The sequence below is a fragment of the Megascapheus bottae genome, chromosome 16 (genome assembly GCF_031878675.1).
Source record: "Megascapheus bottae isolate mThoBot1 chromosome 16, mThoBot2.hap1, whole genome shotgun sequence".
Classification (NCBI taxonomy): Eukaryota; Metazoa; Chordata; class Mammalia; order Rodentia; family Geomyidae; genus Megascapheus; species Megascapheus bottae.
Window position 1 is genome coordinate 19,157,861 of NC_143524.1, and position 121,896 is coordinate 19,279,756.

Genomic DNA, 121,896 nt, shown 5'->3' on the forward strand with positions numbered 1-121,896 from the left:
CCAACGTTCGACTGAGACATTAGTTCACAGCTAAGGTGAGTTTCTTGTCTCAGGAACAATCAATGTTTTACCTTTTAAAGTAAAGAAAAGTGTGTGCACCACAATTCTGTCGGAAAGCTCAGGCGTTGAAGTGGACCCAAGAGATATAATTTCAAACGAGACTCACCTTTTCATCTTCCTGGTGCATGACTTGGTTAGGACTCAGTTGCCTCTCATCTCCTCCTTTTGCATCTTGGCTTTAGGTGCCTACCACTGCTAGAAGCAAGCTGAGGAGAAAAGACACAGGTTCAGAAATATCACCTTTAGATCCAATAAAATAGCAACACTCCCTCAAATGCTACCAGTTTCATTCCCTAGTGGTCCAGGTTAGGAATCCTTCAGCTCCTAATGAGTGCCCTGCTCACTCACTGCTCTCTCCTAGAATTCTAAGACACCACAGTAATACTTTCCCTCTCCTCCATTCTAAACCACATGTAGCATTAGAGTGACTTACTTTGGAATTTCTGAAATAAAGATGCAGACATAACTCAAGCATCTGTGGGATTATCTCTTCCTTTAGCAATGAAATTAAGAGATGGCTCAGTGATTAAGGATATGTATCTAGAACCTGGTTGTGTTAAAAAGTCTAGCCATACCATTTACTCTCCTTGTCTTTAGCATCTTATTAACTTTTTGGAGTTTCATCATGCTCACCGAATTGCCCTGATGATTAAATGAGCTCATATATTTAAAATTCTTACAATTATTGTTGGACCATGGATAAATACAAGGAGGCTTTTTTCCATTCATTGTTCAGAGCCATTTTGCTTCTTTTTACTGCCTCCCCCTCTACCCCCCACCATCAAGGCATTTGAAAGCATTAAACAGGTTTCTCCCATCAGCATCCATTCTGAATATGCTCCCAGGGTAACATATTCTTGTTTACCATTCTTCCCTCCCCATTCATCCTTTCACAGTAGAGCCAATATCCTGCTTTCAGTACATGCTCTCATTACCAATAGGAGTATAAGGAAGGAAGAATTCAGAATCACTAAAGGACCAACAAGAAGTTCAGCCAGAAGATTAGCTCCCAAAACAAGACTTTCAGAACTCAGAAACTACAATGCCATCAAACCAGACTAGCAGCACAAACTTGATAATTTCTTTTTTTTTTTTACCTAAGTGCCTTTTTGTGGATCTTCCAGCTCCCTGTTGGCTTCACTCCAATCCATTCTCCAGCCTGCCAAGATCCATACCTCACATAATGCAACATCCTAAACACATTCTACTGCATCAAACCTGTGCTTCTCCTCACACCTGTGACTATCAGGCATTAGGACTGAGAAAAGACTAATCCTCTCCAACTTTCAATGAAACTAGAATAGCATACATACACATCAGCGGATGGACAGTTTTTTCTTCCCTTCAATAGAAAATAACAGCTGTGATGCTGATGTCAACTTGAACCTACACACTTTAGTGGCTGATTAAATCCTAAGCTCACTTTCATACTAATCACGGCAAAAGCTTTCAATACACATACTAACTTCCAAGAGGCTTTATCACTTAATTATTTCCAAACAACCCCATAGGTTAATGCATGCTTGATCTCAGAGAAGCGGAATAACCATTCTGTCAGTTGTACCATCCGCACAATTTGAACCAAATGTGGAATATTCAGACTGAGAAAGGTAAACCAAGGATTGGTTTACAGCCTCTGAGCCCCCACTACCTCTCCTTCAAAATTCAGCCCACAAATATGCTATTGTCTGGAATTCTAGACCTAGAAATGCAGTCCTTTCATTTCTTTTCTGTGAATACGCAAAGACTGTTTGGCATAGATCATAAAGAAAAACTATAGTCAAATAAGTCTGCCTTAGCCAGACTAAATTTAGCCATTTTTCTAGAGCTTTGGTGTTCACAGGAACTTAAGAGAGTACCGGAGGTGATGACTTGACTAATCAGAGATCATCTGTCTCTGTATGAGTTAGAATCTTCTCTGTCAAAGTGGTTGCTTGACACAAGCCTTGCCATTTTAAGGGTAGCTGCCATCTTACAAAAAGCTGTTTATTTAAGACACATCCTGTTCTAAGAGCTGTTTTTCTATAGGGCTACAGGTGTGGTAGGGCACCAAATGAGTAAAAACTTTTTTTTTCTGATACACACCTGCTTTGGCCATGTGTTCTGGTGTAGGTTGATTGTTTGAGTTTAACTCAAGTTAAATGTTTAACTCCTGTCAAACTAACTAGTGACACATGATTGTGATTCTAACTTCTGACAATTCAAAACAAAGGACACTAATGCACTGAAGATAAAAACCTAGGAGGTAGGCTCACCCAGGGAACACTCAGCTTCATTTTGGTAGCACACCCTTCTATGAAAGTAAATTTTGCCTTGCTGAGCTCCTTTCAAGTTGGTATCATGAGGTCTACTCCTCACCCAATAGGGCAGGGCAGGATGGGGCAGGGCAGGAAAAGGCATATTGTAAATTGAACATCACACAATGATAGGAATATTTAGCTAACCAAAATTATTTGTTTTTAAAGCATCTTGGGGCAAGTGAATTTGCTCCTAAAGAACCAAGGAAACAAGGATAGATGTCTCCTGACAAGTATGCCTAATTAGATGGAAAACCAAATCCATTTGGTTTTTCACTAAAATATAATCTATATTTGCCAACTGAAACCTTACTGTTACCCAACGCTCCTCAAAAATATCTGTCTCCTCTTCTCTGAGCCCATACTGAAAAATCTACTGACAAATAATATAGCTTGAGACCCAGAATGAGAGATATCTTCTCTCCGTTTAAATGATCCATTTAACATTCCAGTTTATCCATTCATATCATATGAATTGAGTGAGTACCCATCACATTCAATTTGATCCATTCTAGAGATACCAACAGATTCACTTCTGGAATGCATACATTCACAAATTTGCCACTGCATAGCACTTCTTCCTTTTCTTTGGCCATTCTTTATTTTGGAAACTTTCACTGTTATTTAGAAGGTTTGTTTCCTTTAATGATATAACTCATAAGCAATGTTTATCAATACTAAAAGAGCCTGGAAATCTACTTTACATATTCAAAAGTCTATTGACAATTGTCATTTAGCATCACCGGCAGAGGCAAAAGGTTGGGCTTGAATATTACTTTCAATAACACCTAAGTTTAAACCATTTAGTGCTACAGAGTCCTCTTAGAATCTAGTAAGAGATATGAGGCTTCTTCCCATAAAAATGCACCACCATGAGATTTTTTTGTTACCCTCCTGGACTTGAACTCAAGGCCTGAACACTGTCCTTGGGCTTTCTCAAGGCTAGAGCTCTACCATTTGAGCCACAGAATCACTTTCAGCTTTTTTCTGTGTATGTGGTACCGAGGAACTGAACCTGGATCTTCATTCATGCTAGGCAAACACTCTACCATTAGGCCAAGCTCCCAGCCCCATCATGAGATTTTTGAATGTTGTATGATCCATCTATTGCATCAAAAGACTAAAATTTACAAAGTAGTCTCACTTTGTGGATGGAACAATTGACCTTCCCGGAAGGAAAATTACTAATCCAAAGTAGTACAACTAGTTATCAGCAAAATGCGAATTCTATCCTTAATGTCTTCAAAACAAAAGATATATAATCAGTTTGTATGACAAGTCAAATGACATCAGTAGATACTTTCCATGGGGTAGAAAAGAGTCTGCCAATTCTGTTTGGGCATTGTCCTCTCATGGACCCCAGAATGGTATCCAGAAAGATCTCACAACCTGGCCAACTCCCATTCTCTAAGATAAATCATATTTCCTCTTCTAACTCTTGGAACTTCATTTGTGTCTTTCTAAATGGGAGCAGGGAGTTGGGGTGTGTGGCTCAGGGGTAGGCTTTTGGTTTGATCTCTAGAACTCAAAATTACATTTTTAAATGGAAGCTAAGGAAAACAGAGACATCTGAAGAAAGTTCCAGAAGTTTTTCAGTGCTTACTCCTTAGGCAAATGTGGAATTTCCAATTATTTCAATCCAATAATCCTATTTTCTAGATGACAGATTGAGATTGAAGGAGGTTAAGTTGTTGGCCTCATAAATCCACAAATCATAAATGGGATCTGTGTTTGAATTCTCATTTGTAGAAGCTAAAATAAGCTTCCAGCCCACTGAGTCAGTGCATCTTGGTATTCTATGTGGAGCCTTCCAAGAAGAAATCAGCCAGTGGCCTATTCCTTCAGAAGAGATCTGGAGAATTCTCAAAGTGTGGGCCCTAGGCCAAAAAAATCCCCATTGCCTGCAAGCTGATGAGAAATGCTCACTTTCAAGACCCATTCCTACCTCCGAATTTGGGATGGCATCTGGTTTCACAGTTCCTCCAGGTAGTTCTGATGTCTGCTAAAATTACAGAGAGAGAGAGAGAGAGAGAGAGAGAGAGAGAGAGAGAGAGAGAGACAGAGACAGAGACAGAGACAGAGACAGAGACAGAGACAGACAGACAGAGAGAGACAGAGAGACAGAGACAGACAGACAGAGAGACAGAGACAGACAGACAGAGAGACAGAGACAGACAGACAGAGAGACACAGAGAGAGAGACAGAGAGAGAGAGACAGACAGAGAGAGAGAGGGAGGAAAGGAGGGAGGGAGAGAAACATGGCACTTTCTTTTACCCACCCCACCGCCAGCATAAAACAGCTCATTTATACCTGAGCAGATTGATGAATACCTGTAACCATATCCTAACGGCCACTGAACAATATTCAGCATCTAACCTGAGCCTGCCATCCTCAACAAGGCATCAAATGGCATTTATTTGCACCACCAAATTTCATGTCTGTCTTTTCTCCCCAAAAAAGCATGAATAGAAACCAAATGAACCAAATTTAAACACATCCTCAGCAACGGACTCTGAAGAAGGAGGAAGAAACATTTCACCATCCAAAAGAGAATCCTGTTTTCATAGATAGTTCAAATTTTTTAAATAGAGAGATATTTATATTTTAAGAAAAAAAAAACAGAGTTTCTCAAAGAGAACCCACTCAGGTAGGCTGTTAGGCTTCACTTGGAAGTCAAACTTGACAACACAGTGTTGGAATGTGGGCTTTTCAATTTCCTTATTTCGTGGTGGTTGGTTTGTTGTAGGCCACTGGCGTGTTTTTTCTCAAGCAGATGTTGGCTGGTTGGAATCGAACTAATTAGAGTAGTGTTAAGGAAAACCAGGCCCATGAGACTGAACTTTAGGCTGTGTCCATATTTTGTTATTTTCTCCAATTCTGAGGGTGTTCTAACAAGGGGATGAAATCATATTACTTTTCCTTGAGTATGCTATATTTTGTCATGGAATATCACCATCCGTGGTACCAAATACAAATGTAATGTTCTCTGGTTAAACCAATACAATTCTGAATCTCCCAATTTATTGTTCAGCAATTGAATTCACCTGGAGTTAAGGCCGTAGGTAAAGGTCTTGAGAGAAATGATGCAACATTGCCACCAAGTGGTTTCCAGTTGAAAATGGCTGAGGAGGAAGAAATATCCATCCTCGTTAAATCAGATGCCCTTCTCTCCAGGCCTCCTTATACATTTAACCTTTGCATTTTTAGCTTACAAACAAGTACATCAAGCAGAGAGGATCTGTTTACAGACATGTGACGTTAATCAGACAGCACCAGAGGAAGGTTACTCTCTTAGTATTCTGTTTTTCAGCTCTCATTCCATCTAAGGTTGCTCTTCTTACATTATTGCCTTTTTGTTGGTAGATATTACAGGACTTTGGGTTAATTCCTGAATCTCAGTTGCTGGCCATTTGAGAAAATGAAAATTTATTCACCCATTAGGAAGAATATTATCTTGTCATTTGCAGGAAAATAGATGGACCTAGAAAAAATCATATTAAGTGATATAAGCCAGGCTCAGAGAAACAGAAAGTGTACATTTTCTCTCATATATAGAAGACAGACCTAAAATGTAAACATACTTGAAAACATATTCAGGGCCATACCCATATAATATGACTAGACTGACTAAAGAATGGTATCTGTAGAAGTGACGTTCCATGGAAAACCTTTGAACAATTATTCAGCAACATGAATACCAGAAAGCTGACACATGTCTTGTCTGGGGGGTGGGGGGCGGCAAATGAATGGAAAGAGGAATGGTGAACAAATGCAGTCATAATACACACAGTGTACATACTTGAAAACTAGAAAACTTGAAGAGACAAGTGGGATGGGATAGATGGGAGAGAAAGAATGATGGCAGAGACATCTTGAGTCAAATTGCACTGCACACATAAATTGACATATTCTATTGAAATCCTTTGGTACAACTACTGTATGTAAACATTTTCATGCAGGAAATGTTTAATCCAGCAATGTAGTCTTCAGAGGTATTGCAGCTTTGCTTCGATAGTGTGTATGAATCTTCCATGTATCACACTGAGTCCATCCGATTTCCCCTGCTCCTCATGTTGTAAGGTGAAACCAGTCTGTGAGATACAAAGAAGCCATATTTTGAGTGGTTGAATGGGAGTCTTTTTTAGAAAGCTGACATCTGCCAGTGGACTATTGTCAACAAGACCTGAAGCTCCATGAATACACTCAACATTGTTAGAAAACTGAGCCATGAGAGTACGAAAGAAAAGGTAGAAAAGCAACACCACCAACCCAGATCAGTCCTAGTGGACAGCTGGAGAGGGATGCCATGATGATCTGAGTAGATCCAGGAGACAGGACACAGCACACAAAGCCTATGATGACATCTGAGCTGGTCTGAACCCCAAATCCAGTCAGGCCAAGGAACAGACTCAGAAAACTGAAAAAGTCTCCCCAGTTCATGGCACAGGAGTGGCAGGTCCAGTAACCTATCATCCAAGTTGTGGCCCCTGCCTCTTGGGATGCAGGCACTCATGTGATACCCATCACCTGGAAGGTGGGATTTCCCTGGGGCTACACAACAGGATACATCTTCATATCCTCTCTGGGTCTAAATAACAATGGTGTATCTACAATTCAAAGGATGGCTTGTGGCTCGTCTCACTTCTAGGCCTTAGAAAGTGAGTGGACAGCCCCCATCTCCTGGTTAGGCTCCAGGATAGCTGTAAAAACAGGTGACTTATTTAGACCTTGTCTTTCCCTGCTTCAGCCCCAAGATGACTTCTAGGAATATGGGAGACAGTGTGTGGCCCATGACCTCTTGGAGCAGAGGCAAGAGCAAGCCTTCAGGATCCTTGAAATATACATTGAGATTGCTGTAGATGGCACAGATTGGGCTGACTCGCAAAGGCCAGTGGGATATGAGCATGTAACTTGTGTGTACCACTTGTCTCTAGAAACCTTTTGGCCAGCATCTCAGGGTCTGTTGGCTAGATCTGACATCAGCTTTTTTTTTGCCAGTCCTGGGCTTGAGCTCAGGGCCTGAGCACTGTCCTTGGACTTTCTCAAGGCTAGAACTCTACCACTTGAGCCTCAGCACCACTTCCGGCTTTTTTTTTCTATATATGTGGTACCAAGGATTCGAACCCGGGTCTTCGTGCATGCCAGGCAAGCACTTTAATCACTAGGCCAAACTCCCAGCCCCCTGACATCAGCTTTTGCTGGCAGATTAGACACTCCAGGGGCTAGCCAGAAATCCCTTTCCTGTTGCTCTCAGCAAAATAGATTCTTTACCCACTGAAGAAAAACCTTTCTTCTGACCTCTCCTGTTAGGGTCTGCAAAATTAAATGTCTTCTAGACATGAGGGATGTTTTATCTCTGTCAATCAATTGGCAATGAAGGGATATTTGGGAGAGCCAAAGCCAGACCCTCCTAAAGCCTAATGGGGCCCTGCTGAAGCAGCATCTTTAGATGAAGCTATCCATAGCATGCTACAAGAGTGACATGGGAAACAAGCCACACCCAGAATCCCAAACATGTTATTATGCATGTATGTATCCACACTGCCCATCTACAAGATCTACTCCTTCTTCATCTCTTTGCTCCCCAGCTGCTTCTGACAGAACTCCCGTATCAGACAGAATAGCAGCCTGGATATTTCCCTTCCTCTGCAAATGATGCTGTCTTGGGCATCAAGCCTTGCCCCTCCCTGTCCCAGCTTGAGGAGGAAGCTCTGCTCTTGGAAAGCACTCATGCTTGAATGCTCTTAAGACTGCCTCCTAATACACTTTCCACCTAACACATTTTGCTACAGAAGCAAAATGGATGGGGGGGGGGACTTTCCACTTTAAATGTGCAAATTGAAATATCAACTTTCTCCTTATATCCCTCTTGCCAGGACCCTAAGAGGTAAGAGGATGCTACAAATAAGAGCGAAGACTAGGAGGAAGCAGGAGGGAATGCAACACTAGCGTCACCCTATCGTCCTATCTCAGCTCTTCTACTCAAATCTCCAGATGGTTAAGAGTACCCACTACAGCCTCCCCCTCAGAGTGCAGACCACTGGACACATAGGACTCGGACGACGATGAGGACGAGGATCTTAGCCTGAAGGAAGTGTGCTGGAGACAGAGGCTGCTTCTGAATGAAAAAGGGCAAGAAGCTCCAACATGCTCAAATAAGTGGTGAAGACAATGCTCTACTTAGTAGTGGTTCAAAAGACACTCAGCCACCTCTTGATGTCCCTTCCTCCTCTGCTATTAGGAAATTCGTTTCATCTCTCTGCTGCTTTAAAGCAGAGCACTGAAAAGCGGAAAAGGCAATGCTGAGCACTCTTGGTTGCAGACAACCTTACTGTCAGAAAGCAGCAATTCCCCAGGGATTTGAGGAGGCCACCTACAGGTGTGTCAATGTATGCCTGGAATCTGCAGTGTGTCAATGTATGCCCGGAATCATTTGATTACTTAATGGATCACGTAAGCTTTTACCAAGAAAACATCCACTAATTAAATATTGTGAAAGAGAGAATAAAGTCACTTGTTCCTGTGCAATCTTCTATATGTTATATAGAAGCAACTGAATTTTTAAAAATAAATCAATTACCAATGGCAATTGGCACATACCTGATATCCTAGCTACTCAAGAAGCCTGAGATCTGAGAATCACAGTTCAAAGGCAGCTTAGGCAGAAAAGTCTGTGAGACTCTTATCTCCAGGTAGCCATTAAAAGGCTGAAGCAGAACTATGGCTCCTTTGGTAGAGCACTGGCCTTGACTAAAAATGCTCAGGAACAGTTGCCTGCACCTCAAATTCAAGCCACAGGACTGGCATTAAAAATTAAAATTTAAAAAAAAGTAACTACTAGATATAGTTATAGGATTGTTCTATCCAACTCCAAATATATCAGAGTTCTTAGTATTGTTTATACCAAAGTGTGTTTAATGATTTTGAAATGGGAAGGAAGAAAAGGAGGGAGACAAACAGAAGAGTTTGGCAAAATAATCCCGCAGATTATCATGTAACCAAAATCCAGTAACACTCAGCTTGACTTTTAAATAAGGCACAACTTCCTTGGTTTTTCCCTTTAAGAAACCCACGTTCTGAGTCCAGCAAATGAAAATCCAACTGCAGCTCATTTCTATCAGACAGACTTATTTGCTTTAAAACCAATTTATCATTCCATGGTAGAAATCAGCATCACTACAGCGTGTTTCAAATTAATTAAAAGACATTCCTTTCCATCCAAGGTATAATCAAGGCAATTTACTTCCAAACATAATCAAGAAATTATGTGAAGGAAGATTAACCATATGAGGAATTTTTTCATGTGTGAAGTTAATTGATTTTCATATCTTTTTCACAAGTTTAAATGAGAATTCTGAAAGACTGGGTTTTCCAAAATATCGCAAATCAACAGAGTTTCAAAATTAAAAAAAAATCTAAATGTTCTCTTAGAGGAAATCACACACAGAGACACACTCACAGACACACATACACACACACACACACACACACACACACACACACACACACACACACACACGAGAGTTCACAGGCTGCAGGGAACTCTGGGATGCCCAAGTCATGAGTTTTATTGTGAGACTGTCAGCAGCAGCATTCAAGATTCCTAGGGTCCATTGATGAGAACTCCTGAAGAGGGCAAAGGTAATGACAGGGCATGTTCATTCTCTCTATAAGCTTGGAGCTATGGATTTTTTTAACAGTCCAAGTGCAGAGAGACTATTCCCTAGATCTGAGACTGGGAGAAGACCTGATTATGTGTGTGGGCTTTCAAATCCCAGGGCGAAAGTGTTTGATGACAACATTTACCTTCCACTGGCACCCTGGGCTAAGAGAGTCCACCTCATGTAGACAACAGACAACGCAGTCACAAATAGGGATCCTGCAAAGGCTCCTTCAGCACTTTCCTGACCCCCTAAATTTCCTTCTAACACATTGCAGGGACTCCCCTCTAACATGGAAAACACTGAAAAAACAATTCCAGGATACCATGACCAATCATCTATATTTTGCCCAAAAGCTTTTGAAATTAAAGGTCGTTATCAGAACATGCTTTCTTTCTCCTCAACTCCATGGATCACATGGTCAGAAAGATTGTACCAATATAACAAATGACGCTTAGAAATACTCCTTTGTTCTGCATTTTAAAATTAATGTAGGACATAGAAAATATTCAATTAAGCTCTGGTCAGTGCAAAATCCCTACCAAATGTCAGTTGAATTCCAGCTCCTACAACTCTTTCTGTGTGACTTTGCACAAGTGACACAGACTCTCCCTATCTCAATTCTCTCATTAGTCAGATTAAAAATCATGGTACTTACTCTATAGTGTCATTGAAGGGACTAAACTGAACAAAGAACTTCCAATAATGCCTGACATATAGTAAATGACCCTTATGCTAGCTCTTACTATATGAAGCAACTTCAGTGCTGAAAATAATTCCAGGAAACATCCCTAGAAACGTTCAGGGATGTTCTTCCAAGTGTTTGGACCTAAGTGAAAGACCATTCATTCATGCATTTTGCCCTCATTGGTTTTCACATGGATCACAATTAAATTCTCATTGATCATAATTTTAATGCTATCAAGTCTACACCAGACCAGGGGAGAATAAATGATAATTGTCCATTCTGGACTGAAGATTCCGTGAGTTTGAAGTTTGGCATTGATATTTCTCTAGCACTGTTCTTTTTACTAAGGAATGTTTTTGCTATTTGGGGTCGATTATTATTTCATATGAATTTTTGGATTGCTTCATCTATTTCGTTAAAGAATAATGTGGGTATATTGATGGGTATTCCATTGAATCTGTAGATAGCCTTCAGCAAAGTTATAATAATAAAAACAGCTTGATACTGGCACAAGAACAGGCCTGAGTACCAATGGAATAGAACTGAAGACCCAGAAATCAACCCACAGACCTCTGGCTACCTTACCTTTGATAAAGGAGCCAAGAATACTAACTAGAAGAAAGACAGTCTCTTCAATAAATGGTGCTGGCAAAACTGGCTAAACACATGTAGAAAACTAAGGTTGGATCCTTATGTGTCTACCTGCACCAGAATCAACTCCAAATGGATCAGATACCCTAAAAATTTTACAGGAAGAAATAGGAGACACCCTTGGGCTCCTTGGCGTGGGTTGAAACTTTCTTAATAAAGGGCCAGAGACACAACAAATCAAAGAAATGTTGGGACTACATTAGGCTGCAGAGCTTTTGTATGACAAAGGACATAGCCAGCAAGGTAATTAGAAAGTCCACAGAGTAGATCGTCACTTACTATACAACAGACAAGGACTTCATATATAAAATATACTTACAGCACAAAAAAATGAATCTCTCAAAAACAAATCCTCAAAGAAACAACCATCCCATTAAAAGGTGAGCTAAAGACTTAAAGAGGGACCTCACTCCAGTTAGAATGGCCAGGATCAAGAAAACTAATAACAACAGATGCTGGAGGGGATGTGGCCAGGAGGGATCACTACTACACTGTTGGTGGGAGTGCAAACTCCTTCAACCACTATGGAAAGCAGTATGGCAGTGCCTCAAAAGACTAAACATAGAGCTCCCCTATGACCCAGCAATTCCACTACTTGGCATTTACCCAATCATCCAGAAACAAAGACATACTAAATCCACCAGCACAACAATGTTCATTGCAGCACTATTTACCATAGCAAAGATATGGATCCAACCTAGATGTCCCTCAGTTGATGAGTGAATCAACAAGATGTGGTATTTATACACAATGGAATTCTATGATGTTGTCAGAAAGAATGACATTGCCCCATTTGTAAGGAAATGGAAAGACTTAGAAAAGATCATATTAAGTGAAGTAAGCCAGACTCAAAGGAACTTAGGCTCAATGGTTTTCCTCATTTGTTATAATCAGTAGAAATCTTGGGCTCTCCTAGCAGAGATTTGCAATAGAGCAAAACCTTGATACAAAAGGCCATATAGTAGGACGCTAAATGAAAGGATCTCTAGGATATAGAAATATAAACCATATAATGAATGATTGTTGTTCTTAAGGTACTATGTTATCTCTCATCTCTTTTGCTGTCCCTTGGTTATCTCATATTGTTACAGTATCTCACTTTGTTACCTGATATATCAGATATATTTGTATTTGGTTATTTGAAATTGGATAGGGAAGGGGGGAAAACAAGATGAGAGTGGGGGTGGGGGAGGGAAATGGGGACCAAGACATGTGAAAGGGTATCAATGTATGTGAATTAATGCACCTTCTATCTGGCAAATATCATGTAACCCTTCTATTAATTACAATAAAAATATATGAAAAAAAGAGAGACTTCTCTGAAGAGAAAATAAAAAATGGCCAACAGACACATAAAGAAATGCTGGACATCTTTGGCCATAAAAAAATGGGGACCAAGACATGAGAAAGGGTATCATTGTACGTGAATTAATGTACCTTCTATCTGGCAAATATAATGTAACCCTTCTATTAATTACAATAAAAAATATATGAAAAAAAGAAATGCAAATAAAAACAACTGCAAGATTCCACCTCACTCCAGTTAGAATGGCCATGATCCCAAAATCTGATAACAACAGATGCTGGCAGGGATGTGGCCAGGAGGGATCACTACTACACTGTTGGTTTTCAGCCACTCTGGAAAGCAGTATGTAGGCTCCTCAAAAGATTAAACATAGAGCTCCGCTATGACCCAGCAGTCCCACTTCTGGGCAGTTACACAAATATCAAGAAACAAGGCCATACTAAACCTACTAGCACAACTATGTTCATTGCAGCATTATTCACCATAGTTAAGATATGGAACCAACCCAGATGCCCCTTAGTAGATAAGTGAATCATGAAGGTATTTACACCATGGAATTCTATGGTGCCATGAGAAAGAATGACATAGACCCATTTGTAAGGAAATAGAAAGACTTGGAAAAAAATCATATTAAGTAAAGTAAGCCAGACCCAAAGAAACATAGGCTCCATGGCGTCCCTCATTTGTAACAATTAGTACACATCTAGGATTCTTCTAACAGAGGATCATAATAGCTCATATACATAGCTATAGCTATATACATATGTTCATATAGGATGAGGCTAAGTGAAATGAACTCCAGGATATGGAAACGAGGTTTATCTTTGTGATTTTTGTTCTTAATGTATTATATAAAGTTATTTCTTTTTTCTTCTTTTCCCCTTATGGTTTATCTCATATTGTTACTGTATCTGAATCTGGTACCTGGTATCTTGTATATATGTTTACTTGTTTGAAAAAGGGAAGGCAAGGGGAAAACAAGATGAGTGAGATGGGGTGGGGAGAGGCAAAGTGAGAGAAAAACATCGGAAGGGGTAACAATGTTCAAGAAGCAATGTACCCACTACCTGATGAATGTAACAGTAATCCCTCTGTAAATCACCCCAAACAATAAAATAAAATAAAAGATTCAGTAAAACCAATGCTAATCATTTCAACCCTGCATCTTTTTAAATGAATTTTTTTACTCGGCATGTATACATATTGTTTCCATATGCCATATGCTTTGGAAACTCCACATAAAACAATTTATTGGAATGAAGCCAAGCCCTTTGGGGAATGGAAGTAATGAAGTGGCAAGAGAAGTCATCTGATTCTATCAGATTTTGCCTTAAATGGCAACCTGTGTATTACTATGCCCAGATGAAATGAAGAATGCAGTCATCTGAACATAAGGATTTAGCCCAGAAAATGACAGGAATCTAATCTTTCCTAGTTCTGAAGTGGATAATGATTGAGAAAGTGAAAGAACTGAACTACATGGTTTCTGTATGTGGAATCCCTTGGGGTCAACAGTACTGTGACAATGTTCCTGGACAAAGTACCACCAGAATTTGTAACAGTAAAAACGTAGTGCTGGGTGAGGATGACTCATGCCTATAATCCTAGCTATCAGAAGGCTGAGATCTGAGGATGGCAGTTCAAAGCCAGCCCAGGCAGGAAAGTTCATGAGACTCTTATTTCCAGTTAGCACCAGAAAACCAGAAGTGGTACTATGAATCAAAGTGGTAGACTGGTAGACGAGCAATAAAAGCTTACAGACAGTGGACCAGGCCCTGAGTTCAAGCCCTACAACCAACGGGAAAAAATACTTGGCAGATCAGTTTTTATATGTAAAATAATAATAATAATAATAATAATAATAATAATAATACCTGCTTTATAAGAATGAAGCTTCTAAAATAGTGTCTGAACAGTCTGGTGGCTCATCATGCCTGTAATCTGAGCTACTGGAGGTCTGAGGGATCAAGATTCAAGGGTCACATAGCCAAAACATTGGTGATAAACCATATCATAAAACAAATGGGGCCTTATTGCTCACAACTGAAATCACAGCTATGTGGGATGCATAAGTGAAAGGATTACAGACGAAAGTTGGCAAAAGTTGATAAAAGTGAGTGCCTGCCTGAATTTTTTTAAAATGCATAAAGAAATGGAGATGTGGCTCATGTGGTAAATAATTTGTTTAGCAAGCATGAAACACTAAATTCAAAAGCCCTATACTGCCCTCCTCCAAAAAAAATGTGACACACACAAGTTGTTACTACTAGCTTTGTTTCCAAAGAATAGAATACAGGCTTCAAGTGGCATCACTAGCAACACACACACACACACACACACACACACACACACACACACGGATGCACTCACGCAATCGGACATACAGGTCCCTAAATTTCTTGCCAAACCCAGAATCTGCACATCTCCCTACATATGCTTCTTGGTGCTGTGGAAGGTCAATGGTCATTTGATTATGTCATTCGAAATACTTCCAAATAGCCCAGGAACAGAAAGAGGAATGCATTGAATGAGTTTAGAACAGTGGTCAATTTTGTTCCTCAGGGCATGCTTGTCAATTTCTGGAATGTTTTTCTGGTCACCAATCTCAGGAGGGAGGTGCTACTGACATCTAGTAAGTGTTTCTAAATATCTTATGCACAAGATAACACTCAGAGCAAGAATAGTGGGCACATACCTATAATCTCAGATAATCAGAAAGCAGAAACAGGATTAGGAAAAGGTCTTGCAAACACAAGACCTTAGGTTGACTATCTAGTGCTGAAAAATAATAATAGTAATAATAGTAATATTATGATCTGATTATCACTGCAGCCAGACTCCAAAGGCCCACTGAGAAACTCTGATCTAACCAGTGTCTCATAGGAGAAACATAGGATTTGTCTGAGAGAGTGAAGTTGTTTATTTCGACTCACTTAATCCAGGGTAAAGTCTGAGTCCTCTTTTCCAATAAGCATCACCAAGAAACTTGTTAGAATAATCTCACACTCTATACTATACTATCCTTGCTGAAGAAGAATCCATTATAAAAAGTTCCCTAGAGGATTTGCACAAGCATTAAAGTTTGAGAAATACTACTCTAGAAAGTTCAATGAGGCTTGAGATAATCCACTAAAAAGAAAGCTATTTTCCACAAGAACCTACAGAAACTAAAGCTGGACATTCTTCTCCAGGCAAGACTTTATTTTATTTAAATATGTAGAAAACTATAGAAATTTCATTAGATATACCTCTGGGATTGGATTATTCAGGTATGCAAAGTAGGCTGAAATGTTCCTTAGACAAATACAGCAAAATCTTAAGATACTCTGATAATGGATGAGAACGGAAAGGAGGGAGGGTGGAAAGGAGTGAGTGGGGAAGTAACAACAGAATTTTGTCATAATCAGTAGAAACCTTGGGCTCTCCTAGCACAGATTTACAATAGAGCAAAACCTAGACACATAATGCCATATAGGATGACGCTAAATGAAAGGACTTCCAGGATATAGAAACAAAAGCCATATAATGAGTGATTGTTGTCCTTAATGTACTATGTTATCTCTCATCTCTTTTGCTGTCACTTGGTTATCTCATATGGTTACAGTATTTTACCTTGTTATCTGATATATTGTATATATGTTTATTTGGTTATTTGAAATCGGATAGGAAAGGGAGAAAAACAAGATGAGGGGTGAGGAGAGGAAAATGGGGACCAAGACATGAGAAAGGGTATCAATGTGAAGTAATGCACCTTCTATCTGGTGGATATAATGTAACCCTTCTATTAATTACAATAAATATATATATAAAGAAAAGAATACATTACTCTTGGAAATACTTCATAATGGGTTAAATGAAGAGATGTTTCTTTACTACAAGATTTCTTAGAGCCTTTAAAGCTCTAATGTCTATTTTCCAAAAGAAGATATTCCAAATATTTCACTACAGAAACTTTTTCTTCAGGAGTATTTCCAGACCTTAACCTTCTAAGGAAGTCACCTTTGATAAGACTAAATCTGAGTGAATTATTCTATTTACTAGGGTTTTGAGGGGAAGATCATGCATCCATATCTCCTACATAAAAGTAACCACTAACATTGTTTTAACCATCATGTACATACCAGACACTGTGCTGAGCATTTGATATTCTTTGCTTTCATTCTTTGATAATAGTCCTCCAGTTCCATTTTATACCTTAAGGCACAGAGAAATATGAAACTTGCTCAAAAGCACACATTTTAGTGAAGCTGATGTGCTTACCCAGCTCCTGCAAATGATGCATCCCACATGGTGGCACAAAGGTGAGAAACCAAGAGCCACAAACCAGATCCAAATGCTGGCCATAGAACTTGTGCTGTCTCTGAGACCGACTTTGTCTTTGTTAGTGAATGACCTAGCCTCTACCTCTATTTCAAATTCACAGCTCTCTCCTTATCTGCTTGCTGTTGACAGCTCTGCTTTGCTCCTGGTCCTCCTCTGTGGCTGATTTTCAGAAGAACCTCTAATCTCTTCTTTCCCACAAATGACTTTCCTGGAAGGAGACCCACAGCTCTGGGCTTCACTCTCACATTGGGGATGGCTTCTATTGCATCTTCCCATTCCCTGCAGAGAGGGAAATCCATCCCATGCTTAAGATGGGCAACAGCAGCTCTGACCTGGGGTTCCCCTGCTCTTTTTTTTTTGCCAGTCCTGGGCTTGAGCTCAGGGCCTGAGCACTGTCCTTGGACTTTCTCAAGGCTAGAGCTCTACCACTTGAGCCTCACTTCTGGCTTTTTTCTATGTATGTGGTACCAAGGAATCGTGCATGCTACGCAAGCACTCAACCACTAGGCCAAACTCCCAGTCCCCCCCCCCCTTGCTCTTTTTAGCAGTTAGTTATCTCTGCTTCCCTGAGTGATAGGTCATCCTCAACCAGACTTGATAACCTCCCTTGCCACAAAGGTCCTTTCATCCCCTTGCCGACAGAGGACATCTGCCCACTCTCAAGTGAAAACTTACTTTACACCATGCACTGTGTTAAGTGCTGAATTCTTATCCCTTATAACTCTCCCAACAACAATGCAAACTATGCAAAATCCCGCCTCCAATTTCCTGATGGGTAAATTAAGATCCCTGGTGTTATATTCCCTATCGAAGTAGTCAAGTAATGCATGCTGAACTCAAATTCAGCACTTCTCTGGACCCCAAAACTCATCCTGTCCCATGGCCTTGGAGCCTTCAGTAAAGCAGTTAAATTCTCATAAAAATGTTATTGGAAGTAGAAGAGGAATACAGAGAGCAACCACACTTGTTGCTCAGTTTCCTCGTGAAAAGCTCTGCATGAAGGCTTCTTGGCAAATTATTTCCAATGGCAGATGTTCAAACAGAGAAGGCCTCTTTCCCCAAATTTACAATGAAATGGGACTTGGGTTTCTGTCGAAACAATCTGCCAAAAATGGACTCACTAGTCCAGTTTCACGGAGGTGTGGATGGGTGAAGGGAGTTGATGAAAGTCACTGGGGAAGGAAGATGGTGTAAAACCACCCATTTCCTAAGCAGGAAAGCGATCAAGATCTCTGTACCCTAAGGCTTTGAGGACTGGGATTGTATCTCCAGGATATCAGTTCTTTTGTCTGTAAAATGAGGCACTGAAGCCGAACAGTCCTGAAAGCAGCTTCCCATCTCCAAACTGTATTCCCTTCTGAAATGGTAACGCAAAGTTTCATTTTGTTAGTCGGTATGACTTACAGAATGTTCCCTGGAAGAAGACATGGATAAAACTGGTCTTCTCAAGACATAAATTCTTTATTGTCCTTAACTTGGGTTTCTCAAACTATCTGGGATGAAAGGCTCATTTTGTTTTGTCTTAGTTTTACTTTCTATTCCATCTCTGATGGTTTCTTGAAGCAAAGTAAATTATGAGACGAATAAAGTACTTGGGTAGCATAGCAATTTCAAATTGTTTTAGAAGTTTCTAACGTACTCTGACCATCCCTTCCATACAAATGAAGTTTACATTCAATTTATGAACTCACCTTGTAATGGATCAGTAACCAATGGATTATGATAGTCCACAGAACTACATGGGACCACAAACCACATATCCCTGAATGTTGTTATCCTAAATCCCTATTCCATTCAATCACAGACATCTATTAGGCAATCTCTGTATTTATGCTAGGTATTAAGGAATCAGTGATATTTAGATGAATTACTTAAGACCTCTTTAAGACACTGAAATAATAAGAATAGATTTGGGAAATTGAAGAATAATTGTATTATTCAATAATCTGTAGGTTTTTAACTTGAAAAGAGGGAAAATAGCACTTGGATTGAAAGTTGTCATACCTAAGAAAACAACATATTGTTTAATAAATGATGAAGAGTTACATGATTCTATACAGTGTTATCTTTGGAAATCCCTAAATAATTATCAACAACATGGTTTTTCTTTACCCCTGTGTTAACCTCTGGAGGTTAGGAAGGGATCCTAGTCTCAAGTATTCTCATCCCCTCTTTCTTCTCATATCTATTTTCTCCCCAAATGTCATCAGCTCTTTCTCTAGAGCAATTTCTGAATCCATAACTTCTTTCTATTTCCCCCATGACATTCAAACCACACTTGTACCACCTCACCCATGAATTGCTGGCCTCTGAGCATCTCCTTGCTTCTCTGAACTCCATCTCAATGCTCATCAAGCAGTTTAGCTCTTAAAATATAAAGTAGATAGCATGTTTAACCCAATGACTTTCTATAGCATGGAGATGAGAATAGAGCTCTTTGCCATGGCTTACATTACCATATAGACTCCTGACCTTCTCTACCCAGTTTGCAAAAATGTATATCTTTTTATACTCTACTCCAACCATACAGGTCTTCCTGTGTGCTCATCTGACTATCAAGCCTGTACCCATTTTAGGGTCTCTTCTTAAGTTATTAGCTCAACTGGAATATTGGTAGATCTGGCTCTATCTTGACAGTCCAGTCACAGTTTACCTGTAAACTCCTTGGTGAGGCTGTCCTTTACCACTCAAATGCCTTCATTTATTTAATCCAGATTGCTGTTTCCCACACTAGTATTCATTGCTGTAATTCCTAAGGGCCAGTTGCTGGCATATTGTCAACCTTCAAAATATATTTTGTCTATATGAGAAATGTTCAACAGCCCAGGAGTTAGTACTTGGATGCTGTTGAGCAGCATGAAATATAACTAATTTGCTTTAGACAAAAAAGAGAACACAATAAAAGATGGTGTGGATTTGTTTGCTTACTTTCTTAGGATTTAATTATGTGGAGAATTTTGATGAGAAGGAGAAAATATTGTTGTGCATTATGGTGCTAATGTGTGGGAGTTTTCATTGTTTACCCCTGTCTCCTTCCTAGGGTTTTATTAATGAGCCAGCTATCTTGTATGTGATAATGTATTACAATGAGTTCCATTTGGTTGCAGGTCAAGATAAAATAGCACAGTCTAATTTAAACAAAATGATGTTTGCTTGGTGAATGGCAGACTCATTTAACACTTGCTTCTCTCCTTATGCACTTTAGCTGTGTACACTTCCCAGCTGAACAGACCCAGCTCCCTTCCCATCTAGCTCATAGGAGGAGGCAGATGAAGCCAGCTGCTCAGCAATCTAATATGGCCCCTGGAGAAACAAGGTGGCTTCCCAAATGGCCATGCATCGCAAAGGCTGGCCACCTTGCCTGGCAGCCTTTGAGCAATAATGGGATCTTGACAGCCACCTCTGATTTTTCTGAAAAGCTTGACAGGTGTTTACCACCTGGTTACTTCTCAGAAGTCCCTCCATAGTCCAGAAAGATGGCATTCCCCTTCAACAGACAACCTTCAAAAGCTGGGCAACTCTTTACGCCCACCTGTGTTAACTGTCGGCTGCCCACAAGAGAGAGCAGCGGTGGGAAAGCCCGTGCTATCTCCAGCTTTCATCACTGTGGGGAGAGAGACACAGCTCTTGTGGATGGCAAGGGGTAGGTTTCAAGGGCTTCTCAGCCTCTGATGGCAACACTTTGATGGCACAAGATGAGCATGTGCCATCTGTGATGCTGCAAAGCATTCAGAGGAGCAGAGCAAGTCAAGAAATGCACATTCAGGTACTTAGCACTGAGGTTATCATGACTAAAATGAGCCATCTCTCTACTAGAGAACATTAAGCTCAACTTCTGGAAGGTATAAAGAATGTCTGTTTACTCTTCCTCTGAGCTATAGAAAGGTAAATACTGCATTGGAGGCAATGGATCAAGCTAATTTCTTCCTAGCTCACCTCGAACTTCCCAAAAATAATTGCATTGACCTCTCCTCTCTGTGCCAAAATTTGCTTCTCTGTAGTATAATAATTTATTCACTTCTTTTTCCTTCTTCCACACACAAAAGAATCTCACTGAAGATTATTTTGAGCACTTGGTAGACAATTAGTTCTCTAATCTTAATATTTTCTATTTTGACCAGTTATTTGTTTATAATGCAACAGTTTTCCTACCTATTTGGAGAAAATAGATATGTGGGTTCAAATTTTTATGATGTCTACTCCCTGTCTCCTTCTAAACTCTGGTGATAGCACTGAGCTGGTTATTTGTTTGATGTACAGCGTATTAGAGCTTAATTACAGAGCATGGCAAAGTGATCACTTCGGGTGCCATCTGTGTAAAACTCTTTGTGATTCTTGCAACTTGAGGACAACATCTAAATAAGATATAGTAGGCTCATTTAGGCTGACCAATGAAGATGCTATTATGTCAGTGAAGTCATTCTTCTTAGAAAACAATACAATGACCAGCACGTCACACTGTCCCTGGCAGATAAAGGACACGTGCATCCTACCTTGTCTTTGAACACAGATGGATTGCTAATCCCACACCCAAGTCTTCACTTGTGCATGTATTCTTACTTTTGTTTGTTTTTTGATTAGACCCCTCTCCAGAGTTATGTGCAACTGCACACAAACAACCAGGTGTTCAGCCACTTAAACAAAAAACACACTTAACCCCATCCCACCCCCCATCCAGAGCTCTATGTGTGACACATTTGAGAGCTTGGGGGAGCACAGCAAATGCTTCATGAAGCATGGGCCAGAAAAAAAAAAGAGAAAGGAAGAATGGGCTGAGTAAAGACACATGCTGCATGATTACCCCGGAGAAATTTCAGAAAATTCAATTTCAGAAAGAAGGCAACTAAAAGGCAACACAAAATCTTCATCTGTACAGCTTACCTGACATTTGAAAGTTAGATTCAGTGCAAAAAATATATAAATATATACATACTGCATATGTATAGTATATATGTATGTATATACAAAAACCCTGAATCATCAGAAGTCACTAGCCAATGAACCAGTAACAGATGATACAACAATGAAGACATTTAAAGCATTCTGTAAGAACTTAAAGGCTCTTCCAGAATCACTTACCTTTCATTTCCAAAGCTGTCTTCTATAAGGCTATAACCTCTCTCAAATTTAAAGGACTTAGGAAAACATGTTTATAATGGCATCCAATATGTAATTTTTATTCTAAATTTGCATATGATTCAAATCTTTTCCAAGGCTTCCAATTCTTGTAGGAGGAGGGAGGGAAAAAATGAGACTAATTAGTGGGGGGGGAACTGGACTAGTTGCTAAACATCCTAATTACTTCAAGTGCTACTTACAAAGAAGCCATCCTTTGAAAATACTTTCAACCTAAATGAAAACTGGTGCTAACTTCTTTCTAAGAATACAGCTAATCTTAACATAATTTGGAAAGTTCTCAAATTTACTTTTCAAATCTTAATAGGGATGTCAATCTTCTAAGTGTCTACCAAGGGAATACAATCCACTGTAATCTGAAGTATAGCCAACCAATAATAAGCTCTTTAGAAAGATGGGACATTTTTGTAGATAGGAAACAAGTATTATAATTATATATCATGTACCATAACTTTTATCACTGAGTTGTCATTATTTTTGGATTAAGTGTCTTTTTATAGTCTTCCATGCTTAATTTACTTAGATTAGAATTGTCATGTTTGGTGTTTTTTTCTACCCTGTTCTATACTCAGGATAATAACTTTTTCTTATTGTGACTGTGTTGTACATCTGCAAACATAGTTTTCAGTAGTTTCTTTGTAATAAATTCAATGACTGGTAAATCATGACATTATTTATTTCTATAACCAAATGCAACAAAGAAACTAGATACTAAGCAAATGTTCGTGGAATAAATAAATCTTCACATGATCTGTTTTTGTGGCACTTGAATTCAACAAGGCAGTGATAAGAATCATAATGCACAACAGACAATGTTCAATGAAGGCACCAGGAAGAATGAGATTCAATCCTTGATCTGAGAATGGGGGCAAATGTGTATCAAGTAACTCTAAGGAAGATGTGACATGTACAAGAGTTACAAAACCATATCAAGATCGTAGGGTAGATGAAATTATACCTGGCTGAAGGAATCAGAAAGGTATTGTGAAGGAGATGACCCCTGGGATGCATTTTAAAGGCTGAACAGAAATTCACTGGGCAGAAATGAGGTGTGATCAGCCAGACAGAACAGTAACACCAAACGCATGCAAGTGGAAGAATACATGCAGAAACCACATCATAGTCAGTTTTGTCTCTATTATGGACTTTGTGAGGGGAAAAAAGACACCTATCAAAATAGATTTCTTCATACCTACCTAATGTTTTTTCTTGCTCATTTCTAGTCTTCCTTTAGGCATTGGTTTATAATTCTTTTTTTTCCAGTCCTGGGACTTGAACTCAGGGGCCTAGGTACTGTCCTTGAGCTTTCTCAAGGTTAGTGCTCTACCACTTGAGCTACAGCACCACTTCCAGCTTTTTTTGTGTATATGTTAACCAACGAATCAAACCCAGGGTTTTATGCATGCAAGGCAAGCACTCTACCTCTAAGCCACATTCACAGTCCCCTGGCTCATATTTTTATTTATTTATTTATTTATTTTAATATTTTTTCTTGTAATTAATAAAAGGGTTACATGATATTTGCCAGATAGAAGGTGCATTAATTCACATACATTGATATCCTTTCACATGTCTTGGTACCCATTACCCTCCCCCACACCCCCACCCACCCCCCGTCTTGGTTTTCCCCCTTCCCTATCAAATTTCAAATAACCAAATACAAATAAATTCAATATATCAGATAACAAAGTGAGATACTGTAACAATATGAGATACCCAAGGGACAGCAAAGGAGATGAGAGATAACATATTTTGAATACAGAAACCAGCAACATCCAAGTTGTATCACATGCATTTTTTGTGAAAGGGATTTTTTTTTAGTAGGGTGAATTGACATTAGGGTCTCAAGTGCTCTACTTAAGCCATAACCCCAATACTCCTGGGTTTTTATTTTTGTTTTGCTTTTCTGTTTCTTAATAAGTGTTAACTTTTCTGGGCTGACTTTGAACCACAGATCTCTGCAGCTGAAATTTAGCTGGGATTTCAGATTGTGTGCCACCATACCTGGTTCTGAAAAATGACTTTTAATGTAAAAAATATCATAACAAGCTGAGCTATAATCCTAGCTACTTAGGAGGCCAAGATCTGAGGATCGTGGTTCAAAGCCAACCTGGGCAGGAAAGTCCATGAGACTTTTATTTCAATTAACCACACACACACACACACACACACACACACACACACACACACACACACACACGTGCACACACAAATAACATTTCAAAAAATGAAACTGAGAATTGAGTAATATTTCCAAAAGAATCAACTTCTTTTGACCCTCCATGGAGTCAAAATAAGGGCAAGAAAGAATGTACTGAATGGGATAGTTCTATCCCACTAGGAGAGGCTTTCAAACTTCATACTGACCAACAGGTCATCACTACAAAGTAAGCCCCTGAGTCTATGACGCTCAGCATATACCTAATTAAACTGAACTGATAAAATGGACTTCCAAGTTCTTCCAGTTAATAAGCTTATACTTTTTGTAAATATTTATTGAATTCCTACTTCACTTTTGGTTCTTTCAGAAATAGAGGATACAGCAGTGAAAGGGTAGACTGAAACTGTGCCCTCTTATAGACCACACACTTACAGAAGTTGGATAATAAAAGAGACAAAGTAGGAGAACAGGATGCAAGGAAGAGGGATAGTGGTTACTAAGGAAGAAATTATTTTGCCAGAGATTATAGGAAGTTTCATCTCATCTGAGACCTGAGTAATAGGAATCCAGACTTATGATCAGGCAGACCAAGCAAAGGGAAGAAGATGCAACAGATCCTAAGGTAGAAACAAGGAAGATATCTGAAAATCAAAAAAGAAGAGGAGGAGAAGGAGAAGAAGAGGAAGAAGAAGAAGAGGAGAAGAGGAGGAGGAGGGGGAAGAAGAGGAAGAAGCAGGAGGAGGAGGAGCAGGAAAAGAAGGAGGAGGGAGGAGGAGGAAGAAGAAGAAACCACATGGCAATAAATAAGTAGAATGGTTCAAGGTAAGATAGGACAGGTAAGTGGGGAGCTGTGTTGTGAAAGGCTGGCGCTATGGCAAGAAGTAGGAACTCATCTATCCGTGGAGGAAAATTCTTCTAGAAAAGTCTCAGTAAGATTGTCTCCTTTGTATCATTTCCCATGTTACTATATCAACCTTGTCATCAACTTGTAAGTAACAAGCAAATACTCTTTTATTACTTTAATTATTTTTTATTTTTTTGTGTTTTACTTTAACCAGTCTGCTAGGACAGTTTCTTTTGTAATCGATTACACCACTGTATTTCACTTGTGGGAAAAGCAAAGAGGATGCCTGACAAAGAAATCAGGGAAGTTCAGCATCAGGGCTGACTCATTCTTTCTCCATCTCAGGTGGGTGCTAAAAGTAGTTAAGATCCTACTGGGCTTGTAACTACAACAATATTTCAAGATACTTTAGAAGTTTTCCACATTCTTTCCCAATTCTAGTGTATGCCCCACATGCTTTTCCTCTGTTACATTTTTCTAATCATACATAGCTCCTACCTCACTCAGCAAAGTATAATCCATCAATGTTAGCACAGGCTTATGTGCTACCCAGTCAATGAAAAACTAACTGCTTCCATCCATGTAAGGAACCTCTCAATCTGAAAGGCAACAATGAGAACTATTTGTTCATCAGGGCAGAGGAGGAATGGTACATTGGAGACAAAACAATTTCATTTAAAGGCTTTAAGGGACTCATTTTCCACTGTTACTTCTGCTGCAATGCACAATTGCCCCCAAATAAATGTAGGAATTAAAAATGCCAAGAGGAATGAAAGCCTGCAACATGACATTATACCAACCTAGAGAAAAGTTGCCTGGTAACCTTCTCCATTTTTCTGCCTGTTTAAACAATGAAATACTCCACCAAAATGGAGTCTTTATAAACACTGAAAAAGGTGGTTTTGTGTCTTCGATTGCAAAACAAAATCCACAAGACAGGGGTGTCATAAAAAATGGCAACATCTTGTCTGTATTTTAAAATATATATATATATATACACATATTTTTACATGCTGCATAAGCAGATTCTCTTCCCCTGTGAATTATCACACCACAAGGCTGTCTGCAGTCAATGTGTGCCTGGATCACTTATTAAAACCCTGTCTTAACCTCACATTTGTCCTTACATTTCCACACTGATCCAGCCAGCTGTCCTCGTCAATTCTACCGTCACATCCCTAATCAAATCCCTGCCCTCTACAGCAGCCCATGCAGCCTTAATTCCTGCTCTTGTCATCTCCCACACAAACTGCTCTCCAAACTCATCTCCCTGACTCAGCGTCACCTCTGCTCATTTTACCTTTCATGCACACACTAGCGATTATCCCTCTGCTTCAACACCTCATGAAGCTCCCCATCAGCTAGAGAACGGAGGTGACAGCATGTAAGGGCTTCAGAATAGGCTCCAGCCTACCGGCCAACCTCCTTCCCTGCACATCATCCATCAACCCTTAAGCTCACCATAGAACTATGGGTGTTCTTCAAACAAGCTACCACTTGTCATACATCATTATACCATACCATTCCCCGCTGCAATGCCCTCCTCTTGACTGCAATGCCCTCTCCATGTCACTGCCTGGAAATACCCTACCGACTTCTCTTGACTGAGTTCATACCTTATCTCCTCTGTGAGGCCTTATACTCCACAAGGCATCACTATGCCAACTCTAAAAACTCTTAGCAGGGACACAGAAAGGCACACACACACACACACACATACACACACACACTTACAGGATAGTCTTCATTTATGCTCAATCATAAACATGTGTATCTGGCATTTGAACATGGCATTAGATACCATAACAAAGATTCGATGAGTAAAGAAAACATGGCATATACATCACAATGAGCTAATGTGCCAACCACAACCTGGATGAACCTGAAAGATACCACACAATAAGTGAAATACACCAGATAAATACTGTGCATCCATTCACATGGACTATCTCTAACAGTCAAACTCATAATCAGAGGCTGAGGGAATGGCAGGAGACATGGGGAATGTTCAATGTGAACAAACTTGCAGTTATATACAAATATGTGCTAAAGATGTGCCGTGTGGTGTAGTCCATAGATTTCCTAATACTGAACACAGACTATGCACTTTGCCTCTTTCATTGTCTTCTTTTCTTGCTTCTTTTCTCCATCTTCCTCTCTCTTGCTGTAAGCTGGTAAGATATCATGTTTAGTGCTTTTACCAAAGACAGTGGAAAAAAAAAGAGAGAGAAGGAAAAGTAATAGAAAACCCAAAACAAAATTAAATATAGCCTCTGGTGTGCGATGGATATAGGAGGGAAGGGTGGTGGCAAGCAGCAAAGAACATTTGAGAATTTTTTCCTCCATTTTGCTGTGCAGCTAACACTGCTCTAAAAACATAAAGTATTCGGGGCTGGGAATATAGCTCAGTGGTAGAGTGCTTGCTAGCATGCATGAAGCCCTAGGTTTAATTCCTCAGCATAACATAGATAGAAAAAGGCAAAAGTGGTGCTGTGATTCAAGCCTTAAGTAAAAAGAAGCCCAAGAACATTGCCCAGGCCCAGAGTTCAAGTCCCAGAACTGGCAAATGATAATAATAATAATAAATAATAATAAATAAAATAACAAAAGAGAAAAGAAAGTCAGTAAAAACTAAGTATATTGGACTTCTTGGACTTCTTACTGATTCCATATTATTTCCTCTTGTTCCATGTCCTCACCCCTTTCTTCATCCCTTTAAGGGTGTTCTACCTAATTTGCATCCCATAATATGTGTTTACATTCTCTTGTAAGCTTGCCTTCTCAATCTGTATTTTGAACTTTGGATGACAAAAATCATTCCTTGCACTCGCTGTCTCATATGGTTTAATAACGAGAAAATCCATGACTTCCATAGAGGATACATAATCATCACTCAGATGTCTTTTTCAGGGAAGCCCCTGTCAATCAATGCCCGAGGCTAATCTCTAAACGAGCACACTGATACCTTCATCCCCCAACCACTGAAACCAGTCCCCTGCTCACCTGAGCACTTTTTCCTCAATGCATAGCAACATTTTACATGTCACACATATGTCATTCACATGTCACTTACCCCCAAGAAGATGGGAGCATGTGTTCAGTCTTCATGACATTGCACACACAACCTGCTCAAATCCAACAGGCATTACTTTTCAGCAGGCATTGCTTCCTGCTCCATTTGCCAGGAACATTTCCCTAACCAATCTCAGGATGTACTAGTATGTGACAGGAGAGAATTTTGTTAAGCAAACCTCTCTGAGGTCTTGTTAGTTCCTCTTCCTTCCTAATGAGAGCTAATTGGTCAATTAAATCACACATGTAAATTTCCACAGAGAGAATTATGGTTGGCTTATCTTTTATTCTTTTTATCTCTTTTCTTGTTTCTTGGATAAGAACAAAGTAAAAATTAATAAAGATGCTTTAGTGTGTCACTTGTGGGGCTCCCATGGGCTGTTGCTGTTATGTGTTGGTATTGGTGTTCTTTCTCCCCTGCTTCAACAGTTCTTTGATGGTATCTATGTCTTCAGGCCTGTACTTGGGGGTTAGAGTCACACTGTCATAATCAAACTCTTCATCAAGTGAGAAGGGTTGAACTTCATCTCCAAGTACCTATAAAAGGTGACAAAGGAAGAAAAAAAACATACACTCATGGTAAACAAAGATAGAGTTGAGACATACACTGCCTATTAATATTTAATTAAACTTTTTTTAGACTTTGGCACTCTCAGCTGATAAAGCTGTTTTTAAGTAAAGAAATAAATTCAATTATTCAATTTGACCTAATTTAAGCTTCTTAATATGGCTCATTTGTACCATACTGCATCTGAATGAATATAATTAACTAATTCTGCCTAAGGCAAGAACCAGAAAGTCTCCATGCATGCATTCACTGCGTTCTTTAGCACTTATATGTAGTGTCAGGGATATGGAAAAATAAGGAGTTGTATTAAAATGTGATAAAGTATACCTTACGATTTTCAATCAACTATAAACATTTTCCACTACTTATAAAACATTACTTGTATTCATAAAACATAATTTCCAAAGATAAAAATATCCTACACTTAGGATACTTCCTTGGATAATATCCATACACCCTGTCCAATAACAGAAAGAATCATAAAATTCAATACATATTCCATAAAATGAAGAAAACTGAGGGCAGAGGTACAGGGTAGGAGAATGGGGGAGAATGATGAAAGAGGTAACAGTTATAGAGGTATATTGATTCACAAACTGCTTTGTTCATGAGCAACTCCTTTTTATAATTACTTAAAGAGAATTATTATAAAAAGTTTTTTGAAAAGTAAATAAAACACAAAGTTTCATCTTAAACTTAAAAGTCCAGAATCCCTTACCAATAAATTTCAAAGTATTCCAGTTTATCTAGTGAGAGTCACTGCAAGAAAAGGTAATAATTTTGTATATATTTATTCAAATTTGTGAGCTTTAAAGACTTACTAGGGTCCAGGAGTTTGGCCTAGTGGTAGAGTGCTTGCCTACCATGTGCAAAGACCCAGGTTCAATTCCTCAGTACCACATACATAGAAAAAAGCCAGAAGTGGTGCTGTGGCTCAAGTGGTAGAGCTCTAGCCTTGAGAAAGTCCATGGACAGTGCTCAGGTGCTATGTTCAAGCCCCAGTACTTGCAAAAAAAAAATTACTAATGGATGATAGATAAGAAGCACATTTAATAAATAAATAAATCTCATGATACCATCTCCTAAAAAAGCTTTTCTAAAATAAGTGGTGTATGATGTAGTGAGACCCATCCAGCCCCTCCATCCAGCTCTTCTGCAGACATGGTGAGGCCAAAATGATTGAAGCGTATGTTTTATACAAGAATGAGAAAAATGCCCTCAAAGAATCATCAGCTTTAAATAGTTTTGCATGGAAGATGATCTTCTTGAGTGGCTTTTTCAATGTTCATAAAGTAGAGCACATTGCTCAGAAAGTGTGTTGCTGCTAAACGTGGAAAATAAACTGCAATGATCTCTCCTACCTGTTTGGCAAGCGTATGGTATAAATAACCAACACCCAGGTATCTATCATCCTTTCTTAGTAAACTAGCAAGAAAACACATTCGAGGGGGAAGGGAAATGGGGACCAAGACATGTGAAAGGGTATCAATGTATGGGAATTAATGCACCATCTATCACGTAACCCTTCTATTAATTACAATAAAAAAATATATGGGAAAAAAAAGAAAACACATTCGACAGACACAGCAGTTTCTCTCTATTAGAAAGTTATGACAAGATTTTTTTGTTTTATCCCCATTTCCCTCCCTCCACCCTCTCCCCTCACCTTGTTTTCCCCCTTTCCCTTTCCTATTTCAAATAAACAAATAAATTTATATACACCAGGTAACAAAGTCAGATATTGTAACAATATGAGATTACCAAAGGACAACAATAGAGAAGAGAAATAACATAGCACATTGAGAGAAAAAAAAAACAATCACATGATATAAAGCTCTCGTTTCCATATCCTGGAGATCCTTTCATTTAGCCTCATCATGTGAGAAGTAATGCACCTTACATGAGAAGTAATGTACCTGCAACCCCTCTATCAATTATAGTAAAAAAAAATGGGCAAAAAAAAGTTATGACAAGAGAAATGGTAAAGAGCTGCCGCTGAGCTCCCACCACCAGCCAGCCCTAAGGCCAGGACCCACATGAGCAGCAGCACAGTCTTCACACAGCCCTGCCAGGATGCACTGTTACCCCACCTTAGGAAACTCCTGAAAGCTACAGTACTTGTCTGAGGCTACACAGTTGGTGAGAAAGAAGAGCATCATTTGAATCCAGGGGCCTTTGCTTCAAATAAAACTGTGCCTGTACCTGGAAGAATCAACCAAGCCAAAACTGAGTCAACCAACTTGAAATTCCTGAGGAAGCTGAGCAGTTCCCACAGCCTACCAGAGATAACGTTCTCGAGGCTACATGGAAACCCAAGACTGGTTCCTGTATGCAGCTCTGACAGGAAGCAGGATTACTAATATGATCATTTCTATCACTTTTGGAGACTGAATGAATCCTCACCACAGCTGAAATGACAGAGGGATAACATTGCTACAACAAACTCGGACAAACAGCACATGGCAACACAAGATGTGGAAGCCATCTCCAACTCTACTCAGTATTGAGGCCTATCCCATCCTCATGGTAGATGACTGATTCTACACTGAGCATAGCCGTACATGTGAAGAAGACCCTGTTTCCTCCAGCACATCCAGTCTGATAGGATTTTCTGCCCTTTTATACCTGGCCTAAACTCCTGTCCTCACAAATGATACCAAGCTCCTTCCACAGGCGCTCACTGCATTACGACTCAGAGCCTCCACTGTACAAAGCTATCCTCACTATATGAGGTCATTTTGCTTTATTCACTTCCCATGTATGAATGGGCAGTAGTTTTAAATTACACGAATTGCTCGTCTATGCTAAAATCCCAGCAACACCATGCCATGAGTTCCACATCCCTTCTGTCCAACAGAAATGGCACTCAAATTCCCAACTTCCTCCACCAAGCTTGTTTATTCAAAACTTTAAGTATTAGATTCTGAGAGCACAAAATAAATCTAGCAAAACCAGAGTCCATGAGGTTTCATAATAACTTCAAGGACACAGAAATAAATGACTGATATTCGCATTACAGGACATGCTCATTGGTAGAACTGCAGGAAGGGAAAAGAAAGCATATGAGTGAGAAATGCAAAAGCTTCACTTCCTCTCAGTCAAATATTGTCACCTTGCAGAAAACCCTACTAGCCCCCATATCACCCTACTTTCTACTCACCTTGTCTTAGCAGCATCGATAATGCAAGGCTTGTATTTCAGATTTCTGAATCTCAAATAAGGACTAACTCCCACAGCCAAGTTAGTTTTAGATGTGACCCAACTCCATATCATCTTACCCCTGTCTTTTTACAGAGATTCTAGTATCTGTTGTGACTATAACATCTAATATTATGGTACCCCAGTTAGAGAAATTTCTTAAATGAAAAAAATAGCATTTTCCTTGAAGTTGTTTTTCATATGGTCAAATTATTCATTATGATACATGATCTTCAGTCATTTTGTATTAACCAAAAAAAGGAATAACAATTTCATAAAATTAGTAAATACAATACTGTTGAAGATTATTCATTTCTAATAAATTTAAATGCATATTTATATACTTAAAGATATACATTTCTTCACTTAGAAATTAACAGTTATTAACAGTAGCTTTGTGAGATTATCTTCTTAGACTGTTTAATGCTAAACTGGAAAAGGAATAAACCAAAAATAGTAGTTATTTCATATCTGCAAGGCCAAACAATGATTCTCAGAATATTTCAAACCATTTGGGGGATACAATGCAATGTGACCAGCACATCCCTGAGTCAAAATGTCAGTGTAAGGTATCAGAGAATACAAATATAAAGACCTGCAGGAAAATCACAAGTGAGATAAACTTATAAACAAATCATGACACCATACAGTAAACACAAATGGTACAGTAAAGGGATGATGGGAACAGAGACAGGACCAGACTGGACAGACCTGGGAGGATTTAAAGTATCTATGAACAAGACTGAAGGGAAGAACAGCTTTGCAAAGAGGAGGGCCGTCATGGAAATAATATTCCCCATTTGCTATGGGGGGAGTCTATGGTAATTAATTCAGCACTGCAGATCATCAACTGTATGGGAAAGGGTAGTAGGAGATAACCATTCATCTCTGATCAGCTGGATTGAGCCATTGTAAAGTAGCTAGTGCCTTCCTTCTGAACACATGCAGGCAAGTGACTGGGGCCCAGGACATTTTGTGATATTCTGAAAGGGGAATGAGTGGAAGGACAGCAGCATGAACTAGTGGAGCTAATGACTTCTGAAGACTAGGTAAAAAGAAAATACAAGGAAAAAGAATAGTTAATGGCCAAAGAGGGATCCGAGGTAAAGGACAAGGTTTCCTTTCCTTCTTCTCATTTTCTTAAGGGTGGAAGAGATTTGAATGTTCCTGTATGTCAAAGGGAGTTAAGAAAGAGAGAAGAAAAGACACAATGATCCCCAACTCTGTTATTATGTCTGAAAATTCTTCCTAGTAAGCAGTAAGGATGTGTTTATTTGTGCATTCAACAATGATTTATTGCATGGCTACTGTATATATGGAACTGAGCCTCATTATGAAGATATGCAGGAGAAGAGTGAATTAGATTCTCTCAAAACAATCAATATACACATAATTCAAAGTGAGATGAGATGCCCATTGTCATTGGGGAAAACATCACTGAGGCCTGCCAGGTGATGGCTTCTATAATATAGGAAGGTTACAGTTTGTATTGCCTTTCAAGCCACTGACTGTTGCAGCAGACTGGAAATTCTCTTCCTTCAAATTTGGTTTATTTCAGGGTTCTAAACTATAAGATGGTAAAGTTTTAAATTACAAACTGAAATTCTGATTTAGTTCAGGCAAGAATTTTTGCAATTGAACACCAAATCCCCTGCTACTAAACAAAAAAAACCAACTGTGAATTAAGTTATTAACTTGTTTTTGCCTAAGGAGCTGAGAGAAATATGTGGATTTCAGGTGTCTAATTTCAAATCTAATTGAAATCTTTTTGCGGCCTCTCAGGGAATAGAATTTGTTGCACTATTAGAAAACTTTGAGTTTCTTTAAAATTGCTCATGTGACTTATTCTACCAGAGACACTGTTAAAAGAGGCATCATTTTCATTCATAGTTCCACACAGGCAAATTAAAGAAAAGAGAACTAATGCTCAAATCAATAATGGTAACATGTTGCTGTAGGCTAGCATACAAAGTAATACAGTAAATAAACTGTCTTTTATAGATGGCCTTTTTTAGAATAGCATTTGGAAGTGGTAAAAACGAGTTCTCCCACTCAAACAAGTAAGTTTTCATCTTCTTAACGTGAACTCTCCAAACCTGTCCAAAACTTCCAAAATTTCTCAAAATAGAGCAGCCAGAAAAGAAAAAAGAAGTTATTTACAATTAGGACACTGAAGGTTCCTAGAAAAATGTTTAACTCTAAGGTTTAAAACAAATCTATGTGTATAAAACTACTGATAATAAGAAAAAAATTGAATAGGTCCAATTTATATCAAAACTTGAGTCAATAGTTCTTAATGGGAAATTAAGAGGAAGTCAAGACAGCCAGATCACCTTTCACACTGACATCAGAAAATCAGTTGCCATCCCTGGCATCCAAATGGCATTCGGTGAGCACTTACGGGATATTTGCTGGAAACTGATGATTATGTTCTTCTGGTGACATTAGAATAAAGCCTCAAAATAAGCTTAATGCTACCAAACAGAGACAAAGATGTTGCAATGCTGCCATTATAGATAGTTGTGGAAAGTTTCTCTAACAGGAAATGGTTAGAAATAAAGATCCCAAGCCAGAAGGGATGGTGCACACCTAGAATCATAGCCCTTGGAAGGCTGAGGCCAGAGGATCACAAATTTTCAGCCAGACTGGATTACATATTAACCTAAAAGAAAGATTGAGTTGCATAGTGAGACTCTGTCTAAAAATAGAAAAGAAAAAAGAAAGGGGACAGGAGAAGAGAAAAGAGGAGAGGAGGGAAGAGAGAAGGGCAGGGAGAGAAAAGGGAGGAACAAAGAAGGAAATAGGGAAGGGAGAAAGAGGAAGGGAAAAAGAAGAATAAAGGAAGAAGTATTGGTCAGGATATTTACATGACAACACAAGTTATTCATGGATGATTCATGAGTTTGGAAATATCAAAATCATTTATATTATGTTGATACCAACATTGAAAAATGGACAACTATTCTGTAAAATTGAGAAATTAAAAAGTTTAATACAATCATAGTTTTAATTTGCATTTTACTGTTGGACATATTCCAGAGAGCATTCAGAATTTTTTAGAGTACTAATAAATATTTCATTAACAAAATCTGAAAAATGTGTACAGCAAAATAAAAGTGATGACAAATGTTTAAAGACCTACAAAGAATGTACACCACATGATTTTGTTTTTAACGCTTTATATAAAAACTGTATTGTAAATTCAAAGTTAAACCTATTTGAATACTAACACTAACACTGTTCATATAAAGAAACTTAACAGTAGTAAAATACAAATACAAAAGAGGTTTAGTTTTGGTCCTTCTAAAAAAAGAATGAAGATATGAAGATTTTTTTTGTTCACTTGTTTGTTTCATCATGGCTCCAGGCCCAAGATCAGAATATAAGATAGTTATTGTGACATTCTTAGTGTTTATCCTTGCATTCTTCAAATGTCACCAGTTATCAACTCCTCTTGATTTTCACCATCTTTATCAAATTCTCCTATCATAGCTCAAAGTTCTTCATCACTCATATTTTTACCCAGTTCTCTAGCATTCCGAATTTTTTTTAACCTATAGCTAGCAGCACTCTTTTTCTCTTACATACTTAGATGTGACTGTGTTTCCTCAAAGATACTAGATGCCATATTCAATGGCTAGCACAACAACTTCTAAGACCAACTTCCAATAATCAAGACTATAAATGAATCTTAAAAATCACTGATTTCTGCTCTCTCCACTCCTCTTCAATATAGTATTAGAATTCCTAGCTAGAGCAAAAAGGCAAGAAGCAAACATAAAGGGGATCCAAATAGGGAAAGGTGAAGTAAAACTTTGTCTTTTCCAATGACATTTTTCTGTTTTCAAAGAACCCTATACAATCCACTCCCAAGTTATTTGAGCTGATTCAAAACTTTGGCAAAGAAGCAGGGTATAAAATTTTTGCAAATGAAAACCCTCAAAAAACAATGGCTTTTACAACAGACAAGGACTTCATATCTAAAATATGAAAAATTGAATCTCTCAAAAACAAATCCTCAAAGAAACAACTATCCCATTAAAAGGTGAGCTAGAGACTTAAAGAGAGACTTCTCTGAAGAGGAATAAAAATGGCCAACAGACACATGAAGAAATGCTCAACATCTCTGGCCATAAAAGAAATGCAAATCAAAACAACTTTGAGATTCCCCTCAATCCAGTTAGAATGGACATGGTCAAGAAATCTAATAACAACAGATGCTGGCAGGGATGTGGCCAGGAGGGATCACTACTATACTGTTGGTAGGAGTGTAAACTTGTTCAGCCACTCTGGAAAGCAGTATGGCAGTTCCTCAAAAGATTAAACATAGAGCTCCCCTAGGACCAGGAATCCCACTCTTGGGCATTTACCCAAATGTCCATAATCAAGGACATACTAAAGCTACCAGCACAATGATGTTCACTGCAGCATTGTTCACCATAACTAAGATATAGAACCAACCCAGATGCCCCTCAGTAGATGAATGAATGAAGACGATGTGGTACTTATACTCAATAGACTTCTCTGCTGCCATAAGAAAGAATGACATCGCCCCATTCATAAGGAAATGGAAAGACATAGGCTCCATGGTTTCCCTCATTTGTAATAATTAGTACATGTCTAGGATTCACCTAGCAGAGGAACACAATAGCTCAAAAGCTATGTGCTACATATGTCTATACAGGATGAGGCTAAGTGAAATGAACTTCAGGATATGAAAACAGAGATTTATCTTTCTGATTATTGTTCCTAATGTACTATGAGAAATTATTTTTTCTCTTAATTCTCCTCTTATGGTTTATCTCATGTTGTTACTATATCTGAATGTATAAATACGTTATTCTAATTATTTGAAATAGGGAAGGGACAGGGAAAATCAAGATGATTGGAAAAGGGTTGGGGGAAGGAAAGTGGGAGAAAAACATGGGAAGGGGTATCAGTGTTCAAGAAGTTATGTACCCACTACATGATGAATGTAACTGTAACCCATCTATGCATCACCCCAACAACAAAATAATTTTTTTGCCAGCTCAGGGCCTGAGGACTGTCCTTGGATTTTTCTCAAGGTTAGAATCTATCTACCACTTGAGCCTCAGCACCACTTCTGGCTTTTTCTAAGAACGTGGTACCAAGGAATCGAACCTGAGTCTTCGTGCATGCTAGGCAAGCACTCCACCACTAGGCCAAATTCCCGGCCCCAGAATAAATTTTTTTAAAGATACTGATTCCTCCTAAGGATAGTATTACATGACTAGTATTGATGAAAGTGAACTAGACAATTTGTAGGGGTGGAGATGGGAGGAAGAGGCTGGGAGAAAGTGAGGGAACAGAGAACACTGTACCAAAGGAAATGTCCTCATTACCTGATTCATGCCATTGTAATCCCTCTGTAAATCACCTCTATAACAACAGCAATAATTTTAAAAAATCAATATAAGTGAGAGGGACCAATTAAATAACTGAAATTCTAAATTTCCCCATCTAAGGAAAAAGAAGAACACACACAGCAAGAGCACATTTCTTAAAAAAGACAAACTATATTCTCTGGGGAGTACCTCTGCCATTTGCTCAATGGTCCTTTTCACAGTAGGCTTCGGCTTCTCTTCATTGACAGGAGGCTGGACCACAGAGGGTGTGTAAGAAGGAACATAGGTGCTTAGTTCATCTTCCACTTCTCCTGGAAGCAGTATCCTGTCTGTTGATTACAAAATACTTTAATTGACATTTTGCCAGGTTCACCACTTAGCACCCATGATCTGACAGCCAAAGGAAGAATGAATTTATGCTCACGCAAAGACGCTCTATTCCACAATGCCTGCCCTCATTTCAGAATCTTGACTGAAAAAAAGTCCCCACTCTAAAGAAGAAGCGATTGGTGCATTTGTTTTTATCTTACCATTGCAATGTCACAGCCTATCGAAAAGAGAGAATGAGAGAAAGGCTGTTTGGGGAGAAGCTCAACTGTGCCTTAAAATCCAAAACAATTTCTACTTCAATAGGAGATTAAGGCAGGAAGATGCTAATTTTGCCTCACTTTACCATATTTTCCCAAGGAGTGCAGAGAAAGAAAATGGACTAGTTATTTCATCTTGTAACAGTATAGCAACATATCAAATATATATATATATATATGTGTGTGTATATATATACAACAATGCCAGAAGGAAAGCACTTTAACTTTCAGAAAAATGAAATACTTTGTCATATTCAGAAGATACATTCTCATTTTCAACACTTGCAAACAATAACATGTTTCTTGTATATAGTACAATCACAAGAATTCAACAACCAATCTTTGTTTTCTGATCTACTCAACATAAGTGGATATGTTCCTTTCTTATAGGTGTGACAGGTAATGACTGCCTAATAGACAAGCAGTGATTTTTATGGAAGACAAACAGAAGAACAGGAGTTTCCTTTGAACCAGAAGAGCAAACTGGAGCTAGACAGGAACTTGCAGCTGGCCCAGGAAAATGCTGCCTGCTACTCTACAATGATCCTAATTAAGCCACTAATTAAGTTCTCAGTGGAAGTGATTAATTAACAACAGGCATGCCGGGGCTGTTGCCAATGGCAGCATATATATAGTGAGATAACTAAGCAGGTATTGATATTCAAAGGCAGAAACTTGAAATGCACGGTTCACTACTGTCACAAAAATAAATAAATAAAATCATTATTCTTTAAGCTGGGACTTCATCAACAGTCTAAAACAGAACTTTGGTCAGGAGATGGCAGAACTATAAAGGTAGTTCTGTTATGACCAATTATTAAAATCTTAGACTCTGATCTCGCTATTTAGCATAATGAAAAACAGTAACATTATCCCACATTTACATGCTCAGCATTTTACAAGCATTAGCACAGCTAATCCTTCCAATAGTTCTATTATTTCCTATGTGGAAGACAAGGAGCATATCCCATTGTTTAGAATCCCACAGAAGAGCAGAGGTGGGCAATCCATCCACAAAGCTCTGTATGCTTGCAATGTTATATCATGAGCTCATTTTGTAAACAGGAATAGACACCCAGGTATGCTCAAAACTGTAGTTTTAGCCTAATGACCAGATAATTTCTCACATAAGTTTTAAATGTTTTTGTTTAAAAAGACCTTTTTTTCTCTCTTCTTTCTCATTCTTCTACCAATTCCCCTATTACATCTCTACATTCCCATATGAGGGAATGGCAGAACATCTTTCTGATTCCAGACAACATCGCCATGCTCCTGTTCTTATCTCATAGAGTTGGGCAGCCAGGAACTACAGCTCCAGAGACTCATCCAGAAGTCAGATGGCCTCAGACCACCAGCCTGCCCTAGGCCATTCCTCCAGGCATACAACCTAAAGCCCTGGCTCCTGGGCTTGACTGTGGTTCTTTCTGAGATCACAATGCAATGTCCTCGTTTTCCTTGGCAAAATTAATAGCCTTTATTTCCTTTTCTCCAAAATCACATTCTCATTATTTGTGAACTGGCCTTGAGTTCAGGGATCAAATTTCCCATATCACTCATAAAGCAAACTTTTCGTTAGGTATTTAACTTAACTTGATTCGATAATGCATCCAAACTCAAGTCTTGGAAGTCCTGGAAGTGCCAGTATAGCAAACACTAACATGATTGGGCAGCATAAAGTACATTTCCCACACATTTTTGTTTCGGCCCAAAGCAGTAACATGCTTAAATCCAAGAAATTTGGCTTTATGAGTTCAACACCAACTCCCTCATGTAACTGAATAGGACTGACCCACAGCTGGCCCGGGATGCTAACAAGGCAGCAAAAGGAAGGAAGGTTCAGATCTCTGAAGGTGAAAACCAGCACTCCCCAGGCCCACTAGCTGACAGAGGGAATACGGGATCAAATGTGAAATCAAAAATAATTCTGCTTTCAGAGTTACTGAAGATCACTGTTCTGACTGACAAATGGTGCAGACAGTTTATAAGTTCAATACTCAAACTTCACTTCTCTACTCTGTTTGCAAAGAAAAAGTTAGAAATTGCAACAACAACAAAAAAGATTTCTTTCCTAACAGTTCCACTGAAATAGCACATACCCAACAAGGCACTTTCATCTAAATACATTTTTGTGTGTGTTCAACCTATCTATTACCTGGTAATTTAGAATACAGTAATAATTAATCTGCCTGGCATACGTATAAAAATTAGCCAACCAATTTGTTTGCCATCATGTAAAGTGGCCAAGTGGCCTGTACATTTAGATTTCTATATCCAGAAAGAGTATAATGAAAAATGTTTTAACTTTCCACTCTCCTAAACACAGCCACCAACTATAAAATTTTAGCTCAGTGGGGTTTGTTTAGTCTTGTCCTGCCATTTTCTCACAGCTATTCCTGTACCACTTGAACCATGCCTACAGCCCAGCTTTTTGCTGAGCAGAGACAGAATCTTTCAGACATTTTGCCTGGGCTGACTTCAAATCATAATCCTTCCAATTCCAGCCTCCTAAGTAGCTAGAATTAGAGGGATGAATTGAAAGTGTCAGGCTGGTTCAATAGTTCTTATTTTTTAAAAATTACTAAAAATCACAAAGATCTCTTACTTACATAGGCTATATCTCTTAACATTTGCCACATGGAAATTAAACATAAATATTCTAATACTATTTATGAAAGCAATAAAATGAATTCAAATTTAAAATGTTTTATGAAAACTCTTTTTTCCAAAATCAAAGAAATCATTGAGAAATATGGTTGTTTTACTTCTTTTCAGTCTGTTTTAATGTCTGACTTAATAGAAGAAAGTTAGATTCTATGTTTCTGCATTTGATTTTTTTCAGTTGAAATAAAGAAAATCTAGTCTCACAGAGACAAATAGCTGAAAAGGTGAAGACTGTTCTATCTTTTCATATAATTGCAAGTATTTTTCTTAGATATCACACCAAAATGTGACAAATGATAGTTTTTAAAAGGTTAGTTTCAGTAAGTAATCTGAAACCATACCATAGACTATTTCACATTGTTATATTAAAACTCACCCCCTAACTTGCAAGTTGAATGGGTATTTATTTAATGCATAGTGTAATATAATCCATTGTTTATTTAGAAAACATTGATTGGCACTATTATGTAGTTCTTCCAAATACTGACATATTGTATTATGTAGTATAAAGCCCACATTATTTAATATCACCAATTTTATCAGTTCTCTAAAATTCTAATTTTTACTTGTTTGAGTACCAGTTTTATCATTGGCAATGAGTACTATTTAGCTGTAGAAGAATTTACATGATTCTTTCTGCGATACATAGCTTGTCAGTCATCCTTTCAAAGAAACATAGTTGTTGGGGCCTGGTCGCTGGTCTCTGGGGCCTGTTCACCATTTTGGCTTAGCGGCCATCAAATGGCTTTGGCTAGGCATTCCTCGCATACCTCTCTTGAGGTATATCCGTGTACATGACTCAACTGAACCCCATGCTGTGCTTCCTGTACCATCCCACCCAGTATTTCAAAACCTGAAAGTTTGCCCTGACCCTTGGTGATAGCACCTTCACCTTTTTCTATTGGTTCCTTTTTCCTTTTCCTACCTCCTCTTTCTCCCACAGTATATAACTAAGTGCCCAATGCAATAAACTGGAGATCTGCTGCGTGTTCATGGCTGACACAGCTCCTCCTGGCTCAGTGTTATTTTTTCCCCCGGTTCTTGGGGAGGGCTGGGTTATCGATACTTGCCATCTCGCTTGGCTCCATGGGACTTCAGGCTGGCCCTGGGTGTCCCTCTCATACCGGTGTTGCTGGAGAGCAACACATAGTAGTCCAGAAAAGAGAAAACACGGTTAAACTCTCTCTCCCACTCTCTCTTTTCTCTCTCTCTCTCTCTCTCTCTCTCTCTCTCTCTCTCTCTCTCTCTCTCTCTCTCTCTCTCTCTCTGTTTCTCTGTCTCTCTCCCTCTCTCTCTCTCTTTGTGTGTGTCTCTGTCTCTCTTGTATTTTTCCACATAACCCACTGTATTTCCATATGTAGCAGAAGTGCCTTGTGGGGTACGTACTATTTCAACACACACATCCTTAATAGTGTGGTCAAGTATTAGGAATCAGTAAAATCAATCATTTTTACACCTTCATCAAGGATATTTTCAGTGGAAGCATGCATTTGGGTTGATTGTGAACTTATAGCAGTGAATGATAACTCCTAGTGTAGTCAGTGCCATTATGCCAGTTCATGCAAATACTCCAGCATGCAGACATCATTGCTTTTGCACCAGCCATGAAAACAAATTCATGAAAACAGATATTCATTCCAACACTGAAATATTGATGACTTTGATGAAAACTTAGACATGTCAGGAAAGGATTGATGAACTAAAAATGTTCAGTAGAAAATATTTAGACTGAAGAAAGAAAGACCAAAATTTTAATGATGAAAAATACAGAAAAGAACAAAAGGGACTTAGGGGTTATGGACAAATGATAGGAGCAGAGGCAATATTCAAGGAGACCATGGCAGAAATTTTCCTAGCACAAGAATCTCTACCACTCCCAAGCAAAACAAATGCAAACAAAACAACACCAAGCCATAGCATAGTAAAATTACTGAAGAAAAAGAAAAAAAAAAGTTACAAACAGCTAAATGAGGGAGTAAACATTATGTTCATAGCACAGCAATCAGACTGATAAGTGATTTTTAATATCTTTCAACAATAAACATCCCTCCCAAGAAAACACTAGAATATCTTAAAACACTGGGAGAAAATAACTGGAAGCCCTACTAACTTAAAGCTTAATTAAATAATTCTTAATTATTCCAAAAAATAGGCAAGAAACGTATGTGGGAGGAGAGTTAAACATAAAAGGACAGGAGAGATAAGAAACAGATTCAAAGCCAGATAGCTTCACTATTTTTAATGGGAGTGGGTAACACTCTTATTAAAGACAGAGTGTGTTACGCACTCTTATTAAAGATAGGATTTAGAATTCATGTGTATATCCATCTATGTTTACATTTACATATACACACATGAACACATACATACATATACATATGCAATATGCTATCTGCAAGTGACCTGTGATCTAACAAATATTTTGCAAATACAATGAAGAAAAAAAAGATTTAGAAGTTTAGAAAGAAAAAGATTACTGCTCATCCAAGATTATAGAAAACATACTTCATAGTAGAGCAGTTGTTCAAAAATAAATGAGAAGTCTATATAGGCATCAGAATAGTGGAGATCTAAATATGAGCTTTATTACTGGTGAAGCTCAATTCGGAAGTGAGGTTTGTGTCACAGTCATAACTGGGCATCCTTCCTGACAAAAAGGTTAGACTACCACCTTGGAGAACATCTGTTCAGGTGATACTTACCCAACCAGGAGTACGGAAAACCACCTTGAGAGACTCAGAGAGAGTCCCTCAGCCTTCGATCAAGTGACGGTTCTCAGCTATCACTTACTTGGGGAAAGAAGAGCTCCAGGACTAGAAAAGAAGATATACAACTTCCACACAGCAAGGGAATGCTTACATAAATCCTTTCATCAGTAGGATAAGAAAGACTTATCCTCCCAATTCTCTTCTCAAGCCTAGAATGAAAATTTCTCGATGTGATCATAAGGACAGGGCAAAAGGTTTGCTCTCATGGTTATCAATGACTAACTTTCACAGATGGATAAGTTTGCATACATAAAAACTGCAGAAGTAGGAATGGAGGAACATTGTAAGACAGGTCCTCTTGCATTTTCTCCCTTTCACTGTTTTCAATGATAAATGAAGCCATGAAAGAAGATACTAGTATAAGATATAGTATCTACTTTTTAAGTTGCTTGAAATGTACTATTATCTTCTAGCCCATCACCTCTATATATGCTGTTCTTATGTTATTCTATTCTCTCCTATCTGCCCTTCTCCCTCACCCCTTGAACAGTCAGTGGTTATTTAACCTTTAGGTCTGAGACTCTTAAAGGGCTTTAGTCAATCGTGGGGCTTGAACTCAGGGCCTGAGCACTGTCTCACTGGAAGTTTGATCCACAGTTCCATTTCTGGTTTTCTAACAGTTCGCTGGAGATAAGAGTTTCAAGAACTTTCCTGTCCAGGCTGGCTTCAAACTGCAGTCCTCAGATGTCAGCCTCCTGAGTACCTAGTGTTACAAGAGTGAGCCACTGGTGTCTAACACTCTCTAAGAGGTTTCTTAATCCCACAGGCAAATATAAGTTCCCCTTCTGATGCTCTCATGAGATCTTGAATAATTTAGAATGACATGTTTGTGATTATATCAGTATACTTGAAGCTTTTCCAATAATTTATGAGTTGTATGAAGACAGAAACGTAGTCTATTTTTTTCTTTGTTATGGTCACAGCACCAGCCACAGGTGTTAAACATTTGTTATATGGGAATCCCTGGCCATTCACAGGCCATTTAAAGCTGCTCGAAGTTGCAGATAACCAAAGGAGATAACTGATGTGGGCGTTTGTAAGCACTTGCCTCTTTCAGACTACATATGATGATAAGTACTGAAGAAGTTGAAAATGAAAAACCAAAGAAGGCTATCAAATGTTGAGCACCCAATGCCCAGTGTCATTCAACACAATCAACCATAGCATAAGTACATTCACTGGCCAGGCTGTATAATTCTGAGAACTAGACCTGAAAGCAAAAACTCTTTAGTCAGTTTCACTAAGCCAGAGAAGAGGGTGGGCCAACTGATGGAGCAAAACTATGCTAATCTATTAATAATTAATCAATCAATTAATATGTTAATATGAAGATTCTCCCTATGTTGATGGCCCTAGTGTAACAGCAACTATTTAACCCAAATTGCAATTTTGGTTAAAAATTGGAGCCATCTTTTCTCAAAGTTAACTCCAAGTTAACTGCCTTATTTCAAATTCAGAGAAAACAAGGGTGATAAAGTTGCTATCAAACAGTGCAGGACACCAAACTTCCTGGCAAACATTATCTTCAGAAAGTCCTTCAATACCACAGAATATAGTCTCTACTCTCCCGCCTAGGCTGCCAAAATGATAAAGTAAACATCGGGAAAGAATCATGCTCCCAATTCTTAGAGAATATTTATGAGCGAGAATAAGGTGTTCAAATAAAAATCAATGGCAGGAAAACAATACAAAACCCACATCTTTGCAGCCCCAGGCAAATCTGTTGCTTAAACAATAACAACAGAATCTAATCAGTAAACTTCTCAGCTGCCAAAATTATACAAGCATCTTGCCTGTTTAAAATGTCACATTTCCCATCTGATATAAATATTTGCCTTCTGCTCCCATTCCTGAAATGTAATACAAATTAGTTCCAAACTAGAATTCACCTTGGCACAGACTATTAAGTTTCTTATTTCAAGTAATGCAGATTGTGCAGTTATAAAAATTGGAAGCCCTGGTGGTGTTTTCTGTAATTAGAATAGACCACTGGATCAAGGATCAGCTGAGGGTCTGCACATTATTTTCTGTATGAGGAAGTCTTGACTAGTTCATTCAAGTCCACTGAGACTTGGTTCAGCCTCAGGATTGTTTATACCCAAATGCAAAACTGCCTGTTATCTGATTCCTGGAAAAATCATATTAGTGAGATATTTTATTCACTTTTTTTTTCCAAAATAGAGGAATACATCTAGTCACTGAAAGAGGCACCTTGAAACCCGTTAAGAGAAAAGAATGTGAAAATAATAGCAAAACTGGTTTAAAAAGCCAGTTTAAAAGACAGATACAACAAAAACCAGACTTGTTGGCATACTGATTTAAAGTAGACCTTTTCGTGGTTGGCAGGAGTTGAGGAATTTAAACCACCCCAGAAATGCCCAACACTGCTTCTGTCCTACGTTCCATAAAATTGATTTTATACTGTTAATATATTACATGCAGGTTGGAACAATTAGTCTCTAAGTGTCAACCTCCAACTATACTAGAGTCATTGGGATACTAAAACTGCAGGCACCATGAAGACTTTCTGGGTTAGCTTGTTTTTATGGGGGCAGCACAAAGGAATTTGCATTTCTATAAACACAGCTTCCTGAAAATCTATGTGCATTTTCTCTCTCTCTCCCTCCCTCCCTCCCTCCCTCCCCCATTCTTTCCCTCCCTCCCTCCCCCCCTCCCTCCCCATTCTCTCTCTCTCTCTCTCTCTCTCTCTCTCTCTCTCTCTCTCTCTCTCTCTCTCTCTCTCTCTCTCTCTCTCTCTCTCTCTCTCTCCCTCTCTCTCTCTCCCAATAGGAGTCCCACAGCTGCTCTGATAAAAATCAAGTCAGTAGAGTGTAGAGCCAGTGATCCCTCTCTGGACAATGAAATTTATTTAGCTCTCTGATCTTCTTTACATCAAATAAGAACCTTAAAATCTTCAACGTCTAATGGTTAATAAAGTGTTTGAGAAACAACCCTTTCAGTGGAATTGTGTGATGTTTGGAAACAGAATAAATAAGATCATTGCTGTGCACAGTGGCTCATGTCTGTAATCCTATCTACTCAGGAGGCTGAGATCTGAGGATCAAGATTCAAAGCCAGGCCTGGCACTAAAGAACGTGAGACTCTTATCTCCAACTAACTTCTATAAAATGGGAAGTGGGGCTGTGATTCAAGGGTAGGGTTTTAGCCTTGAGCTGAAGAGCTCAGGGACAATGCCCAGGCCCAGGGATAGGACAGTAGCCTTGAGCTGAATAGCACAGGGACAGGACCCAGGCTGAGTTCAAGCTTCACAACCTACACCCCCCAAAAAAATTTTCATTGCTGGGGCCAGAAGTTTGGCCTAGTGGCACGAAGACCCGGGTTCGATTCCTCAGTACCACGTGCATAGAAAAAAAAGCCAGAAGTGATGCTGAGGCTAAAGTGGTAGAGCTCTAGCCTTGAGAAAGTCCAAGGACAGTGCTCAGGCCCTGAGCTCAAGCCCAGGACTGGCAAAAAAAATTCATTGCTTTCCATTACCAAATCCTTGCCAATTCTAGCAGTAAAAAGAAGCCAGACCGAACAGGAGCTCATACAATCAATTTATAGAGAGTCTCTATCTCCAAACCAACTATAATCAGCCACTTTAACCCGTGCCTGATTATACACAAACTGCCTCTCCCATAAACTATTCTCATTTATGCTACCTAAAGACCGGAAACAAGAACAGGTCTGAAGACCAATGGAATAGAACTGAGGACCCAGATATTAACCCGCAGACCTATGGCATAATCTTTGATAAGGGACCCCAAAAAATAGAATGGAAGAAAAACAGCCTCTTCAACAAGTGGTGCTGGCAGAAATGGTTAAGCACCTGCAGAAAACTAAAGTTGCATCCTTTTTTGTCACCCTGAACCAGGATTGACTACAAATGGATCAAAGACCTCGAAGTAAAAGCAGATACACTCTATCTGGTGAATATAATATACCCCTTCTATTAATTACAATAAAAAATATATGAAAGAAAAAAAAAGCAGATACACTGAAAACTTTACAAGAAAGGAATAGAAGATACACTAGGTCTCCTTGGCACAGGTCAAAACTTTCTTAATAAGGACCCAGAAACAAAACAAATCAGAGGAAATCTGGATAAGTGGGACTGCATTAAACTGCAGAGCTTCTGTATGGCAAAGTACATAGCTAGCAAATTAACTAGAAAGCCTACAGAGTGGGAGAAGATCTTCACTAACCATACAACAGACAAAGGCCTCATATCTAAAATATAGCAACAGCTCAAAAAATTGAATCACACCAAAACTAATCTCCAAAGAAACAACCATCCCATTAAAAGATGGGCCAAAGACTTAAAGAGAGTCTTCTCTGACGAAGAAATAAGAATGGCCTATAGACACATTAAGAAATGCTCGAAATCTCTGGCCATAAAAGAAATGCAAATCAAAACAACTCTTAAGATTCCACCTCACTCCAGTTAGAATGGCCATGATCAAGAAATCTAATAACAACAGATGCTGGCGGAAATGTGGCCAGGGGGGATCACTACTACATTGCTGGTGGGAGTGCAAACTCATTCAACCACTATGGAAAGCAGTATAGCAATTCCTCAAAAGCCTAAACATAGAGCTCCCCTATGACCCAGCAATTCCACCACTAGGCATTTACCCAGTTGTCCAGAAACAAGGAAATACTAAATCCACTAGCAAATGATGTTCATTGCAGCACTATTTACCATAGCAAAGATATGGAGCCAACTCTGATGCCCCTCAGTTGATGAGGGGATCAACAAGATGTGGTATTTATACACAATGGAATCCTATGCTGCTGTCAGAAAGAATGACATCACCCCATTTGTAAGGAAATGGAAAGACTTAGAAAAGATCATATTAAGTGAAGTAAGCCAGACTCAAAGGAACATAGGCTCAATGGTTTCCCTCATTTGTCATAATCAGTAGAAACCTTAGGCTCTCCTAGCAGAGATTTACAATAGAACAAAACCTAGGTACATAAGGCCATATAGAATGATGCTAAATGAAAGAACCTCCAGGATATAGAAACAAAAGCCATATAATGAGTGATTGTCATCCTTAATGTACTATGTTATCTCTCATCTCTTTTGCTGTCCCTTGGTTATCTCATATGGTTACAGCATTTTACCTTGTTATCTGATATATTGTATATATGGGTATTTGATTATTTGAAATCAGATAAGGAAGGGAGGAAAACGAGATGAGGGGTGGGGTTGGGGGGAGGGAAATGGGGACCAAGACATGAGAAAGGGTATCAATGTTTGTGAATTAATGCACCTTCTATCTGGTGAATATAATGTAATCCTTCTATTAATTAGAATAAAAATATATGGGAAAAAAAGACCGAAAACAAAGGCCAAGAAGCAAATCTCCATAGAAATTGTCCTTTGTCTAAAATTTAAAACTGACTTTGAGATAATCTTGCTTATTATTAAGTGAAGAATAGATGTTATGGAAATATTAATAAGGAAATTAAAACTCATTTTCTATGTAGACATCAATGGACTGGCAGACAGCCTCTTCTATTCTAGTCCATGGGGGAAAATGCACCAAAAAAATAATTTACAATATATTTTTAATATTAAGTGTCTGATTTACATATTTTGTAGAATTACTTTTTAGCAGCACTCAGTTTTTGAGCTCAGGGCTTTTTATTTGCTACCAATTGAGCCACACCTCCAGTTTAAATTCTGTAAATACTTTTAAAAGCAAAATGTTTAGATTTTCTCACTATTTTTGTAATCAATTGTGATATTTTATGATATTTACAATCATTTGGTGTTTTATGTATCCCTAAATTTACAACCCCAATTTACAACACTGCACTTCTAGCAAATAAGGAGCTGACAATATAAGAGATATATGTAAGAAAATTATTTTAGAATCAATCATCTGTTAAATTGAGGGCAAAGAACAAAAGGAGCACCTTTATTTTGCTTAAAACCAAAGGTTACACAATCATCAAGACAGTTTGGCCAATCTAGAAAAAAAATCTTAGTTTGACATAAAATTTTTTAAAGTTCAGTAAGTGGAGCTGTAGCTCAAGTAGAAGAGTGCTAGCTTTAACAGCAACAAAACTCAGAGACAGTGCCCAGATCCTGAGTTCAAGCCCCAAGAACAACATAAAAACAAATACAAAAACAAAGAAAAAAGTTCACAACATCAGTGTTCCTGCTGCAGACAGGTGATCGGTAACATTCCTCTGCCAGCCCAGCCCACCCACCCCCTGGACAAAAAAAAAAAGGTTCTTAAATCTTCATTTGTAATTTGTAGAAAGAAGTTACCCATATAGAAAAAAAAAAGAGCATACCCGTGCTTATTTGGGGCTCAGCCTCATCCTCTATGTCCAAATCTTCCAAACTGAGGAAGTTATCCACCTACACACACACAAAAAAAATTTAACCTCAATGTATGATGTTAGACAGATTTAAAGAAAAAATTGTTGTGAAGTCTTTGAATCCATTTGTATCGCAGTCAACTGACTGGCTGGGTCCACTTTGCCCATTAACTAGTCAGTCTGGCCTCAAAGCCTTTGTGTTCCTATACTTTCCCATCTGAAAGAGGCAGCACGTTTGGAAGGTGGCCTAGGTTTTGTAGGCACCTTAGTCAGATCTCTGAAAGGGAATAAATAATAGCAAAGAATTTTGAAAAAGGGACTTTGTTCTAGATTCTCACCCAGAATATATATACCACTTCCATGACAGCCATTTTGTTTAGTTTTTGTTTTGTTTTGCCAGTTGTGGGGCTTGAATTTAGGGCCTGGGCACTGTCCCTGAGCTTCTTTTGTTCAAGGCTAGCACTCTACCACTGGAGCCACAGCACCACTTCTGGGTTTTTCTGTTTATGTGGTACTGAGGAATTGAACCCAGCGTTTCATGTATGCTAGACAAGCACTCTAGCCCATCCATTTAGCTTCTTAATTTTAGTTTTTATCTTTAAATAAAAGAAGTTGCTGTTCAACAAAATAGTATATGAATACAACAAATCTTGATCAGTGTTCATTCCTTTAGTTATTCTCTCCCATCTTTTACAACTTTTCCCTTCCTTCTCAATTTTTTTTCTTTTTCTTTTTCTTTTTTTTTGCCAGTCTTGGGGATAGAACTCAGGGCCTGAGTACTGTCCTTGGGCTTTCTCAAGGCTAGAGCTCTACCACTTAAGCCACAGCACCATTTCCGGCTTTTTTCTACGTATGTGGTAGCAAGGAATTGAACCCAGGTCTTCATGCAAGCTAGGCAAGCACTCTACCGCTAGGCCAAACTCCCGGCCCCCCTCTCAATTTTTTAAAATTTTGTATGAGTATGTACTGAATTTTATGACTTTTCAGAAAAAAAAATGGTGGTGGTAGTCTGGCTGTTATTATAATAGTGTGCTTTCTTGAAGCACTCTGAAGAGCCAGAAAGAAGCAACTAAAGAAAGTAAAGAGAGAAAGGTTCATTCAGAACAAAATCATCTAGCCTTAGGTAAATCACAGGAGAGGTGAACAGGGCAAAACATCAAGTGTTCTCTCTTTCTAGCAAATAAAACTGAAAATTACTTCAAAGGTAAAAAGGAGAACAGATGACCTTTACAGATACAATAGCAGCATTTCAACAAAAAACTATTCCTCGTGGAATTCTGCTTTCCACTGCAAGCTGACAATGAGACATTTTAGATTAACAAAATGGTAACGTCTCAGACATCAAATAATTCATCTCAGAGCAATACCAGAGAGTGTAAATAAGAAAATTATTCCACCACTGGTACCAATGACAAGTAGTAAAATGTAAGGTTGCCGTACTTCTTATGCCCATGACCTAAACTTGGGCATAACAAAATACCTTAAAATTACAAATTAGATTTCATAATTGCAATTCAGAGAAAAGGCTCTGTCTTCCCCTGACTCTACTTGTAACAGGCAGACCATGGCTATTCCATAGGAATTTAAAACGGTAACCCACTGCTTCTAAGTATACAACTACAATTATGACTTAGTATCTAGCAAAAAAATTAACTTGTGTGATAGTTTCAATACTAAAATGTGGGAATCCAGTATATTTTTTTCTTAATGATATACACAAACGGAGATGTGAGCCACATTTCTTTATCAAGGCCCTCTTTGTTCATTAAGGCTTAAAGAAAGAAGAAAACCATCTAGGGTGTAACTAAGATATTCAATCACCAGTTAGGAAACAGTTGAACTCCACTGATTCATGCCTGCAAACCTAGCTACCCAGAAGGCTGAGAACTGAGGATCATAGTTCAAAGTCAGCCTAGGCAAAAAAGTCCATGAGATTATTATATCCAATTAACCACCAAAAATCCAGACGTAAAACCATGGCTCAAATGGTAGAGTACCATCCATGAGAAAAAAAAAAAACTAACCAACCTACTCTGAGTTCAAGCCCCAGTACCAGCAAATATGTTTGGAACAAGGAGACAAATGGTGAGAGGAGGAAAGGCTCTAAGAAATGGAGGGAGAAAGGGTGAGCAAATACCCTTTGTAGGGTCATTATATTCAGTGTACATTATGTAAAAATGGAACTTGGGAAGTGGAAATATAGGGAAGACCAATGGAAGGGTGACACTGATCAAGATGCATGGATTCATAATTTGACCTATAGAATTGCAACTTCTTTTTACAGCTACCTAATAATATTTGTTTAAATACCAATGTACAAAAATCTCAAAGATGAAACTCTAGTGAATTCTCAACTTTGTATAAAAGAAAACAACCTTACACATCTTATTTTGTTTATTTGATTGTTTGGTTTTTTTCCTATGAAAACAAAACAAAGTCATATCTTACCTTCACCTTTCCAGCCCACTTCAAATCCCCTTGAAAGGAGCTGCTGACCTTCTGGCCTTCATTTATCACTATCTGAAAATATTTTTAAAAAAGGAAAATATAATGAGGATATACCGATAAGGTATTAAAACCACCACAACGAAAGACCTGATCTTGTAGCCTGTCTGGGTTTTGTTAATTAGCTATACATTAAAGACCAGAGTTTCCGAGCCTCAGAAAAGGGTTTTCAGGTATTGTAACTTCTACTTCTGGCCTCTAGGCTCATGTAACATGCAACATGTAACCAAGTTAACCCCAATGTGGTCATGATTAGAACAGGAACACTCCACACCTCCTGTCCCATTGCAGAGAACAGTGGGTGGAAAAAACAAAAGACTGCTACTACAACCTTTGCAAGTAGTTAGAAAACCATGTAAATCAACAATTTTTGCCTCTCAGATAGGGGCCAAAGACTCAGTATGTGTCATATTTCTATTGATCAATGATTGTAAGTAAAATGTGAATTTCCTAGGAAAAAGAAAAGTCACATCTCGCAATCGTCACTGGGAAATGTCCTTAAAATAGTAAGGGACCTATGATCCTACACACATTTCTAACACAGACACGTAGAAAGTCCTAGAAAACCCTAATAACAGTTTCTATTGTAAGTTTGAAAGAGATAAAATTGGGACTACTAAGGAAAAAAACCTCATTTTACAAAGAGAACTATAAAAACAAACTATTGTTATAAACAAAGATACTGATGATTTCCAGGAAAATTTATAGACAGCATATCCTTACAAAGCTTTTAGATGAAAACTGAGAAAGAAAAAAAAGCCAAGTTTCAGTCTGTCATTAATGGCAACTCTTGAAATATTGAGATGTAATGATGATTTTCAACCACACACCCCAACAGTTACTTGAGAATGAGAAGTTACCAGTTTCCCAACTGTCCCACGTCTCTTTTAGTTTCTCTTCTTTTTAATTCATTAACAATGTTTTTCTTTATTTTTGCCTCAAATCATTTTTGTAACTAAACTATGGTATTACCTCTTCTTCTTCTTCTTCTGAACACTGTGATGAAGTATGAAGAAAGATGGCTGTCTTTCCAAGACAGTGGTCATTTTGTTCGTTTTTATTAGTAAATTTGACTGAGGAAGCTATGTTTTTTGAAGAATCAATTCCAAGTTCTCTCTGTTTGGTCACATTATCCTCTGAAATGACACAGTTATATGGTATTATATAGTTATGTAGTATTAGGAAACATCATCCACACAGTTTGACTTTTGTTTACTGAAAAACTTTCTTCAAAAAAAAAAGAATCGTGGGGCCGAGAATTTGGCCTAGCATGCCAACCCAAATGCCCCTCAGTTGATGAGGGGATCAACAAGATGTGGTATTTATACACAATGGAATTGTATGTTGCTGTCAGAAAGAATGATATCCCCCCATTTGTAAGTAAATGGAAAGACTTAGAAAAAAAATCATATTAAGTGAAGTAACCCAGACTCAAAGAAACATAGGCTCAATGGTGTAAGGTCTGCCAAAAAGAAACTCCACGCAGTTCAGGAGAAGAGGGTTTATTGTGTGCAGAAAGAGCAGACTCCTGCCACCCAAGATGGAGTCCGGAAAGCAAGAGAGCTTAGGGCGGGAAGTGAGAGATTATATAGGGTATAGACACAGCGGAAATGGATGTGACCTCAGAGGATGGGGGAATACCTCAGTGGGGACCTCCCACTGCCCCCAGCCATGCCAGTTGCCAGGGATACAGGTGCTGGGCGGGCATTTCCAGGGTGCAGGGAGAGAGAGCCAAGGGAAGAAGTTATTTCTTCCAGGCGGACCTAACATTCCGCCTTCTGATAGTTGTAAAGGGGCGCCAACTCTTTCTGGCTACTTCCTGCTGACAAGGGGAGTCAACATTGAGGGCAGAAGGCAGGGATGCTGTCCGTCCAGAAGGAGCAGTAAGAGTTCCATGGTAGTGAACATGCATATGTGTCCTTGGATGAAATTCAAAAGAAGTCTTAAGAGGTAGGGGTCCCATCTGCTTCAGGGATGCAAGACACCTTGGAGTCATAGAAGGGGCAAGAGCAGGAGCCTTTTTCACTCTTGACAGAAGAAACCACTGTGGCTGTCCGTTGAGCTAAACTGCAGTGGGAGTGGTCAGCAGGACCTGATGAGGGCCTGTCCACTTAGGATGTAAACCAAACAGATTAAGGGTCTTCAGAAAGACTCAATTCTCAGGCAAAATTGGGGGAGAAGGAAAAGGACTTAAAGGGGCTGAGGAAGCCTTGGATATGGGACAGTGGGGTAAGATTAGAAAGGAATGTACAAAAGGAAAGTTATCTATTCTATATGGGTAGTTGCAGAACAAGTAAGAAGGCCATCTAAACCCACCACTGAGATCTGGGAGGGAAAAGACAGGCTGGAATATTCAGGTAACAACGAATAACTGGCTCCCATATCTGAAAGAACGGATACAAGTAGCTTGCCTACAACTTGGAGACATACCCTGGGCTCCTCCATTGTGATGCTTGTGGGATCCAGTGGCCCTGGGCAGCATCACACTTCTGTTGCCAAGCTGAATATCTCAGATAAGTTGGGCTCCTCCCCATGTGTGTGGGGTATGGGAGGGACTGGCCCACCTTGTAGAGACGAGGAGGGATAGTCGAATCCCTAGTATCCCATCTGTCCACACTTTGGCAGTGTCCAGATGGTGGTTGTAGAGCAGGGCAAGCTCTTGTCCAGTGGGCTTCCTTGCAACACTTGAAGCATGGTCTGGGTGGTGTGTGCTGGGCACTTCTTTGAGGAGCCCAAAGGGCAGCAGCCAGGAGCTGGCAATTTTTCCTATTTCGGGCAGCCTTATCAGCTTTTCTATGTTCCTCCTGGTTGTTAAAAACCTTAAAGGCCATACTCACCAGATCTCCTTGAGGGGTTTGAGGGCCATCCTCAGCCTTTTTCAACTTTATTTTTTTAATATCGAGAGCTGACTGGGAAATGAAATGGGTATTAAGGACCACTATACCTTCTTTTGACTCCGGCTTAGTATAACGATGGAGTGCCAGCGTTATATGCTGGAATACTGGAGGTGATCAAGAAATTCAGCCAGGTTTTCAGTGGGTTTCTGGGTAACCTCCTTTAGTTTATCATAGTTGACTGCATGGTGGGCTGCCTTCTGGAGGCCAGCTACCAGGCAAGTTACCATCCTGTTTCTGCTAACCCTTCCAGGAGCATTATTTTCATAATTCCATTTGAGCTCTTCCCTGGGCATGGCCATTGTCCCTACTGGGAAAATATTGTCTAGGTGGTGGGTTTCATCAGCATGTGCCTGGGCTGCAACCCAAACCCTTTCCTTTTCTTCAGGGGTAAGGGTAGAGGACAGGACTGTATATAAGTCATGCCAGGTTAGGCCATAAGTCTGAACAAGGTATTTAAACTCTTCGGTATAATTATTGGGATCTTGGGAGTATGATCCTAGTCGCTTCTCAATCTGGGAAAGATCTGTCATTGAAAAGGGGGCATGCACACGAATGACCCCTTCTGCCCCTGCCACCTCCCGCAGAGGATATAAGGAGGCCGGTGGAGGCTGTGAGCTATCAGTACAAGATCGAGTATGAGTAGCAGAAGGTGAGTCAAAAGGAGATGAAGGGGGAGGTGCAGGAAGGAAAGGTTCAGCTTGGGGAGGAGAAGCAGAGTCTTCAATGTTGAGTAGGGGATCAGGCACTTTAGGTTTAGGAAGAGGCTCCAGGCTCTTAGGTGATTTGGCAGGGACAGGATGCCCCTGTGCCAGTAGGATAGGGGAAGTTGAACAGGATTGGTAGAGAGAAGGGCAAGAATGGAGATCAAAGAAAGCCTGAACATATAGAACCTCTGGCCATTTACCATTGCGTCGGCAGAAACTGTCTAAATTCCTGAGAATATTATAATCCAAAGTCCTATTTTGGGGCCATTGAGACCAGTTGTCTAGACTATACTTTGGCCAGACACAATTGCAATAAAAGATGAGCCGATTTGGCTTTATGGAGTCTCTGAGTAGAAGAACATCTAAAGAGCATAAAAGATATCCCAAGGGGGTGTCCTGGCTTGGGTGAGACTGATGAGACCCCATTGTAATAAGAAACACGAACAGGAAGTGAAGTCTGTGAGGATGGAGCATGGTCAGTGAGGAGGTAGTGGAAGAGTTAGTGAGGACATGGATGGGGGACCCAGTCAGTGAGGACACTAGGGGAGGGAAGCAGTGGTGACTAGGGATGGAGTCAGTGAGGCTGTTAGGGGATGGAGTCACTGAACATGGGGCAGAGTCAGTGAGGACAACAGGAGGTGGAGTCAGTGAGGACATCATTGGGTAGAGTCAATAATGATGTTGAGTGGGAAAGTAGAGTGTGGGGAGGAGGGGGAATCTAATCTCACCAGAACAGATTGGGGAGTAGGGGTACAGGGAGAGAGCCCTAGGCAGGGGTGGGTTAAAGGAGACAGAACAGAGGCCTGCAGACAGGAGTCACTCACCAGGCAGAGACAGGAAACATTGTAGCGAATGCACCTCCAGCCATGGGAAAGGCAGAGGTCTAGGAGTGGAGTTTCCTTTCTCTGGTCCAAAGGAAGGGAGGCAGAAGGCCAATTGACCCTCGAGAAACGGAGGGGATCCAGCCACTCCTGACCCTCTCCCCCATCCGACGGCACCAAATGTAAGGTCTGCCGAAAGGAAACTCCACACAGTTCAAGAGAAGAGGGTTTGTTGCGTGAGGAAAGAGCAGACTCCTGCCGCCCAAGATGGAGTCCGGTGAGCAAGAGGGCTTAGGGCGGGAAGTGAGAGATTATATAGGGGGAGGGGTATAGACACAGTGGAAGTGGATGTGATCTCAGAGGATGAGGAAATGCCTCAGTGGGGACCTCCCACTGCCCCCAGGCATTCCAGATGCCAGGGTTACAGGTGCCAGGCGGGCATTTCCAGGGTGCAGGGGGAGAGAACCAAGGGAAAAGTCATTTCTTCCAGGCGGACCTAACAAATGGTTTCCCTCATTTGTCATAATCAATAGAAACCTTGGGCTCTCTTAGCAGAGATTTGCAATAGAGCAAAACCTAGACACATAAGGCCATATAGTATGACCCTAAATGAAAGGACTTCCAGGATATAGAAACAAAAGCCATATGAGTGATTGTTGTCCTTAATGTACTATGCTATCTTTCATCTCTTTTGCTGTCCCTTGGTTATCTCATGTGGTTACAATATTTTACCTTGTTATCTGATATACTGTATATATGTTTATTTGGTTATTTAAAATCGGATAGGGAAAGGGGAAAACAAGATGAGGGGCGGGGGTGGAAGGAGGGAAATGGAGACCAAGACATGAGAAAGGGTATCAATGTTTGTAAAGTAATGCACCTTCTATCTGGTGAATATAATGTAACCCTTCTATTAATTACAATAAAAAATATATGAAAAAAATACAGAAGTGGTGCTGTAGGTCAAGTGGTAGAGCTCTAGCCTTTAAGAAAGCCCAAGGTCCAGATGCCCTACTGCAGATGAATGGATACAGAAAATGAGGTATATATATACAATGGAATTCTACATAGCCAACAGATAAGATAAAATAATGGCATTCGCAGGGAAACAGATGAATCTAGAGCAAATCATGTTGAGCAAGACAAGTCAAGACCAAAGGAACAAAAGACGCATGGTATCCTTAATATGTGGCTATTAGATCCAAACAGTACAAGAGCAGGGACCCAATATTTGCATACCCAATGCTATGGACATGGTATTGGAAATATAAACACAACTACATAGATATAAAAATCTATGACTCTATAGACATAATGTTTTATTACATAGATTAATATGTATCTATGACATACAAACCCTCAGCCTAATTTTAATTATGTTCTAAAATCTAAGTACCAGTGGTTGTATACAGAGATTCCCTTCTTGAATTGTTGTTTGTTAAATACATCATTTGAAATATGATGTAAAAAATCAATGTTAATAAATTCTTTAATTAAAAAAAAGAAAGAAAGCCCAAGGAGAGTGCTCAGGCCCTGAGTTCAAGCATCAGGATTGGCAAAAAAAAATCTTTTTTTAAAGAACTCAACCAAGTAAAAAAAAGGTAAAATATGAAAATTACTCATACTCCTACACACCAGAATAACTACAAACAATTATGTCCAATGCCTTTCTTTTTACATCTCTTTTCACTGTATCCTGAGTTGTCATTTGCATGACATCAGTGCCAGTGAGACTGTTGTGAAGGTAACAGTTTAATGTGAGTCCAGCTTGACTCCTTGTTTGTTTCCGAGTAGTCTATCGGTGATAGGATTTAGGTCTGTGGAGAACAGCCTATGACTGATATGTCACTAATAAGCTAGAATAGGAAAATAAAAATATCAAATGTGCCATTTTCTTTAAAAGGCTATATCCATAATAATACACACTCAGATCAGCTCACCCCTACTGCCTGCTGCACCACACCAATGTCTCTTAGCTAGCTATTACTGGGAGAGATGACCTTTCACCCTAATAAAGCTGTAGAGATTCCAGTATGAAGCACTACTAGCCTTGTGTCCCAGGGGTGGGGGCTTGGAAGACTGAGTAAGGTGTTGAGAAGGTGATTATAAATACAAATGGGATATGATCCTTCATAAGGGTCTTAGAAGTTAATCCATTATAGCCATACAGCTGTCCCAATCCCACCAGAAACAACACTAAGAGAGGTAGCCGGATAGATCAAGATAGGAATGGAGAAAGGTTCGTTGAGGATGCAGAGGTTCCTCAAACTTCATCAAACTTAGAAGAGAAAATGGTTTCCTATAACTATGGCCACTCCTTGGTGCACTGTTAGACTAAAAGATAGAAGAGAATCAGTCCTCCCTGAATATCCTTTAAGTTGAACACAATCTAAATCTGATGTTACAAGGACAATGTCACAAACCCATTGCAACACTGTTTTAATAGTTGACTAAAGTAAGGAAAGGCACAGCAATGTCTGATACTATTTTACCAAAAAAAAAAAAAAAAAAAAAAACCAAGCTGTTTTTTTTCTTGGAATATTCAATATACTCCTCTATATTTCAGGTTAGCCAACAGGTAGCCAGATGAAACTCCTTTGAAATAAAGAGCAAAATGTAATGAAGTTCAAGCTTCTCATGCTGATATTGCATTATCAGTATAGCCCCAAATCTAATAAACATCCTTGTTTACTTTTGAAATGCAAGGAGATTCAGAAAAGAACTTTTTCTTTCTGATTAAACCTACAATGAAAGTCTTCTCCCTAAACCTTAAGATTCGATTCACAAGAATACATGCAATGTCCTTCTGAAGACTAAAAACATGTGTTCCTTATAAAGTCTTTGATCCGTTTTCTAAACCTATTTAATAATAAATCCCTTGGAAGAAGGAGATAGAAAACAAGTTAGTTTTCAATATGATAATGTCAGAATGGCAGGCGCTGGCCCAGCTCTGACTTCGAAGTGGCCTACAGACAGCCTGATTTAGAGCCCAGATGCTACTTCCCAGAGCGATACTGGTGGCTGTCCACACGAGCCACCCAACTGTTTGTCTCATTCTCTTCTGTTTCTGCTTTTCATCAGGGCCCTCTTTCTACCCTTTCATGTTATCCCTAATATTTCATGCTTTGAAATACGTGTCAGGCATAATACAGTTTAGAAATCTAACAGCAATGTTTCAGAGAACAAGTAAGTTATTGAGACCTGAAAGAGCATTTCTTTGGGCATTTCTGAATCAAAACTTCAATACAGATGAGACAAAAGTCCCTCCCCCTCCTGGCCCCTAAAGGTTTTCAGAGGTTTTTATTATTCTGAAGCAATGGAATTTCAATTTCCTTTTGATACCAAACAGACAAGCATCCGAGATCTGGCTTATGAGGCCACCACTACGCATTCAGCATCTAATTTCAGACCAAAGAGAAAGGTCACATGCCTTGAAAAGGTAGAAACTTTTGATGCCTTGGTAAATTAGACCCTAGTCACCTGTTGATGACAGTGTTTCCTGATGAAAGTGATTATTTTTGGAGAATTCAATTTTAAAAGAAACTTCTTCAAAAATTCAAATGCATCCACACACAAAAGGCAGACTAGTACCCGTGTGCAGGAATGTATTTGCCACATTTGGTGGCTTCCACAGACCAGCACAAGCAGCAGCAGAATGCATGATCAAATCCTGCCAGCAAGCTCCAAGTGTCTGTTCTTCAGCGCTATGGTCAATAGCAATATAAATCAAGTGCATGTTCTCAGTCACAATGAGATACTGAATATACTGCTAGAAGGAAAGAAAAATTTATGGATGTGGGGGAGGGGGAGGAGGAATATTCTGTGCAACACGGTGGGGGGAGCAATTGCAAAAAAAAAAAAAGCCTTCTGCAAAGAGAATAAGGGATAAGCAATCATGCTTATAACAAGGTTGGGTACTCGGAAAATCAGGAGGTGATTCTCACATTGTACTTCTAGCCTAGAGCAATGTTTCTCAGGACAATAATATTTGTTCTTGATTTGTCCAGCCCAACTACTTCACTCCACTGCTTCTTGATCACATGCTTCCTGGTATCTGGCCTCCCCTGAAGCAATAGTCATTAGGATTAAATAAGCAATTTAAAAACCAATCAATCATAAATCAGAATAAATCCAAGGAAGCTAAACTCAGCGCACAAATGTTTAGTCTAAATTCCCTTTGCAGTGCTCTGAATTCCAACTGTTTTATGTTCTCCATTTGAAAGGACACAGGGAGGAGAGGATTGCCTCAGCCTGGCCAGTCAGGAATAATTGTGCTTTCCCTTAGGCTGGATGATAATTGACTCATTATTCACAGTCGTAGCCATCAACCTGCCAAGGCACAAATGCACAAGCCTGGCCTGGAAAATTTTAAAATAAAAAAAGTATGTCAAAAGCTTTCAATGAGGGACACAATAGCAAAATGATGAAATGTTTGAAATGTCCCGTTTTATCACTTCCAGAGAAAAACACACATGGAGAGAGGGCAAAGTTGCTATAAATTTACTTTTCGGAAGTAAATCTAGGTGATATATGAATTATATAGTTCATTAAAACCAAGTTATTCTGTGCAAGATGACAAAGATGAGTAAGGCCTAGTTTCCACTCTTACAGAGTCTACAAACAAAGAAGTTAAATAATATTTACAAATTGAAAAGAAAAAAAAAGTAGGAGCTTGTGGCAGTCAATACATGGGAGTTAAAGAGTTAGACACTTAGTAAAATCACAACTGCTCTGGGAGAATCACAATTTCCATAGGATTGAGGCATCCAAGGTCAACTACAATTTCAAGGTTATTCCATACAAGGAAGATTTCTTGAACAAAGCCCTCAGCATGGGCAGACACGAGGTCCCCAAGCACAATCACTGGGTGATCCAGGAAGGCTGGAGCACACATTCAGTGACACATGTGTGGCAGGGTACATTTGGAAGGCCTAACCCAAACTGTGCACTTGAGCTGGGGAGCCAATCACAACGGAGGTGTGCTCACAAAGTGAAATGGACAGAACACAGAAAAGCAGTTCAGTCCTCGAGGCTGCAAGTATGGAGCTGCTGAAAAGATGGGAAGTAAAGGAAGCCACAGCTGAAGAACAAAGAACAAAAGGACTTGCAGCATAAGTTCTTTTTGCCCTTCTCAAACAGAAATGAAAACATTATCTGTAATTGGCTGTGTTTCCTCTAGATATCACAGAATTTCATCTTACCCTTTCTTTGTAGACCATATCATTCTTTGACATTGAAACAGCCATGTTTAAGAAACTTTTTTAGCAATCTCTGAGATAAACAAAATAGATAATATGGCATGCTGGTAACCTGTCAGACGAACTACGGTTTTGCAAGAAAGTCACAGAATAAGAAGCCCTAAGAGCAGACTTAGCCGGTCTGAACATGGCTTCCTGACACTATAGAGTGTACAGCAGGGTGACAGCTGCCAGAGAACCCTGGAAGTTCACTTTGTTCTTTCTGCACACAGTCCTTCTCTACTTGCAAGTTGATACACAATTTCTTTTCCTGATAGGAAGGAATCTCCTGGTTCCAGGCAAACACGGAGGCAGAAGGCCACACGCTGCTGGTCTGGTGAAGAATTCAGGATAAGGATCTAAGTGTCTGTGCGCAACACCTCCATTTTTCTATAACTTTGTTTTATGTATTTATGTGCCATAATTGCACTCATTTGAAGCATGGTAATCAGTGATTTTTAGCAAACATACAGAATTGCATTGTAATTGCCACAACTGAACTTTGAGATCATGTCAACCATCCCCAAAGGGTGCCTGGCACCCATCAGCAGACTCTCCTCTTTCCTGCCCCTCAACTGCAGGCCACCACTAATCTGGTTTTTGTTACTACAGATTCATCTTTGTTAGACATACCATACAAGTGGATTCTTAACATGACCTCAGGATCTGGCTTCTTCCACTTGGCATAACATAACTCATAACTCATCATGGTGCAGTCTATACTGGCGCTACCTTAATTCGTTGTCAAATAATGTCACACAGGGTAAATAGGACCTTATTTTCTTTCTTCCTTCCACCAGCTGAAAGATAATGGGATTGCTTCGATGTTCTGTAGCCCCACTCCCTTGATCATGATACTGAGTTTGATCCAAGGATCATCATCATCACTAATCCAGCTCCATCTAGTACCACCCATGATGAAATCAAATCAATATATAACCACAGTTCAGCTTCTCTCCATATCCATGAAGAGAGATGTGTGGGATCCTGATGTTCCAGCTCTCTGCTCCTCCATCTCCTGACAGCAAAAGGACAGGACCAGTCTCTGTCACATAGCCATGTTTTTGGGTTTTTTCAAATTATATAAAATCACTTGAGATTCCTTTCTATAAAATTGTTCGCTATGTCTTTCCACTAACATGCAAGGTAAAGAAGCCAAGAGCTGAGCCATGAGCATCCTCATATCTATGGCAAGTTTACAGCCAAGTAACAGTTAAGATGGAAATGCAGATTAATCCTCCACCCTCCCACCACAGCCCTCTGCTGGGAGATAAAGCTGCAAAAGTTATGTGATATTGCCTGCCCCCATAGGAAATACATATAACTTATTCCTTAAAACTTTTACATGCTCTATGGCATACGTTACGTATCTGCACGTTCATGTCTAGGAATGAAAGGATGATGAAGATATATCCATCACTTCTTATTACTTCTGAAGACATGGTTTAAGGTACCAAGTAAAGAAAGCACCAAAACAGAGGTCCTGGAACAGGAATTTTATTTTCTGCCTCATACAACAGTTAGTGACAGATGAACAGGCGCTGTTCTCCGAGATGATCTAGTGATTCAGGTTGCTGGACCCCTCTGCCATCTGAGCACATGATTTCCATTTCTGGGCCTAAGGGAGTTGTTCTAGTAATTACCAATTTCCAGCCATAGGAGCATGGATTTAAAAGCAAAGAATCCGGGCCGGGAGTTTGGCCTAGTGGTTAAAGTGCTTGCCTAGCATGCATGAAGACCCGGGTTCGATTCCTAGGTACCACATACATAGAAAAAAGCCAGAAGTGGTGCTGAGGCTCAAGTGGTAGAGCTCTAGCCTTGAGAAAGTCCAAGGACAGTGCTCAGGCCCTGAGCTCAAGCCCAGGACTGGCAAAAAAAAAAAAAGCAAAGAATCCTGAACTTATTCTTAGGGCTCTGCTCAGGAGTTGTACTTGTCAGCTCCCCATTCATCCCACTGGCACTTAGTCAAATGGCTATACTTGGCCAAAAGAAGATTAAGACATGTAATCTTTACTGGTGATGGAGGTGGAGACATCAAGAGTTTGACTGCCTCAGAAAGAGGAAAACTGTTTTGTGTTTTGCTGTGTCTCTGTGGATGTTCATTCCTCTTAGTACTTTGTAATTTTTCTACCATCCCATGAATAAAGCAATCAAAGCAAGCATTTATTTGTAGAAGTGCAAAGTACTTTCTCCAACCTAACTTCTTCTAATTCTCAGTCTAGGAGGAATACCTACATTATGTATCTTCTTCCTTCCAAAGAGGCATATATATATATATATATACACACATATGTGTGTGTGTGTTTGTGTGTGCTTATATATATTTATAGGGGAATATATAGGTAATAGTATAGGTCTATGTAATATTGTAGGAGTCTATATAGCTAATATTATAGGAGTCAAATTAAATTTCTTTTCAAATTAAATTTCATATTTAAATTTGATCTTCCTCTTTTAAATTGCAGTTACTGATCATAATCCTCTATGCTTGAGTGCATTTTTAATAGTATCCTAAGCACCTTCATGGGTGAGATTTGCAACAGAAAAGCTACCAGAAACATCAAGATTATTCAAGCAGGATTTCCTGGATGTATGGGCAACAAGATGCCTCTGAGGGTGGTAACCTGAGGGGAGTATCTCCAATCTCCTGCCTGTGTATCTACTAAGAACCACCATTCTGGCAAACCAGACAGCAGCGGCAAGGACATTTCCCATTGATGGAGGAGATGTGGTCCACAGACACAAGCACAGTAATCCTGCAAACTTGGAATAGTATGCCTACTATACCCGAGCCTGCTCTCAAATTCTGTATGCCCCTGTGGACTCGGCTCTACATCTGAGGTCGATACAATCCAGTAAAGCCATCCCTGGCATACTTTCTCATTGTTGAGTATAAACTCAAAATAATATAAAATGCTGGCATTAAAGCAAAATAATTATTCTTACCCCTGGTGTTCCATAAAAGCTTTCCAATTTATTCTTACAAAAATGCAATTTATAATACCAAAATGAGCATGCAATTGTTTTTGTTATTGATGTTACAAAACAGGTCAATTTCTGCAGAGAGGAGGTGTCTTAGGTTTATGCACAGAGAAGCAAAAGGAACTGCAGGTATTCACCTCTTTTTCTTCGGCCCTCCCAGCATCACACATACAATGCTTCGGGGAAATCTTCATTGGGGACCAAAGACGTTGGGATCCTGGAGACTGGTCACTACTTGTTCAGAGTTATTCAGGCTCCAGAGAGGTGGTGACAGGTTTTCAGGACCCAGAGATGATGTATTGCCAGAAGGGGGTTGGTTGAAGGTGAGCAAGAGATCTGTTTGGTACTGGGGCAACCGAAGCAAAGCCTGATGGAGTGTCACCATCTTTTGCGACCTGTTGGTTCCCTTTAGCTCTCTGCTGTTCATAGAGGAGCCAGGCTTCTTGGCAGCAACTCCTCACGGCCAGGTTCTCCAAGGTGAGGGGCTGCACAGACTCATCCTGCTGGATACTAGCCCCCTGCACCCCCCGGCCTCACCCGGCACGTGGGCCTGCAGCTCCAGAAGTTCCATGATCAGACTCTGGTCTGTCTTGGGCTGGCAGAAAACTTCTTGGCTGTCGGTAACCGGCTGAAGGCCACTTAAATCAATGGCCCCAGGAGGAAGGATGACAACAATGAATGGGCAGTCTCTTGGTTCCATGGGCCCGGGAATAAGTATGGAGATGAGGGGGTTTTATAGGAAACCCATAAGGGGCTTCGCCCACCCACACCCCCGGGGGGTTCCCAGGCCACCACAAGGTCCTCTCTGTTCGCTTACTTCCTCTAAGCATGCAATTCTTAAGGATTCATATGTCTCTCTTTACCTCTCCTCCCTCTCATTTATGGCAGACTTTTCAAAGCTGGCGTGAAAGCCTAGGTTCCTGGACTAGCCAGTCTGAGTTTGGGGATGGATTCTTAAAATCAGACATATCCATAAACACCTCCCATGTTGTTTTCACATAGATGTAAGACAGGATTTTCAAATAAAGATGTCACAAGAATTAAAAAGATGAATCTGCATCTGTTAAAAGTGGTTCTGAGTACACTCTATATTCCATCCAGCAGAGGCCAGTGTAGGCTTATTCCGAATTTCATAGTTGTGCACTGTATCGTAGGCCACATACATACACTCTATACAATATGAGCTATACACAATTGGTTTTAAGTGCTTCAAAGGACAGGGTATGAACAATTAACATTGTGGCCAGGGTGGTGCATTTTGATGCGATGTATTCAAGATTTCCTTAACACCCAGCGTTTTTGTGACTTTTCTTTTTCTTTTTTTTTTTCATATAAAAAGGTGAATTTATTGGGAAGTAGATGATGAACCGACCGGCCAGGGACACAGTGCAGACTCAGGAGCTGACACTGTGACCCCGAGCAGCGCTTATGCTGGGTTTTTAAGGGCAAAACCCATGCGGTCGAACCTGGCCACACAGGGATAGTTACATACACAGAGGGACCTTAGTCAGCTCCAGCCTTTGTGACTTTTTTCTATCACTCATCCAAACATAAAACTTTACATTTGAGTAAACTTTGAAAACTTGTCAGTACCTTCATGCATACTTCATCTCATTCTTACAAAAACTATGAGACACACTAAACAGGTAGTTTTATTGGCTTATCGATTCAGAGAACATGTGACAGACCTTCAGTCTCAAGGAATTAAATATCTGGACTAGTACTCGTGTCTTTTTAACAAAGATAAAATAGTACCCTTGCCATTATACTTACCCTGCCTACAACAAAATGAGAAATGTAAGCTCAAAATATTTTTCAACCTAAAAAGGGAAAAAAATCTACCCACACCTTTAGATCATGCCCTTCTGGCTACCTGCATAAAGGTATACACACTTAAAAAAAAATCTTTGGTTAGCCAAGACATGAAATAAATCCAGATGTCCCTCAGTGGATGATGAATCGATCAAGACAATGTGGTAAATATACACAATCAAATTCTATGCTTCCATCAGAATAACATCACCCTATTCATAAGGATATGGAAAGACCCGGGGAAAAAAATCATATTAAGTCAAATAAGGAAGAACCCCACCGCCTCACCAAAAAAAAAACAAAAAAAACAAAAAAAAAACATACATGTCTGGTTTCCCTCATTCGTAATCATTAGAACATGTCTAAGATAGTTCTAGCAGAGGATCATAATACGTACACCCTTATAAAATGATGCTAATCAAGATATAAGATATGAACTACAAGCTGTAGAAACAAGGGTTTATTTGGGGATGTTTTTTTCTTAGTGTACTGTATGCGGTTATTTATTTTTTCTTTCTTTCTACCCCCTTTGACTTAGCCCCTGTTGTCACTGTTTTTGATTTGAGCACTTTGTATATTGTATATAAGTTTTTCTGACTTGGGGATGGGAAGGGGAATCACGGAAATGGCGAGACAAAAGACAACAGGTGAACCAAGCCAACAGTGATATTCAGAAGACACTATGTTGGACATGAACTTCACAACTTGGGAGGAAGGAGAGTTGTGGGTAGGAAAAGTGGGGAAAAAGGAGAGAAAGGGAACACTGTTCAAAAAGAAATCTACTTAATACCTTACTTAGGTAAATGTAACACCTCTGTATATCACCTTTACAATAAAAAGATAAATAATTAAAATAATCTTTATCTCATCTAGGTTAGACAGTATATTTTTCCCTCTTCTTTACAAATAAATCTTTCATAGGAGTTACCAAATTTTCAAAGGTGGGATCATTTTTTCTGCAAAAATCTGAAATAAGCGAACATGTGAACACTAGTATACGGCATTATGTCAATCCAAGAATAGACTTAAAGAGCAAGAAACTATGAAAATACACTATTCCAGTCTTTCTTATTGCTTTTTCTTATAAAATATTTGTTCAACCTAAAATTGAGACCACAGAATCAAAGGAAATATTCTAAACATTCTTTTATTGATACTATGTAATTAATATTAATCATCTCTAATGATATGATCTATAAATTATAAACATATAAATTGCTATTCTGTCTTCATATCCCTATAAGACTTGGAAATCACACTTCTCTTTATAAGTTGATAGAAATAAATAACACATCTGCCAAGAGTTCCTCTAGAACACAGCTCTGTTTCATTCATCTCTATATTCCCAGATACTAGCTCAATGCATACAACATATCCAGATAATCAACACTTTGGAAATGATTTCAACATTAGCAAAAATTGGAATGATCCTGTAATTTGAGATTAAATTCAGAATTAGTTGATTGGGGTTGCTTTCCCTTTTTACTACTCAGTAGCACAAAAGACATTACAAAACTCACTGCAAAAGGTAGACCAAGTTCAGAAAACACAAGAGAATTGCTCCACTGAGGGAGCAATAGGTTTCATGAGGAACAAGGTAGCTGATGTCATTTATATCTATCTCATCTGGAACAAAGCCAAGGAGAAAAACCAAAGACATAAAAATCACCTACTAGAAAGACTGTGGTTTGATTTTCATATAAAGCAGATATGAATTTGGTTGAAAGCAAGTTTCCTGTTTGTATCCCTTTGGGCTTAGTCAACCATTTCAAAGAAAATATTATTGTTTCATGGCTGAAAGAACATTTTGCTAAAACCATTCCAATTTGAACACATGCTCATTCAATTGAATCAAAGAACATAGTCATAAATACCTTGGTTTCAAGTAGGGCAATTTACCCTTTAACATCTAAGAACAATGCTTTTAACAATGAGTGAAAATCATGTCTCCTATTAAAAGAGAAATATATATATATACATACATATATATATACTAAGTATGTGTCCACTCAATGTTGTTAAACTATTCAAATTGGATATGACTATAAGTTTAATTTAAAAGTTTATTAGCTATTATTTCTTCTCTGTGGTTTGTGAAAGCTTAAAATCTCATTTGCCAGCCATAAAGAACAAAGTGATGGGAAAATGGATGAAATTGGATAGAGTATCACATTGAGCCAAATAAGCCAAGTTCAACAGACCAAGTATCATGGTCTTGTTCACATGTAGAATCTAAGTCTAAGACAAAAGTAACAAAGGAAGAGACATAAGTGTAAAAGAGGGATTGTGGTATAGTAAACAGAGGGAAAGGAGAAGGGTGTTGAAAAGTTCAAAAGATCAAGTATAGTACATATATATACATATATACACAGATAAACTCATGCATAAATATAAACATGTATATTCATATATGTGTATGTGTACATGCATATGTATGTGCATATATACAGGTGTGTACATATATGTGTATACATGCATATATATGTTCAAGATCACATAATGAATCCCACCAAAAAAGGGGGAATATAAAGGGGGTAAGGTAATACATTACCAGAGAAAACTTGTTCAAAGCATACCTTATGCATTTATCACATTTTCACAATGGACCCCCTCTTGTACTAATATTCCTAATTATAAAAATAAAATTAAGTCCCATTTGCCTATGAAGTTTAGTTAGTTCATTTATATATAACACACAAAATATACCTACCATATTAAAAAATGAAAAAATACAAACTCAAGGAAAATGATTCATTTACTTGTACACAAATAATTTTTATATCATCTTGACCAAGAAAGCAAACCAAGAAAAGGATATTTATTGTAACAAAACAGTATGCAAAAATAGATCAAAAATAAATTTATGGTTATAATTCAAAATGTTATACATATTTAAATACATTATTTCCTCATTAGGTCTAGAATATAACAGATGTGGAAAACTAACGATTATCTATGGACCCAATATTCATGTTTGGAAGGAATGTGCATTGTAACAAATGCAGCTGAAGATTTATGCTAATATATCTAAAACAAAATGGCTCCATCAGCTCAAAATCTGTCACAGTTTGAGGAGGGAAATTTCTTCCTGCAACTGAATGAGCTTGCTGTTTCATAATTTGTCAATTTGTTCCCTTAGTGTAGTGATTTAGTGATGACAAAAGGAATAGAGAAACAAATGAAAATTGCTTAATTACAGTCTGCAGATGTTCCCCCCAAAGAGAAAAACAGGTTAATGCTGCAAATGCTGACAATTCTTCCATAGGAGTCTGCTAGAAATTAGCTCACTTTGTTCAATAAGTTTTTTCCTCTTCTATAGTGTTCTATGTAATGTTTGATGTTACTTTATGATAAAGAAATCTCATATGCACAGCTACCAAATTTATGATTGCTATAAAATTACCAGCTTTTGATTGTTGCCCTTTCAATTTTTTCAATACAAAAAGAAGTCTGTAAAATCTCTGAAATAAACCTGCTCCCTATCCTCTCCCAAGGGATACCAGATTGAACTTTTTTTAATTGCCTAGTTACTTTTATTAGCAAGTCCTCTTAAGACGCTATCCCAAATTCCCTTTGAGAGTAGCATTACTACTAATGGCCTATGTCTTTATGACTGTTAATTTGCTGTGTTATTTTTGATTGCTTACTGTTAAATTCACATTTGCAAGAATGATTCCTGGGTTGGTTTTCTTTTCTTTCTCTCTTCCTTTCTTTCTTTTTTTTCTTTTTTCCTCTCTCTCTCTCTCCCCCCCCTTCTCTCTCTCTCTCTCTCTCTCTCTCTCTCTCTCTCTCTCTCTCTCTCTCTCTCTCTCTGTCTTTCTCTCTCTCTCTCTCTCTCTCTCTCTCTCTCTCTCTCTCTCTCTCTCTCTCTCTCTCTCTCCTCTCTCTCTCTTTCTCTCTCTCTCTCCTCTCTCTCTGTTTCTCTCTCTCTCTCTCTCTCTCTCTCTCTCTCTCTCTCTCTCTCTCTCTCTCTCTCTCTCTCTCCCCCCCCCCCCCCCTCGCATTCTCTCCTTTTCTTGAGGCTAACGAACAAAAGGAAACAGAAAGAAATTGCAAATAGGCTGTGATCTAAAAACACCACTCAGTATTCAGTAGGGAATTGAATGACTGATAACAACAGCACAGAAAACATGGCCTGTAAGTGCCACCTGGAAGCACAAGGCCAGCCAGTTTGTTTCCAACTTCCTCCGGGCAGGCAATCTGCCACTTGCAGGGGTATCAAAACAACGTTAAGCCCTCTGGTCTGTATCTAATACTCGACAGAAAATAACTGCACAAGGCTATTCGGCCGGGATTATTTTCTTGTTGTATTTTCTTTTATGAGAGAAAGCTGTTTTTATGCTCTACTGAAATTCCTTTCCTGCTCTGAAATTGGTAAGAGGGCCAGCTGCTTTTCTATATTTTTCTCTGTGGTATTTTTCTACAGCAGGTTTTAAATTTTATTCTTCAGACTGAGAAAGGCCTCTGTTTGTACCTCCATGGAAGTTTAAAGATGCATTTCTAACATTCAAAGTCAAAATAGCTTTGGGGACCAAAATGTGTCACTTCAGAAATGTGTTGCTTTATGTGTTGTCACCAGTTTCATTTTTAATTACATTTTTTTAGAAGTTGTCAAGTGTGAGATAGTAATGATATTCCTTTGGCTGAACTGACAAGTCAAAATTTATCAGACCACAAGTGTAAACTAAATTCTAACCCATGATTCTGAGCTTCTGACAGAACATACGCTCAATAAGAACATAAATAAACAAATAAAAGACTCCTTGAGAGAGAACTGCGCAGCTTTGAACCAGTCACTTGAGCCTCAATGGGCCTCAGTGGACCTCAGCATCTCCCCAGCAAAACCCTGTGAGCCTCTCCTTGACTTTCTTCTCCTTGATCCTGTCAGTTACCTGTGACAGCTAGCTGTCATGCCTTTGCTTGTGGCATCCCAAAGACCCTTTGCTCTGGATCCACACCTTAGCCGACACCTCCACCTCTCTGCTTCTGCTCAGATTGCTAGCTACTCTTCTGCCTTTCCTTGCTTATTTTTGCCTCTTATCATTTGCATTGTGTGAGATTGCTGTTTGTGAGTTCTATCATATCTCTGTTATCCATTAACAGTGGGTATTCTTAGAATTGAAGTGGCCTGAGGCCCCCTGTATGTCTGCCATTCTAGTCTGTCTTCTCCAATTTTCTTTTTACTTCATTCAACAAATTTTCATTGAGAATCCATTTATTCCACATCTCTAGGCATTATTGTAGATCCTGGAGTTGGAGGTACCAAACCCACCAGAAGGCAACCCCGTGGGTTTGGACTCTACAGGAGACAGATTAAATCCAAACCAATGTGTTTTGAGGTTAAGGTATCCATTCCTGTGGACTACATTGTGTACATATCAGGACATCTCAGAGCCAGAGAAGACATGCCCAGCATTTGTAAGAAAGGCAGAAGACAAAGTGGTTCAGGTTGTAGGATTTGAAGTCATACTGAGTAAGTCAAAACCCAACTTCACCACTAGCTAGTGACATGACCTTCACCAAATCTGTCTGGAGGACCATAACAAATGCCAGAGACTGCGTGCTCTAAACAGAAATGTATTTCCTCCCAGTATTAGAGTCTAGAAGTTCAGGACCAAAGAACAGGTCCACCTTCTCATTTTGCCTTTTTGGTCCTCACTGTTTACATGCCTCCCCCATACCTGTCCCTTCTCTTGTCTCCTCCTCTTCCCTCCCTTCCCTTCCCTTTCCTCCCCTCTTCTCTCCTCATTCCATTCTTCTCTCCTCTCACCATTAGGCTGGAACTTCAACATATACATTGAGAGCTCTCTCTCTCTCTCTCTCTCTCTCTCTCTCTCTATATATATATATATATATATATATATATATATAATTGAAGATACAGTTTAGTTCATGACAACTATTTAATTTTACAAGTTGGTTGCTTTATCTGTAAAATGAATTTGTAAATGTTTAAAAAAATAACCTCTTATGAAGATCAATTGAGATGATTCACATGAAGTGCCAAGTGTAATACTTTGTACCTAAAAACTGTTAGTTACTGCAAGCAATAGAATCACATGATTCTCCTAATCTCAATTCACCGGATATCTCTGAAGAAGAAGCAATGTGGTACAGAGGGTCAGCTGTCAGGAACCTGAATATTAGCCTGATACCAAATAAGACTCTAACGTTCAATGCTTTTTAGAACCTTAAAAGGGATTAGGACAGGCTTTGTCTTTGCATAACTGTGACAATTAAATAAGTTACTCAAGATAAATGTCCAGTGCATATATCAACAAACAAATCTAAAACAGCAATAGGCTGCCTCTTCCAACCCTACAATTTAAATAAAAGCAAGCTTTACTAATTTTTTGGTGTCTCACAGAAAGTCCTGACTTTTAACAGGATAAGAGGTTATCAACTATAGTGCTTCTCAAAACAAGTGGCATACCTGGGGCCAAGAGTTTGGGCTAGTGGTAAAGTGCTTGCCTAGCATGCACGAAGGCCCGGGTTCAATTCCTTGGTACCAAACACATAGAAACAAGCTGGAAGTGGTGCTGTGGCTCAAGTGGTAGAGCTTTAGCCTTGAGAAAAGTCCAAGGACAGTACTCAGGCCCTGAGTTCAAGACCCATGAATGGCAAAAAAAAAAAAAAAATTAAAACAAGTGGCATACCAGAATCACCTAGAGACTCCTATGAACCTAAAGATTCCTAAATTCCTCACTATAAACTCATTTCATAAGCCAGAAAGAGATGCAGAAGCCAATTTTTATAAAAAGTTTGCTATTAAAAAGGCTTTCTAATAATGAGCCAAGTTTGAAAACTTCTTAGCCTGTTGCAGAGACACCCATAAAAAATATAAGCAATACGCACAGTTTCAAATTTTCAGGTAGCCAGGTATTTAAGTAGAAAGTGGTATTGATTTTAACAGTATGTTTTAATTTTCCAAAAATGATCCTGTCAAATATAATCAATATACAAATATCTCTGAGATATTTTACGCTCTATTTTTATGCTGAATCTTCAAAAAACCTACAGTAAATTTTATGGTTGTAATAGGCCAAATTGTCATCAGAAAAGTATAACTCTATTTAAGCTTCAGAAAATTTACATTTTAAAAACTCATGTACTCAAGTTGTTATAGAGGTCTTTTAGTTTTTTCTAACAAATGAACTATTATTTGTTAAATTTATATTTATATTAATAGTAAGCAAAATTTAAAACACTTGAGTAATACTAGCCACAACTTAAATGCACAATAGCCAACATGTAGTCAGTATTTCTGGGTTGGGTAAACAGGCCTGTACAAGCACAAACTATCTGATTTTTGTGGTGCTATGGTAAGTGAAATGTACAATAAAACGATACAACATAGCTCCTTACACAATCAGATATGCATTAAAGGAATACAGATTTAAATGACTGTATAATATTATTAAAATCTAAAATAACTAAGAAAATTAAATCAAAGATTATTAAAGTATAACAAAAGATTTAGAACCTATTTAGTGGTTCCAAAAAAAATCTTAAGATTTCTTTGAATCTATCCAAAGCCACAACACTGCCAGTTAATAGACCTACAGGCATGGCCATTTGTCCTGAACATTCTGACATAAAATGTTCTCCCTAATGGAGAATTTAATTCAAACAATAACAAGTACAAAGGGAGAAAAATAGAGGTTGAGTTGGCAGGAAATTTTATCAAAGGGGTGTTAAAAGAACAATGGAATATGCTAAAAGCCTAAAGTATTTCAAGTGAAACGAGCAAAACACAAAGAAACTTGAAATCAAGTTAGGCATCAAAATCTGAAACAAAAAAAAATCTTTGATCTACACATAATAAACCACATTAAAGAAGATAAATGTGATTGTGGCTAGAAAGCTGTTGTTATATGCTAATAGAGACACTAGAACAATCACTTGGAGAGTGAATTCCAAGACCAAAGGAAAAATAGAATGAAACCAACAGACATATTTCAGTTGCTCATAGGACTAGAGTAGGTTCGTTTCAATTTTCAAATGATTTGAAGTAAAATAGTTGATAATACAGGCAACTTTGATAGAAATTAATCATTTAACTGAAGGACAAATCAGAACAATTATGTGTGTGAGTGGAGGGAGGGGAAGAAAGAAAAAAGTCTGAGAGCAAAAGATGGAGAACTGGTTATGACTGTAATGTAAATAGGGATCATTGCCTGATTTCTGTTGCTCTAACGAAATTCCTGAAGGTATGCACTTTATTAAGAGACATTTCTGATTAAGACACATCATATTCAGACTGTTTTGTTGAATGACCGAAAAAGAAAGAAGAACTCAAAAGCAAAAAGACTGGAGATGTGGCTCAAGGGACACAGTATCTCCTAATAAGGCTTTGAGTTCAAACTTCACAAAGATATCATGGCAAATATGAACTGTTTATATCCATGTGCATTTTCAGTACATAGAAGGCACAATTAAAATATTACTCCTAGGTTTGGAAAAAAAGACATTGCTTTAGAGTTCCTCCAAGAGTACCGTGTCATCTCTTAAACTTTCAAGGGCTACTCTGCTTGCAAGGTGACACTGGTCGTCTGGTGAGAGCCTCATGGCAGATGGCACCCTGGGGTGAACATGTGCAGCATGGAGAGAACACATAGCAAGCCAGAAAGCCAAAGACCAAAAGTAATTTTCCTCACAGGCCCAGCATGAATTCCTTCTGAGAATGCAATAATTTCATTGCCTCATGTGAGACTTTAACATACATCCACTTGCCAAACTAGGAACCAAGCCCTCAACGTATGAGCCTAATTTAAGGAACACATGCTAATCAGGTAATACTCCCCCAATGTTAAAAAGACTTAATGTCAATTTCTAAGACATTGGCTTCTTTACAATTTTTTTTGCCAGTTCTGAGGCTTGAACTCAGGGCCTAGACACTGTCCCTGAGCTTTCTCAAAGGCTAGCTCTCTATCACTTGAGCCATAGCATCACTTCCAGCTTTTTCTATGTATGTGGTACCGAGGAAAGAAACCTAGAGCTTCATGCATGCTAGGCAAACACTCTATCACTAGGCCAAACTCCTGGCCTTTGTTTTTTTCTTTTTTGACAATTTGAACTCAAGGACTTGGCACTTGCTAGGTAGCTTAATTGTATAAAAGCTGGAAGACTGATTCTCTCATTTGACATATACCTCCAGCCCTTAACAACATTATTTACTGTGTGACAACAATATATGTGAAACCACCACTCACCAGAAGGGGGAGAAAATGCTTGTGAAATCACAACATGTGGTAATCTTGGCATGGAAAAAATTAGATTTCAGCAGCTAAGAAGTGATTAAAAACTTTAATGCAAGTCTTTATCTGGAAAGCTAACTGTTAAATTGTATAAAAGCATTTACACACACACATATACACATGCATACATAGGTATTCTTCAGATATAAACATGCTGTTATTCACAAGCACACACACACACACACACACACACACACACACACACACACACACACACAAAGTAGCCCCTACTATTTGCAGGACCTATGGTTCCAAGGATGCCATGAGTATCCAGGACACATTCAGCACTATACTGCAGACGCTTCATTCATTTTTTAAATTTTATTTATTTCTACTTAGAGGTGATTACAGAGGGTTTACAGTCACATAGGTAAAGAGTAAATTTCCTTCAGAATATGTCACCTCTTCCTTCCTTTTCTCACAGGCTTTTTCCTCCCAACTCACCTCCCCCACAAGTTATATAGTTCATTTTCAACACAGCGTCTAGAGTGAGTTGCACTGCTGAATTACTTCACCCTTTGTCCCACCATTTCTGTGCTTCCTCGTACCTTCCCCTAAACAGATAACCTTACCTACCCAACAAAAAGTACAGGAATTAAAAGCAAGAACAAAAGGAGAAAACCAAACAAACAAAAAACCCTCAAAAAAAATGGGTGAGGTGGCTCACGCCTGTAATCCTAGTTACTCAGAAGGTTGAGATCTGAGGATCGCAGTTCAAAGCCAGCCCACATAAAAAAGACTGTGAGACTCCTATCTCCAATTAACCTCTAGAAAACCAGAAGTGGCACTGTGGGTCAAGGGGTAGTACTGAAGAGCTCAGGGATAGCACCCAAGCCCAAAGTCCAAGTCACATGATTGACCAAACCCCCACCCCACACACACACAGAAAAAAAAAACTAAAATAGAAAATCTCATTTCTTGGAATTCATTTCAATAAATACCATTGTATATGATCACATGATATAGCTATTGAGCCTTTGTGATCCTCTCCTAAGAATATCTTCCTCTTTTCTCACTGTATAACTGCTTAGAATCCTGTTTATCATGTCCACATGTAATTTTTTGTCTTTTTACCATCCATTATGATTTCTTGTAGATTTATAGGCAAATTCTAATTACTACAAATGAGGTAAACCATGCAACCTATGTTTCTTTGGGTCTGGCTTACTTCTTCAATAGATACATGAAGAGATGTTCAACATGTCTGGCCGTAAAAGAAATGCAAATCAAAATAACATTGATTCCACTTCATCCCAGTTAGAATGGCTATTATCAAGAAAATAAATAATAGCAGATGCTGATGGGGATGTGGCGAAAAGGGAACACTACTAGACCGTTAGTGGGAACATATATTGTTTTTTCTTTGTTTGTTCACCCACTCTAGAAAGCAGTATGGAGGTTCCTGAAACACCAAACATAGACTTTCCCTGTGATTCAGCAATTCCATTCCTGGGCTTTACCCAAAAGACCACAAACCAGGCCACACTAAAGCTACCAGTACAACTATGCTCATTGCAGCATTGTTTTATCATAGTCAAGAAATGGAATCAACCCAGATGTTCCTCAGTGGGGAATTCTATGTTTCCATTAGGAAGAATGACATTGGCCTATTCATAAGGAAATGGAAAGGGTTGGGAAAAAAATATACTAAGCAAAGTAAGCCTGATTTATTTTTTTCTCATAACACCACCAGCTTCTATTAAAGATAGGCTGCCTTCTGAAAAATCTAAAATTATCCCTTTACTACTTCAAAGAAGTACATTAACTGTCACTTTACATTATTGGCAGCATTTCATTCTTACACAAAAATTAAGGGCAGGGAAATACTGAGCAGATTACACAATGATTTAAACAAAACATATAACCCACACTGACTGAGAACTATATATCAACTGAACTATGTAATGTGCACACAGGAATTACATGCCTTTATATTCCAAATGTGTTTCCATCCTTCCTTCTTTTCTTCCTTCCTTCTCTTTCTTTTCTTTTCTTTGCCTGTCTTGAGGCTTGAACTTAAGGCCTGGCCACTGTTATTGAGCTTTTTCCACTCAAGATTAGCACTCTACCACTTGATCCATAGCTCCTGGACTTCAAAGATTAATCATTCTCACCTCTTAAAATCTTAAAAGTGACACAAATGTGGCAAAAAGGAAAATCTTTTCCTCCTGACATATATTCTAAAAAGCTCTATAAACTATGTTCACATATAAACTGAGATACAGAATACTGGTATCTTTTTCTACGATTTCAATAATGCAATGTTGTTTTTTAGCTTTTTAAAATTACTTTTATTATTTTTAATTAGTTGTATAGAAGTGTTCATTCTGCTTGCTTTGGCAGTACATATACTAAAAATTGGAACGATTCAGAAGGGTCTTATTTCAACATGTCAGTTTGTGAGTTTAATATGTCTTGATCAGTGTCACCCCTTTCATAGTTCTCCCATCTCTCCTCTACGAACAAAAAAAAATTAAAATTTACATACTGATTCCAACACGTATCTTACAACTTAATTTGTATTCCTGAAGACACCCCTGAGAATTCAATTATGACTGTCTGATTTAAAAAATATTGTCTTTATTACCAAATATGTACCATGGCTTAAAAATCTAGTTGGTATAAAAAAGAAAAGAAAAAATTCCAAAGTATGATCAAACTTAAATGTATGTAGTGAGAATTAATTTACAATATTAACAATTTCCAACTGTTTCTAAGAGTCTAAAGCAGTAATGTGAATTTCTTTCAATAAGGCTATAATTTAATTTTTCCAGAGAAATACTCTTAATAGGATTATTGACCCTTTTAACACTATTGGAAAGAAAATGAATTCCATAAGCACTCTGGCGTATAACTATTATAAAAATAAATAGAACATTCAATCAGTAGAAATGATAATGGACTGGAGAAAGGAACTCACTAAGGAAATGTACACAAGTCTGCATAGTGATAATCACTTTGGCAGAAAAAAGGATATATGGCATAAGAACAAAACAACCACACATTGAGAGGCCTGGAAAGAAAAGGAGGAAATCAGTTTTTTGTTTGTCTGTCTGTCTGTCATGGGGCTTGAACTCTGGGCCTGGACACTGTCATTGAGCTCTTCAGCTCAAGGTTACTGCACTACTTTTGAACCACAGCTCCACTTCTGGTTTTCTGGTGATTAATTGGAGGTAAGAGTCTCAGGGACTTTTTAATGCCTGGGCTGGCTTTGAACTACGATCCTCAGATTTTAGCCTCCTGAGTAGTGAGGATTACAGGTGTGAGCCATGGCACACAGCTGAAACCAGATTTTGGAGGTAATGTCCCTTGGCAGAAAAAAAAATTCTTCACTCCTAATCCAAGATCAGATTTTCTAGACAAGCATTCTAAGGTTCATCCCTAATTCCTGTTTGGTTTTTCAAAAGGTATTTAAATGTTTTGGAGGGGGGAAAAATTCCTGATTTAATAATTAGCCAGTAGACCTCTTTGTGTGTCAAGAGGAAATTTTTCAGGTCATTACTTCTTGCACACTGATACCTCTTCTCATGTTTTTGTCCAGGTTAAAGTGTACTCGGAGATACAGTTAATATGACTCAAATCGCCATTTATTTCAGCTCATTTTGGGACCCCATATTGAACTTAAAACAGTTTCTCCATGGGCCGGGAGTTTGGCCTAGTGGTAGAGTGCTTGCCTAGCATGCACGAAGACCCGGGTTCGATTCCTCGGTACCACATACCTAGAAAAAAGCCGGAAGTGGTGCTGAGGCTTAAGTGGTAGAGCTGTAACCTTGAGAAAGTCCAAGGACATTGTTCAGGCCCTGAGCTCAAACCCAGGACTGGCAAAAAAAAACAAAACAGTTTTTCCATTGGCAGTGCCCAAACCAGAGCAAGAAAATACAACATGCCACTAAATACCAAATTCTTTGCAAATGGCCTGCCACATTAGTAAATTCCAATAATTTCCAATATCATGGATCCAAGATTCATTCACTCTTGCAAGTTTTAATCTGGTTTCTACTACCTTGCCTCAGTCATGTGTACATCCAGGTCCAAGCTTCAAAAGTAAAAAATTAATCAGTAGGCATAGAGAAAGTAAGCATCCTCCTAAACATAAGTGTATAGATTGAAAACATTCTGGCCATTTTTAAGATTAATTTGATCCATGTTCATAACAAAACAGATCATGCATAGACAGCACCCAAGTTACTTTGCTATTCGTAAGGTCTCCATTTCCCTTAAGTATAATCAAAACCTACAGTCCATAAGTTTAGTTTAAGAGTAAATATCATAAATACTGAAGTTTATTCTGGAGGTGAAATGAGTCCTTACTTAAAATGCTCAGATTCAGATACATTCCAAATTTTGGAAATATTTTCCAAGATTTTAGAATATATGCATATACACAATGATATATCTTGAGGATAGGACTTAAGTAGAAACATTGGATTTACTTAAGTTTCATAGATACCTGAAAATAACTATACAGTATATTCATGCACGGATGCTTTGACTGGGTAGTGACGTCAGAAGCCATACACATGCAGTGTTTATGTTTTAAATATGCTTTTTACCCACTTCCACTCTATGCATTTAAATTGCTTAAAATATAAGCATGTGCACGTGCACATGTGCACATGAGCATGCACACGCATATACGTGCACATGAGCGCACGTGCGCGTGCACACACACACACACACACACACACACACACACAAAGAAGTCAGGCACCAGTGGCTCACACCTAAAATCCCTAGCTAGTCAGGAGGCTGAGCTCTGAAGATCGCAATTCAAAACCAGCCCAGGAAGGAAAGTCCATAAGATCCTTGTCTACAACTAACTAGCAAAAAGCCAAAAGAAGAACTGTGGCTAGCCTTGAGCAAAATACCTCAGGGAGAGTGCTCAGGCCCTGAATTCAAGCTCCAGGACTAGCACACCAAAAATTTTCTTAAAATAAAAATAAAATGGAGATAAGTTTAGTCATTTTTCGGGTCATTTTGAATTATCAAATCCAACATCTCTAATAAAAGGATGTATAAAGACTGCATTTACATGCATCAGTCATGAATACCCAATAAAGAATTGTGTCAAAGGAATTAAATGACTATAGCAGACATGAACTTAAAATCCTTTATCGCTACTGCTATAGTGTTTACTTTCCATTTTACCTTTTGAAAGATGAGTAAAAGTGCTCAGAAATTCTTCATATGTTTGCTCATGACAGTTAACAAACTTATCCAGGACTTCTTCAATTAAATGATCTTCATCCATTATCCTCGATTCCAACATTTGGACCGGCATTCCTATTTTCCAGGCCCCTTATCTACGAGACAAAAAAAAGCCTATAAGCTACGATGAATACAATGACTAGTCCAGAGAACAGAGAGTCTCTAGCTCAGATTGAAGTTTTACTCCTATCATTGCTGCTCAATAGTTAACAGTAACAATCTGGGGTTTTTTCATTTATTCCCTTGTTGCCACCATCTTACTTCACAAGAATTTTGTCATACTGGTCAATTAACAACTCAGAGTCTATCAAGGTGAGAAGTTCTTTAAAGAATGAGTACAATAACACCCACCCAAGCAGGGTCAACAACCATCATCACTAACATTAGCAGATCATTTAACACTTAAATGTGTGCGGTATGCTGTTCTGACCATTCGAATGCCACCCTTCGCCCTAAGTAAAGTCACAGAGGTAGCAGATGGTAGAGATCCTATCCTGGAGCTCAAGTCCTCAAGAACTGTATGATGCTTCTCTTGACTCATTATCAGACCCATTCTCCTGTCCTATGGCTGCTGCTACTGACTTAACTGTGTTTTAACACACCTGGGGCATTCCCAAACCTTTGGAAAACTGAAAAAAAAACTTCTAAAATAGTCTAAATCTGTCTTCTTGTACCCTCTCCCACTCTTCCTATCCCTGACATCCTTTCAAGTGCTCCCATGGGGACACATGGTTCTCCAACCTTCCCCATTCTATTTACTGATATGCTTTTCCCTCAAAAACAAACTCAGAGTTTAGATTGTCCCCAAAAGCCTTACTCACCCTCAACTAGTCCCACCTCTGATTACTTACCACTGTAGGAAAAGTTAGCTGTCTCTGCCCTGAGTAGTGTTACCTTTAGCACATGGAAACTGTGTACACATATTTCCCTGCCCTGTGCTATCCTCAAAGCTGGCAAAAGACAGAGCATACATCTTTTCATCTGTGTATTCTAAACACTCAGGATGGGGTACCAAGCTAGCAATCTATCAATAACTGAACTAAACTTATTCACTTGAGCAGGTACAACAGTCAAACATGGCCGGAAGCCTGTGAAACACTCAGACAAACTTGACCAATGGATTTTGCTGGTGCCTGTTCTGACTGACCCGATTGCTGGCCTGATCAATCTACTTGGGAAAGATTTCATATTGCATCCATCCCTTTCAAACATGACATCCAGGACCAAAGACAAGATGACATTGATGAGTAGGCCATGGAGAGGTTTGACTAATTCTTCACAGTCTAAGTTTTGTACTTTCATTATATACCACATTTTAGTAGTTCCTTCCAGTAGGCAGTTTACTTAACACAGTTACCTAACTGCCTGACAGCCAAGGCACAATGGCTCAGTTATTACACAGCTTCACCTTCATTTTCCCTTGTGCTATTTCATCTTGTGGAACTCTATTCTCTCTGTAGGAACTATCATTCTTGCACAGCTCTGAGAAAAGTGACTACAGGAAACAGAAGAATAGTTACTGCCTAAGTCGTCAGTGTAACTCAACGTGGGACAACAACTAAGAAGGGGTCTCCACATCATATGGCAGACAGTGAACAACAAATCTCTATTTTTCTAAAACAAGAGTAGTAACTTTTCCTTCCACTTTTCCTCTCTAGACATGTCCGCCATTTAAAACCACAAAAGACATAGACATGTGTGGGTAAACATTTAATGACCTTCTTCATTATCCCCTGCCCTTGCAAGTCCCACTGGAAGTCAACTCTGTCAAGAACCTAGTGAATACATTTCTAAATCTTTTTCTATAATGCATGTAGGGAAGTAAAGAAAAATTTTGTCCCAAATGGGACAATATGTATTGTTTACTAAAGTAGATTCTCCTACCAGAGGAGCTAGAAATAGAATAGCATTTTTATCTAACAAATTATCATGGACATGTCACTACTTTTGTATTGACAGTTATGGTCTATTCCTTCAAACTGCTACATCATCACAGATCAGCTCTGTCTCTTGCTATGTGTCACTGGAAAAGATGCTTAACTTTTCTGGAACTCAGTCTCCTCTCATCTATTAAAGATTATAATAGTAAAGCTTTATTACTTCCTTAAATTTAAGTCCAAAAATACTCAATTCCAAAAAGCTCAAAGGAAAAAAAAAGCTTTACTTAAGTAAATGAAGCTCTGACTCTTTAAGGGAAGACCTGATGAGAATTAATGTGTTCTTACTAATGTATTCTATTAATGTGTTCTATTCAGTATGACTATTCATGTTTCCCTGCAAAAGCTCTAATAGATCAGTATGAGAGTTGCTTTCTCAGACCCCACTTAGGACCTGTGATATATGCTATACTCAACTGTCTAGACTCCAAAAGCTTCTGAATTCTGAAACATATCTGAACTTAAGGAGTCATGCAGCTACAAATACCACACAGAAATGAGTGAATATACAAACAAATGGTACCATGACGATGATGATGATAAAAACAGTGATGATGATAATGAAGATGATGGTAATGATAGTGGAAAGCAAGATCTATCTCAGTATTCTGTCCTAGCCTAAACAAAGATCCCCTAGGACTCTTTGAACACACTAATGTTATCTAAGATCAATCAAGAACACTGCTAGTATATCACAACCTCATATAAAACATGGTGCTATAAATGTCTGAATGTGTAGAATACAAATGAAAGTATGCGTTTACATCAGAAAGAATGATATTGCCCCATTTGTAAGGATATGAAAATATTTGGGGTAAAACATACTAAGTGAAATAAGCCAGACCCAAAGAAATATAGGATGCATTTGCAGTCATTGGAACATACCCATAAATCTACGAGAAAACACAATGGATGGTAAAAGGCAAAAAACTACACTTGGACATAATTAAAGAGGACCCTAAACATTCACAGTGAAAACAAAAGAGGATATTCTTAGGAGAGGCTCACAAAGGCTCAATAGCTATTTGTATAAAATGATGTTTATTGAAATGAACTTCAAGAGACAGAAACATGAGGTTTTTATACTTTATTTTTGTGGATTTTGTTTCTGTTTTTCCTCTTTTGTTGCTGCTTTTGATTTCTGTACTTTTTTGGGGGGGGGTGGGTTATGTAGCTTGAACTCAGCCTGGACACTGTTTCAGAGCTCTTCAGCTCAAGCTTATCATCCTACCCTTGAGTCAAGCCCCACTTCCCATTTTCTTGAGGTTAATTGGAGATAAGAGTCTCAGGTCCTTTTGTGCCCAGACTGGCTTTGAACCTTGATCCTCAGATCCCAGACTCCTAAGTAGCCAGGCTTACAGGCACAAGCCACTGTGTCTGGCTGCTTTCTGTGTTTTTTGTCTTGTATGTACATTCATCTGTTTTGGGAGGGGGTAAGGAAAAGCAAAGAAACTGGTTAGGCAAATGGTAAACATTCAGCGGTGATACTCACTAGATACTATTTTCAAAATGAACTATACAACTTGTAAGGGAAGAGGTTCAGAAGGAAAAACCTGGGAGAAAATGAGGGAAGAGGTGACACTGTTCAAAAAGAAATGTACTTAATCCCTGGCCTATGTATACCACCTTTACAATAAAATAAAAAAGGAAGTGTGCATCTGGGTAGCGACTTAAAATAGAACTTTTCAAACTATTCGTACTTGAAATTTTAGACGTGTGAGAAAAAAAATCACTGTTTATATACATTAATCAGCAACAAAGTCTTGTGCTTTTAGGTGATAAATAATAAATATGGATAAATAACCAGAAAGGTGACCATTATTTCATTATCAACTAAAGCAAATATTTAATTACAAGAATTCCAATATCAATCTATTTTCCCAGAATTTTATCCAACATTTTATCAGTTATCTTCCTTATATATACATTATATCCATTATCTTCCCCCAAGTCAGTGAGAAAGTCATTGTGATTTATTTCAGTGAATAAGTATCTAACAGAAGCAGCCAGGTTATGATATTGCTGCAAATATTTTCTTGTGGATATTTTAAGAGTAATAAAAGAAATTCCTTTAAACATCATTTCCAATGCTCAAAATTGTGTATTTTGAGTACTTATTCTTAACACATCTCAGTGTTACCAAAGGCAAACAATTATCAGGTGATTCACAACACAATATAGCTTTTAATTTTCTGTGATTATAATACAGGCATTTGATGACTTAAAAAGAAAACCTTCAGAATATCAACTTTCACAAACTGTCATTAATTGAAATGTTTTACCACCATCCACCTTCAAAAAGAACCTAATGTCTCTAGGGACTGACAATGCAGATCTTCATTTACCAGACAGGCCAGTGGTTTATGCAAATCACAGTGGTTTTCTAGAAGGAAGTAACACTTTTTGCAGTTACCATTCACACAACTCTTCTGGGTTTTTTTGGTTTTTTTTTTTTTTAATGAAGTGTTTTTCTAAAAGAGAGACATTTGCTGATAACAAGAGTCCTTGTTTTTATTTGGTATGGCTTTTGCTTTAAGGCTTCCAGTGCCATATGAAAGACCTAACACAAAACAAAATGTGATGATAAGTACAGGTGTGTAAATATCTGCTGGTAAATCGTAAGCTGCCCTTTCACAATGACAGCCTCCAGAAGGCAATGAAGAGAGCACTGTGACTCTGCTCACTGAGAGACCACAAGCCTAGTTAAGATCTAGACCCTCCTCTTAACCTGTCATTGAGAGTCTGGGAGAAAAGTCACAGAATCTCCCAAAAGTCTTGTTCTCTGTTATCAATGACACCAACAATCAGCTAAGCTATTTCATGCTTATACACTCTGAAAGTACATTATTATGAAATATGGTACATGAATTATCACCTCTGACTTAACACATCCTGATGCTTTTCTCTTCAAATCCTTAGTGAATGAATTCACTCAAATAAAACACAACTGCCAGAGACAACAGTGGTAAGAATTAAGAAATGCACTCTCCAGGCAGGGAGCATAGCTTAGTGGTAGAGTGCTTGCCTAGCATGCAGGAAGCCCTGGATTCCATTCTTCAGTACCACACACACAGAAAAAAGCTCAAGTGGTAGAGTGCTAGCCTTGAGAAAGCCCAAGGACAGTGCACAGGCACTGAGTTCCAGCCCAGCACTGGCAAAAAGAAAAAAAGGGAAAAAAAAGAATTATGCTCTCAAAAACTAGCAGGGCACAGTGGCTCATGCCTGTAATACTAGCTACTCAGGAGATCTGAGGATCAAGGTTCAAAGCCAGCCTGTGAGACTCTTATCTCCAATTAACCACTAGAAAACCAGAAATAGGGGTGGCTCCAACGGTAGGGTGGTAGCCTTGAGCTGAAGAGCCCAAGCCCGGAGTTCAAGACCTAGGACCAACCCAAAGAAAAAAAAATACTGGTACTTTTTATTGGTACAGAGATTGAATATCTATAAAAGAGATTTTTTTTAAGACTGAGGTTTGTTAATGTTATTATAAAGGCTTCCCTCTAAACCCTATTCACTCAATTTTTTTTATAATTCTTTGCACCAAGAATCCACTGCTATTGAAAGGCAAGGTGGATATCCTTTCATATACAAATGATTAAACTTTCAAAAGATCAAAATTATGCTGCAAATGAAACAGATTTACTTATAGGACTAAAAAAGGACCAGGCCAGAACTGACTTCCAATGAACACTAATGATTCTGCCCCTTCTGATTTTTTTATATCTTTTATAAATTAAAAGACAGAAAGAAATTCATCTCTGAACTGAATGCAACTAGCTTATCTAGTCTAATCCTAGAAAATAAAACTAATGACTCTTGAAAACTAAATTCACCTGGAGTTTTTGACAACTATGACTCTACTGGTGAACTGTCATATGTGGTTCTCACTTCATAAACAGTAATGAGATGCTCATAATCATGGACTTTAAACTACATGTGAATGAACTTCAAGCTATAGATGAAGCCAGGAATAAATCAGACACAAGCAGCAAACTCACCCTGGATATGTACTCAGGCCTCCAACTGTATTCTGAACCCCAATAATACACAAAACATATTAAGGCTGAGCATGTACATATGCCTTTATTTTAGACACCTACAAATATACCTAAGTAAACAAAAGAGAAAAGTGAATATATAAATATATTCCATACAATGGAAAAGAACATAAATTTTTATTCCAGGATAAAAAAATGTATACAAATTTATCAAAATAATCGTTTAAATACACACAATTCCAGTAACAGTCAGATGAATAAAGGTCATACAGGACTCTATTACAAAAAGTTGGTGCTAAAAACATCTACATTTCTACATCAGTTTTCCTATGCACAATGCTCTTCAATATATGCTAAAAGAGGTATTTGAAAGGAAGGAGAAGAGGTGATTATTGTTAACTACAAAGCCTTAGAAGACAGAAGAATTATCTTCCATGCCAAAGTGTCAGGAGTAAGTATGTCATAATAGCATACATTTCCTTAACAAAAATCTCGCCCTAAGGAAAAGGTGTATACAAGCACACTAAAAACCATATGTAATTTAAAACGTGTGGGTTCAGGAGAAGCCTATCATAAACATCAATATGGTAACGACTGCCATAACAAATATAAGTCTAGAGCCTTCCCTGAGCAGGTGTATAATTTACCCGTTGTAAACATTACCTATTTCAGTAGCAGGAACAACTCTGATGAATCTTTCAGGATCACTTTAAATTAGAGCAATAAGAATCTGAGGGGAAGCATTTTAAAATGAAGAAAGTCATATGAATAAGAAAAATGAAAACATAGCAAGATAACTGATTGTATAAAGGAAACAAGATGAAAGGAAAAAAGGATGATCCTTATGACACAGGACTAAGCAATATGTACTTAAGATCTGAAAAGCATAGTCCACGCAGAAAAAAAAAGATAAATTGAACTTTATCAATATTAAAATGACCATTTAAGGTAAAAGGAAAAATTTCCTAAGAGAAAAATACTATTAAATCACATATCCAACAAATGATTAACACTAGAATATATACATTATATGAAAGTCCAAAAGACTTGCACAATAGTTAAGGGGGGAAATCAAGATGAGTGGAGTGAGGGGGGGAGGGAAATGGGGATCATGACATGAGAAAAGGTATCAATATTTGTGACGTAATGTACCTTCTATCCGGTGAATATAATGTAACCCTTTTATTAATTACAATAAAAAATATATGAAAAAAAGAAAAGACTAATACAAAAAAAGACATGCACAGACATTTCACCAAAGTGGATATATAAACAGTAAATAATTACATAGAAGGATGCACAATATAACTCACGAGCCATTAAAGAAATACAAATTCAAACACCTCTTAGGTAGCACTACATAGCTATCACAGAGGCTAAAATGAAAAATCATGACAATACCAGTCTAGAAAGACTACATACATCACGTATTGCAGATGGTGATATTAAATGATTCAGGCACTCCAGAAAATAGTTTGGAGGTTCCTTTTGACACTAAAAATGAGCATACGACACAACCAGCAAATAATTGCACTCGGGCTTTTTTCTTTTGTCCCAAAGAAACAGAAACATATTTTCATTCAAGAGCTCGTACAAAATCACTCATAGTGGCAGATCTGTTTCCAGTGTTAAAAAAAAAAAATGGAAAGTATCCCAAATGCCCTTTAACTGGTTAATGGTTAAGCATTCACCATGGAGTTCTGTTAGGCCATCAAAAGAAAAGATCATCAATTCCCAAAATAACTTCAGTGAGGCTCAAATGGAATTTGGCAGACTAAAACCAAAGCAACCTTAAAAGGCTACATATACATCCTATGATTCCATGGATGAAACATTTGTGAAGTAATGCAATTGTGCAATGGAGAACACATTAAGGACTGCCACAGGTGAGGGATGAGAGAGGGGCTGGGGATAGATCTCAAGAAGTAATGTGAGTCTGAGTACAGCTGTCTTCATGGGTGTATGATTATAAAGGACTGCATGGGATATAACTGGGCCACAGACACAGTACACCAAGAAGACTATTCATAACCAATGAAATCTGAATAGGTTCTCTAGATTATACCAGTATCAATTTACTACCTTTAATCTTGTATAGTGTTTACACAAGAGGCTACCCCTCCAAACGGCTAGAACATACTCCCTGTATATTTCTTCACAGCCTCTTTTGGATCTAGCCTATGATTCTATATTTCAGAATTAAAAATTGCAAAGAGAGAAAAGCATCAGGAAAGATGCTCAATTAAGATGTATCAATTAAGATAAAGGTAATTTAGGAACAGAAAAATACCACTAAATAGTACCAAAAAAAGTGCTGGAACTCAGGTATGTTGATGGTTTTCCTTCTGCATAAAGCCCAAAGGGACAGAAAATAACACTAATCTATACAATTACATGCTTAAGCAGAAACTTGTCTCCTGAAAATTCTGCTTCTCTTTCCTGTTCAGCTATCCAGCCTACGGTAATGAGGTTTCTTGAAGCTATCATTCATTAAGCTTTTCTGTTCATCAGCAGATTACATAAAATCAAGTTTATCTCCCTAAAATATGCTCTTGTTTCCAGCCATTTAAGTCAGTCCACAAATGTCTGCGTTGCATCACTGACACGGGGCAGCTAAGTACTATTTTTAAGTATACAGTTATCAATTCCATTAAGCAAAGAAAAATGCAAACAGTTGAGTATTTGAGCTTTCTCTCCCCCATTCTTTTCTTATCATTTAAAAAAGAATTGGGGCCGGGAGTTTGGCCTAGTGGTAGTGGGTTGGCCTAGTATGCACAAAGACCAGTTTGCTTTCTCAGTACCACATACAAAGAAAAAGCCAGCAGTGGTGCTGTGGCTCAAGTAGTAGAGCTCAAACCTTGAGAAAGCCCAAGGACAGTGCCCAAACCCTGAGTTCAAGCCCCACAGACAAAAAAAAAAAAAAACAAAGTGTACAGGGTATCTGTAGGATAACATCCAGAAAACGTTTTTTCAAATCAGTATAACTGCCTTTCACTATTATTCTCTGACCACATTTTTATTAGCATCAGTTAGTTATACCAGGAGGGTTCATTTTGATATGTCCATATGTTCATATGAGTACCTCAACGAGATTTACCTCTTTCATAGCTCATCCATCTCCCCTTTCTAAAAAATTCACAACTGTGTATAATCACAAATAAACATCCTACCCTTTGACCCACTAACAAAAGCTGCATGGAAACCTCAAGACTAGTCTACTTATCAAGAAAAAAATATTACCATACATTCCAACTATGTTCAGAACTGGTCTCCATGCCTCAGAAATGCTATCAACATCAACCACATCAGTAAGTTGAGGATGGTGATAGTGAATGCTTCTGTGAACATTTTCTCAAGGCCCTGGATAAAGCCTTAATCCATCAGGTGCTATAGTCTCAGAGTTAACTATATAACTTTATAATCAGGCACTAATGTTTCAATCATTAAAGATTTACTAGCTCAAGTACAATCCCTCCCTCACACAGCATGCAATGTCCCCATAAATGCCTATTCTTTTTTGTCTAAGAACTACAATACAAAGACTCTAAGATTAATTAAAGTTATCCCTTTCTCTCCAACTTCCTGAGCCTGTCAGCCACCTGCACAATGAACAGCACTTTTACAATACCAAAAAGCAAAACCCACACAGCTGGGAAGGAGCAGGTGCAGACCAACTGAACTAAATCAACATGGCCTGTAGGAATGCATTTCTAAGTGTTTCAAAATGCCAGAACTTGCAAATAAAATCGACCTTTTCATTTGGCATTCTCTTAAAAGAAGTAAGAATTTGGAGATGTGCTTCTCAGGTATTTTTAATTGTAAATTCACAAGGCTGTGGAATAATAAGTATATTTTAAGAAGTAATACAATGCTTCCTCAGTTTTCAATTCCTCTCACCATCGTATTTGTCATTCTCCCTCAACAAAAACAACGTAACATACACGTACATATAAATTTCCTTTTGCCAATGTCAACATTTTGGAAAGAAAGTGAAGAATCAAAAACTTCCTCTTTCTCTGAAAATAAATTTTTTAGTGATTTTTTTTCCTCTCACCACCTTGCAAAACAACTCTGACATTTCTCCCCACTTTCCTACTAAAGCAAACAGTCCTTAAATCAGAGCGCATGGAACTTTTATAGGAAAACACCAGTGATTCTGGTCAGGTGACCATATTTAATTGCTGTAAATAAAAAATGACAAGTCACTTGTCATGTTCTGCTCTCGACAATCCATCACGGTAACTATAGACTGCTTCTGTCCCAGCATTTCCTTTGTCTTCTTCTTCGCTCTTCACCAGTTACGGTTGTGGCTAGTAATGTGACATCCAATAGACCAAATGCCTCCCTTTCTAATACTATTTATATTACTTCCTTTACAAGTAGTCACTGATTATCATTTGTGTCTAGCCTAACACTATGAGAAGCTGCTGCTGACCTGATTTCAACACTTCATACTTCAGGAAGCAAAAATATAGTTTAAGTTGTTCCTCTGTTTTCAAAATGGGAACAGAGATGCTTCAGGGGCACATTGCCCTTTTCAAAGCAGTCATGAGTTCCAAAACAGTGCTTCTCCTTGCCGTCCCCAGCTCACCATGTACACAGACTCCTGTGTTAATTCTTGGCAAGTGATTGAATTTTCGATCCTGTGGCTGAAGGTGAAAATAAAGGCGTATGTGGGCCTGCAGTTGCCTTCTTAACTTTTCCAATTATGTTTCCCTTTTGCTCCAATTACTATATTCTGTCACTAAGTCTTTTATCTCTCCCCTGAGATAGTCATTTTATTTTGTAATTGGATTAACTTGCATTCTCTAGCTCACCATTCATTATTTAAAGAAGGGGGGAAAAAACAATATATTCCAGTAGGAGTTTGGATCTGATTCTGTCTCAAGGTTCAATAATGGGCTAAGTGACCTATAACTGTGGTTTCTTCACAAACATCTAAGAACTTTTATGAAAGGGTGAATGAAAGAATACCAAAGTTGCCTTGCCCTAATGCCCTGTATGTTCTTTAGGGATAAGACTTGTGCCTGTGACTTCCTTATGTAATTTCCCATCCACTATGTACAAACTGTATGTTTAATACATATGAGTTAATAATACAGTAATCCTCTTGTATGACAGGGGAGGGAGGTTATCCAAAAATTCTGCTAGATACCTAAAATTACTGGTAGAACAAAACTCTACACTTTTGTTTTCCATTCAGATATACATATGATAAAGTTTAATTTAGAAATTAGGTATAATAAGAGTGTTAACAATAAAAATATTAATAATATATTCTAAATGCTGCAATAAAAGTTATATATATGTAGTTTCTGTATTTCTTTCTCTCAAAATAGCTTATTTTTGCTGTACTTACTCTTCTTGTGATGATTTGTCATGAAAGGAAGCAATTTGTGGCTTCTCTGTAGGATTTGAATTTCCAATATAATAACTCATGCTTAGGACTATTATTAAGTAAAATAAAGCCAAAGACAATCTGCAGGGTGAAACAGCTACTAAGCAAGAAACAAGTGGGTAGTTTACAAAATGCATGTATACTGGAAAAGAAAAATTCAAGTCCTAGACAGGATAGAAAACTGGCTCCATCATGCTATTAAAAGTCACATGCAAATTAAAAGCTACAATTATATATTTTTGGATTTTACATTTAATATTTTCAGACCACAATTAACAATAGGTAACTGAAACTAAGGAATGTGTTACAACCAGAGATAAAAAAGAATTGTTGTACTAATGTCTAGACACTTCAAGAAACAACTAACCAACTCAGCAACACATGCTTAGGCTAAAATTGCCTATTTTATGATGTTAGTTACCTCCTCATGCATTCTATTTAGTATAGACTACAGAGATATCAAATGTATCAACTCTATGAGAACTGTCATTACTGCTACAATTTTGAGAATCATTACCATAACATAACAATATTAATCAGTTATATAAATAATCAAATGTTCTTTGGCAGACAAATTAAAATAATAATGGAAGTTATTAAAAGAGGTGATGCTTTTGCTTAAGGAGGCCAACATTTTAAATTATGAAAACCAAGCAAGCAACTGACTTATATATCCATTTAAAAAGAAGTCAGTTCTAGCGAGTCACTGGTGGGTCATACCTGTAATCCTAGCTACACAGGAGGCTGAAAACTAACGGTCCTGATTGGAAGCCAGCCCAGGCAGAAAAGTCCATGAGATTCTTCTCTGCAATTAACTACCAAAAACGCCAGAAGTGGAGCTGTGGTTCACGTGATAGAGTGCTAGCCTTAGGCAAAAAGAAATTCAGAGATAATGCCCATGCTCTGAATTCAAGGCCTAGGACCAGCACCAAAAAGAAAAAATAAATAAATAAACCTTAATCTTAAAATTTTGCAAAAAAAAGTAGCCCTGCTATGACCATATACATCTATAATACCATCACTATTAAATTTATATGGGCATGAAGTTGTCTCTCACCTTTTCCCAATTACTATACAAACACTCACTGTGTCTTCTATGAAATAAAATTATTTTATTCTGTAATTATATTGACCTATGTTCTTTAGTTCTCTGTTATTTATTTAAAAAACGATAACCAATATGTTCCAGGTAGGATCTGATTCTTTCTTGAGATTTACAATTGTGATTTCTTGATGAACTTCAAAGAACTATCAAGAAAGGGTTCATACAGTATATATACCAGACAGTGTATCTCCAACAGTCCTTACAGTAAGAAGGTATCCATTTTCCAGAAAAGTGATGCTAGGTGACTGAACTGGCAGAACTCAAACCCATATTTATCTAGCTCTAATCACTGCAGTCTATCAGCTAATCCATGTGTTAACAGACTCAATGACCAACAAAAGTGAGTGGCTAAGTCTGTTACATTTGCTTAATGGAATTCTATGCACAACTATTCAAAATGACGATGCTAATATTGTTAATAAGACCATTGTGAATTTGTCATCTTCCTAAGATGAAGGCCTTACATATATTATTTCATTTACTCTCTTCCCAACAATTCCTTGAGGTATGTTTATACTTCATCTCAGCCAAAAAGCTGAGAAGCCACCTATTTCTATTATCTAATTTCAGATATGGAAAAATAGGCTTGAGAATTAACATGACTCAACCTGAAGAAATGGCAGAACTGACAGATTAAAAAAAGGGGGAAGGGGGGTCGGCTTGACCCAAACCCTATATTTTGTCATTTTATCTTATTTTATTATGTTTAAGTAGCTGTACAAAATGGTTTCAATTCAATATGTCAGCTTATGAATGCAATGTATCATAATCAGTGTCACCCCTTCTATCTTTTGCTCTCATCTCTCCCAACCCCAGCATCCTCTCCATTCTCCTAGGACCATTTTCACATATATGCAATGAATATTATGATTGTATTCTCCCACCTTTCTCTTCATTTGCCTACCTTCCTCCTCTTGACCTCAAACTCCCATCTCAGATCCTTCAAGTTCTAGCATCCCAGTATTCATTTTGTTATACTCTCAGTGTTTTGTTCCAAGTAGCTACAGTACTGGAATTCTCCACTATATATACCATAGTTTAGTTAATACAATCAAGCTCTTATCTTTATTACCATTACATTGTACAATATTATCCAATAGTGGAACTCCTTCAAATAATTAGAGGAATCTTCCTCTAAACCTGCATTAAAGAAAATGAGAACAACAGCTCTGGTATCTTTGTTTCAAGACAAATCAGTTCCTTTTTCATTCACAGCAGTATTTAGTTAAGCCAGAATAATCACATTCATTTTCTTTTGATTTGGTTTTTTTTTTCTAAAATGTCTTTAGCTAAGCACCAATGGCTCATGCTTAGAATCCTAGCTATTCAGGAGGCTGAGAACTCAGGATTACAGTTCAAAGCCAGCCCAGGCAGGAAAGTCTATGAGACTATGATCTCCAATTAAACACCATAAAGATGCAAGTGCAGCTATGGCTCACATGGTAAAGTGCTAATCTTTAGCAAAAGAGCTCAACAACAGTGCCAGGCCCTGAGTTCAAATGCCAGGACCAGCACCACAAAAAGTAAAAGTTTTTAAATTTAATAAATCAAATTTTCTAAGACCTATTTTCTTTTTGTTTTGGAAGCCAGTGGTGACTTGTGTTTCCCTTATTGTTAGTAATGAAAGAGTTAAGTCTTGAGGGTAAACCCTGCAGGATATCTCCCTCAATCATCAAACAGACAAAAGAAGAAGAAGGTCACAGTCAGTTACTCCTGTTGGATGAGTGTTTATTAGAACATCTGCAGGCACATACTCACTCTTGAACCACTCACTGGCTTCTGCTTGCCACTCATAGTAGGCAGTCAGTGACTCTTTCCCCAGGTGCCGATTTTAGTACCTGGCTAGCGACAAAGATTCAGAGGAGAGTGCAAAGAATCAGAGGAGGGTGAACAAGCCCCTCTGACCTTCAGGTAGGTCCACTATACCTTCATTTTTACCAATGCTAAAAAATGGAAACTGATCTGCAAATTTGAGGGAATGCCCATGCCACACTATCACAGTGTGTTAGTTACAAATGAATGAGGTATTCAGACGGGGACTGGGTAATGCTGGGAAATGTGGACTTTCCTGTTCTTGGGCTGTGGCAATGATTCCTTTCTCTGCTTCTAAAGCATTATTATTCACCTTAACACACAAATGTCTCTCTGACACAAGAATAAGAAGAAACACTTAACTCTTGGTTTTACTGCCAGCAAAAACCTAATAATGTATGGCTCCAACGTGATTAAAGAGTGTTAATTCACACACTAAGTGGCTGGTGTTACATGGGTTTAATTGTTATTTTGGAGTAATCAGGAAGCATGGGCAGCAATAATCATTAAGATGTAATGCTTCAGAGTATACTAGCTTTCTTTGGGAAGAAAAATGAGTCAGCTCACACACGGGAAACTACAAACCCAGACCTCACACCATTAGTCCTCTTTTGATACTCAACTATGCCCTGCTTCAAAGTGAATAAATGAAAATCCCCCTGCTGAGGAATGCTATCATGGAGCTGGGGAAAATTGTATAAGTGTATCATTCCTGCAATTTCTACCTTTAAAACAGAATCTTTAATGTGTTGACTTTGAAATATCCCTTCATTAAAGAATTGTGACTTTTTTTAAGTGTCTGTTTTTGTCTAGTCTATTTAAAGAAAACTCCTTCAGTAAGTTATTTTAGAACAGGTAAAAAAGATACCCTTTTAAAAACTTTTTAAAGCTAAGGTATTACTAATATAATCATATCATAGCTATCGGAAATGTACAGTAGTCTACTCCAGTAAATTAGAATCAAGTCCCAAAGTAAATTTTCAAAACTTAAGTATGACAAAGTCAAAAATATTTTCAGCATTTTTATTTATTCTTTAAATACAGAAGTCATCCGGTTAAAATGGCTAATCTAAAAATTAAATACAGAAATACTTGACTATATTTTAAGAAAAGTTGTAATGATTCGCAGGAATAGTCACCACTGTTTTTAACAACCTGCATAAAGATATTTTAAAAAATGGGCAATAGTTCTTAGCTCTTTGTGAAAAAACTGTGTCTATTTATTCCCCGATAATCATTGTCTTTACTTGAGAGTATGAAGCTGACAGGCAACAGTGACAACATTTTTTAATTTTTTTTCCTTAAAGCATTCATTTTTGGAAAATCTCTCTTAATCTAGAAGCTACTATCCCTCTGTGGCTTTCTTTATATCCCACTATCAGTCTTCATGAGTGAAATAAGCAAGCTTTGCTTTGGATGTTCCCTCTACCCAAAATGGAAAAATCTCTTAGAACAATCTCTCCTCCTCTTGAGTAGACTAATCTATGGCTGTCATTTACTGAACTGAGGGTAGAAGATATTTCCTCTTACTTCCTATGGGTAAGATTTTCTTAGCTGTCTTATCTATTGCATATTTGAATAGCCCATAAAACACTTGCCCAGGTTATCTGATGAGCAAGGCAAATTACTGAACTACACACCACCATGATCTGAGGAAGAGAGAAGCCTGCTAACTCAGCTTTGCTAAGTCATTCTCAGCATCATTTCCTCCTCCTTTTATTCAATACCTCACAGTGGATTATTAAAAGATCATGCTTTAAAGATTCTTACTTCCACACAAAAAAATTAAAAGCACATGATAATGTCTGCTGATAGATGACATGTGATCTACAGAAGTGCTTCAATTTTTTTTCAAAAAAAAAATCTTATTAAAGTGACAAGATGGCAAAACTCTACATGGTCCTGGGAAGGTTTTTTTTGTTGTCGTTGTTGTTGTTTTTTTTGCCAGTCTTGGGCTTAGGTCAGGGCCTGAGAATTGTCCTTGGATTTTTCTCAAGGCTAGAACTCTACCACTTGAGCCTCAGCACCACTTCTGGCTTTTTCTAAGTATGTGGTACCAAGGAATTGAACTCAGGTCTCCGTTCATGCTAGGCAAGCACTCTATCACTAGGCCAAACTCCCCGCCCCAAGGTCCTGGGAAGTTTTACACAGGAGGGTAAAGATAAATTATAGTAACAACTAACATTTGTTGACCTCTTATGTGTCAGACATTATTCTAAATGACTAACCTATGTTATCTCACTAATTTCTCCAAATAATCAACAATAAGCATTAATATTACCTCCATTCTGCATATAAAATATGATATATATGAAATATACACCCATACATAAATATGTGTGATTGTGTGGAGATATATATATATATATATATATATCCTCATTAGTTCAAAAGAATTCAGTATTCATGGTCCAGACTCCAATCTCCTAAAGCCCTTCCAACAATCTCCAACATTCATTATAAATTATCTGCTCTCATTACACTAACAATCTTACATTTGATAAACTCAAGGATAATCCTAATGACTATGACTTATTGTGTGTATTCCCTCTTCTAAGTGTTTTCATAATTGACATCAACCCAGGAAATACATAAATTTATCACCTTTTGCAGATAAGGAAACTGAAGCATGGACATATTAAACAGCTTGTCTAAAGGCATGTTGTTACCAAGGGACAGAGGCAGGCTTTAATCTAGCCAGACAGCACTAAGAGTCCATACTCTTAGCTGCTGCTCTATTGTGCCTTTAAGTCGATTAACAATTCACTCTTTTTTAAAAAATGAATCAGCTACTCAGGAGGTTGAGCACTGAGAGCGCAATATTCTTATTTCCAATAATCAGTGAAAAGTCAGAAGTGAAGCTGTCACCCAAATGGTAAAGAACCAACCTTGCGTAAAAAGCTAAGAGACAGTAAACAGGCCCCTGAATTCAAGCCCCAAACGATAGGCATCAAACAAAAAGGAAAAGAAAGGAAAAAAGAAAAATCAATGAATTCTTGTAACATTTAGCGCCTAAAACTTCATTCTGTCTACACGGAACCTTCCTATTTTGAATCTCACTAAGGTAGGTAAATAATAAAAATTCCCCAGGCTGACATCACCTAATGAATAACTGCTTAACTCTTACGAAACGCTGAATGCCTGGAACCTCTTTGCTTAGGGCCTGGTTACGACAGAATCATTAAAGAATTCTTGCTCTGCAAAGAGATTTGAAATAACTATTTTCCTAGGCGTAGAGAGAATGGGGAACGTCTGTGCTTCCTAAAAAGCAATTAAGGAATAAAAAAGGGGGGGAGGTGTGGGGGAAGAGGCTTTACAACAGCATTTACAAACGTCTGAAGTGACTATCTCCCGTTATTAATTAATCCGTGGTGGTAAAAACTATCGGGCACTTCACAGAATCTTGGGTTTAGTTAGACAGTCGCTGCTGTAGCAACTTCACCTCCTCCTTATTTGCGCCCAGTGCTCCCCCCACCCCCACCCAGCAATCCTCAGGTCTTCAAGGGTGCAACTGAGTGGTGATCTAGGGAGTCCATGCAGATATTCGCACGGGCACCCCGAGCCCGGATGTCTGTCCCACCGCGGTTGCTAGGCAACTGCACACCTGTGCCCTCCACTGCTGGGACACATGTTGGAGAGTCGCCCAAGGAGGACCTGGCACTCTCAGGCCTTGCCAGGCCTCCTTCCTGCCGCTGAAGCTTGCCCATACCCCAACCTTGGGTCTGTGCCAGACAGCTCTCACCTCCTGTTCCCTAGTTGTCCGCCTCGGCTCCCATCTAGTCACTTCACACTTTGGGCGCCTTAACTCGGACAGACGTCCTACAAATCTCCAGGAGCAACAAAGGCAAATTATCCTCGCAGCACGTCCCCGCCGAGAACGGATTCCTGGGAAGTGTAGTTCTTTTGGCTGACATGTAAGGACGCTTTAGGAAGACTGGACTACCATTCCCAGAATTCTAAAGGAAAGGCAGTACAGCTCGAAAACATGTCCCTGCTGCTCAGATAGTGCCCCAGATAGTTCTGGGGCTTATTGCTTGACTGCCTGAACTTTGCTTCTGTGGTCTCACTACAATAAATAAATAAATAAATAAATAAATAAATAAATAAATAAATAAATAAATAAATAAATAAATAAATGAATGAATGAATAAATGAATAAATAAATAAATAGTGTGGAAGTTCTTTTTTTTTTTTTTGCCAGTCCTGGGCCTTGAACTCAGGGCCTGAGCCTTTGTCCTTGGGCTTGCTCAAGGCTAGAGCTCTACCACTTGAGCCACAGCACCATTTCTGGCTTTTTTCTATGTATGTACCAAGGAATCGAACCCTGGTCATTGTGCATGCTAAGCAAGCACTCTACCACTAGGCCAAACTCCAGGCCCTGGAAGTTGTTTTTGTTTGTTGTTTTGAGCATGTATTAACTGTACAGAGAGGTCTCTTAATATTTCTATGCATGCATAAAAAATAATTTGACCAACCCTCCTAATACTCAAAAAATAAATAAATAAACACATATGAGGGACTTTAAGCACAGTGACTTACATAAATAAATATTCTAAATCATGTATTTTTGTAATTCTTTCAGCTAGAAGATCTACCCTCCATCAGAGAATATGTCACTGCAAATGGTAACAGTCAGCAATAACATTGCATTAATTCAACCAGGCTTCTCACTGATGAATTTCGATGGACAAGTTTTTTTCTTTGGCCAAAAAGGCTGGCCCAAGAGGTCCTGCCCCACAGGAGTTTTCCACTTTGATCTAAAACACACCTGTCTCAAACTGAAACCTGCTCTTTTCTCCAAAGATTCCTGCTACCTTCCTCCTCTTCGCTACCCAGCCATCTGCTTATTTAGAAGCGGGTTAGACTCTGACAAGAATCAATATATCATCCACGGAGGAAAAACTCCAAACAATGAGATTTCAGATAAGTTTTATAGCATATCTCTTGTTTGTAAGAACACTAAAAAAGTGACTTTCCAATGCACAGAGAAAGACTTAGTAGGAGATGTTCCTGAAGCCAGATATGGCCATTCCATTAATGTGGTGTATAGTCGAGGAAAAAGCATGGGTGTTCTCTTTGGAGGAAGGTCATATATGCCTTCTACTCAAAGAACCACCGAAAAATGGAACAGTGTAACTGACTGTCTGCCTTCTGTTTTCTTGGTGGATTTTGAATTTGGGTGTGCTACATCATATATTCTTCCTGAACTGCAGAATGGACTATCTTTTCATGTCTCTCTTGCCAGAAATGATACTGTTTATATTTTAGGAGGACATTCCCTTGCTACTAATACACGTCCTGCTAGCTTATACAGAATCAAGGTTGACCTCCCTTTGGGTAGCCCAGCTGTGAATTGCACTGTCTTGACAGGAGGAATCTCTATCTCCAGTGCAATAGTAACTCAAACAAACAGTGATGAATTTGTTATTGTTGGTGGCTATCAGCATGAAAATCAAAAAAGGATGGTCTGCAACGTTGTGTTGTTAGAGGACAACAAGATAGAAATTCATGAGATGGAGACTCCCGACTGGACACCAGATATTAAGCATAGCAAGATATGGTTCGGAAGTAACATGGGAAATGGAACTGTTTTCCTTGGCATCCCAGGAGATAATAAACAGGCTACTTCAGAAGCATTCTATTTCTACATGTTGAAGTGCACCGAAGAGGATGTGAACAAAGATCAGAAAATACTCACCAACAGTCAGACATCAACCGAAGACCAAGGGGACTCGACTCCCTTTGAGGATTCAGAAGAATTTTGTTTCAGTACAGAAGCAAATTATTTTGATGGTGATGATGAATTTGACACCTATAATGAAGATGACGAAGAAGATGAATCCGTGACAGGCTACTGGATAACGTGCTGCCCTACTTGTGATGTGGATATCAACACGTGGGTACCATTCTATTCAACTGAGCTCAATAAGCCTGCCATGATCTACTGTTCTCATGGAGATGGACACTGGGTTCACGCCCAGTGCATGGATCTGGCAGAACACACACTCATAAATTTGTCAGAAGGAAGCAACAAGTATTACTGTAATGAGCATGTAAAGATAGCAAGAGCATTACAAACTCCCAAACGAGTCCTACCCTTACAACGGCCTCCAATGAAATCTCACCGAAAGAAAGGATCTGGGAAAATCATGACTCCTGCCAAGAAATCCTTTCTCAGGAGGTTGTTTGATTAGTTTCGCAAAAAAAAAAAATTCGTATTTGAACTTGTTTTTAGACCTCTTTTTGAAAATCATCACAATGATAAAACTATATTTTGATTTTGATTTAAAATTCATATCTTAGTGTTGTGAATTCAGTGGTAGTGTTTAATGCAATACTAATTACCATTAGAAACTTTTTAAAATATTTTACTTGGAGCTTTCTTAAAGGAGAACATTTATCTGATGGTTTTTCACTCAGGAAAACTATAATAATGGGGCTGGGAGCTTAGCCTAGTGTTAGAGTGCTCACCTAGCATGCACAAAGCCCTGGGTTCGATTTCTCTGTACCACATACTCAGAAAAAGTGGGAAGTGGTGCTGTGGCTAAAGTGGAAGAGCACTAGCCTTGAGCAAAAAGTGTCCAAGGATGGTGCCCAAGCCCTGAGTTCAAGCCCCAGGATTGGCGGAAGGAAGGAAGGAAGGAAGGAAGGAAGGAAGGAAGGAAGGAAGGGAGGGAGGGAGGGAGGGAGGGAGGGAGGGAGGGAGGGAGAAAGGAAGGGAGGAAGGAAGGGAGGGAGGGAGGGAGGAAGGAAGGGAGGGAGGGAGGGAGGGAGGGAGGGAGGGAGGGAGGAAGGAAGGAAGGAAGGAAGGAAGGAAGGAAGGAAGGAAGGAAGGAAGGAAGGAAGGAAGGGAGGAAGCTGTAATAATAAAGTACATGTGTAACCTATGTATCAATTTTGTTAAGAACCTGTAGAGTAAATAATGCTACTTTAAAAAACAAAAAACCTAACACACAAAGGAGTCAAACCATTTTGTTCAATGTAGCAATTTAGTAGTTGGCTAAAATTTTTTTGAAGATTAATTTTAAGTATCTCACACTGGTGTTTTTAACATACATTTTTAGCAACCACTTGGATTACACACATAAACAGAACAAATTTTAAATATGTACATATAATTTTATATATGTATGTATGTATGATTTCCATTAACATGAAGGAAGAACATTTAATTTGGTACCATTTCATTGAATACATTATGTGTTCCTTCAAAGCTCCCTTCTATGACATGATACCTTAATGATGTGTCAATCATGTGAGAGTATTCATAAGACAGGTGAAATCACTGCAATGTGGCATTTTGGAAAAATTGATGAATTAGCACATTCTGAGAAATGACAACCAAATGAACTTAATGGAGAAGAATGATATTATTTCCCAAAATAATAAAAGTTTAATATAGCAATCAGGAGGTTGGAGGTGGGGTGGAATGTGCATGGATGTGCCTGTTTCTGGTTAACATGTAGAGTTTGCCATCGCTAAATATTATAAAAATCAGTGAACCTGCCAAGATTTAACTAGATACTTACTGAGTAGTATTTAAAGACTGAACATTTTGAAACTACAAGTCATCATTTGATTATTAGACAAATTTAGAAACAAATATCCTGCCTTCTGGAGTACTTTTGGAATGTTTCCTTACATTTAGCCATAGTGGCTCATTCAGTTAAAAACAAGGTAATTTAATATTACTAAATTGAGTTCCACACTGTAGATGAACTCCTGATACTGGAATTAACTTCAATGAACAAAATTGTATTCTCTTTCAATACTATTGCTTGATAAATATTTCTTTGGGAAAAATTGTATCAATGAGCTTTATGTGTGTTATGTGTGTAAAATAATAAAACTTACAAATGCCATCTATTTGAATGGATTTGTTCAAATTACTAGCATTTATAATTATCCAAGTAAAGGTGAAGTTTGAATTTTTCCTGAATGACTCTACTGTGACTTCTAGAAAACATCATATGTTTAAGTGTCATCCTACTTCCCCACTACATTCTGCTGTAACAGCTGTGTTCCTTGCTGTTATCAGCCTTTGAAGATGATTCCTGAATTGCACCTCAGTCTCACCTCCCAGGCTTCATTAGGTCTAGCTCTTGCTTAGCTGCTTACTGTCCCCTAGTGGGTTCATATGATAATAAGCAAAAAATTCTCTCCCTTCCTCTCCAAGCTCGACCAGAATGCCTTCCGTGGAATCATCTAGATGTTCTCCGCTTCCATACTACTTTTCTTGGATACATCTTGTCAGTCTTCCTGATTGTCATTAGCGAACCTCACTGTTATTCCGTTAAACAGATCTCACAATCATTTTATCCCTGTCTCCCAAGCTTTCAGGGAAGCAAGATGCACATCCTCCTTTCTCTCAACTCGTATAAGCATCCTTGAGGTTTCTAATGTCCTCCTCCTCAAGTCCACAGCTCACAGCTCAGGGTACAAAAATCCCTTTCTCTGGAATTCAAAATGTCTGCCCATCCCATCTTTTTCTCTAATTTTCCCCCACAGAAATCCTTATCTCATCATGAAAACAGTTTCTGGTTGTGGAAACCACCAAATAAATATTGAAAGAATGAAGGATGCATAATAAAAGGATAATCAATCAGCTCATGTTAGACAGTCTTCAAAGTATAACACTAATGGCTTCGGGATTTTTCTTCCTCTCATGAAACATAAACTTCTGAAAAGCTAGGATAAAAGGAAGAACTAGGAGGAAAATGAGTCCAGTATTGTCTCCAATGATGCTGGCATTCAGAGTCCACCATGCTTCAGCCTACATAAAACTACATAATTCATATATGCGCTGCCTCTGTCCTTATTGCCTTGTTGACTACTGCCACTATTTCAAAACCAACAAAATATTGGTTAGAAAGTATGGTGAATGTCTGACTTTTCCAACCAGCTGTAACTTCTCTCAGGACTAGAAGAAAGTCCTTATAATTGCCAGATACTCAATCCCTGGCACATTCTTGGACTTTATTGAACCAAAAGCCTCAGTAAGTTTAACCTACCTTCCATTGTGGGTGACCAAGTGAAGTTTATTTTATACTAATTATTCTCTATGTTTTCCTCTTAACTTCCACCATGAAAGAGGTATTATTAATTTATTTGTTGTTGAATCTCCAGTATCTAGCAGCTAAAGAGAGAATAAAATTGAGGTGGAACCAATTAACTTCTGACAGACTGCCTAGGTGACAATAGGGCAATAAGTTGTAGAATAATAAGCAATAAGCTGCTATACCAAAATAATATGAAACAATTCAATGATTTTGCACAATTAAATTCGATTTCTTGTATGTACAATGCCCTATGTGCGTGGTCGTATCAAGCTACTCTAAGGGGCTCTCCTCCAAAATGTCTCTCAAACTATCAGGCTTTTTCTCTTCAGTAAGTCTTCTATCTTCATCATCACCTGAAGTCCTCAAGACTTCAGATTCAGGGAAAAGAAAAGAAAAGCATGGGAGCTGGGAGTTTGGCCTAGTGGTAGAGTGCTTGCCTAGTATGAATGAAGACCCAGGTTCGATTCCTTGGTACCACATACATAGAAAAAGCTGGAAGTGGTGCTATGGCTCAAGTGGTAGAGCTCTAGCCTTGAGAAAGCCCAAGGACAGTGCTCAGGCCCTGAGCCCAAGCCCAGGACTGGCAAAAAAAAGAAAAGAAAGAAAAGAAAATCATGGCAAAAGTATTCCCAACCAAGTGATGCCATTTGAAAAATGATTCACCATTGACAAAGCCTCATCACTGGATTTTGAGATGCCCTCTCACCATTGAGAGGCTAAGCTGGAATAGAGCTTAATTGTATGCCCAAAAAAGAGAAATGGATATGAGTTTCCAGCCAGCTGATACAGTTTAGCATGCATCTAACCAGCCCAGAGGAGGTAGGGCTATTTATCTTGAAGTAGTAATAAACAATACTGGTATAATGGTGTTAAACTAGAAGCAAAGCTACTCATTCTCTATGTTTCCCTTCCTACCTTTTGCTTACAGTATGTAAACAAGCTCTCAAATGGTCCCGCAACCTCTTCTGTCCTTCTACAGCTATGGCTTTTCTTTTTTTCATATATTTTTATTGTAATTAATAGAAGGGTTACATGATATTTGCCAGATAGATGGTGCATTAATTCCCATACATTGATACCCTTTCACATGTCTTGGTCCCCATTTCCTTCCCCCTCACCCCCACCCCTCATCTTGTTTTCCCCGTTCCCTATCCAATTTCAAATAATCAAATACAAATATATCCGATATATCAGATAACAAAGTGAGATACTGTAACAATATGAGATAACCAAGGGACAGCAAAAGAGATGAGAGATAACATAGTACCTTAAGAACAACAATCATTCATTATATGGCTTATGTTTCTATATCCTAGAGATCCTTTCATTTTGCTCCATTGCAAATCTCTGCTAGGAGAGCCCAAGGTTTCTACTGATTATGACAAATGAGGGAAACCATTGAACCTCAGCACCACTTCCAGCTTTTTTTTTTTCTATATATGTGGTACCAAGGAATTGAACCCGGGTCTTCGTGCATGCTAGGCAAGCACTTTAACCACTAGACCAAACTCCCGGCCCCTTCCCAGCTATGGCTTTTCTAAAAACACAGCAATCAGCCAAAACTTTAAAATCTGATATTTTGCTGTGTGCTGGTTGCTCACACCTGGGGCTGAAATCTGAGGCTCACAGTTTGAAGCTATCCCTGGCAGAGAAGTCTAAGAGATTCTTATCACAAATTCACCATCAAAAAAAAACTGCAAGTGGAGCAGTGGCTCAAGTGGTAAAATACAATCTTTGAACAAAAAACTCAGTAACAATGTCCAGAACATAAGTCTGAGGCACAATACCTGAAAAAAACTCCTAATTTTCTTTGGTTCAAAAATCCAAATGCTTTATTATAGCAAGGCATGAATCCTCAAAGCCATCCTCTTTTCCTACTGTCTCTTTATACCTGATTTCCCATCCATGCTGAGTATCCTCCAAAGAAAAAAATCCTTGCCCTTGGTGGATAACTACCATCCATTTAAAGTTTGTTCTTCAGGAACACTTAAGCCTCATCTTTCCACCCAAACGATCTCTCTTTATAGTGTCGATCAACTTACATAGCAATTATTTATTTACCTGTCTTTTCTATCTGACAGTGGGATTCTAGAAAGAAATCACAGTTTCTTTCTTAATTTTATATGCCAACAGAAAGCATAATTTTGGACTCATTAATATGCAATAAAAGTTCATTGGATTGAATTGTGCTCATTATATAGAGACAGAAATGAATCCAATTCTGAGGTTGTCTTACTATTTTTATGACTCTTTAATAAATGTATGAGATAAATACATTGTGTTCTAAATAACACCTTGATCAATCGTAATACCCTCAGAACTTGGAAAGCAAAAAGTACAACAAAACTCACAGAAGGAAATGAAGTCTTGAGTTAAATTTATTCTTTTCTACTTAAAAGAAAGTATGTGATATAAAATGTTCATTGTGGTGAATTTAGAAAGAATAGACAGCCATTATAATCCCCAATGACAAGAATTCCAAATTACTTACATGCTATCAGACTTCATTCACCTGGTATGGAAATTGCTGTTTGACCTGGAACTTACCATAAAAGACATCATATTTCCCAAACCTAATTCTGTCAGGAAGAATCTAATGTGGCACAATCACTTCGAAGAGAAGTAATTCTCCATCCTGCCTCCAGACATCAATCATCCCAACAAATAAGCACTCAACTAACTTGAATAGTGAGGAAACGTATAATCATATGCCTCTTAAAGGATGTTAAGTATGGCTTAAGAGCTGAATCCACAGTTCAGTTCCTCTATCAGTAGTCTTTGGCAGTATCTAGCAATAAACAAGTTTTCCTTTCAACTTTCCTTACAGTTCTATGTGAAAATTGTTTTGATTAATAAAATATAACTTGTATATCTTGAGTTCATTATTTGATAGTGTATGATAGTGTAGTTGGGCCAACTATCTTTCATGGAGCAGAATGGTATTTGAGTGATTTATAAACATGTACAAATCTAAGACTTTCAAAAGATAATTTGCTGGAGAAGATTTTATGTTTTCACCAGGTTTGGAAAAAAACTGAAAAGCAAATGAAAGGTTTATTACTTTCCTTATATCTGGAAACTATTTCCTCTGACTTTAGGATAAATTATGCTATTACTATGCTAATTTTCATTTCAAAGATTAACAAATACATTTGTATTTCCTTCAAGGCAAAGATATTTAAGTGCTGTATTCAGTGCAATTAAAATGTTAAAATGTAATAGAAATAAAAATCAAAGTTCTTTTCAAATATTAAGCTTTATTTCAAACAAATTCAAAACAACAATATTGACAGTGTTAATGAATAAAAATATTAAAAAAAATAAGTATTGAAACTCAGACCCTTTAATATGAAAACAATTACATGGAAATACTTGTTCTCTACATGAAACAAATACACTGCATCCTGCTACCCAAAATTTCCTTAAGGAGAAATTTAAAAAACAAAAAACAACCCTTGGGGACCATTAAATAAAATGCCTGATTATTTCCAAGAAAATAAAATGAAGTGTGATTCCATCAGAAGAAAAATCTCATAAAAAATTAATTCTGAGGTATGGTTATAGTCAATTTCTGTATCAATTCCTGTAGTTAATGGGGGAAAGGTGAGATGGGTACAAAATGCCTACTTTCCCTTAAAAATCTCAGCACAGAAAGAATAAAACATCAGTCATACAACAACTAAAGATACAAACATTTTTAATCAAAAACCACCAGTGGTACCTACAAATCCTGCCTTCTGGCTATATGAAATTTGAATTCTCTTTGATGTAAATGAGTCCCACACTGTCAGCCCAAACAAATCTTTATCTCTATCCATATTTTGTGAAAACAAATTGAGGCAAAGCTAAATTCCAGTTCACATAGAAGAAAAAGACATCTTTCCCTACTGCTCTGACATCTGTGTGCCTGTGTATTAGTCCCAAAGCACTTCTTAACCTCACACCAACTATTCATCAATTTTCATCAGGCACTATCACTGGTCCCTGCAGTGTACCTCAGTGGGTTGGCAGGGAAACTTGCAGAAGCATGTTTCACAGGAGAAAGAGAGGGAAAAAAATTAAAAAAGCAGAACACATTGCATTTTCTGAAGTCCCAGTCTATACTTCAAAAAATAATACTCCATTCACTGTGGTGAATTTCCCTGAAGCATGTGACTGCACTTACAATGAGCCTTGTTTAGAAAATGATAAAAAAAAATAAAAATAAAACTCAAATACAAAACAAGGACTTATGATCTAGAACCACAGGAGTCATTTATGCATATTGAAATTCCTATGGCCAGATATTCTTGCAGTTTCTCAAAATGTGATCTGATTAAGGAACCAGGGGGAAGGTTGTGCTATAAATCATGTTTTTAGTCACATGCATTGGAAATAGTTCTTACAGTGCAGGGGCAGGAGGTGGGGAAGAGGGGAATTTAATATTGCAAAGTATTTACCATGCCACCAATTGAGTAACAGATAGAAATGAGAGGTTGGATGTCTGCAAATCAGCATGCTTCAAGAAGCAGGATGATTATGTGAATTTAGTGGTTTATTAGTGCACAGACGAGCTGTACCGGTAAGTCAGGATGAAAGGAAGGAGGGAAAAGATGACTTGGAAAGCCCATTTGTTTCCAAAATGTAAAATAATTAATCAGAAAAAAGCAATATTAACATATGTACATGTTTTGACAACTAAATTATGAATGTCTTTGATATTCTCCATGTAAGAAGCAAGGAAAACTTAGGCATTTTTAATGGAAGACACTAAGTTCAATCCTTGCAAAAAAAAAGCACCAAATGCATACCATTTAAGATAATGTCACTGATGTATGTTTGACAACTAAATTACAAAGTTCTTTGATATACTGTGTACAAAGAGTGGCAATTATGGCCAATAAAATCAAAGGAAGAAAAAAACTAATTAACACTAACATATCATTATGACTCACTAGCACATAAGTTTCCATGCTTTCTCTAAATTGCTAGCAACAGGAAAATCCCAAATTCCTAAGAATGCAGACAATAGTTCCCAGATTACTGGAGCCAGAGGAGATTATTACGGACTCCTCAGTGGCTTAGCATTACTTGCTTCTGTCAAAAAGCTCAACACCTACAAATGACTTATATAGAAGTTTATCTGATTTGGGGAGAGGAAAGGGAAGCACAGAAATGGTGAGAAAAAGGGAAACCAACTCAGCAGTGAACCCACTAGACACTATGCTGGAAATCAACTATACAATCTGGGGGCAGGTAGTCGGGAGGGGGAAAACTGGGAGAGAACAGGGAGGAGATGACACTGTTCAAAAGGAAATGAGCTCATCTGAATCATGTAACTGTAACCCCTCTGTATTTCATCTTTATAATATTTGTTTTAATTCACCCAGTTCTAAGCCAGGAGTTGGTAGATCACATCCATAATCATAGGTAATCTAGTGGCTAAAATCTGTGGATTGAGTGGTTTGAAATCAACTAGGGCAAGCAAGTCAATGAGACATTTACCCACCATTAACCAGGAGAATGCTGGATGTGGAGCTGTGGCTCAAGTGATAGAGTGTTGTCTTGAGTTAAAAAGCTAATAAAAGAGCTGGAGGCCCTAAGTTCAAGCACCAGTACACACACACACACACACACACACACACACACACACACACACACACACACACACATACACGTACACACACACAGCTTACTCACTCCTGCCCCTTAAAAAATGCCATCTCAGGGGCTGGGAGTTTGGCCTACTGGTAGAGTGCTTGCCTACCATGCCCGAAGACCTGGGTTCAATTCCTTCATACCACTTACATAGAAAAAAGCCGGAAGTGGTGCAGAGGGTCGAGTGGTAGAGCTCTAGCCTTGAGAAAGTCCAAGGATAGTGCTCAGGCCCTGAGCTCAAGCCCAGGACTGGCAAAAAAAAAAAATGCCATCTCAGAGTTATAAAATGTAATGACAATTGTGGCTCCTGATTCTGACACTGACCTATAAACCAAAGTAATGATTAATTCTACTGGTACCCAAAAAGCAGAAAATTGTAAACAAAAGGAGTCAGCTCAAACTCAAGATCAGGAATTGATCCTCCCTGTTACTTCAGGAAAATTACTGAACCCTCCATCAAATGGCAACAACACAATTCCTACACCATAGAATTGTTGTAAGGAAAAGTAAGAATAAAAAGAATACCAGGGGCCAGAATTTTGGCCTGGTGGTAGAGTGCTTACCTAGCATGTACCAAGACCAGGGTTCAATTCCTCAGCACTACATATATATATAAAAAAAAGCCAGAAATGGCGCTATGGCTCAAGTAGTTGAGTTCAAGCACCAGGACTGGCAAAAACAAAAAAACAGAAAACAAAAACAAAACAGTAAACAAAGAATACTCTCTTGTCACCCTTTGGTTAATCTCCTATTGCTACTGTATCTGACTCTGTTACCTGGTATATTGTTTATACGTTTATTTGTTTATTTGAAATAGGAAAGGGAAGTGGGGAAAACAATATGATTGGGAGGGAGTAGGGGAAGGAAATGGGGACAAAAAGATAAGAAGGGGTATGAGTGTGTGAAAAGTAATGCATCTACTATCTGGCAAATATAACTGTAACCCCTCCAATAATAATGTTACCCCAACAATAATAAAATAAAATGAAAAGTACCAAAATGGAAAAAATAAACAGCATACAAGTATTAATTCTTCCCCTACATTGTAAGTGGTCAGCTAAGCTTAGCAAGAAAAGTACAGTCTAGATACAGCTACAAAAACTTCAATACACGGAAACTTAGCTGATCATAATTGAAGGAACAACAAACACATGGAAAACGGGGAGGATCCATATTTTACTAAAATTGTCTTAGATTTTATTTAGAGAAAATCAGGCAGAAAATTTCAAGTAGACATTAAATGTGTTTTTAGATAATAAGCAAACATGGAGGGTTAAGAAAAAAACACCTCTATGACCTAGAGGTTGTGTGGGAAGAATTCGTAAACTCTAAATTATTTAAAATCCAAAAGGAAACACAATCAAACCTGGCTACTGACAGCTAACTAAATAGGTATTTGGGAAATATTTAGCAGCTCACTATAGCTAAGAGATACATTGTCTAACTTCATTACTGAAAAATTTAGTATCACAAGTGACCTCTTAAACTCCAAAGATGACAAGAGAGATACCACATGAACTCAGAAAATGGCTGATTTTCTGAAACTTTTCTTAATGTAAGTTATTTTGTATACATATAATGAATGGAAAAAAATGTCCTGAAAGAGCATTCTGTAGAGGTCATTTGCACAATACGAAGTGTAAGATATTGTCAGAGAAACCTTGAAAGTGCTTTTTAATCTAACAAAACAAATCAAGATGTTTGAAATTTATAAAATAAAGACTCTCATCCCCAAAAAAATGAAATAGGGAAAAAACACATTTTTCTCAATACAAAAAAAAATACTAAATTCAGACTTAAATAAAAAAAAGACAACAAGACAAATTCCTTTCCTAGTCTCCACTGGCTGTTCTTTGACAGCCTTGGCTTTGATTTTCCTGACACTCAAGCTCCTCACATACACATCTTTGTTCATCTCAGGTCCCCTGCAGTTACTTCTGTGCTGAGCTATTGAGCTTTCAAATAACTGATTTCTCCTGTTGCTTTTCTGAGCTTACAAAAGTGGCTCAGGCAATCAGCTCATCTGTTATCCATTCCCGACTTTGGTTACAACACCTGTGGTCTCTCACTGCAACTTCTAGGGTGGTGATACCCCCCCCACACACACATGCACACACAGAAGTCAGGGATGCTAGAAGACCTCCTTTCAACCCAAAGGAAGATTCATTTGCCCCCCCCAAAAATATAGTGAGACCAAATCCTAAGAGATTTTCCTACTCAAAACTCCATTGAATCTTGGCTTTCCTGATAGTCTTCTGTGGTTGATATGTCCCCTATGGTTGCCTTAGAATCTATAGTAAACCCAGAGTCTTTAAATGCTTTGTGAGCATTCATAAACTTCTGGAGGTATTTGGACGTATACAGCCAGTGATGTTTCAAAACATCTTCCATTTCATAACACTTAGACTGCCTGGCATTCATTTTCCGGAAACGCCTGAAGAGTTTGTTACCGGATTCGTTTCCTTCACTAGCCCATGCCCCAATAGAGCCATCCCTCTCAATTAGTTCAGGGACATGTGCCAAGGTCTTGTGAAAATAATTGGTGATTTTCCCCTCATATCTGTACTTGAACTTAGTAGAGAGGAGCTCAGCAAAGCGCTGTGAGTTGAAACTATACTGGCAGAGGGACTCTGGACACTCTTTAGCCGGACATGAGGATCGCCACACAGGCTTCATTCTCAGGTAAAGGTCCATGAGCTCCCTCAGAGCCTGGTGCCTCTCCTCAGAAGGAATTAATTCACACACAGCCTCCACCGTCTCTTTGGTCATGAGCCTCCTGGCAAAGTTGCCATTCATTCTCATGATCGGTTTCAGGTTCATCCTCTTCCGCAGATGCTTGTCCAGGGTGGCCTGCCATCTTTTCCTTTCCTCTTTGGAAGCACTGGGATTTTTATACACCTCTCCGATTTCTAGCTGGAAAATCTTGTAGAACTCAGCTGCGTTGCCAATGTCACAGTGGAGCGCGTCAATGGAAGGGACAGTCTCGATGAAAGGCTTGGCTGAAACGCCTTTCACTCGATCTCTCAGCTCCTCCACTGACTCGTGATATGGGTTGGAACGCCAGACCTCATAGCGCTCCAAGTTCTCTGCATGGCTCCTGGTTATCGAATGGAAGACCAGATTTTGAGAGGCCTCCAGGCGGGTGGCATCACACAGTGTACAAATGTAGACTGAGCCAGAGGCCTCCAGACCTTCCACTTCCCGGACCAGTTTTTCATCATAGCCAGTGCCCCTGAAGATAAAGTTGAAAGTCCTAAGGATCCCTCCCATTTCCAGCATTAACTCACTGCTCTTCATGGCCTCCCTCTCAGCAATGAGAGGACTCAGGATGGCCGTCAAGGTCTCGTGGTCAGACTCATCAGCCAGCATAAGGCACAAGGGCTTGCAACAGAGCTCAGAGTTGGGTTTGGCTTCCTCAAACACCTTCACACTGTGTGAGCCGTGTGAGATGGTAATCCTCATGATGGTGAATGAAAAGCGAACTGCCTTTTCTGGGACAGCTGGTCCAGAGCCGTGCTTCTCACTCACATCTCCCATGCCATCGCAAGATTCCTTCACCACCACAGTGAACGGGCCGTTCAGGTAGTCTTCCAGGTCTTGGGATCTCATGCCTTCCAAGATGTCTTCTTCCATGTCCATCAGAGCTGACACCAGTGCTGAATCATAGCGGAACCTCTTGGCAATGGTGTCCACTGGGTAATCGTCCACCGAGGAGGACAATCCAGACAGACCATCGATAATGCCAACATCCGTGCAGGAGGACACGTTCTTCAGAGGTGGCTGCCACTCGAATGGGTGGTAGCCTGGCAGAAGGACCTTCTCGGCATGGCGAAGGGCATGGAGTGGCTGGAAAATCTGCCTCCCTGTGATGGCTTTCACGGTCCTGTACATCTTGTGGTACTGACTACAGCTGAGGAACGTGTTGACACGGATGGCCAAGCAAACAGCTGGCTGCAGGCCAGAGCCTCGGCCCTGCATGATGGCCTCCAACTCGTCGGCTTGTCTGTGTTCATTCCTGGCCCTCAGCGCCAGCAAGAACAAGGTCAAGCACACGGACTTGACATCTCCCCCTTCCTCTTTGTCCGCAAATGCTTTGACTTGCAGCTTGAGCTCCCTCAGCCGGTGCTTCTGAGCTCGGCGGGTCAGGGACAGGAGATGCTGCCGAGGTCGACCTCCTTTATTGATGTGCACCAGAGTCTCTTTGGATTCCTTGTGGCTTGAGACGTGGTGATTATATCTTTCCAAGCTGACCTCCTCATTGCACTCTTTAGCCGGACATCTGACTAGGAGAGAATTGAGGATGTTCACGAAGGATTTCACTGGACTCTCCAGGTCAGTAGGGAAACAGGGATATCGACAAGAGGGACAATAGCTGCCCATGACTTTGAGGCATCTGAAGATACAGACCCTACAAAAGACATGCTTACAGCTGGTCTCCACGGGGTCTGCCAGAATGTGCTCACAAATCTGGCAAGAGATGGACTTTACAAAGTGTGCAGGGAAATCCACCACCAAGAGCTTGGTACTGAGATGGATCTTACTGCAGTCAGCAATCTGCTTCAGGCCTTCCTGGCTGCTGGCCTTTGCCAGGGCTCTTCTCTGGCGTCGTCGGACTTGTCGTGCTCGATCAAGCATCATTTTGATTCTTTTGCTGAGCAGCTCACGGGTGTGATGCCTCCTCCTCCTTAGTCCCCGCCGGGTAGAGTGGCAGATGTCACAGGATGGTGAGTGGGGGTGCCACTCCATGGTGGTGTTTCTGGGGAAGTAAACCTCACAAGGAGCACTGCTAAATCGCCTGTTCATGATGCGCCAGCAGTTGTGGCAGAATTCGGTGGGGTGGATTGAATCAACGTCTGCTTTCACATCAATCCGGAAAACCCTGGCAATGAGGTCAGGCCAAGAAGTGGCTCTCTTTTCCTTCTTCCGCAAAAGGCTTTGGGTTTTAGCATCCACAGGCCCGTGGACGGGATAGCTCCTCTTGTGCTTATCCGTTTTAAAAGAATTCCCACAGATGCGGCAGAAGCGTCGAAGGTTGGCTTGGTGGATGGCTTTCTCTCCTGTTTTCCCATCGTTGTGGCCTTTCTTTGAAAACTTAGGGTGGCCCTTTAATGCTGGTTGAGTCAGGACTGGCTTCTGAACTCCAGCCTTGTCCGGGACTGATGGTGATTGCTCTAAAGAGGGTTTCCCCTCAGATGCTTCCTTCTTTTCCTTTTGGGCTTCCTCGGGTGCCTTTTCAAAAGATCTCACCCGGAATAGCTTAAATTTCCACTCTGAGAATTTAATATGTGGGTGTTGAATTTCATCAGGAGCAGAACTGAATCCCAAGGTGGGTGGCACGGAGACAGCCATGCTGATGGATGTGCCTGGAGATAGCAAAAACAAGTCAGGTCAGGAAAAAGGTTGATGTTCTATTGATGCATTTTGGAAGAAATAAAAAGAGAAAATTGAGACATTCAATTACTCATTCATTCATTATTTTCTTGTTGACAGTTGTGGGACTTGAACTCAGGTTCTGGACCCTGTCACTGAGCCTTTTTATGCTAAAGGCTAACACCCTACCACTTGAGCCACAGCACCACTTCCAGTTTCTGAGTGGCTAATTGGAGGTAGGAGTCTCACAGGGATTTTTCTTCCTGGGCTGTGTTTGAACAGCAATCATCAGATCTCAGTCTCCTGAGTAGCTAGGATTACTGGCATAAGCCACCCATGCAGGCTCATTCTTCTTTTAATACATGTTTGACATATATTCTACCACTGTCTTTTTATTGTTATATCTTGGATTTTTAAATTTTTATTATTATTAAGTAGTTGTAAAAAGGAGTTACAATTCCATTACTCAGATTATTAGTACAATGCTTCTTGGTCAGTGTCAACTTCCTTTGTTCTCCCTAGTTTTTCCCCTCCCATTCTTACCTCAAGCAACATAGTTCATTTTTTATTACATAATGTGCACTGAATGTAATGACTGAGTTTGCTTACCCTTCCTTCTTCCATTCATGTGTCCCCCATTTTGCCCTCTCCTCCCTCAAAAAAAAACATGTTTCTACTTCCTGATATTCATTCCAATAAACTCTATATTAGTTGCTCAAAAGATTTATACCTCTTGATTATTTCTCAAATGATATCCTCCTTTAATCAGTTTGTTCTGTGTATAATGTGTTAATCTTGTACATATTATTGTGCATATTTGTATTTTAGATCTAGCTTCCACACCTGAGAGAAAACATGCCCCATTTTTCTTCCCAAGCCTGACTTACTCCATGTAACATGAATTTTTTCTCAGTTCATCCATTTCCCTGCAAATGACATAATATTGTTCTTCCTAAATGAATTAGCAAAATTCCACTGTATATATGTGCCACATTTTCTTAATCCACTCATCCATTGGAGGTCATCGGGGCTATCTTCATAACTCAGATAAATCCCTTATTTTAATATACTATTAGGAATTAGATGTGGGTCATACAGCAAAAAATATAGTCAATCCTTATCCTGAAAAATGTTTAGGATCATTTATATTGTGTATATGTATACTTTAAAATAGTCAGTGTGTGATATAATTCTTCTGGAAATGCTTTAATGTCATGAAGACGGAATCTTTGAGTGCAATCTCACAATTGCTAATACATATTATATGCTCAGTAATTATTTTTTAGTAAACGAAGATAAACTAGCTGGTAAACCAAAGAAAGACAGTGTTTTCGACGTGGTATTAGCCTCACTGAACTAGCTGGACAATATATTTCTGACCTTTTAAAACCATCTTTCGGGAGGCTGGCTGTTTATTTAATCCAAACGGATCATAAAGAGATGATAAAGCCACAAACCCAAAGAAACTAATTACTCACTACTTGAAAGGATGAAGTGAATTTTGAGCTTTATGGATGCAAGCTAATAATAAGGATCATGGATAGTAATTATGCTTATAATTTTAATTAGTGAGAGCTGCTGTAAATTATAAAGCTGTATCTACACTAGAAACAAAGACCACAGGGCTCTTTAAATCTGCAACAAGCCATAGTCTGCACGTACTCAGATACTGAAAGACTTTTTAAATGAAAAATTCAAGTGGCTTCAGATTAAGACTCACAGGAGTCATCCCGAAAATCATTGGCCGTCATTGGTCATTAGCATTATACTTTGCAATAAGAAGAGAAATGAAGAATGTGGGGTTTTTCCTGGTAATAAAAATTATAAACGCTAGGAAAAATCAAACAAATTGTGTTGTACTATTGGTTTCAGCAAGAATATAGGAAATAGGGAAGGGCTGGTAGCTCATATCTATAATCCTAGTTAATCAGGAAGTCAAGATCTGAGGATCTTGGTTCAAAGCCAGCCCAGCAAGAAAGGCTGAGACTCTTATCTCCAATTAACCACCAGAAAACCAGAAGTGGAGCTATGGCTCCAAGTAGTAGCGCACTAGCCTTTAGCAAAAGAGCTCACAGCCTGGACCCCACCCTGAGTTCAAACCCCATGACCACCACCACTAACAACAAAAATCTTTCCTTTAAACTACCAAACCTATTCCATCTTCCATGCACTATGCATAGTGTTTCTTATTAATAATTAAAAGCAAATCTCCAAGAGGTGGCTGAAAGGAAACCAACAGAGCTTTTCATGCTATGTGAGAGTTAAAGAATTGGGGGAAAAAAACCACTTCAAGGGTCTCAGTGATTTCAAAAGTACTTCAAATGTAACCCAAAAAATACTTCAGAGTTGCTTATGATTTATTTACATTTCCTAATTCTCTCCTCTCTCCTCTGGCAGGTACTAAACTGTCCCCTGTCTTCCCTGATTCTGGCTTAAACTCCATCCCAAATACTCTTTTTCTTTCCTTTATCATTCATTAACTCACCTTTTTACTACAGTACTGTCTTTGACATCCGAGGATATTTTGAGTAGTTACTTTTTTTGCCAGTCCTGGGCTTGAGCTCAGGGCCTAAGCACTGTCCTTGGACTTTCTCAAGGTTATAGTTCTACCACTTGAGCCACTTCCAGCTTTTTTCTATATATGTGGTACTGAGGAATCAAACCCTGGTCTTCATGCGTGCTAGGCAAGCACTCTATCACTAGGCCAAACTCTTGGCCCTGAGTAGTTAGTTTTTAAGAAAAAAAAATGTTCATGGCCTTTGTGGAACTCATCAAGTTAAATATTGACATTTCACACTGTACAAGTCAACTTTGTGGGCAGCTCCTCTATACATAATCTCTACTTCCTGTACATTATGCAAAAAATACCAAAATACATTATTAAAATACTGTCATGGAAAGAAAAGTGTTATTATCAAGTAGTTATCAACTGCTGACATCCATAAAATGTGGATAATTTCCCAACTCAACTGGCAAAATTTTATCTAAACTAAAAACAAGAAGATAAAGGCAAGGATAGGTTAGAAGAAAACACACGAGGATGTATACATGTTGGTTATTCATAGAAAATGCAGAATGTTTCATATTTTTACCGCTATTTGTGACTTTCGTTCTTCAAAATGAACATGTATTACTTTTGGGAAAAAGTAGAACTTTCAAGAATCAGATTTAGCGAGACATTTTAATCAATCCCATTAGCAAAGATTAAAACTATTGATGCAACTTGGTATTAATGAAGGCATGGGGAATTAAGATATCCTTCTACATTCCTGGGAGGAGTATAAATTGGTATAAATTGTCTAGTAGATACTTTAATACATCTTTTAAAAGTTGCATTACATTATCTTTGGTGCCATACAATTCCTTTGGGGTGATAGTCTACAGTTATTCTATAGAAATAGTCCCATGATTATACAGTGATATGTAGGTGAAGATAGATTTAGCTTTGAAAAATAGGGAAAAAAGAAAAACAGGATAAACATAAATAAGTAGCATGAGAATAATATTAAGTAAACTGCAGTCCAGACATGCTAAGAAAAATTGCACAGAAAGTTGAATTTATATGCGCTCTATTCATATGTGTATGTAACAGTGACAGAAAGATGCTCACATGTAAAAAGTAGAATTAATAGTTAATAAAATAAAACCTTCTATTGTGTTTTACTTGAAATTTTCACAGAACATGTACATTTTTTAAATTTCATGATCAATTCATTTTGGATAAAATTGTTTTAAATAGTAGTCATTTTTCCATCTTTTCTAGTTTCCCTTAGAACAGTAATAGACCTGGCTATTTTGAATCTTCTTTTTCTGATAATATGTAGGAAGGGAACTAAAATATCTGTCTGTAGATAGCAGGAATGTAACATTACACAAGATTGATCTGCCATGGACACTCTGCAAATGTGCTCTCTCTGTCTCTGTTTCTGTCTCTCTCTCTCTATCTCCCTCTCCCCTTCCCTCTCCTCTTTCCCCCTTCCCTCCCCTCCTCTCCCGTCTTTTCTCTCCTCTCATGAAACAAAGGTCATAGTGGCAGGCCAATCTCAGAATCTAAATGAAAGGCTAGTGCTGGCTCAGAAGCTGTCATCTCAGCATTGCCTTTTCTCTCATGACCGCAGACTCCCTCGCTCCACCAGACATAGACTGGTGTTAACAAACTAGCCTGGATTGACTTAGACAGTACTGTAGTTAAGTATAATCATTAATTCTCTGAGGAGACTACACCAGAAAAGCAGCACCACTGCCATTCCCCAGTCCCAGCTTCCTACCTTCTAACATGCATTCTCTACAGTCATTGGCTCACCATCCTTCTCTTAACATTGTCAATTACATGGCTTCTAAGAAACCAGGTTGAACCCAAGGGCCACAGACTACAAAAATTTGTAGAATGCCAAGATTCGTTTCAAAAACCCTATTGTCTATTATTTTACCACATCAAAACGTAGGTAGTATCAAAGTACCTTTTTTTTTTAAATGTAAGTCTCAGGCATCCACAAAATCACCTAAGATTGTTGCCCTTCTCCCACACAAATTTCCTTGAACCACTTCAGAAAGAAATGTAAAGTCATTGGCTGGGAGTTTGGCCTAGTGGTAGAGTGCTTGCCTAGCATGCATGAAGACCCAGGTTCGATTCTTTGGTACCACATACGTAGCAAAAAGCCAGAAGTGGTGCTGTGGCTCAAGTGGTAGAGCCCTAGCCTTGAGAAAATCCAGGGACAGTGCTCAGGCCCTGAGCCCAAGCCCAGCACTGGCAAAAAAAAAAAAAGTAAAGTCAGACATTCCAACTCAACAATGTAACTTCAATCAGACTCCCTTCCAGGGCAATTCTCAAAAATTAGTAAGAACCAGAATCACAAGAGATTGACTTGCACAATGCAAGTCATCAACTCTCAGAGAGACTGAGATGGAATCCAGAAATTGTCTTTTGTGAAACAAGCGTTTTAGTGATCTTGGTATAGTAGCACACAAACAACATGTACAGGGAATACAGATCACCTCCTCAGCCTACCAAAATTCAGAAAATGCTGGACAATCCTGGCACTGCCTAAGAAACCATGCATTTCCTCTCTCCCTGAAATTTCTTTGCTCCTGATCACCAATATTTCTCCCCAAAGTCTCACATCTTTCCCTCTGATGAGCCACTCCCCCCTTCACTCAGGAAATCTCCCTTTAACTCCCCTTCTGCAATCGCATTTGTTTATACTGACTTCAGTATGTTGCCTCTTTTCTATGAGCCTTTATGGATGGCCTCCTAGGTTTTTTCTATTTTCATTCCAGAGAAAGAAAAAATAAAATGGATGTCATCTTTTCTCATTCCCTCCCCTCATAACCTGCTAAGCAAAAAAAAACTCTCAAGTCATTTTGATTAGCAACATAAAAGTGTAATAAATATTTGGGCTCAAGGCATGAGAAGTACAAGCATTACCTTTGCTCAGCAGGCTGCCTGGCCAAAGAGTTGGGATGTCTGCAATTTGCTTGATATCACTCGATACCACAGAGAGAACAAAGTGTATGTGCCTCCCTCCTTGTTCTCATGTCTGTCAGTACACACTGCTAGGTTATTTATCAACCTCTACTGTCCTTCCCAGCCTGTTCCACCACAAGAGGCAAACCACAAATGGTAACAGCCAATCACAGGCCAGGAGCCCCCAACTCCAGCTGACACCTGGCCCTTCAGGAAACTCAGCTGGGAGATTTGAGTGTGTAACCATGCAAGGCTAGGTGCTGGAGCACTGACTATGAGTTTCATTCCCCAATGTGCTTAGGTGGGAAATGATCTTATAATCTTCCCAATATCATTTCTGATGCCTGCCTGGCTTCTGTAGCTGAATTCTGTGCCTCTATATCTGCATCTAGATGTATGGAATACCTTTGAAGGTCAGAGAATCAGTAGGTTTATACAATAAATGTTATTACAGAAAAATTGGGGTGCTATTTATCTGGCTCTCAGACACTTATCACATAAATAAAAGCAACACCATGACATTTTATTATTATTTTGAACTATTATATAAACATTTCCAGAACTTTTCTACCTGGTTAATTCTTGACCAAGAAACATTGGTCCTCCTTAAAATTAAACAAAGTTAAACTAAGACTAGAGTTTTGAGGACAATAGACCTGGATTTCAATTTTGATTCAGACCAGTCTGTCATTCATTATTCAAATGTCCTGAGCTTCCATCTCATCATTACAATCTAAGACTGACAACACCAGTACCTATTATTAACCATAATGAAGCAGGCTTCTAAGTGATTTGCGTAGTATATTTAACTGTCACAATAACCGTATACATTTGATATTATTATATCTAAAGGGAAGCTACAGAATTGTCAAGTATTGGAGGAACCGTCACATGGTCACAACCATTAACTAGGAAAGCTAGAATGAGATTGCAAACCTGTATTCTTAGTTTACTCCACTGCTGAATAAAGGAGAATAATAAAAGCCACTTGGCAGTAGCAACCCGAGCA

At 38.6% G+C, this 121,896-nt stretch overlaps 3 protein-coding genes and 1 pseudogene across 3 annotated transcripts; 1 reads left to right on the forward strand and 3 right to left on the reverse strand.

The window, feature by feature from the left end:
* Positions 1-27,043: 27,043 nt before the first annotated feature.
* On the reverse strand, positions 27,044-99,243 carry Iftap (intraflagellar transport associated protein). Its single transcript, XM_090347869.1, has 7 exons — positions 99,100-99,243; positions 81,048-81,202; positions 53,162-53,325; positions 52,133-52,204; positions 49,658-49,724; positions 37,522-37,661; positions 27,044-28,737 (listed from the first exon to the last, which is right to left on the reverse strand). The coding sequence occupies exons 2-7, from the start codon at positions 81,178-81,180 to the stop codon at positions 28,588-28,590; spliced, it is 726 nt and encodes a 241-aa protein (XP_090203995.1). The 5' UTR covers positions 81,181-81,202; positions 99,100-99,243; the 3' UTR covers positions 27,044-28,587.
* On the reverse strand, positions 64,827-66,134 carry LOC150052960 (ran guanine nucleotide release factor pseudogene; annotated as a pseudogene).
* Positions 99,244-99,967: 724 nt separating the features above from the next.
* Positions 99,968-101,551, forward strand: Rag2 (recombination activating 2). The gene has a single exon (XM_090348915.1). The coding sequence runs from the start codon at positions 99,968-99,970 to the stop codon at positions 101,549-101,551; it is 1,584 nt and encodes a 527-aa protein (XP_090205041.1).
* A 10,719-nt stretch (positions 101,552-112,270) lies between these two features.
* On the reverse strand, positions 112,271-115,402 carry Rag1 (recombination activating 1). The gene has a single exon (XM_090348916.1). It carries the CDS (start codon positions 115,400-115,402, stop codon positions 112,271-112,273), a length of 3,132 nt encoding a protein of 1,043 aa, XP_090205042.1.
* Positions 115,403-121,896: the final 6,494 nt, after the last annotated feature.

What these genes read in the sequence shown, in the direction of transcription:
- Iftap (XM_090347869.1), bottom strand. Translation starts at nt 81,180, where the DNA reads ATGCCGGTCCAAATGTTGGAATCGAGGATAATGGATGAAGATCATTTA. An exon ending in CAGAAGAAGAAGAAGAAGAG is followed by an intron (nt 52,205 to 53,161) that starts GTAATACCATAG and finishes AAATATTTTCAG; the next exon opens with ATAGTGATAAATGAAGGCCA. An exon ending in CCATTGAGCAAATGGCAGAG is followed by an intron (nt 28,738 to 37,521) that starts GTACTCCCCAGA and finishes CACCTTTTATAG; the next exon opens with GTACTTGGAGATGAAGTTCA.
- Rag2 (XM_090348915.1), top strand. Translation starts at nt 99,968, where the DNA reads ATGTCACTGCAAATGGTAACAGTCAGCAATAACATTGCATTAATTCAA.
- Rag1 (XM_090348916.1), bottom strand. Translation starts at nt 115,402, where the DNA reads ATGGCTGTCTCCGTGCCACCCACCTTGGGATTCAGTTCTGCTCCTGAT.